General features: G+C 46.0%; 3 protein-coding genes across 4 annotated transcripts; 2 read left to right on the forward strand and 1 right to left on the reverse strand.

Annotated features, from left to right (window-relative positions):
• Positions 1–9,489: 9,489 nt before the first annotated feature.
• On the reverse strand, positions 9,490–16,670 carry AKT1S1 (AKT1 substrate 1). Its single transcript, XM_073570870.1, has 5 exons — positions 16,548–16,670; positions 14,434–14,931; positions 10,855–10,935; positions 10,023–10,165; positions 9,490–9,939 (listed from the first exon to the last, which is right to left on the reverse strand). Exons 2-5 carry the CDS (start codon positions 14,909–14,911, stop codon positions 9,805–9,807), a joined length of 837 nt encoding a protein of 278 aa, XP_073426971.1. The 5' UTR covers positions 14,912–14,931; positions 16,548–16,670; the 3' UTR covers positions 9,490–9,804.
• A 4,237-nt stretch (positions 16,671–20,907) lies between these two features.
• On the forward strand, positions 20,908–100,093 carry TBC1D17 (TBC1 domain family member 17). 2 transcript variants are annotated; one of them, XM_073570873.1, is made up of 17 exons: positions 20,908–21,038; positions 33,096–33,194; positions 49,985–50,059; positions 50,170–50,290; positions 53,223–53,427; positions 56,869–56,980; positions 58,606–58,767; positions 58,978–59,109; positions 59,318–59,421; positions 61,634–61,728; positions 66,111–66,227; positions 67,323–67,423; positions 74,753–74,852; positions 76,879–76,976; positions 78,829–78,945; positions 90,732–90,818; positions 93,728–100,093. In XM_073570873.1, the coding sequence occupies exons 1-17, from the start codon at positions 21,018–21,020 to the stop codon at positions 93,938–93,940; spliced, it is 1,959 nt and encodes a 652-aa protein (XP_073426974.1). In that variant the 5' UTR covers positions 20,908–21,017; the 3' UTR covers positions 93,941–100,093. The 2 variants fall into 2 exon arrangements, with proteins under 2 accessions (XP_073426974.1, XP_073426975.1); XM_073570874.1 differs by lacking the exon at positions 20,908–21,038 and adding an exon at positions 21,052–21,257.
• On the forward strand, positions 85,525–87,163 carry LOC141085481 (lamina-associated polypeptide 2, isoforms alpha/zeta-like). Its single transcript, XM_073570871.1, has 2 exons — positions 85,525–86,896; positions 86,991–87,163. Exons 1-2 carry the CDS (start codon positions 85,993–85,995, stop codon positions 87,152–87,154), a joined length of 1,068 nt encoding a protein of 355 aa, XP_073426972.1. The 5' UTR covers positions 85,525–85,992; the 3' UTR covers positions 87,155–87,163.
• Positions 100,094–144,179: the final 44,086 nt, after the last annotated feature.

The following is a 144,179-nucleotide window of genomic DNA, read 5'->3' on the forward strand; positions in this document are numbered from 1 at the left end:
GCTTGCAGAAACGGCTTCTTTCGCATCACTCTCCCATACAGCTTCTCCTTGTGCAAAGTGCGCTGTATTGTTGACCGATGCTCAGTGACACCATCTGCAGCAAGATGCTGCAGGAGGTGGTCTGTGGATTGTCCTTGACTATTCTCACCATTCTTCTCTGCCTTTCTGATATTTTTCTTGGCCTGCCACTTCTGGGCTTAACAAGAACTGTACCTGTGTTCTTCCATTTCCTTACTTTCGCTGCTACTACATTGGGAGAGTCTTGGGACAGAGAGGAGTTTAGGAGAGAAATAGAGGGTGACACTACCTTAGCAGCCCTCAGGCGAAAGGCAGAAACTGGGCACATGGGAGATAATGGGGATGGCTTCATTCGAGAAAACGGACTGTATTATCGTGTAACAAAGGGCAGTGACCAGGGCAACCCTGACGCAACGACCAGGCAACTCATTGTCCCTCAGAAGTACAGGGCACAGCTACTTCAACTGGCCCATGACATCCCCTTGGCTGGGCATCAAGGGAGAAAAAGGACTGAAAAGAGACTCACCCAAAGTTTTTACTGGCCGGGCGTCTCGCAGTCGGTAGCCCATTATTGCCGCACCTGCGATGTGTGCCAGCGAATGCGGCATCCAGGAGCTCAACATAAGGTACCCCTGCAATCCTTGCCCATAACTGAGGAACCATTTCAACGTGTAGCCGTCGACATCATCGGTCCTCTGGCCCACCCCAGCAGGTCAGGGAAAAAATATATCCTGACCGTGGTGGATTATGCCACTAGGTATCCTGAAGCTGTGGCCCTGTCCAGTATTACAGCAGTAAAGGTAGCCGAGGCCCTTGTTACCATCTTTACCCGGGTAGGGTTTCCTAGTGAAATATTGTCGGATCAAGGCACTCAGTTCATGTCAGATCTGGTCCAGTCCCTATGGCATACCTGTGGTGTTCGAGCCATTCGCACCACCCCATACCACCCGCAGACCAACGGACTATGTGAACGCTTTAATGGAACCCTAAAAAATATGCTGAGGGCTTTTGTTGACGTTGAAAAAGACTGGGAAAAGTACCTGCCACGTCTCCTCTTCGCCTATCGGGAGGTTCCCCAAGAGTCCACAGGGTTCTCTCCCTTCGAACTACTGTTTAGCCGGAAGGTCCGTGGGCCTCTCACGCTTCTGAAAGAACATTTGGATGGAGACATCTCAGATACCGGAATGCCCATCGTTCCCTATGTTCTAGAGCTCAGAGACCGTCTCGCCCAGCTGGCTAACTTCGCTAAAGAACATCAGCGAATGGCCCAGTCCAGACAAAAAACCTGGTATGACCGTAATGCCAGGAACCGGGAATTTATGGAAGGACAGCAAGTGCTCATGATTACTGCTTCCCCTGCCAACAAGCTTCAAGCAGTGTGGGAAGGCCCTTATTAGGTTGTCAAGAAAATTAATGACACTAACTATGTTATTGCCCTGGACTCTAGTGGTCGACGACAGAAAACCGTCCACATTAACATGCTGAAAGACTACCACGACCGATCTCTGCCTGTTCTAGCTGTCTGCCACCCCCCTAGTGATACCGCCGACGACGAGTATCTCCCAGATCTCCTCCAGGTTGCCCAAGCGGGAGGATCACTGGAACAAGTGCCCCTGGGCTCCCATTTATCGGATATACAAAAGGACGATATTGTCGGCGTACTAAGGCCGAGGGCTGCTGCTTTCTCCTCAAAGCCGGGGAAGACTACTCTCACCAGTCACCATGTGGAAACCCCCGGACAACGCCCCATCCAGCAGGCTGCCTACCGGGTTCCAGAGGCTGTTCAAGGCATGATAAAGAACGAACTGGAGGAGATAAAACAACTGGGAGTTATTCAGCCATCTCACAGTTCTTGGGCCTCTCCTGTCGTCCTGGTCCCCAAGAAGGATGGTACAACACGATTCTGCGTTGATTACAGACGACTAAATGATGCCACCAAGAGTGATGCTTATCCCACTGCTGCCACCAGTTGTCACGGGGTCCTTCTCTGGTATCACACAATCAACAGAGCGAGCGAAGAGTGAACAATTCCAAGACCTTTATTCAGGCAAAAATACGAAAAGGTCCATATTCAGTCCACCACACAAAGGATAAGATAGTCCAGAATAAGAATGCAGTCCAGTATCAGGATAAAATGTCCAGGGAAACGAGATTCCAAAACACTCTAGCACCAGAGGATAATAATGGATCCTTCTCTCTGAAATGCAGCCTTTTCACCATCTTGTCTCTACCGGAACTGACTTGTTGTCCAGCTGCTGTTATTTCCCCCACCCCCTTCCTTGTCCAGGGGTAGTCAAACAAGTTACCTCCCAGAGGAGAACAAAAGGCCTTAGGGATTAATGCACTACAGGGTGTCATCAAGAGACAGATACAGTGAGGCTGTAGACTTACAATGTAATAAGAAAACACTATGAAAATAACTGGAATTGTTAAAAATAGGAATATACAAAAAATGACATCCACATAACATATCACACCATCACACCTTACTATGTTCCTCACAGTGGAAACTGACAGGTTAAATCTCTGAGACAACTTTTTGTATCCTTGCCCAGAAAAGCTATGTTGAATAATCTTTGTTTTCAGATCATTTGAGAGTTGTTTTGAGGAGCCCATGATGCCACTCTTCATAGGAGAATCAAATAGGAGAACTACTTGCAAGTGGCCACCTTAAATACCTTTTCTCATGATTTGATACACCTGACTATGAAGTTCAAAGCTCAATGAGGTTACAAAACCAATTTAGTGCTTCAGGAAGTCAGTAAAAAGTAGTTAGGAGTGTTCAAATCAAGAAAATGATAAGGGGGCCCATACTTTTGCACCAGTCAAATTTCGTTTAAATGCAGATTGCACATTTTCTGTTAGTACAATAAACCTCATTTGAATCCAGAAATATAACTGAGTCCATCAGTTATTAAGATATATGAAACTGAAATAGCTGTTGCAAAAACCAAAATTGTTATAAAGAAAAAAGGTTAACATTAATAGGGGTGCCCAAACTTTAACATATGACTGTAAGTTACAGACCTGATCCTGCCAATTTCCAGATATAGGAAATATGGATTTCCATCCTAGCAGCATATGCATGGACCATACATGGTTGATCGGTACATGTCATGACTACTCCAGGTCCTCTTTTTCTGGGTTTGCATCACCATGTATTAATTCTCAGTTTAAACTTAAAAAAAAAGAAAGATTGAAGGAATAAATGGGACAGGCCAGCAGCTAGATGTGTCCTAGCAAGCCCATCGTTTGGACATCATACCCGTCGTTTGGATCGGTTCTAGGCCCCTCCTCTTTGTATACTGCCCCTATTGGTCAAACAATCAGTAGATTGTTTCCAGTGCCATCTCTATGCTGATGACACCCAATTATACGCTTCTTCTCCTGACATCACGCCAGCCTTTCTAGAAAACACCAGCGATTGTCTAAACGCTGTGTCTAACATCATGTCCTCACTATATCTGAAACTGAACCTGTCAAAGACTGAACTCCTTGTGTTTCCTCCCTCTACTAATGTACCTATACCCGATACTGCCATTTCTGTGTGTGGTTCCACTATTACTCCCCAGCAACATGCCCGCTGTCTTGGGGTCATACTTGACTCCGAGCTTTCCTTTGCCCTCCACATCCGATCACTGGCTCGTTCGTTATCTGCACCTCAAAAACATTTCTAGAATTCGACCTTTTCTTACTTTTGATTCCGCAAAAACTCTTACTGTTTCTCTTATTCATTCTTGTCTGGACTAATGTAACTCTCTTCTAATCGGTCTCCCTCTTACCAAACTCTCCCCCCTCCAATCTGTCTTGAATGCTGCTGCCAGGATCATATTCCTCGCCAATCGTTACACCGATGCCTCTACCTTGTGCCAGTCATTACACTGGCTACCCATCCACTCCAGAATCCAGTACAAACTTATTACTCTCACCCACAAAGCCCTCCATGGCTCAGCACCACCCTACATCTCCTCTCTCGTCTTAGCCTACCACCCTACCTGTGCCCTCCGTTCTGCTGATGACCTGAGGTTAACATCCTTGTTCTGCCCATTCTGTGCAGCTAGATATTTTCTAAGTGCTGTTTCAGCTATTGCCAGTAGGTGCCATAAGTTGCCCTTCTCTTTTTATTCAAGTGTTTGGAATTTTCTGTTTCTCAAATGGTTAAATGTTCAGAACCGCCCCTTCTTCCTGCCTGGTCAACAACATTTAAACATTATCCAGCCGTCTCCTGAGTGGCTCACACACCTACTTAGCTCTCTGCAAAACCATTGCTTATAATAAGCGGATTCCGGTAAGGTTTAATGCATTGATGAATATATGTTATGCATCTCTGTTAGCAGCCATAACGCAGCCTCTCATGATGTTTGCAGTGCATGTTTAGCTCCTGTAATGCTAGTACACTGCATGATAGTTATGCATCCTCTTGTCAGTGACTGCAAAGCTGGCAGCCATTAATGTATTAGTTATCTTTCTCTTTACTGCTGTGTATGTTGTACTGCTCAGCTCTTATATAATGCATGATAACAGCATCCTGTATCATTGTTACTGTTGTGATAATATCCTGTATTGCTGTACATTACCTGCCAGTATTTGTGTATTGTATATTATTTACCAGTACTGACATGCTGCATTATCTGTTTCTTATAGTTTTTACCTGAATCATCCACATTGGTGTTCACCAACCCCTAATATCTACAACTGTGTTCTATCATACCATCTGTTATCATCTCCCATTGTTGCCCATATCATCCCAATAAATATAGACATGCATAGAGCAAGACGGGGGGGTAGAGAAGAAGGCGAATAAGCCCCGCCCATTGGACCGGACCACGGCGATTTGCATACATCTCAACCCAGATAAAGAAGGTATTTATGCATCAAAGGTGCGGGGTCAGGGGGAATCAAAAGTCCTAATAGAATCCTTATGTGACACACAATTTAATGATATCTTTACATATCACTAAAAATGGGTGACAGATTCCCTTTAACATTATGGCTGGTCCGAACAATGAAGGCAATTGTTACCACCCACCTTTCGTGTCTACCTCTTTCCTCATAGACTGTAAGCTTGCGAGCAGGGCCCTCATTCCTCTTGGTATCTGTTATGATCTATGTGATTATTGTTATGCTGTAATGTCTATTGTCTGTATAAGTTCCCTCTGAAATGTAAAGTGCTGCGGAATATGTCAGCGCTATAGAAATAAAATTATTATCATACTCCTACATCTTGGGACCATTGGTCTAATCTTTCTGCTTGGACCTCACTTATCACCCTTATCAGAGGTTGTCGAAAACCAGTGTAGGTGGTGTTGGGGGTAGACCAAAACAAACCTGAGCTTGTGCCTCAGCAACTAGGAGACACTTCAAAAATTTGGGAAGCATCTCCGTAGAGGACCGAGCATCTTCTCTAAACACTATGATCCCAAGTCATCAACTCCAGCAATCATTACTCATGAAGATGCTGACAGGAGTAAGATTTCTGGCAAAGGAAACACCACGGCTTATTAATTAGACATGTTGACTCAAGCCCTTGACGCAGCTCTGCTGATTTTGATGGAGCTGGGACAAACTGGTGAAAAAAATGCCAAAAGAAAAAAAAAAAAAAATGACTTTTTGGAACTACTACAGAGTTAAACATTATGACTAATACTTACAGAATTCTGGCAAACTTGTTTTCATGAAGCAGGGCCTGAGACTTTAGCACCAAATTCTGCAAAAATTGCACGTGGGCCATGGAAGAAAAAAAAAAAAAAGTGTATAGATCATGATTTCTGTGTCATCTGTCCTAAACTCAGCCATGTTTGGGTTAGACGACCAATCACCCAGAGATGTGAATGCCAGAAAGATAGTTGACCTTGTTGTCTTAAGGTCAGTGACACAGGACTTCCATTGAACAGTGGTAGGTGGACTGACCATGGTCCCCATGAAACCCACACAATAGCTGAGTGCTCAGACTAGAGTACATGATGACTACAGGTAGAAAGACATTTTAAGATCATAAACGTTTCCTTTCTATGAAGACCCAGGTGCATGGACATAGTAACTAGGAGTCACAGCACATCAGTGAGGTTGTTAAAGACAACAGGGTAGTGTCACTTGTGTGAAGGATGAGGTTGTGGGCAAACTATAAAAGGGGGTTGTCAGGTGGGGGTACAACTTCTAGTACCCACCCCTTTGACCATTATTCCCTATGTTGCTGTACTTTATATTGGCCCACAAAGAGATAAAGTTGGTGGGACTCTAATTGTGCTAAGAACTTTTGCATGAATAGCTCTGCAGATACTAAAATACTATCAAACATGTCATAAGTATCAGAAAGTTTGTAATAGAGGGTACTAGAAAATTCAGTGCTTTTTTCTATTAAGTCAACCACCACCCTTAAGGGGTATACCCATCTCCAAGATTCTATCCCAATGTGTGGTAGGTACAGTAATATTACCAAATACCTCAAAGTGGAAATGTAGTATAGTTCTTCTGATTTGCTAGGTCTTTTCTCATGTGCAGTAGCTCAGGTATCATACCCAAGGTCCTGCACATGAGGAAAGACCTAGCAAGTCAGAAGAACACCACATTTCTAAATGGAGGCATTTGCCAATATTACTACACCTACTTCACATTGTGATAGGATCTTGGAATAACTCTTTAAGGCTCTGCTCACACCAGAATACTCGCAAGGCCAAAAAGACAGCATTGTGTTTCAATCAACTCAAGGGATATGGTATTTGATGGCCATTTAAAACCACCAACCCTGTTTCATGTTTAGCCAGTAATAAGCCTCCAACCCCAGAGTTTTGTATTGAAAGGTCTTTGTGAAGTGAGGAGATGCAATAGGTTCCAATAACACCAAGCTGTGTCATCAGCAGAGGCAGGATTAATGCTGTGTTTTCAGCTGGCTTATTACCTAGACTAAAATATGCTCCCCTGTTGGCTACCCCCACAGGGTAGAATGTATTGATTAGTCATATCCATAGGTTGCAGATGTGATTGCTCTGTGCCTGATGGGTGCAGGAGCTGCCCTTCCCTCCAGCCCACTGGACCTATTGCTTTAACAGATATGGCACAAAAAAAAAAAAAAAAAAAAAAAGGAGCAGGGGTGTCAGAGATCATACTCACACCCCCAGGCACAGTCTCTGCAGCCCCTCTGCTTGTCCCATGCTCTCGGCACCCCTGCTCTCAGCAGTCATGTGGTACTGCTCATTAAAGTCATGAATATGTGCATAAACATGACTTTAATGACCTGTAACACGACCACTGAACGCAGGAAGAGCAGTGTAGCCGAGAACATGGAACAAGCACAGGGAATGCAGAGACCTGCGCCAGGAGGGGGCCCGAGTATGACGAAGGGAGCCATATTCACCTGTCCCCATTCCACCGCTGGGTGTCGCTCTGCTGTCTTACATCCTCTGGCAGTGACATTGTCAGAGGGCACGATGACGTAGTTAGTACGCACCCTCTGCCTGAACAGTCACTGCAGAGCTGGCAATGCTGATGAGCAGCAGAGGTGAGTATGTAGTTTTTTTTTTTAATTGAGGCAGCAGCCAAATGATTGGATTACCTTACGCTACCTGTGCAATGAGAATATATTGGCGCTACTCACTATGCAGTGTTAAAAAAACAAGAAAAAAAAACACTTGAAACTTACCAGTAGTTTTCCACCCTAGGCTTATACACGAGTCAATAAGTTTTCCTAGTGTGTGACCAAAACCAGGGGGGGGGGGGGTTGGAGAAAAAAAAACAAAAAAAAAAAAAAAAAAAAAAAAAACTGTTTCTGCGTATGGCAGAGCTCAGAAGGGACGGAGAACCGTTTGACTTTTTCACCGCAAAGTTAGCTGGAAATCAGATCGGATGCCATGTCACATTTGGAGAGCCCCTGATGTGCCTAGACAGTGGAAACCCCCCGTAAGTGACCCCATTTTGCAAGCTAAACCCCCCCCCCCCCCCAAGGAACTTATCTTGATGTGTGGTGAGAACATTGAACCCCCAAGGGCTTCACAGAAGTATAACTTACAGCTGTAAAATTAAAGAGTCATTTTTTCCCCCACAAAGGTGATCTTTCCACCCCCAGTTTTTATTTTCCCAAGGGAAACCGGACCCCAAGAGTTATTGTGCAATTTGTCCTGAGCATGCCGATACCCCATATGTGGGGGTGAACGACTATTTAGGCGCATGGCAGAGCTCAGAAGGGACGCAGCGCCATTTGACTTTTTTGGCTGGAATGGAGATTGGACACCATGTTGTGTTTAGAGAGCACCTGATGTGCCCAAGCAGTGGCAACCCCCCCCCCCCCCCCCCCCCCCCCCCCCAATTCTAACTCAAATCCTAGCCCCAACCCTAGCAGGAAAGTGGAAATAAATACTTTAATCAATTTTCACACAACTTAACTGGTGATTAAATTTACTATTTAGTGGGTTTTTATGTTTGGCAGCTGTCATATGCCAAAAGACAGCTTTTTATTGCAAAAACTCTTTACATCACCACGTTCTGAGCTATAATTTTTCTATATTTTGACCCACCGAGTCATGTGAGGTCTTATTTTTTTGTGGGACGAGTTGATGTTTTTATTGGTACCATTTTCAGGCACGTGACTTTTTGGGATGCAGAATGAACAAAACCCAGCATTTTGTGAAATTTTGTTGGGGGGGTGCGTTTACACTGTTCTGCTTGTGGTAAAGTTGATAAAGCAGTTTTATTCTTTGGGTCAGTATGATTACAGCGATACCTCAATTGTCTATGTTTTGGCACTTTTATGCAATTCAGCGGTACCATGGTTATTTTTATCTGTCTTTTTGATCGTGCATTATTGCACTTTGTTTGATGGTATGATAAAGCATTGTGTTTTGCCTTTATTTTTAAGGAGTTCACTAAAGGGGTTAACTAGTGGGACAGTTTTATAGGGTGGGTTGTTACAGATGCAGCAATACTATATGTGTGCTATTGTTTTTTTAGTCCCCAAAAGTGAATTAGGAATTTTTTTTTTTTTTTTTACTTTGTCAATAGTAATCTGACATTACTATCAGTGTCAGATTGCTGATCTGACAGTTTGCACAGCACTGTCAGATCAGTGATCTGACAGGTGATGTAGAGGCTTCCTCACTGCAGGCCCCTGTGGCCATATTGGATCCAAGGGCCTTGCAAGGAAGGAGGCCCCCCAGAGCAGCAGGGGGTCTCAGGGAAGAATGGAGGGAGCCCCCTCCTTGCCGATGCTTCCCTAATCCCTGGTACACTGCGATCATGATTGATCGCAGTGTGCAGGGGGAGGTCTGTGACCGCCCTTGACAGTGCTGGGTGTCAGCTGTGATAATCCCCGGGGAGCACTGATCGCCTAGATGTACTATCCCGTTCCTGGTCATACGGGCCTGGGTGCCATGGACGGTATAGTACATCTGATGTCAGAGGGATTAATCTGGCACTGATTTGTGTTCTGGATGAGCAGATGCCAGAATGAAAGGGATTGTACACAAACACCAATACAACTTGTCTTGTGCATTCTTCTTTATTTGGAGGTATTAAAAAAACTGAAAATTGGAGGGTAAAATTTGTTTTTGGTTTCATTGAGTTATTGAATGCACACTGAAATCATTGGAAATACTGTGGGTATAAAAAAAATAAAAAAAAAGGGAAGTTTAAAATTCATTTGCCCCCCACATTAGGTAGTGAACCAGTCAGCCTCCTAATGGGTGGGTGTTGGGGTAAGGGAGGGGGATGTTGCAAACCATGGAGCTTCATCTGCTGATTTGTATTCTGACAGTAAAGTCCTTAGTGTTCAGACCAGTGGTCAGATGAAGCCACCTAATACTTTCTGTACTTGGTCTGGAAGTCGCCAGTGTTCAGGCGAGGACGAGGGAGGTCGCCGAATGGTTGGCTGTTGTCATGAGCCAGGGCTCTCATGCTGGCTGCGATTCGGTCCAGGTCTGGAGAAGGAGGCTGCAGAGAGAAGGGTTACATTATACCTTGCTCCATCACGAGACCAGACACAGAAGCCTTTGCTGAGATCACCTAGTCCTCACCTTGGCACCTTCTTCTTCCGCTGGCCTAGTGGTCTGTCTCTTCTCCTTGAAGCCCCACACGGGCACAGTGACTGGTAGAGACTTTGCATACTGCTGGATGTTGCGCTGCTGAGGCCCCGGAGCATCTTCGGTCAAGCTGCCATCTGGAAGGACACATTTATTAGTCCTCATATGTGATGAAGGATCTCTGGGCAGCCATCATTGCATCAATACTAGTTGAAATTGCAAAACGAATGCAGTATTTTTTGTGCTACTTATTGCCCAAGTTACAGGCAACATCTGCAGTTTAGAGGTGGCCTGCTTTGTAGGCCTGGAGTGAGTGCTTGCAGATCAGCTAGCAGCAGCATGCTGGAGATCAGAGCTGTCAATCAAGGAGGAGTGCAGAGTCTTTAAAAAACAAGTACACTCCTGAGGTGATTAGACTGCCCCTTTCAACATGGTGCCTGCATGTTTCACATGACAGTATTAAAGTCTCAAGATTATCCAGCTCACCCCTTTCCCAAGGTTTAATCCAATCAATGGGGGGAGGAAATCATACTGTATAGCGTTTTAAGTAGCCATGTCCAAGAAGGGCAAGGATCCAGTATTTATATATAGCAAATTTAATCTGCAAGTTTATTTTATATACACATACTGGAATTGGATCCAGTACCTTTCTTGGACAGGCTGCAAAATGCAGACTTGTGATCAAGGGTTTCAGAATCTGAACCTACAGCACTGAGGGGCTTCCATAGTGTCTTGGTCTGGAAATCCTTAGTAACAGCTGCAGGCTACAGTCATGTGAATAAGCCCTTAAGGAGGCAACGAACAGCCGACCTAAATCCAGACTCACCATCCGTACTCTCTTCCTGATCCGATTCGAAGAAAGGTTCACAGTCTTGGCTATTTGAGTCTTCATCCATTAGAAAAAGTCCTGAAAAAAATAATTATATTCTGGATTGTAATGACACCATAAGCAATGCAACAGCGCCACCTGGAGGATGAGTGTAAGTGTTAGTGGGAGGGAAGAGGTTTCTTGTTAAAGCCTGAAGATACCCAGCTGTGCCTGGATTAAGACTGTGCAAACCAGTATCTCATGCTGTACCAAAAGCCTAGATGGCAGGCTTTACTATAGGCCATCGTCTGCCCCCCCCCCCCGTTAATGCACATTGTCGTCGTGAATTGGCTACACATTCACCATCTCTCCGATTAGGCAAGAATTGGGAGTTTGGTGCAGACCGAGCATGGAAATGAGATTCCTGCACAGCTGGTAAAATAAATAAAAAGTGGAAAGAATGCAAATCACTGGTGTGAGACATCGTGGAACCTTAAAGCGAGGTCTGACCTGTAGATCAGGTTTAACCCTCAAGAAAGAAAATTAAAAGTGTTATATAGGGAGTTTTACAGAGATTCCACTTTTTTTTTAAAGAGGGTTGTCTGGGCACAGTGTGACCCATCTATTGCAGAATATTGGGAATCTGACATCCTGCACACCCACTGATCAGTCTTATATTGCTCTGGTGGAGGATTGAGACCCCCCCCACACACACACACTCACTGGGGTGGGAGTCCTCGATAGCCTATGCCTGAACAACCCCTTTAAGTTTCTATTATGGCTGCACTGTAGGCCTGAGCTCTCATTTCTTTATTTTAACACTTTGGAAGCTCCCTACTTTTAGGCTTCTCACACATCCGGTGTCAGGCTTCTGGCGGCATGTGGCGAAAAGCCGTGCCGCTGGATCCGGCCTGTAGCGATGACACCGGATGTGGATGCGTCACCTGATGCGGCTTGGATAATATTTAAAGGAGCCGCAGCACAGGGGGATGAGAGCCAGCTGTATAGAGCGAGTGTCTGGGCATGCGCACTTTAAAAAGCTGTTCCGGTGCTGCAAAAACGTTGCAGGGAACATTTTTTGCAGACGTTGGATGGCGCATTTTTTTGCCGTATCCAGAAATAACCGGTGCCGCTGCATGTACATCCGGCACGATGCAGCGATTGCTTTCTATGTGACAAAACTGGATCCAATTCCGGATCCGGGTTTCACTTCTCGCCGGATTCAAAAAGCCAGATGTGTGAAAGTAGCCTTAAGAAGCACCCCTTTAGTGCCATTACATAACTGAGAACCACTTTAGTTGGCTTTTATCATAACTTTAGAAAATCCCCCCCCCAGCCTAGGAACACTACTAATCGGCAGGTCATCAGCTGAACTATGTCACTGTACACAGTTTGTCCTCGGCAGCACGTTGTCCTGTGTAATTTGTGATGTGCTGCTGAGAATAGTGGCAGCCTTTTAGGCACTGAATGATTGCTCAGCATGCATCTGGAGCTTGTGTTTAAGGGGCCATTACATGACTGAATATTTAATGACTGGTGTCAGTTCACCCTTTAAAGTTGGCATATAAGTGCACCCCGATTACTGACAGTAAGTGGTCTGTTTGACCAATTTTATTTTCTCTGCAGATTGAAAATGGCCATGAAATCTTGTCTATGACAAGACAAATTTATGGTTCTGATAATGGAGCCTCTGTTGCACCCTGCGATCAGCTGGTTATTTCCACAGGAAGTGACAGAACTGATGCTGTACGCCGTGTTTAGCAGCAGTCGGCCAGCAAGCTGGTACACCTCCAGATGAAGAGATCTGACATACGGCCAGGAATCTCCATAGTGGGCAGTGAGCTAGCTGTAGACAAACCTCCCCTTCCCCAGTGGCAGCTTCCTGTGTTTTTTTTCCCGATGTGTACAAGGCAGTGAAACTACAAACAGCCCTATCTGCAAGAGCAGCAATCTAAATGCTGCATCCAAGATGACAACTACAGACCCCAGAGTTGTCAGAAGAGGGCAGACTGCCCATATTATGGTGTAAATGCAGATTCCTCAAAAAAACTATATAATGACCCTTCAAATTTTATCACCCTCATCACCTAATTTTGGCACTTGCAGACCTTGAAATGTGTTTGGGGAGGTTCTGCTCCCATTCCTATGTCAGTGTCCTTGCCTATATAGATAAGGCTCAGCTGCTCTTTCAGGACCCCTGACATTGCCTGTACTTGTAGGGTCATGTTCTGCAGCCAGGAATTGCATGGCAGGCACAGATGAGGCATGCAATACCTAGCATGCCAACCTGAACCTAGAGACCAGAGCTTAAGATGTCCCCTGGCTGTGATCACTGAAGAGTGAACCAGATGTGGATGTGCTGCTCAAGCCACAACTCCGGCCATCCAAGACATCGCTGGCTAGGATGACACGTTAGGTCTCCCCTCCTATATGCACTGACATACCAGTCTAGACAAGGGTTCCTCCCAACAGGTCATGTTTTCAGGATTTCCCTTGTATTGTACAGGTGATGTAATTATCACATGTACAATACTAAGGAAGTCCTGAAAACATGACTTGTTGGTGGGCCTTGAGGACTGGAGTTGGGAGGGGGGGGGGGGGGGGGGGAACCCTGGTCTAGGGGAGCAGAGAAGTGACTGGGGTCTTGCCTCTTATCAGTTATGATGCAAAATAAATCCTGCCTCCAGTTTGGAATTTCAAGAACCAGCTGCCAGGATTTAGGGTCCCGTTACACTAAGCGATGCACCAGCGATCCCGACAACGATACAACCTGGTAAGGGTCGCTGGTGCGTCGCTACATGGCTGTCAGACAGGCAGACTTACCCAACGATCTGTATAACGACCTCGGCTATCGTTGGGACCTTGTCACAGCAGCGATTCCAACGACTCCAGTTTGTGCCCGAGTTCTGAGACGCTAACGAGGTCACTCGTTGGTGTCAAACACAGCAATGTGCGCTGGCCAGCAGGACACCAGCGATTAAGAAAAAAAAAAAAAAAAAAAAAGGCCCAGGACTTGCAAGCATAGTCGCCGCTGCGTGTCACGTAGCGAGATTGCTGGCACGTCACAAAAAAAAAAAAAAAAAACAAACAAACAAAAAAGACACTTCAGCGATCTTGCTATGTGAGATGGGGCCTTAAGGCATCACATCCTAATCTAGTGACCTCCATGCCCCCAGGAGGGCAGGGTGCCATCATGTCACTGAACGAGTATATACCTGTAGTGCAATATTGGACACCTAGGCAGATTGCCTTTCCAGTGACCCCTGCAGCCAAACACTTAAAATCCAACATTTGCATCTATTTTTGTGACTAATCAGAAACATTGGTTGTAGTGTTCCTCCGTCACACCTCCTGGAAATGCACAACCTCTACAAAAATCAGACTGGTCTTTAAAATGGGGTAATCCAGCAGCACTCACTTCCACACAGGAGCCCATCAGACATGTGCATGATTGATCACCAAAACGCTTACAAGATTCTTGTTAGGCGTGAGGTTGGCATCCTGGGCACTGGATAACCCCTTAAGTTACCTGATTAAATGGCAGCCAAAAAAAAAAAAAAAAAATCATCCAGTGTGGCCGAGCAGTGCACCCCTCACCTGTTGTATCACTAGGAGCATTGTCAGTAGCCCTATTCAAGGGGATCTCCTTGTAATCCTCATCATAGTCTTCATCAGGGGAGGCAAGATTTGGAAGCTGCTCAGGCACCTGAGTTTGTGGCCCCTGCTTAGACCTTTCATTGTCCTCTAGGGCAAAGAAGCCCTCTTTGCCGTATATAGAGGGGTAGCTCTTGGAGTAAGAGTTCCTGCCCCCAGCGGACTCTTTGGTGGCCTTGTTCACCGGCATGGGGCTGGTATAGGCAGTGGTTTTATGCACTACAGTAATGTCCTCGATGTATCGCTGGGTGGCCTCCAGGAGCAGGCCGCTGCCGTGCACCGTGTACCCATAGCTGGTGAAGATCTTAGGCTTGTATGCCGTCATTAGCACAATGTCATTTCCAGTCTGGCGACGATATTTGTCTGCAGCATTGATCAGGGCTTCCCAGGCCTCCTTGTGGTTGTCAACCATGTCACTCATGATGGAGAGATGTTGTCAGTCTGCAAGAAAAAAAAAAAAAAAAAAAAGTTATTGCTTAAAAAGCATGTGCAAGACCCGGGGACCCCCCCCCCCCCCCATCAGTAGGAGCATGGACCTCACTGTAGGGACAGTACAATGGCTCAGCTGGTGCCTTCTGGAGGGTGAGAGGATGAGCAGTACAGAGGAAAAAAAAAAAAAAAAAAAGTCTAAATTCCAGAAAGCCCAATATACTCATAGCAGCAGTCACATGGCACTTCTGACCGGCTGAGAGGTTCCTAGTAGTGTAATACTTTCAGCAGATTGGTTTAGTAACGCAGTGTGATAGCAGCAAGTTCACCAGCCTCATCTGGTCTACAAGTTGTATCGTGAAGTTAAACAACAGCCTTAAAGACATGTGGCACTTCCAGAGGTCATACCAGCTCTGCTGAGAATCCATTGGTCATCCTCACATGAGGCCACAGCAATGTTAACAAGGGCTTCAGAAACCCCCAACCCCCTCAGTCATTACAATCATTGCATTAGATAAGATTGTATCTACTGTTTGGGAATTGACTCTTTCGGAAAACATATGCAATTGGGTAAAAGTTTGGCACAGTTTTCCTTCTATATAGACTCTGGCTGAAGGAGTCATCTGAGACTCCATCAGTGAGCCCATTCTGTAGTCCTCACCTGATAATGCATAACAATAAAGCCATAACGGGGTTGTAATGGGATAGGAGAGTTTAGTAATAGCATTTAGAATTATGAATTTATATCCCTTTCACAAACTAGTATGGCAGGGCTTTAGAGGGAATGAAGGAGCAGCAGTGAAGCATGAGCAATGGCTAGCATTTTTTTTTTTTTTTTTTTTTTTTTTTAAAGGGGTTGTCCATAAACTCATAGGATGGGGTCTGACTACTTTAAGATTAAAGTAGTCAGACTCCATCCTGTGATTTTATGGACAACCCCTTAAAGAAACCACACAGAAAATACAACAGGTCCAATGACAATTTCAGAAAAAAAAAAAAAAGAAAAAAAAAAAAAAAAAAAAAGCCAAAAGCCATGTGTTAACATAAAAGATTTGCCAAAAAATGGACAACCCCTTTAAGCAATAACTTCTGCCTCCTTTTTCACTTCTTGCACGTGAACAGAACATCTGAAGTCTGCTACAGAGCCAGCACTGCTCACAGCTGAGGGTTTGCTGCAGTTAGGCCTCCCACATGGATAGTGGAAGCTGACATTTTCTGCAAGACCAAGCAAGACTCTGCAAAGAATGCCTCAGATCAGTGTCTAGGAGGAGCAGCATTAGGACCTGGTGCTCCCTGTTATCAGCCACTGCAGGCTGGCTGTAGCAGCAGTGCATCCGGGGAGGTCCTTACATGCAGTGTTGGGGGGTGATAAAGGGGGGGCAGCTCCCTCCAGAAGGTGTTGACTTCAGGTTGGGGGCCCCCTTAAAGGGTCAATTTAAACTCCTACTTGTAGAAAGTGGCAGAGAAAGCTTGAAGAACTACAAATCCCAGCATGCCTGGTATGAGAAGTGCATGCTGGGAGCTGTAGTTCTGCAGAAAGGCGAGGTAATACCTAGCAGTTGGCTGCAGCAGCATGGCCTCAGTATAGGACGGAGACAACGCGCAGCCAGAACACACTTGTTACCTACCTGCAGCCTTCTCCAAACCCAGATCCCTGAAGGGTCGCACAACCACAAGCGTCACCGCCGACCTATCCACCACAGCCCGCCCACAGCTCTTTATAGCCTGTAACCCCGCCCCTTCATCCTAGCCACGCCCACCGTTCCTTACGTGCCAGCGACAAAAATGGCGTCGGTCTTCCCTCACCTTTCTCAATTAGTCTCACTACAGCCTGGCTACTCGACAAATCACCCTTTTATTGCAGATAATTTAAGTACAGGCCGTGTAGGATGAAAGTAACTGGAATAAAACAGTGTAAGGAGATAGTAATTTTGCCCTTAGTTAAGATGGCGGCGGTCAGCGTGCATCTCCTCAGTGCGGGAGGCGGCTGACAACTAACCTCGCCCCCTCAGTTTGTTTATTTCATAGCGCAGATTGTTAACAGAGGGGCAGACGGTCACACGGGACACGCGGCGTGGAGGGCAGCTCGTGTTTATAGAATAAGGCTGGGAGAGATCATCCCGGACGGGGAAAACTGCCCTCAATGGTTCACTGAGCAACAAGTCACATAAAGAGAAATCCCCTTTAAGTGGTGTTCCATTTTTCTCCTCATGGAGGTGTCTAATATGTCCCCCCAGACTTGTAACAGGGGTACGCTCCATCACACCCCACTCTTTTCCCTAAAGCCCCCGAATAAACAAAAACCTTGTGGAATCCAGTATATGACACCGTGGGGCTTTTGTAGGAGTTTTTGGCGCAAAAACTGAGCTGAAACTCTCCAAATCCTCCTCACCCCAAGGGATAGTTCACACTTACTTGCGTTTTCCCCCAGTCATGAGTTTTTCCAAGCAGAAATATTTTTTTTTTCGAGTTTTTGTTTTTCGGAAGAATTTTGCACTCACCCCCCTCCCTCCCCCCAAAAAAGGGGATTTTCAAAAGTCCTTAACCGGTCACCATGAAATTGCGGTGCCACGTTGGGCTTCGATCCCACGATATTTGGAGCCTTTTTTTTTCACACGTCAGATTGCTTCTTTTTCCCCTTGCGGATTTGCAGCAGTTTCCAATGTGCACCGCGTCGATTCTTTCATCGCTTTTGCAGACGAATGAGAAAAAAAACTCAAAAACGAGACCCGGAAAAATCCTTTTTTTACATTTTTTTAAAATTTTTGCATAAGCAGTGCGACAAATACACGTGTGCTGCTTTCTGCATTTCTATTGGGTGAATTAGGTTGCATTTTTTACTGCTTTTTTTATGTTTTATCACTTTTGATGTCTTTTTGTTGGTATGTCATGTTTTAAATGAAAGTTTTTGATAAATACTTTTTTTTTTTTTTTCTAACGTTTTTGATACTTCCTGGTATTTGGCTTTGAGAAAACTTTATTGATACAAGTCATGTATGCATTACGTGGGTTTTCCCCCCCCTGCAGATTTTCCACATCTGCAGGGAGGCCCTATAGATAGGGACGCCCTATAGAGCGGTCACATCACGTGATGTCACTGTTCTATAGGGGAGATAGTCGTGGGACCCTCGTTATTAATTGGACTGCGTCGGACATGGTGTATACGGTTGGTTTATTATTTTTCTTTTTTTTCTAGGAAACCGAGGGCGTCGCTTGGATCTGAGAGTTAAATAAAAAGATGAAAACTGTGTAGTGTTTTATTTCACTAAAAGACTTTATTCTTATGTGTTTTTTTAACCCTTTCAAAAGATTAATAATGGATAGGCGTCTTATTGACGACTCTCCATTATTAACCGGGCTTAATGTCACCTTCCAATAGCAAGGTGACATTAACCCCTTATATTACCCCATATCCCACCGCTACACGGGAGTGGGAAGAGAGGGGCTAAGTGCCAGAATTGGCGCATCTTATAAATGCGCCATTTCTGGGGCGGCAGCGGGATGGTATTTGTAGCCAGGGGGGCCAATATCCATGGCCCCTTCCTAGGCTATGAATATCAGCCCGCAGCTGTCTGCATAGCCTTTCTGGTTATAAAATATAGGGGGACCCCACGTCATTTTTTTTTGGGGTCCCCCTATTTTAATAGCCAGTAAAGGCTACGCAGACAGCTGCGGGCTGATATTCATAGCCTGGGAAGGGGCCATGGGTTTTGCCCCCTTCCCAGGCTACAAATATTGACCCCTGGGCTTTCCCCCTCTGGCGCAGAAAAATGCGAGGGAGCCCACACCTTTTTTTTTCTTTTAAGTATATATGGCTATATATCTATAGATATATCTATGTATATGTGTATAGATATATCTATGGAAATATCTATAGATATATCTATGGAAATATCTATAGATACATCTATGGAAATATCTATAGATATATTTACGGATATATCTATAGATAGATAGAGATGCAGTATATCTATCCATATATCTATATGTAACTATCTACCCCATATTTATCTATCTATCTATCTATCTATCTATCTATCTATCTATCTGTCTATCTGTGTGTATAATGGAGTGTGGGTTGGACATATGTAAAAGAGGAGGTTGAACAGAAATGACATCACAAATCTTTTTTTTGTTAAATAACATATCTTTAGCTTACAAAAACACATACAAATCCGCAGACAAAACCGCACTGAAAAACCGCATCAAATTTGCGGCAAAAACGCACCTGCGTTTTCTGCCAAGAGCTGTGTTTTTTTGTGCGGAAAAATCCGCGGGAGAATCCGCACTGTGTGCACATACCCTTTAGTTTGACACCGCAAATCAATAGTGCTACAGGGAAAAAACTCTTCAAAAACCTCTTTAAGGCTTTGTGCACATAGAGTATTTTCAGAGATTTATCAAGAGGGGCAATTTTCACACTGGACTTGATGGGGTGTGCTGGAATCAGGAGCGTTTGAAAAGTGGTGTGCGCCTCGCTACAGATCCTACTCCAGTCCTTGCTGGAGTAAGATTTTGTGGTGTAGCGAACACCACCACCTGTCATGAATTTGCCAATTTTCATCCAGAAAAAGCAATGAGTTTGCATTGGTATCTTCATCCGTTGTTATACAACAAGGGTGAATAAAATTTACAAGACTATATACTGTTTCCGATGTTACAGAATTGTATCCTTAAAAATCAGATGCTATATTGCATCTCTGTACGGGATCTGATTTTTTTTTGCGCTCCCATTTCCTTGAATGGGTGAGCCCCATCCTCAATACATCTTTTTATTCACGCAGATATTTCACACCCCCAGGAAGAAGCAGGGGCGAAATGTCCTTCTCTAATTTTCTTTCTCTCACCTTTTCCTTCCTTCCTTCTGTCCTTTCCTTTTTCTTTAGTCTCTTCTTTCCTTCCTTTTCTCCTTTCCTTCATTCCATCCTTCTTTTCTTCTCTATCCTTCCTTCTCTCCTTTCCATTCCTTCCTTTCCCTCACTTCCTACCTTTTGCTCCCTTCCCTCCTTTCCATTCCCTTCCTTCTTTCATTTTCTCTCCCTTTTCCTTTCTTCTTTCTCACCTTTCTTTCCTTTTGTCATTTTCTTCCTTACTTCTCTCCTTTACTTCATTCCATCCTTCCTTTCCACATTTAATTCCTTCTTACTCTCCTTTAATTTCATCCTTCCTTCTCTCCTTCCTCTTTCTTTCCTTGTCTCCTCATCCTTCCTTCTCTCCTTTCCTTCCTTTCTTCCTTCCTTACTTCCCTCAGTTCCTTTTCCTCCTTTCTCTCCCTTCCTTCCTTCTCTCCTTTCCTTCCATCTCTCATTTACTTCCTTCCACTTTTTCGTCACCCCTTTCCTTCCTTCTCTCCTCTCATTCCATTGTTCCATCCATCCTTCTGTCTCTTCTTTTTTCTTCCTTCTCTCCTATCCTTCCATTCTTCTTTTTCTCCTTTCATTCCTTCTCTCTTTTCCTTCTATCCCTCCTGTCTTCCCTTCCTTTTCTTTCTTCTATCCTTCTCTTATTTCTTTCCTTATGTCTTTAATTTCCTTCCTTCCTTCCTTTCCTCCGTTCATTACAATTGTTTCCCGTTTGGCTCTCCCAGCCTCTTTGTTTCCCGGCACATTCAGTGATGTGATCCGTGCTGATAAACCAGCTGAAAAGAACAAGAAAGATAGAGGGAGATAAAGAAAAGGTGCAAATTCTCCCAATCAGAATGAGCTCAGTGACAGATTCTCAGCTAGCTCATTCTTCAGCCATCACTAGCGCAGCACAGGGACTATAGGAGGCAAACGGTGCAACACAGATAACATGAATCAATACAAAATGATTTTTTTAAGCCCCAATGCATTTAAGTAAAAATAAAATGTCCCCTTAGGACGACTCCTCTCTATATTCCGCTCGTAGGAACCCCCGGACGATTTTATACAATGACCAGGAATTGTTCTCCCTGCTTTGTTCCATATAACATGTGATCTGATTTATTTTTTCCCCAAGAACTGCAGAGCGTCTAAGGGGCGGGGCTATCTCTATGGCAACCGCCTAGAACGAGGGTGGTGACCCCAGTCAGCAAGGCGGAAGTGACGTTGAACGAGGAAGTTTTGGAGCAGCTGATCATGGAGGCTGATGCTTACAGGGTGAGTTCTAGGACTCGGTACCGAGTGTGTGGCCCCGGCCCGGGAGGACTCAGGCAGGACTGGCAGCCGCGCACCGCTCAGCCGAGGACTCAGCCCGGGTGTGGTGGTGCTTGGTCACCAGCAGAGGGCGCTGAGGGGATGTGGGGACTGTGATGCTGGCAGCTGACCTCCTGTCTCGTGACCTCCTGGCTACAAAGTAACACTATCCGCATAATGGCGGTGGGTCATATTGTGTCTGCGCCGTCACTGTCTGCCGCTCTCAGGACAGGATAAGACTTGTAGTTCTTCACAGATTGGAGATCTGTGGGAAACGCAGATTCAGATCCTCTGCTTGTGGTCCCAGTGCCCTCTGTCCCCTCTTCTCCTAGCCCCCCGGTGTCTGTCCCCTCTTCTCCTAGCCCCCCGGTGTCTGTCTCCTAGCCCCCCGGTGTCTGTCTCCTAGCCCCCCGGTGTCTGTCTCCTAGCCCCCCGGTGTCTGTCTCCTAGCCCCCCGGTGTCTGTCTCCTAGCCCCCCGGTGTCTGTCTCCTAGCCCCCCGGTGTCTGTCTCCTAGCCCCCCGGTGTCTGTCTCCTAGCCCCCCGGTGTCTGTCTCCTAGCCCCCCGGTGTCTGTCTCCTAGCCCCCCGGTGTCTGTCTCCTCCTCCCCTAGCCACGGTCTCTGTCCCCTCTCACCCCCCTCTCCGCCCCCCGGTCTCTGTCCCCTCTCACCCCCCTCTCCGCCCCCCGGTGTCTGTCCCCTCTTCTCCTAGCCCCCCGGTGTCTGTCCCCTCTTCTCCTAGCCCTCCGGTGTCTGTCCCCTCTTCTCCTAGCCCCCCGGTGTCTGTCTCCTAGCCCCCCGGTGTCTGTCTCCTAGCCCCCCGGTGTCTGTCTCCTAGCCCCCCGGTGTCTGTCTCCTAGCCCCCCGGTGTCTGTCTCCTAGCCCCCCGGTGTCTGTCTCCTAGCCCCCCGGTGTCTGTCTCCTAGCCCCCCGGTGTCTGTCCCCTCTCACCCCCCCTCCGCCCCTGGTGTCTGTCCCCTCTCACCCCCCCTCCGCCCCTGGTGTCTGTCCCCTCTCACCCCCCCCCCTCCGCCCCTGGTGTCTGCCCCCCCCCCTCCGGTGTCTGTCCCCTCTTCAACCCCCTTCGCCCCCGGTGTCTGTCCCCTCCTCCTGATTTTGTAAATAGAGGGACGCATTGAGAGATGCAGAATATTAGGGTGTGTGCAGACACTGCGTAATCCGCACGGATTTTGCAAAAACTGCAGGTCAAAAGACCTGCGGATTATCTGCGGTTTGGTCCTGCGGATTCGCCATCTCCACAATGGTGGAGATAGGATTCCGCAGAAAGAATTGACATGTCAATTCTTTCTGCGGTCTCAAAACCGCAGGAAATCCGCGTGGATTTTTCCGCACCGTCTACACAGCGGTTTTTGGTTACCATTCATTTGAATGGTACTGTGCACCGTAGCTAAAACTGCTGCGGGTCCGCAGCGGCCAAAACCGCTGCGGAAACGCAGCGTGTGCACATACCCTTACATTGCTTGGTAATTAAACCTGGGAAACGCCTTTAAAAACTCCCTGTGCTATTTTCATTCTGCAGAGTTGGGGCTGCCGGCTGTGTGATGTCTGTATCGTGCTGTTTCTTTCTTTTAGGTTTTTTTTTGGTGTGTTTTTACTTCTTCTTTTTCTTCTTCCAAATAAGGGCAAACATTTTGCAGGATAAGTTGTACTTTCAATGACACCATTCACATTAACATATAATGCACTGGAAAAGGTCCATGTGTGGTGAAATGGTGTTGGTGAAAAAAGCAAAAGGCGATTCGGCTGTATTTGTTTTTAAAGTTTAATTGTAATGGTTTTCATTGTGCAGTAAAGATGACTTGGAAACACGATTCTCCTGGTCACTGTCATTTTAGTGATGTAATTATATACGGTAGTTATTACTTTTTACTTGGTTCAGAATTTCAGATTTTTTACAGTACTATGTAAAAAAAATATATATATATATATATATATATATATATATATATATATATATAATTTTCTGTGTCGCCATTTTCCAAGACCATAGCTTTTTTTTTTTTTTAATTTTTCCTCTAGTTGAGGTGTATGAGAGGTTTTTGTGTGTCGAGCTGCACTTCTCATTGATAACTGAAAAAACTGCAAATTTTGGTGTTTCGATTCTGAGTGGACCTTTATGGACACTGCTATATGGAATATACATTAATTATTTTTTTTTTTTTTGTGGGGGGGGGGGGTGGTTGATCAGTTAACCCCTTCATGACCCAGCCTATTTTGACCTTAATGACCTGGCCATTTTTTGCAATTCTGACCAGTGTCCCTTTATGAGGTTATAACTCTGGAACACTTCAACACATCGCAGCGATTCTGAGATTTTTTCGTGACACATTGGGCGTCATGTTAGTGGTAAATTTAGGTTGATAATTTGTGCAATTATTTGTGAAAAAAACAAAATTTGGTGAAAGTTTTGCAATTTTCAAATTTTGAATTTTTATTCTGTTAAACTAGAGCGTTATGTGACACAAAATAATTACTAAATAACATTTCCCACATGTCTACTTTACATCAGCACAATTTTGGAAACAAATTTTTTTTTTTTGGGAAGTTATAAGGGTTAAAAGTTGACCAGCAATTTTTCATTTTTACAACAAAATTTACAAAACCATTTTCTTTTGGGGCCACCTCACATTTAAAGTCACTTTGAGGGGTCTATATGGCAGAAAATACCCAAAAGTGACACCGTTCTAAAAACTGCACCCCTCAAGCTACTCAAAACAACATTCTAGATTATTAACCCTTCAGGTGCTTCACAGGAACTAAAGCAACGTGGAAGGAAAAAATAGACATTTTAATTTTTCCAACAAATTTTCTTTTGGCATCAATTTTTTTTCATTTTCAAATGGGCAACAGAATAAAATGGATCCTAAAATTTGTTGGGCAATTCATCCTGAGTACACGGATACCTCATATGTGGTCATAAACCACTGTTTGGGTGCACGGCAGGGATCAGAAGGGAAGGAGCGCCATTTGACTTTTTGAATGGAAAACATGCTGGAATATTTAGCGGTTGCCATGTCGCATTTGGTGAGTCGCTGTGTGCCTAAACATTGGAGGGTCCCCACAAGTGACCCCATTTTGGAAACTAGACCCCCCCCAAGGAACTTATCTAGATGCATAGTGATCACTTTGAACCCCCAGGTGCTTCACAAATTGATCCGTAAAAAAAAAAACCTTTTTTCACAAAAATGTTCTTTAAGCCTCAGTTTTTCCATTTTCACATGGGCAATAGGATAAACTGGATCCTAGAATTTGTTGGGCAATTTATTCGGAGTACACCGATACCTCATATGTGGTTATAAACCACTGTTGGGCACACGGCAGGGTCCGGAAGGGAAGGGCACCATTTGACTTTTTGAATGGAAAATGAGCTCCAATCGTTAGCGGACACCATGTCGCGCTTGGAGTGCCCCTGTGTACCTAAACAATGAAAAACTTCCACAAGTGACACCATTTTGGAAACTAGACCCCTTAAGGAACTTATCTAGATGTGTGGTGAGCACTTTGAACCCCCAAGTGCTTCACAGAAGTTTATAACGCACAGCAGTGAAAATAAAAAAATCATTTTTTTTTTTCAAAAATCATTTTTTTAGCCCGCTATTTTTTTATTTTCACAAGGCTAACAGGAGAAATTGGACCCCAAAAGTTGTTGTGCAATTTGTCCTGAGTACACCGATACCCCGTATGTGGGGGGAACCACTGTTTGGGCGCATGGGAGAGCTCAGAAGTGAAGGAGCGCAATTTTGGAATGCAGAGTTTGATGGAATGTTCTGCAGGCGTCATGTTGCGTTTGCAGAGCCCCTGATGTGCCTAAACAGTAGAAACGCCCCACAAGTGACCCCATTTTGGAAACTAGACCTCCAGAGGAGCTTATCTAGATATGTACTGAGCACTTTGAACCCCCAAGTGCTTCATAGAAGTTTATAAACGCACAGCAGTGAAAATAAAATAATCATTTTTTCCTCAAAAATGATTTTTTAGCCCGCTATTTATTTTCCCAAGGATAACAAGATAAATTGGACCCCAAAAGTTGTTATCCAGTTTGTCCTGAGTACGCTGGTACCCCATATGTGGGGGGGAACCACTGTTTGGGCGCACGGCAGGGCTCAGAAGGGAAGGAGCGCCATTTGACTTTTTGAATGGAAAATTATCTCCAATCGTTAGCGGACACCATGTCGTGTTTGGAGATCCCCTGTGTGCCTAAACATTGGAGGACCCCATTTTGGAAACTAGACCCCCCTAAGGAACTCATCTAGATGTGTGGTGAGCACTTTGAACCCCCAAGTGCTTCACAGAAGTTTATAACGCAGAGCCGTGAAAATAAAAAATCATTTTTTTCCTCAAAATGATTTTTTTTAGCCCGCAATTTTTTATTTTCACAAGAGTAACAGGAGAAATTGGACCCCAAAAGTTGTTGTCCAGTTTGTTCTGGTGTTTGGGCACACGTCGGGGCTCGTAATGGAGGGAGCACTGTTTGACTTTTTGAAAGCAAAATTGCCTGGAATAAATGGTGGCGCCATGTTGTGTTTGGAGACCCCCTGATGTGCCTAAATAGTGGAAACCCCTCAATTCTAACTCCAACCCTATCCCCAACACACCCCTAATCACAACTCTAACCCTAACCACAAGCCTAACCCTAATCCCAACCCACCCCTAATCTTAAACCTAATTCCAACCCTAACCCTAATTCCAACCCTAACCCTAATGGAAAAATAAAATTATTTTTTTGTCCCTACCTATGGGGGTGATAAAGGGGGGGTTTATTTACTTTTTTTAAATTTTGATCACTGTGAGAGTTTGTCACGATACTAGTGGAGACAACTGGACACCAGTGGCTAGGTCAAAGAGACTGCAGACACGATGGGTTGCGCAAGCAATATTGTATTAATAGTCTGAATGCAATATAGCATATAAGTCCAGATAAATGTTCAGTCAATCTGATAAATGGTTATAGCAGAGTTGATACTCTGCGACACAGCATTCAAAGTCACTGAGCAATGCGGGCACAAGACACAGACTCTTGCAGAGCAGAGGAACACACTAGCTGGCTGGAGTTCTTACTTCACCGCAGGTGTAGTCAGGCAGAGGTTCCTGGAGTCAAGTGTTCAGCAATCACTCGGTCAGCAAGCAGGGATCCAGACGTGCAGGTCGACGGAGGACTCCGCCGTTAAGAGAGGACCAACAGGGATAGTAAGTCCAGGCTTGGGACTGCAAAGGCACAAAGTCCAAAACATAATACTCAAGCAATGAAACAGAACAGGTGCTGGCTTTATATACAGCTTTGGCAGGAAGCAAGATGGCCGACTTGTGAAACATCAAGATCCATGTTAACTAAGGGCAAGTGTAAAGGCAAGAAAAAACAGATTCTAGGACTAGATACTGACATTACTCCCACCTCAAGGACAGCCTCTGGACGACCCTAAACTAGGCTTGCTAGGGTACCTTTGATGGAACTGCTCAATCAGTCGGGAGGCGTTAATATTATCCACGGGTTCCCAGGAATTCTCCTCTGAGGAATAGCCTTGCCATTTAATCAAATACTGCAGTCGATTTCTGTAGATTCTTGAATCCAGAATCCTCTCAACGATGAACTGCTCTTGACCATCCACAAGAACGGGATCAGGAGGAGGAGATGAACGTCCTGGAAAAGGATTTGGTACTACAGTCTTTAGTAGAGAAGTATGAAAGACAGGATGTATCTTCAGTGTTCTTGGGAGTTTTAAGCGACATGCAACAGCACCTACCAGGCCACTGATCCTATAAGGACCGATGTACTTCTGTCCCAACTTAGGGGAAGGGATCTTCATCTTTAAATTCTTTGTAGATAACCAGACTAAATCTCCTACCTTAAATGTTGGTGTTGGTTTGCGAAATCTGTCAGCTGCATTCTTGTACCTCTCTTGTGCGGAACCCAAAGTCTCTTTCAGAAGTTCAAGGTTCTGTTGAAGTGAAGAGATCATGTCGGCAACTGCTGGTAAAGATGTATCTACCGGTAATCTGGGGAGAATGCTAGGGTGATATCCCAGGTTAGCGTAGAATGGAGACTGCTTGGTGGAGGCACTCTGGGAGTTGTTATAAGAAAATTCAGCCAAAGGGAGTAGCCTTACCCAATCATCTTGCAAATGGCAAACGTAGCAGCGAAGATATTGCTCTAGTGTTTGGTTGGTACGTTCTGTCTGCCCGTTGGACTGAGGGTGGAAAGCAGAAGATAAGTTAACTTCTATGCCTAATGCTGAACAAAAGCTTCGCCAAAACTTTGAAGTAAATTGAACTCCACGGTCAGAAACAACTTCATCCGGAACCCCATGCAGGCGAAAGATGTTCTGGATAATTAGGTCAGCAGTGTCCTTCGCAGAGGGTAAACCGGAACAAGGGATGAAATGGGCCGCCTTGGTCAGGCGATCGACCACCACCAAAATCGCACTCTTTCCCTCGGAAAGGGGCAGTTCTACAATATAGTCCATAGAAATGGATCCCCACGGGTGAGACGGCACCGGCAAAGGCTGTAACAGACCAGTAGGGGAGGCACGTGGAACCTTGAATTTGGCACATACCTCACAAGCTGAAACGTACTTCTGGACATCCTTCCGAAAACCTGGCCACCAGAAGAAGCGAGATAAGAATTCTTGAGTCTTCTGAATTCCTCTGTGCCCTGCAACCTTAGAATCATGAACCAATCTCAACACTCTTAACCTCACGGCTTCAGGAATGTAGAGGCGCCGTTCCCGGGTCCAAACTCCATTCCTAAAAAGAAGGCTTACCTCATCAGATGGCTGAGACAGGAAAAGATCAGAGTTGTAAGCTTCTTTGATGACCTGCAACAAATCTTGATTATGAATGACTCCTACAAAATTGCAATCGGAAAGTACGGTCTTAGGTGGAGCATCTGGAACAGCGTCAGTGGAGTACATCCGGGATAGAGCATCTGCTTTTCCATTGCGCGAACCTGGTCTATAAGAAATTGTAAAATTGAATTGATTAAGGAAAAGACTCCAGCGGGCCTGCCGTGGGGTCAGGCATCTTGCTGACCTGATGAACTCAAGGTTGCGGTGATCTGTGAGGACCACGATCGGCTGTGAAGCTCCTTGCAGAAGATGTCTCCACTCCTTGAAGGTGGCGATGATAGCCAGTAATTCTTTATTTCCTACATCGTAGTTCTTTTTGGCAGGAGACAGTCGCTTGGAAAGAAAAGCACAAGGATGAAGTAAATTCTTCTCACCTGTTCTTTGGGACAGTATAGCCCCGGTGGCACAGTTTGAGGCATCTACTTCAATAATGAAGGCGAATTCCGGGTCAGGGTGGATCAGTACCGGTGCTGACGTGAACTCGGTCTTGAGCCGAGAGAATGCTTCTTGGGCTTGAAGGGACCAAATAAATGCTGTCTTCTTCTGTGTCAACTGGGTGATGGGCGAGACGATGTCAGAGAAGTTCTTGATGAAACGTCTGTAGAAGTTAGCAAATCCGATGAAGCGTTGGACCTCTTTGACGTTCTTGGGGATTGGCCACTCCTGAATCGCCTTGATATTGCTGTTATCCATACTCAGACCCTGTGGGGAAATTACATAACCTAAGAATTGGATCTCCGACTTGTGAAATTCGCATTTCCCCAGCTTGATGTACAGATGGTGTTCCCTCAACCGCTGCAAAACAGTCTTGACATGTTGCTGATGTTCCTCCATGGAGCTAGAAAAAATCAGAATGTCATCCAAATAGATTACGACAAAAAGATCAAGAATGTCTCTGAAAATATCATTTACTAGATGTTGGAAAGTTGCTGGGGCATTGCAAAGTCCAAATGGCATGACCAAATACTCAAAGTGTCCATATCGAGACCTAAATGCTGTTTTCCATTCGTCTCCAGGTCTTATACGGACTAGATTGTAAGCCCCGCGTAGGTCCAATTTTGAAAAGACCTTGGCCTGACGAACTCTCTCGAGAAGCTCCGGAATTAATGGCAGGGGGTAGCGGTTCTTGATGGTTACCTTGTTAATTTCCCGGTAATCAACACAGGGTCTGAGGGATCCATCCTTCTTTTTAACGAAAAAGATGGGTGCATCGGCTGGAGAGGATGAGGGGCGTATAAATCCCTTAGACAGGTTCTCGTCGATATATTCTTTGAGAGTCTTGAGCTCAGGACCGGACAATGGATAAATATTACCAAAAGGGATGGAAGCAGCAGGCAGAAGCTCGATTGGGCAGTCATAAGAGCGGTGTGGTGGTAATTTATCTGCATTCTTTTTATCGCACACATCCGAAAATTCTTTATAAACTGCCGGTAACCTTAGGTCCGATGATGGGTTGCCTGGAGATTGATCAATCGATTTCTCAGAAGTTACCCCTTTAGCTGGGAAGCGTAATATCTTAGTCTCCCAGTCAATGATGGGATTTTGAGCCTGCAACCAAGGTAAACCTAAGATAATAGGGAATGTGGAGAGGAAATCAGAAGGAAGGGAAATTTCTCCTGGTGATCATCTCCCATGAGGACCTTCAGTGGTTCAGTCTGCTGGTCTACGGGCCCTGAGGTCAAAGGGGACCCATCCACAGTCTCCATCAGAATTGACGATACTCTTCTCTGTGATTGGATTCCATATTCCTTAGCAAAAGAAGTGTCCATGAAGTTACCACTAGCCCCAGAGTCTATCATGGCGGAACTGTTCACCCAACGGGAGTCAATCCAGATCTTGATAGGAAGGTAACAATGTGAATCTTTTTTCTTATTGCAAGGGTATGAAACTGCAGAAGATAGAATAACAGCATTAATGGGTAGTATCGTTTCGGATGTAACAGAGTTCATATCTGAAAAGTCATAATCAGGAGCGGTTGCTGCAATTTCGGGTGGCCCGGATTCGGAAGTTATGGAGTATGATTCAGAGAAGTCGCGTTCTACCACGGCTGCGGTTGTCCTGCGAGAACGATTGGGGCAGTTGATAATAAAATGTCCTGACTTCCCACAGTAAAAACATAAATTCTTCTTGAAGCGAAATTCCTTCCTTACGTCACTTACTCGACTTCGTAGGGAATTTACCTGCATCGGCTCAGGTGCGGACTCCTGAGGACTTGGGTCCGGATTCTCCTTAGGAAGGAAAGGAAGAAGCGATTTATTGCTGCGGTTCATCTCAGACCACCTTTCTAGTTTTCGTTCGGAAATGCGAGCATCTAGGCGAATACAGTGATTGATGAAATCACCTAGAGCAGTGGGAGCCTCCGCACGTGCAAGCTCGTCCTTGATAGAACTGGACAACCCCTTCTTAAATATTGAGTACTTTGCTGCACTATTCCAGGTGGTGTCCTGGGCCCACCTTCTAAAATCCATAGCATACTCAGTCACTGGGCGTTTACCTTGACGCAAATTCAGCAGGGCCGTCTCAGCTGTAAGGCCACGGTTTGGATCGTCAAACATCTGCCCCATGGCGGCGATAAACATATTGAAGTCGTTCAGACATGCATCCTGTGATTCTATCAAAGGGTTTGCCCAGGCAAGAGCCTTATTAGTCAGCAACATGATGATAGTCAATACTTTGGAACGGTCCGTTGGAAACTGTGTGACATGTGCAGCAAAGTATAAACGACACTGGTTCAGAAACCCACGGTATTTGTCTCGGTCGCCACCAAACCTAAATGGTGGTAGTTTGGGGATGGCAGGAACAGAAGCCTGAGATTGTGCCTCCAGAGCCGCAACTCGGCCACGTAATTCCTGAAGGGTCTGACTGAGCACTTGTATATCATATTTAGTCTGCCCCTCTAGGCCTTCTATTCTGCTCTTCCATGTCTGCACTTCAGCGTGTACAGTGGCAGTGATATTATTTAGCTTCTTAACACGCACTTCTAAAGTCTCTGACCCAGCGGCTTCCATTTTTTTAGGGCTTGAGTATCCTGTCACGATACTAGTGGAGACAACTGGACACCAGTGGCTAGGTCAAAGAGACTACAGACACAGTGGGTTGCGCAAGCAATATTGTATTAGTAATCTGATAGCATATAAGTCCAGATAAATGTTCAGTCAATCTGATAAATGGTTATAGCAGAGTTGATACTCTGCGACACAGCATTCAAAGTCACTGAGCAATGCGGGCACAAGACACAGACTCTTGCAGAGCGGAGGAACACACTAGCTGGCTGGAGTTCTTACTTCACCGCAGGTGTAGTCAGGCAGAGGTTTCTGAAGTCAGGTGTTCAGCAATCACTCGGTCAGCAGGCAGGGATCCAGACGTGCAGGTCGACGGAGGACTCTGCCGTTAAGAGAGGACCAACAGGGATAGTAAGTCCAGGCTTGGGACTGCAGAGGCACAAAGTCCAAAACATAATACTCAAGCAATGAAACAGAACAGGTGCTGGCTTTATATACAGCTTTGGCAGGAAGCAAGATGGCCGACTTGTGAAACATCAAGATCCATGTTAACTAAGGGCAAGTCTAAGGGCAAGAAAAAACAGATTCTAGGACTAGATACTGACAGTTTATCACAGTGATCAAAATGAATGCGCACTGCGCATGCTCCCGCCATTTTGCAAGATGGCGGCGCCCATGGAGGAAGACTGAGGGACATCGGGAGGGATGCCGGGTCTCAGGAGGCATCGGGGGAGGGGGGGTGGAGGGGAGCAGATGATGACGGCAGGGGCCGATCGGTGCCGTCATTCGGTAGGGGGGGGTCGGCTCGGTGTCTCCAGCCATGCCCGATGCTACTGCAGCATTGGCTATGGCTGGATTGTAATATTTCACCAAATTTCTTTGGTGAAACATTACAAATCGCTCTGATTGTTAAAACTGAAACAGCCAGCCATTCAGAGCGATCGTAGCCAAAGGGTCCTATATGTGCGGGTCGGGTGACCTTTCAGTGACCCCGGTCACCCGACCCGCAGGGGGAGCTATTAATTCCTGACGCCACATATGCGTCATGGGTCCGATTGGCACCGACTTTCATGACGCCTACTTTGCGTCAAAGGTCGGGAGGGGGTTAAATGAGGTGATTTAATTTTTTTTATCTATAAAAAGAAATAGAAAATTGAAAAAAGTACCAACATTTTTTCAATACTAAAATATTTTTTTTTATTTTCAGTGCAAATATATATATATTTTTGATACATTTTTCTTCTAAAAATATTTTCTCAATTTTTACTACTAAAAAATAGAAAAAATATTTTGTCTACTTCTTTAGCACATAAATGTAATAAAAAATACAAACATAAAATCTTATTAGTAAACATTACTTTTTTTGTACAAACATCCATTTTTTACATCTTTTCTTTATTTTTTAGTACTAAAAATAAAAAAGGTACGGTAATTTTTTTTTTTAGTACTGAATTTTTTTCTACTTCTGTTTTTTCAGCTAAATAAACTTTTTTTTGTCCTTTTTTTTATTTTATTTTTTACTATACAGTATATGTACTAAAAAAAAACTGTAAAAATAAGTGTATGTACCGTTTTATATATTACGGTGCTTATTTTTCCAGTACTAGAAAAAGTTTTTTTTTTTTTTTTTTTTTTTTTTTTAAATTAAAAAAAATTAAAGGAAAATGTAATGTATATTTGTTTTACATTTTTCTTTTTTATTTACTGGAGTGGAATCTTTGATCATTTGGTCACTTTTACAATATTCTGCAGAACCTCTACATTGTAGAAATTAGTCAAAATACCGTAACTGTTTCCTTGAAAGCACAGTCTGACTTGGTTCCAAAGGAGCATCGACATGGTGATGATGGGCCCCCGACTGCCGTTGGTGCTCTGTGATCGCCTGGACAAATGGCCCATCAGGATCGCGCTAATTAAATGTTGCTGTCGGGATTTAAATGGTTAAACCTCAGCAATCGGAGTAGGCTCATGTCAAGGCCGTTATAGGCTTATAGGCAGGCGGTGGCTGTAAAATACTGCATACACCTGGCCTGTGTGGAGCCGGCTCCATGGTGTACTTGATCTGGGTTGGCGGAGCTGCAGTGTAAAGCATGGGGAAATAAAACCGCATCCTTTGTGTGTCGAGTTCTCAGAATTTTTCATCCTTCCTTTTCCAGATCGTGTTGGAAAAGCATGGCGTCTTCTTACATACCAGCGCTAAACGGCAGAACGACCAGGATTCTATGATCCCGGGGGTCATCCGTCTCATCGAGCAGGTAAATAATGGGAGCTGTCAGGGTATTGGTGTTACATGCTGCGATTCTACCAAGAAGACACTGTTCTATGAAGCCTGGAAGGATGGCATAGAAATAATGGTGCCCAAACAGTGGGCACATCAAGAGCTTTTCATGATATTGCCACTAGATGGCATTATAGTTTATGGGCTACTGTCTTCTGGATATAGGAGATAGACCCCTTTGGTGAACTTATATTTTTATTTAAATGATTTTAATATAGAATAAAAATCATATTTGTAATTGGGTTTCACTAAAAATGTTCCATAGTTTTCCTTCTATAGCCTTCTGGCTGTAGAGTGAGTTAACTGAGGGTCCATCAGTGAGCTCGTTCTGACAGATTTTGCAACACTAAGCTCATTTCATCTGCTATTTATGACAAGAGACCACATCAAAGTTGAGCTGAACTGATGTGGTCATAAAAAGACAAAGGCTGGAGTCAGACACAACGTATGAAAATACAGACCGTATTTTACGGTTGGAATACGCAGAAATGTTCCCTGAACAGTGATCCGTATGTCATCCGTTGTCAAGGTGTGGCCGCGTATTTTGCGCATGTAAGCATCCGTATGTAATCTGTATGCTGAGATTTTCTTGCCGGCTTGCAAAATGAACATATAATGGAGCCCTATGACAGGTTAAGACACAAATGAAAGAATAGATATATGCACACAGAATATACAGTGCCTTGCGAAAGTATTCGGCCCCCTGGAACTCTTCAACCTTTTCCCACATATCATGCTTCAAACATAAAGATATCAAATGTAAATTTTTGGTGAAGAATCAACAACAAGTGGAACACAATTGTGAAGTAGAGCGAAATTTATTGGTTATTTTATATTCTTTTGGAAATGCGAAAACTGAAAAGTGGGGCGTGCAATATTATGCTGCCCCTTTAACTTAATACTTTGTTGCGCCACCTTTTGCTGCGATTACAGCTGCAAGTCGCTTGGGGTATGTCTCTATCAGTTTTGTACAGCGAGAGACTGAAATTCTTGCCCATTCTTCCTTGGCAAACAGCTCGAGCTCAGTGAGGTTTGATGATCGTTTGTGAACAGCAGTTTTCAGCTTTTTCCACAGATTCTCGATTGGATTCAGGTCTGGACTTTGACTTGGCCATTCTAACACCTGGATACGTTTATTTGGGAACCATTCCATTGTAGATTTTGCTGTCCCACCTGTTATGATTGGGTCACCCCTTATCCTATCCACACAACTAGCAGTAGCCGTGGAGCGTACCTACAATGATCCTAGAAGCCTTGGCACAGCCGGAGAGCTAACTAAGCCTAAAGCAAGAAAGGGGAAAACTAAACTGCCCCAGAGCAGACCCCAAAGGAATAGATAGCCCCCAAACATATATTGTCAGTGAGGCAAGATGAAAACACAAACGCAGGCAGGAAAATAGACTGAGCAAATGATGGGGTCCATACTGACTAGACAGGAAAGGCAAGACACTGTCTGCAATCGTGCAAAAAACCCTGCAAAAAGTCCAACACGTCGGATGCAAAAAACACTGAAGTTGTACGACTTCGCCCACTATATCAGCACTGGTATATTCTGAAAGCAGAGCAAAAAGAGGCCAATCTAAGAAGGGACAAAAACAAACTGACACATGCAGTAACATATGGACGATGATTCAGCACAGCCCCAGCTGGAGCTGGCTGACCCACACAAAACTGAGATAGACAAAACCAAATCAAATGCAAACAGAATAGCAAATGAACACTTAGCTGAACATGCAGGGACTGAGCTGGAAACTTCAGACCTCAGGAGGCAGAAAGAAAATCACCAGCAGGGATAGAGGGAGTCGACTGTCTTAAATCCCAGTCTGAAACCCCAGATCTCCAATCATAGAATCATAGAATCGTAGAGTTGGAAGGGACCTCCTGGGCCATCTGGTCCAACCCCCTACTCAAAGCAGGATTCACTAAATCATCCCAGTCAGATGTCTGTCCAGCCTCTGTTTGAAGACTTCCATTGAAGGAGAACTCACCACTTCTCGTGGCAGCCTGTTCAACTCATTGATCACTCTATCAAAAAGTTTTTTCTAATATCTAATCTGTGTCTCCTCCCATTGTTTCATCCCATTGCTTCTAGTCTTTCCTTGTGCAAATGAGAATAAAGTTGATCCTTCTACAATGTGACAGCCCTTTAGATATTTGTAGACAGCTATTAAGTCTCCTCTCAGACTTTTTTGCAAACTAAACATTCCCAAATCCTGCAACCTTTCCTCATAAGACAGGGTTTGCAGACCGGTCACCATTCTGGTCGCTCTTTTCTGAACTTGCTCCAGTTTGTTGATGTCTTTTTTAAAATGTGGTGCCCAAAACTGGACACAATATTCCAGATGAGGTCTGACCAAAGAGGAGTAGAGGGAAATAATGACTTCACGAGATCTAGACTGTATGCTTCTGTTAATACATCCTAGAATTGCATTTGCCTTTTTTGCTGCTGCATCACACTGTTGACTCATATTCAGTCTGTGATCTATTAGTATACCCAAGTCTTTTTCACATGTGCTGTCACTTAGCCCTATTCCTCCCATTCTGTATATGCTTTTTTCATTTTTATTGCCCAGATGTAGTACTTTGCATTTTTCCCTGTTAAAAACCATTCTGTTAGTTGCTGCCCACTTCTCCAGTTTATTTATATCTTTTTGAATCCTCTCTCTCTCTTCTCTAGTATTAGCTATCCCTCCTAGCTTTGTGTCATCAGCAAATTTAATCAGTTTACCCTCAATTCCTTCATCTAAATAGTTGATAAAGATGTTGAACAATACAGGACCCAGGACAGAGCCCTGTGGTACCCCACTTGAGACATTCTTCCAACTGGATGTGCAGCCATTTACGACCACTCTTTGGGTCCGATCACTAAGCCAGTTATGAATCCACCTAACAGTTCCCTTGTCCATTCCATACTTAGTCATTTTTTCAATAAGGATTGTATGAGAGACTTTGTCAAATGCTTTGCTGAAGTCAAGATATACTATATCTACAGCATTTCCTTGATCCACCCAATCGGTGATACCGTCATAGAAGGAAATTAAGTTAGTCTGACATGACTTATTAGTTACAAACCCATGCTGACTCTGTTTAATCACTTCATTCTTATCCAGGTATTGACATACATGTTTAATAATTTGTTCAAAGATCTTTCCTGGTATAGAAGTCAGACTCACCGGCCTATAGTTGCCTGGGTCCACCACCTTCCCCTTTTTGAAGATAGGAACAACATTTGCTTTTCTCCAGTCTTCTGGCACTTCTCCTGTTCTCCAAGAATTTTCAAAGATTATGGAGAGGGGTTCAAAAATTTCTTCTGCTATCTCCTTCAGTACTCTGGGGTGTAATTCATCTGGACCTGGAGACTTGAATTCATTTAGGTTAGCTAAGTGTTTCCTCACTAGCTTTCTGTTTTAGATATCCTGGATTTTTCTATTCCCTTAATAGGACAGTGAATAACAGTTGATGTTACATTTCCTTTCTGAGAGAAAACAGATGCAAAATAGGAATTTAAAAGTTCAGCCTTCTCAACATCCTGTCTTACCATTTCATCATTTTCATCCTGTAAAAATCCTATAGCATCTTTGACTTTTCTTTTACTTTTGACATATCCCCAAAATCCTCTATTATTGCTTTTGACATCTCTTGCAAGCCTCAATTCATTTTCAGCTTTAGTAATCTGATTTGTGCCCTGCAGGTTCTGCAGACAGCATTATATTCTTCTTTAGATATGCCTCCCTCTTTCCATTTTATAAACATTTTTTTCTTCCTTTTTAGCCTGTGCTTAAGTTCTGTGTTCATCCATCCTGGTTTCCTTAAATGCTTCCTATTCTTCCCTCTTTTCGGAATTGTTAACAACTGTTTGAGAATTTCATTTTTCAAGATTTCCCATCCTTCCTGGACATTTTTGTCTTTAAGGATATCCAGCCATTGGATCCCTCCAATTCTCTTTCTGAATCCCTTAAAACCTGCCTTTCTGAAATCTAACGTTGACGTCTGAGTCTTCACAGGTCTTCCGCCTCTAGTTATCCAAAATTCTAAAATAGCATGGTCGCTACCTCCTAGGGTCCCAGCCACTTTTACCTCCTCAACCATTTCCTCCCTGTTTATAAGGATTAGATCCAAGGTAGCAGTTCCCCTTGTTTTCTCCCCTACCTTTTGGAAGATAAAGTTGTCAGCAAGAGAGGATAAGAATTTCCTTGACCTGTTAGTTTTGCCTGAGAGAGATTCCCAACAAATGTCTGGATAGTTGAAATCTCCCATGACAACTATGTCATAGTTTTTGGAGAACTTGGCCATTTGATGCATAAAGAGTTCATCCATATCTTCAGCTTGCACAGGCGGCCTGTAGTAAATGCCTACAATGGTGTCCTTTCCATTGTTCTGTCCTTGTATTCTTACCCAAACAGTTTCCACAGAACTCCCAGTCTCTGAAGCTTCAATCTCTGTGCAGATATACACGTTTCTAACATACAATGCGACACCTCCTCCTCGTTTATCAAGTCTGTTTCTTGCAAATAAGTTGTATCCTTCTAGCCTTGTATTGTTTCAGTGATTCCAATGACATCATATTTCTTTTCCTGTGTTAGTAGTTCCAATTCTCCTTGTTTGTTGCCCATGCTTTGTGCATTAGTATAGAAACATTTTAGTTTGTGATTGGTTTCTCTTTCTCCAATATTTTTATTAATTAGATTCTTTTGTCTTTGTTCTTCCTTTCCACTTCTAATAGCAGAGTTCTCGGTAGCATTTGTCAGGTGTATGGCTTTTTCTGGTCTTTTGCTTCCCTTCCCATGTTGTTCTAGTTTAAAGCTCTCCTTACAAGTGTATCAAGGCGACTTCCAAATACATGTTTTCCAGTCTTCGTAAGGTGCACCCCATCTCTAGCAAGAAGTCCATCGTATAAGTAATTCACTCCGTGATCCATAAATCCAAATCTTTGCTGACGGCACCATCGATGTAGCCAGTTGTTCACCTGCAGAATCTTATTCCACCTCCTTGTTCCATGGCCATCCACTGGGAGGATGGAAGAGAAGACCACCTGTGCTCCCAGTTCTTTCACTTTCTTGCCTAAGTCTTCAAAGTCTCTGCAGATGGTTTCCAGGTCGTTTCTTGCGGTGTCATTTGTCCCCACATGTAGTAGCAGGAATGGGTAGTCATCTGTAGGTCTGAAGAGTCCTGATATCCTCAGACACATCTTTAATTTTTGCACCTGGAAGACAGCACATTTCTCTTGAAGTTATATCCGGTCTGCAGATAGCGGCCTCTGTTCCTCTCAACAGGGAATCCCCCCATGACCACCACTCTCCGTTTCTTCTTCACAACATTTTTCTTTCTCCATCCAGGAGGGCTCTGAAGGCGTACAAGGTTGCTGTTTGTTGGCAAAGTCTTATCCTGATGTATTTCTTCATTGTTTTCCTGCGTGAGAGCCTGGTACTGGTTTCTGAGCAGTATGGGTGCTGACTGCCTCCTGATCCTCCTGCTTCTCTGGGTCACATGTCTCCATTCCTCTGTTTCTTCAGGTGCACTTCAAATTTCTTCTCTTTCTGTAACATGAAGAGATAATTCTGCTCTGTCCAAGAACTCTTCACCTTCCTTAATGATCTTCAATGTATCTAACCTCTCTTCGAGACTTTGCAACTTTTCCTCCAACAGGGACACAAGCTTGCATTTGTGGCATGTGAAGTTTGGCTTTTCCACTGGTAAGTCTGTGAACATGTAGCAAGAAATGCAGCTCACCAAATGGCTCCTGGCCTCTTCCATATTGAGATTTCTTAAAAACGATGAAAGATGAGCCAAAATTCGGCGCACGGTTTTCCGATTTCCTTTTTTCAGCTGCAACGGCCAAAACCCAGTGATTGTTGAGCTCGCGGAGACTCTTCACTTATCCCAGAAGGCAGTGGGAATATGCAAATGATCTCCTCAAGACTCTTCCCAATCGTCGTCCTCATTATCAGGTGGCAAGCCTCTGTTAATCAGATCAGCTCCATTACCTCCAGTAACCACCAGAAGGAGAACTGGCAACCCCTGTGTCAATCTGACCAGCTCCACTACCTTCAGTAATAACCAGAGGGAGGCCAGAAAGCGAATTCACAACACCCACTTTAGCTGTAGATCTCTGCAGCTCATCCAGAGTGATCATGGGCCTCTTTGCTGCATCTCTGATCAGTCTTCTCCTTGTTTGAGATGAAAGTTTAGAGGGACGGCCGGGACTTGGTAGATTTGCAGTGGTATGATACTCCTTCCATTTCAATATGATCACTTGCACAGTGCTCCTTGGGATGTTTAAAGTTATGGAAATAATTTTGTATCCAAATCCGTATTTAAACTTCTCCACAACAGTATCACGGACCTGCCTGTTGTGTTCCTTGGTCTTCATGATGCTCTCTGTGCTTCAAATAGAACCACAGAGCAGGTGCATTTATACGGAGACTTGATTACACACAGGTGGATTATATTTATCATCATTAGTCATTTAGGACAACATTGGATCATTCAGAGTTCCACAATGAACTTCTGGAGTGAGTTTGCTGAGCTGAAAGTAAAGGGGCCGAATAATATTGCACGCCCCACCTTTCAGTTTTTGAATTTCCACAAAAATTTAAAATAACCAATAAATTTCGTTCCACTTCACAATTGTGTTCCACTTGTTGATTCTTCACCAAAAATTTACATTTGGTATCTTTTTGAAGCATGATATATGGGAAAAGGTTGAAAAGTTCCAGGGGGCTGAATACTTTTGCAAGCCTGTGTGTATATATATCTATAAAATATATATATATATATATATATATATATATATATATATATATATATATAAAAAACTGGAGTGAAGTGCACACTTCCCCAACCAGTGTTCATTTGCCATAGCAGGATACGTAGCAAAAAACAGAGAAACAGCACATGAAGTAAAAAAGAGTGCTAACAATTACCGTATATACTCGTGTATAAGCCGAGATTTTTAGCCCATTTTTTTGGGCTGAAAGTCCCCCTCTCGGCTTATACACGAGTCATATACCGGGGGGGGATCGGCGGGGGAGCGGAGGTGTCAGATCATACTCGCCCTTCTCTGCAGCTCCCCTGCTTGTTCCATGTTGTCGGCGCTGCTCTCTTCCTGCTTCAGCTGTCAAATGGTACCCGCTCATTAAATATGCGCATATTTAATGAGCGGGTACCACGTGACCGCTGAACCAGGAAGAGAGCAGCGCCGACAACATGGAACAAGCAGAGGAGCTGCAGAGACAAGCGCCAGGACCCGGTGAGTATGAAGGGGGGGGTTGGGAGGCATATTCACCTGTCCCTGCGCTCTGCTGTCTTGCGTCCTCTGCAGTGACATTCAGGTCAGAGGGCGCTATTGCGCTCTCTGCCTGCACAATCACTGCAGAGCGCAACGCTGATGAGCAGGGGGCAGCGACGGAGGTGACTATACAGGTTTTTGTTTTTTTTTTGTAAGGGAGGCAGCAGCAACATGCTGGGGCCACTCACTGTGCAGAAAAGCTGGGGCCACTCACTGTGCAGAAAAGCTGGGGCCACTCACTGTGCAGAAAAGCTGGGGCCACTCACTGTGCAGGAAAGCTGGGGCCACTCACTGTGCAGGAAAGCTGGGGCCACTCACTGTGCAGGAAAGCTGGGGCCACTCACTGTGCAGGAAAGCTGGGGCCACTCACTGTGCAGATAACTGGGGCCACTCACTGTGCATCATAACTGGGGCCACTCACTGTGCACCCTCGGCTTATACACGAGTCAATAAGTTTTCCCAGTTTTTTTGTGGCAAAAATAGGGGGGGTCAGCTTATACTCGAGTATATACGGTAGGTAAAAAACATATAAAATGGACATTCCAAGTCACAGTGGTTATATAGTGCAAAAAGTGCTCGGTGCATATATAGATAGTTCATCATAAAATAATATTTATAATTACACAAGCAATAAGAAATCTATCAAATCATCTACAATTATCACAATGATTTCCGGTGTCACATCTCAAAAGGAGTATAAAGCGCACTTACAGTACCAAAACACAGCTGCGTGCCTGAGCACTGGGGTCTACACAGCTTCTCTGAGCCGGTCTGTGACGTCAGAATAACATGCCTATAGTGCCAAGCGCGTGCGGCTGCTCAGTGAATCATTGAAACCTCAGACACCATATATGCCCATATGAGCTATATGATATATCAAAGCAGCCATATTGCACAATTAAGCCCCATAATGCCATATCACTAGAGTGAAGAGTCTCCATCAGCAGTATAAGCATAGAGATTGCAAGATGAAAAGTACCCATATACCAGAATATGGCAAAATGGATTGGTCCGGACATAAGTCCCAAATTGTCACCTGGTAAAGGAACATCACAACACTTACGTGCGACATCCCGTACTGTGGATATGGTGAAATGGGAGGGAGTTTGAATCCCCACCATCAACCTACCACACATTGACACAATGGACCCAAATCCCTCCTTTTTAGTAATGGGACTTAATAAGAATTCATAAAGTGTTTAGAGGCGTCCAATAGTTCTCGCTACTATATATTAATAGCTTTATAAATACACCAGTTATCACATAATTCAAGAAAAATTAAAATAAATAAAAAGCCAAAGTGAAATAAATCAGACATGCTCAATGAAAAAATTATAATAAATAAAAAAACATCAAAAAATTATGAAAAAATGTGAGTGTCCGCTCCAGAAGATGAGAGACCTAAAAACAAAGAAAAAAGAATTAGTGATATAAAACATATTAATATGATGAGGGTGCATCATTACATGATCTAATTAAGTTTAAAATCAACATTGAAACCACAAGGTCTTAACCCCTTTACCCCCAAGGGTGGTTTCCACGTTCATGACCGGGCCAATTTTTACAATTCTAACCACTGTCCCTTTGAGGAAATAACTCTGAAATGCTTCTATGGATCCCGGTGATTCTGACAATGTTTTCTAGTGACATATTGTACTTCATGTTAGTGGTAAAATTTCATTTATATAACATGCGTTTATTTGTGAAAAAATGGAAATTTGGTGAAAATCTGGAAAATTTTTCAATTTTCCAACTTTGAATTTTTATGCCCTGTGATAAAACACTCCGGGATCGCCTTTGCTGGGGTCAAAGGCCACGTGCGTTCAGCATGAAACTCAGGCGCAGAGCTGGGATTCGGGTATAACTGACACTGGGTCAGGTTTATTAATGGTGAAAGCAATGCATAAAGAAATAAAACATAAAACAAATCCTTGCCTGTCCGGCACTAACTAAACAAAGTACAACCTAACTACCAACTGGCGGGCTTCTCCCGTCCAGCCAAACCACAGTTGCAGTGGGCACTGCTCTCACTCACGTGTGTCTCTCACACAGACAGGCTCTCTGTGTTCCCAGGCTGAGACACTCACACAACCACCTGGCATCCTTTTATATCCACCTCCCATTATTCATTAGCAAGCAGGTGCGATACTGACCAGACTAGGCCACATAGGAAAGGAATCTGGGCGAGATATACCTGCCCTCATCCACTATTCCCACATGATTCTCAAATATACCCCCCCCCCCCTCTGCTCAGACCTCTCCGGTCGAGCAATGACACCCGCCAAACAGTGCACTCGGGACAGGGCATCTGCATTTCCCATCTGTACCCCTGGGCGGTGCTCCACCGTAAAAGTGTAGGCCTGCAGGGCAAGGAACCACCGGGTCACCCGGCTATTCCGTTCCTTGTTCAAGTGCATCCACTTGAGAGGGGCATGGTCCGTGATCAGCCTGAACTTTCGGCCCACCATGTAATATTTGAGGGCCTCTAGAGCCCACTTAATGGCGAGGCACTCTTTTTCTACGACTGCATACCTTTGCTCGTGTTTATTCAGCTTCCTGCTGAGATAGAGGACTGGGTGTTCCACTCCGTCCCTCACTTGTGAGAGTACTGCCCCGATACCGGTATCAGAGGCATCCGTTTGTACCACAAACTCGCTGCGGAAGTCCGGAGTCACCAGTACGGGCTGAGAGCAAAGTGCCCGTTTTAGGCTATGGAAGGCTTCTTCAGCCGCTAAACTCCATTTAATCATGACGGAGTCTTTCCCTTTTGTAAGATCTGTCAGGGGGGTAGCGATGGCTGCAAAATTGGGTATGAACCGGCGATAATAGCCGGCGATCCCCAGGAAGGCTTGCACCTGCTTCTTGTTGACAGGTTGTGGCCAGTCCTGAACCGCCTGAATCTTATCAACCTGGGGTTTAACAACACCCCTCCCAATTACATACCCCAAATACCGGGCTTTTTCTAGCCCGATGTGACATTTCTTGGGGTTCGCGGTTAGACCTGCCTCCCACAGGTCGTCAATCACAGCTTGTACTTTCTGGAGATGAGTCTCCCAGTCCAAGCTGTAAATGACAATGTCGTCCAAATAGGCCGAAGCGTACTGCCTATGTGGCCTCAGGACTCGATCCATCAGTCTCTGGAAGGTCGCCGGTGCTCCGTGCAGTCCAAACGGCATATACACATACTGAAATAGACCTTCTGGGGTAGCAAATGCCGTCTTTTCTCTGGCAGCCTCCGCCAGAGGGATCTGCCAATACCCCTTTGTTAGGTCTAGGGTCGTAATATACCGGGCTTTTCCTAACCGATCTATTAACTCGTCGACCCGGGGCATAGGGTAGGCATCAAATTTTGAGACCGCATTCAGTTTCCTGAAGTCATTGCAGAACCGGATGGTGCCGTCCGGTTTAGGAATTAGCACAATCGGGCTGGACCAAGCACTGTGCGATTCCTCAATGACACCTAACTCTAACATTGCCTTCACTTCTCGGGAAACGGCTTCACGGCGCGCTTTACGTGAACTGTGACACCAGGTTCTGTTACGATGTCATGTTTCATTAGCGTAGTCTGCCCGGGTTTTTCTGAGAAAAACTTTTGGTTGTGAAGTAGAAACTGCCTGACCTCAGTCTTTTGCCGCTCCGAGAGAGTCTCTGCAACCCGTACCTCCGGTACGGTGTGCGAGCAGACGGGACGGGCCAGCTCCACTGACAAGGCAGAGCGATCTTTCCAGGGTTTTATCAGATTTACATGATAAATCTGTTCAGGTTTCCGCTTACCTGCCTGGTATACTTTGTAGTTTACTTCACCAACTCTTTCCTTAATCTCAAAGGGGCCCTGCCACTTTGCCAGGAACTTACTGTCCACCGTGGGGACCAGGATCAACACCCTATCTCCGGGTACAAACGTACGGATCTTGGCGCCCCTATCATAGATTCTTTTTTGGGCTCCTTGAGCCTGCATCATGTGTTCTTTGACTATAGGCATAACAGCCGCAATACGGTCCTGCATTTGTGTGACGTGATCTATCACCGTTTTAAACGGAGTGACCTGACCCTCCCAGGTTTCTTTTGCAACGTCTAACAGTCCGCGAGGACGTCGGGCGTACAATAACTCGAAAGGCGAGAATCCCGTGGAAGACTGGGGTACTTCCCTGATGGCAAAAAGCAAATACAGAAGTAAATAGTCCCAGTTCTTCCCATCCTTGTCTATCACCTTTCTCAGCATCTGCTTCAGAGTTTTATTGAACCGTTCGACCAACCCGTCTGTTTGAGGATGATACACGGATGTGCGTAACGGTTCGATTTGTAACAATCGGCAGAGCTCCTTCATTACCCTGGACATAAAGGGGGTCCCCTGGTCTGTGAGTATCTGTTTTGGTATACCGGTCCGACCCGACTAAACACATGCACCAGTTCCTTGGCAATCGTCTTTGTGGCCGTGTTATGCAAAGGGATGGCCTCCGGGTAACGAGTGGCATAATCCAAGATGACCAGGATATGTTGATGTCCACGTGCAGACCGTGGAAGGGGTCCAACTAAATCCATCCCAATCCTCTCAAACGGGACTTCAATAATAGGTAGGGGTACCAAAGGGCTACAGAACCGGGGCTTAGGTGCAGAGGCTTGGCAGTCAGGACAAGACTCACAATATACACGAATATCGTGATGCATGCCTGGCCAAACAAAACAGTGTAATATCCTTTCGGTGGTTTTCTGGACTCCCAGGTGACCTCCCATCACATGTCCGTGGGCCAGGTCCAGCACCTGCCGCCAGTAGGGTTTTGGCACGACTAATAGTTGCACCGTACCTTCCCCCTTTTTCTCTGATAGAGTAAATCATTCTCCAGAACCATGTAAGGATATGCCAGCCTAGAGCCAGGTTCTACGGGTACCCCGTTTATCACTTTTACATTTGTCCTAGCCTGAGAAAGGGTAGGATCCTTTATTTGCTCGCTTTGGAAGTCATCTTTCTGAACTTCTAAATCCGGCAAACGGGGAGGTGGACGGCTGTCGGCCTCCTCCTCTTCCCTGGTCTCCTCCGTATCACCCGCCATGACTGAAAACGGGTACTGCAGGTCATTTCCCGCAGACTCTTCCCCGGAGTCTTCCGGTGAGACCTCTTCCAGGGGTTCGGGACCCCCACGCGCCCTGGGAGAAGAATCATGTACACGATTACCCAAGGGCATCAACTGATTCTCCCACAATTGCCAGAAGTGGAGAAAATCCCGGCCTAGGATAACATCATGCAATAACGCCGGGATGAGTCCCACTTTATGTTGCACAGACCCATAGGAAGTAGTAATGCATATGACCGTGGTGAGGTACGAACAGGTGTCTCCATGCACACACGTTACAGAAAATTTGTCTGATGGTCCAGTCGGGGCTGACACCAGACTGGCCTTCACCAGAGTCGCCACACTTCCCGAGTCTAACAATGCCACCACATTTTTGCCATCAACAGTTAAATCACACAAGTGTTTTTCCGCATCCTTTTACCCGTGCAACCATAGACATGCGTTTTGTAGAGTCTGTGACGTCGCACTGCATGGGTTCAGTAGTGACCGGACAGTTCGCAGCAATATGTCCCATCTCTTGGCAGCGGAAACGCCTAACGGGCCCCTTGCTTAGACCATAGTTCGTTACTCTCGGCCTCGCAGTGCAGGCAGTCCCATTTTCCTCCCCCACTGTCTTAGGGATTTTTCCATCTCCCCTACTCCCTGGAACAGTCTTACCGGTTCCACGTGGAGATGATGAAGAACGAGGTGGGGTAACGTCGTCTCGGAGTCCTTCCGCCACGGAGTAACGTTCAAGCAGATCCACCAGTTGATCTGCGGTCGTAGGATTTCCATGGCTTACCCACTTCCTCAGGGCTGGCGGTAGAGCTCTCAGGTACTTGTCCATGACGACTCTCTGGATTATCTCTGGCGCTGTCAGCACCTCGGGTTGTAGCCACTTCTTCGTCACGTGGATCAGGTCGAACATCTGTGACCGCGGTGGTTTATCCGGCTGATAAGTCCATTGATGCACTCTCTGTGCACGGACAGCGGTCGTCACTCCCAGCCGGGCCAAGATCTCGGCTTTCAGTTTGTTAAAGTCCTGCGCAGCTTCAGGCTCTAAGTCATAATAAGCCTTTTGGGCCTCACCGGAAAGAAACGGGGCAATCAGGCCGGCCCATCGTGCCTTCGGCCATTTTTCTCATACCGCCGTCCGTTCAAACGTGGTCAGGTATGCCTCGACGTCATCTTCGGTCGTCATCCTCTGCCAGTACCGACTCACGTGAATCACTCTCGACTCGGCTTCCAGGTTAACCTCATGTAGGCTTGCCAGGCGCTGCGCCACCTGCTGGAGAAGCGAACGATCGGTAGCTGTCATGTCCACCAACTCCTTCAGCTGGGCCATCATCACCCGATTAGCTTCTTGCTGGACGGCGGTGGACTGTACCAGCGCTTTCACCACGTCCTCCATGCTCATGCTTGCAACGTGATGCCCGCGTTCTCCACCACAATGTGATAAAACACTCCGGGATCGCCTTTGCTGGGGTCAAAGGTCACGTGCGTTCAGCATGAAACTCAGGCGCAGAGCTGGGATACGGGTGTAACTGACCCTGGGTCAGGTTTATTAATGGTGAAAGCAATGCATAAAGAAATAAAACATAAAACAAATCCTTGCCTGTCCGGCACTAACTAAACAAAGTACAACCTAACTACCAACTGGCGGGCTTCTCCCGTCCAGCCAAACCACAGTTGCAGTGGGCACTGCTTCCACTCACGTGTGTCTCTCACACAGACAGGCTCTCTGTGTTCCCAGGCTGAGACACTCACACAACCACCTTGCATCCTTTTATATCCACCTCCCATTATTCATTAGCAAGCAGGTGCGATACTGACCAGACTAGGCCACATAGGAAAGGAATCTGGGCGAGATATACCTGCCCTCATCCACTATTCCCACATGATTCTCACAGCCCTTAAATCGCAGAGATATGGCACATTTTAACTTTACATCAGCACAATTTGGGAACCAAATTTTTTTTTTTGTTAGGAAGTTATAAGGGTTAAAAGTTGACCAACGATTTCTCATTTTTACAACACCGTTTTATTTTTTACGGACCACATCACATTTGAAGTCACTTTGAGGGGTCTATGTGATAGAAAATACCCAAAAGTGACACAATTCTAAAAACTGCACCCTCAAGGTGCTCAAAACCACATTCAAGAAGTTTATTAACCCTTCAGGTGCTTCACAGGAATTTTTTGAATGTTTAAAAAAAAAAATGAACATTTAACTTTTTCACAAAAAAATTACTTCCGGTCCAATTTTTTTTATTTTACCAAGGGTAACAGGAGAAGTTGGACTGCAAAAGTTATTGTTCAATTTCTCCTGAGTACGCTGATACCTGATATGTGGGGGGAACCACTGTTTCGGCGCATGACCTCAGAAGGGAAGGAGCACCGTTTGACTTTTTCAATGCAAAATTGGCTGGAATTCTGATTGGACGCCATGTCACGTTTGGAGAGCCCCTGATGTACCTAAACAGTGGAAACCCCCCACAAGTGACCCCGTTTTGGAAACTAGACCACCCAAGGAACTAATCTAGATGTGTGGTGAGCACTTTGAACCCCCAAGGGCTTCACAGAAGTTTATAACGCCCGGGCGTGAAAATAAAAAAATCATATTTTTTTTCCAGAAAAATATTTTTGCCAACAATTTTTTATTTTCCTAAGGGTAACAGGAGAAATTGGACCCCAAAAGTTGTTCTGCAATTTGTCCTGAGTAGGCTGATACCCCATATGTGGGGGTAAAACACTGTTTGGGCGCATGGCAGGGCTCGGAAGGGAAGGAGCACCAGTTGACTTTTTCAACGCAGAATTGGCTGGAATTGAGATCAGACGCCATGTTGAGTTTGGAGAGCACCTGATGTGCCCAAACAGTGGAAACCCCCCAATTCTAACTCCAACCCTAACCCCCAACACACCCCTAACCCTAATCTCAGCCCTAACCCTAATGGGAAAATGGAAATAAATAATTTTTTTTAATTTCATTTTCCCTAACTAAGGGGGTGATAAAGGGGGGTTTGATTTACTATTTATAGCAGGTTTTTATATTTGGCAGCTGTCATACGCCAAAAGACACTTTTTATTGTAAAAATAGTTTTTGCATCACCACATTTTGAGATATTTTGACCCACCGAGTCATGTGAGGTCTTATTTTTTGCGGGACGAGTTGACGTTTTTATTGGTACCATTTTCGGGCACATGACATTTTTTGATCGCTTTTTATTCCGATTTTTGGGACGCAGAATGAATAAAAACCAGCGTTTCAAGAATTTCTTTTGGGGGGGGGGGCGTTTTCACCGTTCCGTGTGTAGTAAAATTGATAAGGCGGTTTTATTCTTCAGGTCAGTGCGATTACAGCGATACATCATTTGTTTTTTTATGTTTTGGTGCTTTTATGCAATGAAAACAATTTTATATAAAAAAAATAATTATTTTTGCATCGCTTTATTCTGTGAGCTATAACTGTTTTATTTTTTCGCTGACGATGCTGTGTGGCAGTTCGTTTTTTTGCGGGATAAGATCACGTCAGCGGTACCATGGGTATTTATATCTGTCTAATTGATCGCGCGTTATCGCACTTTTTGTTCGGCGGTATGATAATAAAGCATTGTTTTTTGCTTTTTTTTTATTTTTTAAGGGGTTCGCTAAAGGGGTTAACTAATGGGACAGGTTTATAGGGCGGGTCGTTACAGACGTGGCGATACTAAATGTGTACTTTTATTGTTTTGTTTTGTTTTTTATTTCCAAAAATATGAATTTATTAGGGAATATATTTTTTTTTAATTTAGCGTTTTTTTTTTTTTTTGTTTTATTATAAATTATTTTTACACTTTTTTTTAACTTTATTATACTGTCCCGGGGGGACATCACAGATCTCTGTGACAGATCAGCCTTTCTGATACAGGCAGTGCTGGAGGCTTCTTCATGCCAGCGCTTTGCAGGCCCCGAAGGTCCCCGCCGCCATATTGTATCCGGGGACCTGCAGGGAAGGAGGCCCCCGCAGCAGTGCTGCACATTGCGCTGCTGCGGGGGTCTCAGGGAAGCACGGAGGGAGCCCCCTCTCTGCCGATGCTTCCCTAAATCCCCGGTACACTGCGATCGTGTTTGATCGCAGTGTGCCAGGGGTTAACGTGTCAGGGGCAGTCCGTGACCGTCCCTGACACATAGTTCCGGGTGTCAGCTGTGATAATCAGCTGACACCCGGCCGCGATCGGTGGCGCTTACCCTAGACGTACTATCCCGTCCATGGGCATAGGGGCCCGGGTCCCATGGACGGGATAGTATGTCAGATGGCAGAAAGGGGTTAATATAAAAAAAGTAAAAATTAAAAACTTGTCCCCCAAAAATGCAAAAACAGTGGGCCCAAAATAGCTGCGTCCTGCAGCAGTTAAAGGGTCGCTAAATGCTGTATTTTTTTCTTCCTAGACTTCGGATGTGCTCCTCCAGTGGACGCCTGTAGAGGAAGATGGTGAAACGACGCAGATTCATTATTCTAAAAAAGTAAGAGGAATTTTTGCCACCAATTTACCAAATTTGATCTTCCACCGGTAAAGGTGAGCTCCAGTTTCAGAAGCAATTTATTTATTTTTCTTTCATGCCTTTTTGTCCAGGAGTCTCCAGGCAGCGCAGCATGCCGAGCGGAGGACGATATGTTTGATCCCGGTTATGAACCAGACTGGGCAGTTATCAGCACAGTGGGAACCAAAGCTCGTCCGCAGGAAGATTTGTCGGGTGGGTAAATGTCGCTGTCTTTTACCCCTTCATGACCTTTGGTGTGTATATATATAATATACTAGCTGAAGAGCCTTGCGTTGCCTGGGCATAGTAACCAACTGTGGTTAGTTATAACAAATTATAATGATAATATTGCACATAAAAACATCCTATCCTGTGTGATACTGACTGCTGAGCCGTGTATCTAATCCTATCCTGTGTGATACTGACTGCTGAGTCGTGTACCTAATCCTATCCTGTGTGATACTGGGCTCCCCCTGCAGTCTGTGTCAGAGGGTGGTCTGTGTTGGCACGGTAATAAATTGTGTTATTTCCAGCTTTACAGAAGGACGATAACACCATAGAAATGATAAGAATAATAGGCCAAATTGTTTGGTGAATTGGAACACGCGGGGTTAAAATTTCGCCTCACAACATAGCCTATGACGCTATCGGGGTCCAGACGTGTGACTGTGCAAAATTTTGTGGCTGTAGCTGCGACGGTGCAGATGCCAATCGCGGACATGCACACATACATACAAATAAATATATATATATATAATGTGTGTGTATGTGTGTGTATATATATATATATATATATATATATATATATATATATATATATATATATATATATATATATATATATATATATATACACACACACATTCAGCTTTATATATTAGATATATAATCAAAGGTTGTGTCCCTGCCTTTGATGCGGGTTCATACGCCGAGCCTGCATCTTTTCTCGCACATGACTGATGTAATCAGCTATCATGCGCCTTTAACAGCCACGAGTGGAGCTCTGCTCGCGACTGTTAACCAGTTAAATCCCACTGTCACTCATTGATTTAACAAGCTCTTGCCGTAAGCGTATCACAAATGCCGACCATCGGCTCCCTTGTCGTTTGATCAGTGTGTGCAGATGGTCTGCAGAAGACCCCCATGCCTGTCATTACCATACTCCTATGAACACCGGCTTGTGACCAATTGATGACTGTCGTATTCCTATTACATCTCAAAATATATATCAGGTGAACGTTCACACGAATATGTCCATCATTTACTCAAATTAAATATATATATATATATTCTCCGTCGCCATAGCTTTATAGGGCTTTTTTTTTTTTTTTTGTAGGTATGAGTTGAAGTTTTGATAGTGAAAAAAAAATTCCAAGTGAGGAGAAATAATGGAAAAAAAATACCATTAAACGATCACTTCTTTTGGCTTCATTGTCACTGCATTAAATGTGCAGTAAAAAATGACCTGTCAATATGATTCTCAGTACAATTACACCGATGCCAAACGTGCATCGTTTTCTATTTCAGCAGCATAAAATAAATATGTAAAAACAAAACAAAAAAAAAGGTTTGTCACAATTTTCTGAAAACTTTATTCATTTATCCCATAAATTTAAATGCATTTTATTGGGATTTTTGTGATATGTAAAGGAAATTATATACGGTTTTCTAAGTATGTAAAAAAAAAAAAAAACTCTGAAAATTATGAGGTGCATTTGTATTCAGCCCTCCTGAGTCAATACTTTGTAGGACCACCTTTCGCTACCATTACAGCTGCATGTCTTTTGGGGTCTGTGCAAATCTATAGGTGACATTTTTTCCCTTTGTTCTTTGCACACTCGCTCAGTGAGATTGGATGGAGATGTCTGTGATCAGCAATTTTCCCGTCTTGTCACAGATTCTCTGGGATTTAGCTCTGGCCCGTGACTGGGCCATTCACACATATGAATATTCTTTGATCGAAACCATCCATTGTAGCTCTGGCCATGTGTTTAGGGTCGTTGTCCTGCTGGAAAGTGAACCGAAGCCCCTGTCTCAAGACTTTTGCAGTCTCTAACAGGTTTTCCTTCATGATTGCACTCTATTTGGCTCAATTCATCTTCCCATCAACTCTGACCAGCTTCCCTGCCCATGCTGCCCCACAGTTTAATTCTGCAACCACCAAGTGTGACAGTGAGGATGGTGTTTTTTAGGTGATGAGCAGTGGTAATTTTCCACCACACATAGTGCTTTGCTTTAGTCTCACCCGGTCAGAGTACATTATTCTACATGCTCACCGTGTGCCCTAAATGGCTTTTTGCAAACTGTAAGCAGGACTTCTTAAGGATTTTAAAAATGTCTTTCTTCTTGTCCTCTTCCATAAAGGCCAGATCTGTGGAGCATACAACTGATAGTTGTCCTGTGGGCAAATTCTCCCGCCTGATCTGCCGATCTCTGCAGTTCTCCAGAGTGACCAGGTGCCTCATGGCTGCTTCTCTAATTAGTTATCTCCTTGTTTGGGATGTCTGTTTAGGGGATGGCCATGTCTTGGTAGGTTTGCAGTTGTACCATACTCCTTCCATTTTTGGATGATGGATTAAACAGTGTTCTGTGAGATGTTCAGTGCTTGGGCTATTTTTTGCATCCTAACCCTGCTTTATAACCCTCTTTTATAACGTAACCCTGAAGATTCTCCACAGCTTTATCCCTGACCTGCCTGGTGTGCTCCTTGGTTTTCAAGATGCTGTTTGATATCTAATGTTTTCAAACAAACCTCTGAGGCTTTCACAGATCAGCTGTAGTTATACTGGGAAGAAATTACACACGGGTGGGCTCCGTTTACTAATTATGGACTTTTGGAGGCGATTGGCCACACAGGATTTCATTTAGGGGCTGAATACAAACGCACATCACAATTTTCAGATTTATATTTTTAAAATAATTAGAAAACCATGTATCACTTCCTTACACTTCCTAAATACTTCCTACTTTGTGGTGGTATATCACATAAAGCCCCTATAAAATACAATTGTTTTGCGATGGAAGGCTGTTGGGCACCCTGGATAGGATCGTACTGCTGTAAATGCAGCTGTTAGTGATTCACTGTGGCTTTTAAGGGGGTTAACAGCGGCGATCACTCATTCTGTGTTCACTTTTACTTTAACAGCCTTGAAATCGGGGAACCGTGACAAATGGGCCTTCTTGTTCAGCCTGTCAGAGCTCAAGTCTGTGCGTAAAAGCAAGATGGGCCTGAGCTGGTCATATCTGATATTCACTACTAAGGATGGGGTGTCCTTCCAAGCTCTTCATTTTCATCAAGGTGGCACGAAAGCTCTGCTGAAGGCCCTCCGGAAGTACGTCATACTGGCCGTGTAAGTAGCGAACTTGCGCCATGTTTCCAGTCTTCGAGATTTATGGCTTTACCACAGTATGGCGACTTCTCCAGCCATTCCTCTCCTGGTTGTGGTGGCCACCTCACCTGTACTAAAAATAGTTGTGAGACCAATGTTGTCTTAATAGGTGAATCTAAAATATTCTAATTATGACACTGAAGCAGACACAATAATCTGACAGCTACTGTATTCTCTAGATCATGTGTCAGCTTTACTGTGTAGACTGGGCAGAGCCAGCAGAGGATAGGGAATTTAATAGCTCTTGGCAGGACAATTTTTCTGCTCTTTGGTTATTCCATAAAGGGGTTTTCTTGTTTCAGGAAAAAAAAACCCAACTTTTTCTGCCACCATTTTTTCGACATCCATACCATTTATCATTCTGTCGATGTAGCTGTTTGAGAACTTGTTTTTTGCTTAGTAAGCTGACTGTTTTATCAGTAGCATTTTGTGGTACATACAATTTTTTTTTTTTAAAGTGAGGGGACCAAAAAAATTCTGCCGCTTTTACATTTTATTAGATTTTTTTTCTCCTTTATTTTGTTAATTGTACGCGTCAATTTTATATTTTGATAGAGCTATCTTTTACAGACTTTGTGATAAATATAATCATATATATAATTATTTTAAGGGGCTGTTTTTTTTTTAAACTAGTTTAATACTTTTTGATGTTTTTTGCTCCTTTTTATTTTAGCCTTTTGATCACTTTTTTTTCTGCCATCAAGGCAGTATATAGCGTAAATCTTGGTGTCCAGTGAAGTTTAGAATGTCACTGAGCTTCAGAGGAGGAGTAACAAGATGGCAGTAGTGAGGTTGTTCAGAAGACACCTGACTGCCCTGGTAAAACATTGGTTACCCGTGAATGCTGGGGCACCTATTGGTGCTAGTGGGCACAGGTGAATGTTCCATTTAAATGCCACTGTTAGAAATTGGTGAAGACTCCTGTGCGTCTAGCATCTGTGGGCGCCTGTGTGTCTGTGGGTGGGGGCGCCTGTGCGTCTGTGAGCGCCTGTGGGTCTGGCCTCTGGGGGGCCTGTGCGTCTGTGGGCCAGGTGCCTGTGGGTCTGGCCTCTGGGGGCGCCTGTGGGTCTGGCCTCTGGAGGCGTCTGTGGGCGCCTGTGCCTCTGACGGCAGTGGCAGGCTTGGTAGCACATCCGTCATCTGCAGCATATGAAGGGGGACTCGGCTGAGACCGCTCAATACACACGACTCCATGGCCGGTATACAAGTCACGGAGTTAGGCACACAAGCCCAGCTTCACAGTCTATAATGTACCTGATAGGGCAGCAGTGGACTAGTGTGATGCTGCAGGATCAGACTACATAGCTTATTTGTAGTCTGTTACCATGGCGACACACGCTGGAGCTGTAGAGCTAAAACGGCAGGAAAAATTTAACCACAATTTATAGCATTTTTGCTTCATTTACCTTTAGATTTATTGGGACAATAGTTAATAATTATTTGTGAGTGTGTGACCTCGGGTGAACCAAGGATAAACCAATCACAGCAATGTAGCGTTAGCGTGAAATGCGATCGCCTACTATTCCTCCTTGTATTTTATTCCAAATGCCCTTTTTAATCGCTGTGGATGAGATCGGATTTCCTGCCCGGCTCTGCTTACCTCGGGCAGGCGGCATCCATCAGTCGTGAAAGTGAGCAGGCAGCACAGCGTTAATGGCCGTTCCCGCTCCAGAGGAATCGTCGAGTGGCCGCTCTGTTTTCCCGTCTATTATTGATGAGCTTCATCTTGTCATAACCAAACGCTCCAGTTTCACTTACTACAACTGCTGCCGGATCCTGCGGGTTGCTGACGGATGTGGAGTCCGGGCTATTAGGACATCTTAGGTACTGCTTAAATTGCTTCTCAAGTGCCTGTCCTGGAATTCCTTATCAATTAAAGGGAAGTGGATATTATGCTACTCTACGTATTGACGGCATATTAAAGGGATATTCTAAGGGGTTTCTCACTCTCCCCTACAATGATAAAAGTAAGAGTAAGCCGATCTGTCAGCAGATTTCAGGAGACAAACTAAACATTATACAGATTTTTGAAATCGGATGAGGCTGCTGTACATGCTGTGAAAATCCCACATCAGAATGGCTGTATAATACTGATAAATTGAGCTTCCAGCTGCAACCGCACTCCTAAAATGCTTTTTTTTTTTTTTTTTAATCTGGCAGGAAAACTTTCATGAATTATTGTATATCCATTCTTCTGTGGATTTTCAAAGTCAGTACACCAGCCCCGTTAGGTCAAAGGGATCTGTAAAATAATTTATGCAGTTTGTATTGTGAAATCTGGTGACAGGCTGTAAAGCTTAGCTATCCTTCGACCCAAAATTTGTAGAAAAGCACAGTCTTTTTTCCGTCATTCCTCCCCACAATAAGTTAAAACTGCTTTGAGTACACACGGTAGTGTCATACGTGCAGGTACTGTCCTTAATATTGTGCCATCCACTTCTATTTGAGTGGACGGTTCCTTTCATAAACATTCTGCCAGCACTATAGGTGCTGGGACGTTCTATTTCTCACTTACAAGCATTGAGTTGCCAATGAATTGTGTGCGAGCCGAAGGGGGGTCCCGCCTCGCCGCTGGGTGCTGGAGGGAGTCCCGCCTCCCCACCAGGTTCCATCTGCACAGGGTCTACATCCTGCATCACTATATTATGACTCATTGGGTTGTAGAAGCTGCTCCTGGAGCCGGACCCCTCCACTCGCACCGTACTCTTTCTTTCCTTCTTTGGTTTCAGGGAAGCCTCGGACCCATTTTCGTGTGTTTGGATTGTAGTGCTGCGTTCTCGCAGTCAGCACCCGCTGAATCCAGCAATCCACACTCTGACATTGAGTGTTAATAGCGTTGTCTGTGTCATCACAAAGCTGATAACTGCTGATGAGGAGCCACGGTCCTTGGGCCTGATTTGTGCTGCAAAGACAGAATAGCAGAGGCCGGAGATGGATCTCATTAGTATTAGAGCCGGTGATTGTCAGTCACTTCAACTCGTGACAGCAGCAAGAATCTGCGGAGAGAACCTGCCGCACCCATCGCATCGCAACCCATCATCACAGACACCATAATTCTTTGTCAATTTTTGATGTGGTTTTAGTAGAAAAAAAATCCTAAACAAATCTACACTGAAAATAAACTCCAACCATTTGGTGTGAAAATCAGCACTCTTGTGTGGGCCCCTCTCCTGGCTACGTTTCCTATAATTGTAACTCTACGTGTTTGCACATGTGGCTTCATCCACTCCCTTTTACTATTTGCGTTAAATAAACTCCATAACCAATTTTTTTTTTTTTTGGTCCCAACAGCCCGGCATCTGGACCCTCAGCAGCGTTTCGCCCCAGCCATGCTTACTCATTGGATTCAGACTACCCTATTAGGGTCTATGTCTCTAATGAACATTGTTTTTATATTTTCAGGTCCCCGAAGGATTCTCGCCTCTTTTTGGTTTATCCCCAGGACTCTCATGCCCTCTCCCACTCCTTCGATGAACTCCAAATGTTTGATGATGGCTCCTCTGACTTGGTGTCTGTAAGTTCACTTCATATATGAATCTCGACAGAAACACTATTATGTCTGGCTGAAGAAAAAAAAGAAACACAATGTGCAGCCATTTCTCCAAACACAGGATGCAAACGTTACTGATCTGCCAATGAGTGGAAAATGGAAACCACATTAGCAAATCTTCTCGATTTATTCGGTATGGTGTCTGAGCATTTACAGCCTTGGGGTTATTAATGATTGTGGAAAGTTTTTGCTGCTGAATGCATTTGGGCAAATCATCAAGATCTGCTGCTGGCAGCTCCTGTGTAAACACCGACCAATGACATCCCAGATGTGCTCAATGGTAGACAAGTCTGGAGACCCTGCAGCCATGGTGTCACGTTTAGGCCACGCAGGCTGCTCATAGCAACATGATCAATGTGCGGCCTATGGTTGTCTTGTTGAAAAACTGCTCCTGGGACACTTTGGAGAAGTGGCTGCACCACTGGTTCCATGACTAAATCAATGAAATGCCAAACCCCACCTGGAAATAGGAGTGGACACACAGAAGAGTCCCCTGCGCAAGGACAATATGTGGACCCTTTGCAGTCCGATAGCTCATTATAATGCACAATTCCACCTGCTCTGGAGGTGGTTGTGGCCCCATTTCCTCCTGGGCCCTTGTGTTGCACCAACGGTTTGTCTGCACCTACCTCCAATGAAGACTCAAATGGTCAAGCTCTCATACATTATGCCACCACACGCCATAATCCCGGGAGTTGCAGTGGTGTAGCATTCATTAATGAAGGCCTCCTCATGACGTTGGCCACGTGGTCTCCAGACCAGACGCTGGTTATCATTGTCATCCAAGACAAGCGTATCTCCTCACCAAAGGTCATAATCCTCCAGTTCCAGCCTCTATTGCCATCTTGCTCTGCACCATGACATGCTTTGAGATCGGTCGGTGGTGTAGCTGGACGTCCGGCTCGTAGACCAATGTCGTGTAAACGCCTCCTGAGGCTTGTGTAGCCGCTATATGACGCCTTAGGCTTGGTATGTGACATTTAATTCCACTTCTGGTACAGATTGGATCACTATGCATGAATTTTCTAATGTGATGAGACCATGTGGGCACCATCGTGAAGAGACATGAGAACATAACGCTAGTCCTACTCCTGGGATTATGATGTAGGGGTGGGATAATGTACAGACAACAAAAACCCTTCTAGTCTTCATTCCCTGTACATGAACAGCTTAGTGGGGGAACTTGGCGGCAATTTCTCCAAAGTGTCCCAGGAGCCATTTTTCAATTCAACCCTAGGCTGCATGTTGCTCATCCTACTGTGAGCAGCCTACGTGGCCTAAACCTGCTCCCATGGCTGCAGCCTCTCCAGACTCGTTATTGGTCGGTGATTGCACAGGAGCTGCCAGCAGCGGATCTTGATGATTTGTCCGAGTGCATTCAGCGGCACAACCATCCTCAGACATCTAATTAATAATGTCACTGATGGGAGCCAAGGCGGGAAGTGGCTCTCAGACTACATACTGAATAAATCGAGAGGTTTTGAAAATGTTGTTTCCACTTTTTCCCTCATTTGCAGATCAGTAACGTCTCCATTCTGTGATTTCCATCATTCCTGGCACAGTGTATACATTTTTTTTTTTTTCTCTAGAGATTTTTTCAAGATCCATATTCTGCAACGTTCGGCGGCTTCTCCAAAGTGACCAATTTCTTCCGTGGAGCATTACGGCACCAGGACGGCCATCACCAAAGACCCCTATCTGAGATGGCAGTCGGTCTGGAGGATGAGCCAGGCTTTGAAGTGATCACCTGTGTGAGTAATCGGGGCCCGGCATTTATTTTCTACCCATTGAAGGCCGCCATCTGAGCCCCTGAGGACTCTGGGATTGTATTGAAGGAGGTTTGGTAAATTTAAAGGGTTTTATACAGCAGCTTTCACTTGCAATTCACTACGTTAAATGGAGTCTTGGGTATCGTTATTGCGGGTTTAGGCTGTAAACTCACATCCAGAAATCTGTTTCAGCAAGTGGAGCTGGGCGAGCGTCCAGTCATCCAGCGCCAGGCTCCTGTCAGCGAGCAGGAATGGGAATCCTACATTGATTCTGAAGGTCGAGTGATGAATGTGGACGGCTTGAAAAAAAGGATATTTTCTGGGGTAAGTGCGGCTGCACGGATCAGATCTGTACACTGCAGTATTCACTGCAGATCCCGGTCCTAAAAAAAGCATCTGCTGCTCGTACTTCCATTTAAGCACACTAGATGGCGCCATTTCTCAGCGCTGAGTGCACTGCAGATATCCCATCTACTTAATGAAATGCGCTGCTGTTCATTTTACTTTTTTTTTTTTTTTTTTTTTTTTTAAGGGATTGTGCCAAGGGCTTCGAAAAGATGCTTGGAAGTACGTCCTGGGCTATTACCCATGGGATAGCACAGCGGAGGACAGAAAATCTTTAGTACGGAGAAAAACGTAAGCAAATGGCAGAGTTAGGTGGCGTGAGACCCCCCCCCCTTGTGGACAGGATGGCTAGTGCAATGCTTGTGCAGTCACTGTTATACCGGCCGTTCTGCTTCTGCATACAATGACTTTCTTTCCTAATTTTAAAGTAAGAACGAATGTTGAAAAGTAGTTTTTATTGTTTGGGAAAAGCTGGTTCTTGAGCCCCATCGTTAGTTGTCTATGGGACAGCTGGTACTCTGCTTTCTCCAGCAGTCCTATAGACAGTGAATGGCACAGAGGTCGAGCATCCACACCTTTCCATTTTTGGGATCCCTTTTGTTCCTAGCTTTTGGATCTCCAGTTATCCCGAAAATGGTGCTCTGCTTAACCCTCCGCTCCTTTTCAGCTACCTCCATCAGTCCCATTGGCTGGAGCAAAGGTTGGGCATCCACGCCATTCAGTGACTTACAGCAATAGCCGGGCGCTATATTGTGAGCCCTAACTATTCCCCCTCAGTATGAGATCGGACATGTGGGAGGACATAGGGTGACAGTGGGGTCTGGATAATGCAAAAATACCAAAACTTTCAGTATCTTTTACAAGGCAAAGATAAAGCAATGTACAACTTGCAAAATGACACAGGTTCTTATAGTACATTGCCTGGTGTACCATGTGCCCGTCATTAAAGCTTTTGTACAGTATATGATAAAAGTGAGTACACCTCCTTATATTTTTGTAAATATTTTATTTCTTTCATGGGACCGTACTTGAAGATCTGACACTGATAAAATGTAAAGTCGATATACGGCTTATATTACAGTGTAAATTTGGTTTGCCCTAAATTGCGGGGAATAAAAGTGAGCACACCCCTAAGGGAAAATGGACAAATTGGGCCCAATTATCAATTTTCACTCCCCGATGTCATGTGACTCATTAGTGTTACAAGGTCTCAGGTGTGAATGTGGAGCAGAGGTGTTATGTATGGTTTTATCCCTCTCATACTTGTCACTTGAAGTTCAGCATAGCTCTTCATGGCAAATAACTCTTGAGGATCTGGAAAAAGAAATTTTGCTCTATATAAAGATGGCCGAGGCTATAAGAAGATCGCCAACACCCTGAAACAGTTTGGTGAAGACAAGCAGATTAAGGACATGGCTTATTAAAACCTCGTCCTGTGGTCTGATGAGCCAAGATAAACTTATTTGGTTCAAATGGTGTCGAGCGGAAACCAGGCGAGGAGCACAAAGACAAGTGTGTCCTGCCTACAGTCAAGCGTGGTGGTGGAAATGTCGTGGTTTGGGGATACATGAGTACTGCCGGCTGTGGGGAGCTACAGTTAATTGAGGAAACTATGAATGGCAACTTGTACTGTGACATACTGAAGCAGAGCATGATCCCGTCCCTTCAGAAACTGGGCTGCAAAGCAGTATTCCAACATCTTGCGACTCCAAACCACCTCCAAGGCCACCATTGCCTTTCTAAAGAAACTGAGGGTAAAGGTACTGGACTGGCTAAACATATCTCCAGACCTAAGCCCTATTGAGCATCTGTGGAGCCTCCCCAAACAGAAGGTGGAGGAGCACAAGGTCTATAACATCCACCAGCACCGTGATGTTGTCATGAAGGAGGGAAGAGGATTCCAGTGATCTCCATGCCCAAGACAGGCAAGACCGTGCTGGAAAATAATGGTGTCCACACAGAATATTGACACTTTGGGCACAATTTGACCATCTTCACTTAGGGGTGTACTCACTCTTGTTACCAGCAGTTAAACATTAATGGCTGTGTGAGTTATTTAGAGGATGCATGGTATTTACACCATTATACAAGCCGTTCACTGAGTACTGTACATTGTATCACAGTGTCAGATCCTCAGTGTGGCCCCATGAAAAGATATAATAAAATATTTACAAAAATGTGAGGGGTGTGCTCATTTTTGTGATATACTGTATGTTTGTAAAAAAACATACATACTGTATATATTTTTGGGGGAATTTTTTTTTTTTTTTTTTACATCAGTCACCAGCACTCATCTTATAAGTTTGCTCCAAATCGCAAAAAAAGGTCTATATTTATTAAATAACATGATGGAAGTGCTCTGGAGATAGAAGGGTTAATTTCTGCCTCGCCCACTCATCTTACTAACTAACCGAACCAAGCGAGCGGGCAGATCGCACGGGCTGGCTGCCATCTCCGTAGGACAACACTCAACACGTTTCAGTGTCTGTCTCGCTGTTTCCAGGGACGAGTATTTCCGTATGAAACTGCAGTGGAAATCTGTGAGTGACGACCAGGAGAAGAGGAATTCTCTGCTGAGGGGGTACCGCAGTTTGATCGGTCAGTACAATATGGAGCCATTTAAGCTTGCAGAGCATGGCCACAGCCGGGCTGGCACGCGAGGCTGAGTGGCATCACTGGTACAAATTAAAGCCATTTAGTTAAAGAGCCTATATCCATTCTTAAGCCTTAATGTTTTGTCTCTATTTATAGGAAAATATTTGTTTTTTTGTTTTTTTTAATCTTTTGGGAATTTTTGGCAATATTTTTTTTACTTTTTATGTTATGATCTGTATTAAAATAAAAAAACAAAACAAAATTGATAATCTTCCAATCTTCACACTGGCCACTGGGGTTTAGGCTCATACTTCCTTTCCTTTCAGGATGAGTTTACAGCAGTCTCATTATCAATTATCAATGACACAGCTGATAACACAGGATCTATCATAATAGATGATGTCACAGCTCACCTGCTCCCCTCCTTTCACAGTGACCTTTGCACATGCTCATTAGATGCTTCAACAAAAGGGATAGGACGAGAGTCTGTTCTTTGTGGCTAATGTGCATGTGTTGTTTCCTGAAACAGGAAGTTAAAAAAAACAGTGGCCGGTGTGAGAAAATTTGAAGATTTCCCATTTTTAATACAAATTGTAATTTGGGGAAAAAATGTCAAATATACACTGCTCAAAAAAAGGGAACACTCAAATAACACATCCAAGATCTGAGTGAATGAAATATTCTCATTGAATATTTTGTTCTGTACAAAGTTGAATGTCCTAACAACAAAATCACACAAAAATCATCAATGGAAATCAAATTTATTAACCAATGGAGTCCTGGATTTGGAGTCAAACACAAAATTAAAGTGGAATGTAATGTCCTTTAAAACAAGTCAAAATGATGCTCAGTATTGTGTGGCCTCCACGTGCCTGTATGACCTCCCTACTGTACAACGCCTGGGCATGATCCTGATGAGGCCGCGGATGGTCTCCTGAGGGATCTCCTCCCAGACCTGGACTAAAGCATCCGCCAACTCCTGGACAGTCTGTGGAGCAACGTGACGTTGGTGGATGGGGCGAGACATGATGTCCTAGATGTGTTCAATCGGATTCAGGTCTGGGGAACAGGCGGGCCAGTCCATAGCTTCAATGCCTTTATCTTGCAGGAACTGCTGACACACTCCAGCCACATGAGGTCTGGCATTTGCCTTCATTAGAAGGAACCCAGGGCCAACCGCACCAGCATATGGTCTCACAAGGGGTCTGAGGATCTCATCTCGGTACCTAATGGCAGTCAGGCTACCTCTGGCAAGCACATAGAGGGCTGTGCGGCCCTCCAAAGAAATGCCACCCCACACCATTACTGACCCACTGCCAACCGGTCATGCTGAAGGATGTTGCAGGCAGCAGATCGCTCTCCATGGCATCTCCAGACTCTGTCACGTCTGTCACATGTGTGAACCTGCTTTCATCTGTGAAGAGCACAGGGCGCCAGTTACGAATTTGCCAATCCTGGTTTTCTGTGGCAAATGCAAAGTATCCTGCACGGTGTTGGGCTGTGAGCACAACCCCCATCTGTGGAAGTCGGGCACTCAGACCATCCTCATGGAGTTGGTTTCTAACTGTGCAGTCACATGCACATTTGTGGCCTGCTGGAGGTCATTTTGCAGGCCTCTGGCAGTGCTCCTCCTGTTCCTTCTTGCACAAAGGCGGAGGTAGTGGTCCTGTCGCTGGGTTGTTGCCGTCCTACGGCCCCCTTCACATCTCCTGGTGCACTGGCCTGTCTCCTGGTAGCGCCTCCAGCCTCTGGACACTACGCTGACAGACACAGCAAACTTTCTTGCCACAGCTCGCATTGATGTGCCATCCTGGATGAGCTGCACTACCTGAGCCACTTGTGTGGGTTGTAGAGTCCGTCTCATGCTACCACGAGTGTGAAAGCACAACCAACATTCAAAAGTGACCAAAACATCAGCCATAAAGCATTGGTACTGAGATGTGGTCTGTGGTCCCCAACTGCAGAACCACTCCTTTGAGTGTGTCTTGATAATTGCCAATAATTTCCATCTGTTGTCTATTCCATTTGCACAACATAATGTGAAATTGATTGTCAATCGGTGTGGCTTCCTAAGTGGACAGTTTGATTTCACAGAAGTTTGATTTACTTTGAGCTATATTCTGTTATTTAAGGCTAAGTCCCCACGTTGCAGAAATGCTGCGGAAATGTCCGCAGCATTTCCACAATTCCCTGCCGTGGGTAAAACGTATGCGGAATTCGTATGCATTTTCCCACAAAACACAAGTGTTTTGCAAGTGTTTTTAGCTTGCAGAATGCTTGTGCTTTCCAAGCGATTTGAAGCATCGCTTGGAAAAGTGACAGGTTGGTCACACTTGTCAAGCAATAGTTCTTGACAAGCGTGACCAACTTTTTACTATTGATGCTGCCTATGCAGCATCAGTAGTAAAAGATAGGATGTTAAAAATAAAAAAAAATAAAATAAAAATGGTTATTCTCACCTTCTGACGGCCCCCAATGGCCTTAGCACTCCTGGTACATTCCGTTCCCAGGGATGCTTTGCGCGAAGGACCTTTGTGACATCACGCTCCCGAGACCGCAACGTCATCTGGGGTGATTCTCGCAATGCATGCCTGGCAACGGAAGATGCTGGCAGCGTGGCTGAGAGGCAGGAAGGCGCCAAGGGCCATTAGAGGGCAAGTATGTCCCTATTTTTTATTTTAATTCTATTTTTAACAGGGTTATGGTACCCAGAGACTCTCCTCCAGACCCTGGGTACCATCCGCACATGAAGCACTCACTTTACACATGGTGGGCATAGCCCCATGCATAAAGTGAGCGTTTCAATGCAATCCTATGGCGGCGGAAGCGCCGCGATTCCGCAGAAATAATGAACATGCTGCGGATTTTACTGCTATGCGATTCTGCAGCGGTAAAATTCGCAGCATGGACACAGCAACTGCGGAATCCCATAGGAATGCATGGGGATGCGGTTTTTAAGCGTTTTTTAGGCGTTTCCGCTGTGGGAAAAATGCGGCGGAAACGCTTAAAAACGCAACGTGGGCACACAGCCTTAGGCTATGTGTACGTGTAGCGGAACTCTCGTGGAAGTTACCGCGAGAATTCCGGAATTCCATTCACTGGAAAATCGCATTTTAAATTCCCGCGATTTTTCCCGTGGAAAAACTAGCGATTTGCAAGCTTTTGTAGCTTGCAGAATGCTAGCGTTTTCCATGCGATCTGTAGCATCGCTTGGAGAACTGATTGACAGGTTGGTCACACTCGTCAAACAGTGTTTGACGAGTGTGACCAACTTTTTACTATTGAGGCTGCCTATGCGGCATCAGTAGTAAAAAGATCTAATGTTAAAAATAATAAAAAATGGTGTTATATTCACCTTCTGGCGTCCCGCGCAGCGTTCCTGGGCCACAGTGATGCTTCCGTTCCCAGTAATGCCTTGTGAGACCTTTGATGACGTTGCGGTCTCGCAAGGAATATGGACCGCTACATTATCACGAGACCGCAACGTCATCAAAAGTCTCGCAAGGCATTACTGGGAACAGAAGCATCGCTGAGGCCCGGGAAGGCTGCGTGGGACGCCGGAAGCTGAATATAACACCATTTTTTATTTTTTTTATTTAACATTAGATGTTTTTACTACTGATGCTGCATAGGCAGCCTCAATAGTAAAAAGTTGGTCACACTTGTCAAACACTAGCCAGGCAGGAAGAAGCTACGCAAACAGCAGGGGAAAAAAAAAAAAATTGGCTCAGCTCCCAGTGGTGAGCCGACTCCCGTCGGTCACATGAAAGAGCCGGCTCTTTGTCTCGGTTCGTTCACGAACGACACATCACTAGTGGGTACCATCCGCAAATGTTCTGCTTACTTTTTGCATGGTGGTCACAGCCACATGCGGGAAGTAAACAGAACAATGCAATACTATGGGTGCGGGATCGCCGGAATTCCGCAAAATAATTAGCATGCTGCGTATTTTTCCGCAGCATAAGCAAAGCATTGCGGAATCCCATAGGAATGCATGGGATGCTGTTTTTTTTTTTTTTGCGGTTTAGCGGCAAAATCGCGTGTTTAAAAACGCCGCAAAAAAAAAGTGACGTGTGAACGCAGCCTTAGTGTTCCCTTTATTTTTTTGAGCAGTGTAGTACGCCATTTTCTGATGACACATGTATAAACTAGGAAAAGCTCACAACAGCGGTCTTCATCCCTCTATAGCCCACTCATTGTGGAAATCAATAGCTGTCAGAGATCACCGTTTTCACCAGTGTCCTCATTCTCTTGACGACCTGTCAGAAGATCTTCGGGCCCCGGATTTAATTGTTTTGATTTCGTGTAGTAATATATAACAGAGGTCCTATGTGAATAACGTACGGCAGCAGAATTAATACTTGTATCGTCCCGTCACTTCTCAGAAAGAGATGTCAGCCGCACAGACCGGAACAACAAGTTCTACGAGGGCAATGACAACCCGGGGCTCGGCCTTCTCAACGACGCCTTGATGACGTACTGCATGTATAACTTTGATCTGGGTATGTACCGGTGGCTTCCATCTTTGGGATTAATGAGGGAGTTTGACTTGGCTATGACGCTACATGGTTGGCAAAAGTTTTCTTCCCTTCTCTCCACTTAAAGGGTCCGTTTACACATTCAGGGTTAATTTTTTAAATGCTTAGAGGGGTTATTTTCCATTTTCATAGATGGGTATTGTCGGAGAGAGTGTGTAAAAACAAGCACTTTTGCAATTTACTGCTTATTAAAATTTGCAGCCGTTCGTGAAACATTAACAGTTTTCTTATGTTTACACCTCGTTGCCAAGGAGATCAACCACCGCTGCTGTCTAGCTTGCAAGCACAGATCTGAAGCTGCCCCATATTAAGAAATATCAGCACCCTACAGAGATCCTGGTCAGGGTCAAAATGGCGCTTACAAGCTTGATAGAAAGAAAATTGTAAGCGCTGCACATGTTCTGCTGTCCAGCAGCGGTGGACGGTCTCCAAGTCAATGAGCTGTAAACAAAGTGTTAATATCGCAAAAAGGGCTTAAAATTTTAATAAGCAATAAATTGCAAAAGTGCTTGTTTTTGCAAGCTATTTGTCAATGCCCAATTCTCAATTCTGAAGATGGGAGTATCCCTTTTAAATGCATGTATTTGGGCTAAAAATTATATATTTTGCACCGTTTTTAGCTGTTACAACCCTTCCTTGCAAAATGAGTTAACTGAGAATTGTCAGGGAGTTCTTTCTGCGAGAACTGTTTTATCTGTCTTTTTTTGAGCTCTTTTTAGCTGATCCATGACCACGTCATAGATTAACTCTACTTTTTATGTGGTCTGAAATTAGCACAGGTGGGAGTACAGAAAAAGGCAGATATCTTCCCTCCCCTCCAGAAGGGACTCGCAAGAGGAATCTCAGTGGTAAAATTGCAATATTTTAGCTTTATATACACAAAAATGCATGCACATTCATCTAAATTGAGTGCGCGTGGAGATGACTTTAGGTTTCACATTTCTCCCCTATTAAGGAACACTGGGAGAGATATGTTTTTTTTTTTTTTTGTTTGTTTTTTGTCCGATGACTGAATTTGGTGAACTTTAGTGGAATGATGTCTGTGTTTTCACTGCTCAGGTTACGTTCAGGGAATGAGCGACCTCCTCTCCCCCATACTTTACGTCATGCAGAACGAGGTGGACGCCTTCTGGTGCTTCACTGGATTCATGGAGATGGTGGTAAGTTCTGATCCCAGCGAGTGTAACGTAAGGAGAAGCAGGTTTAACCCCTTCCTGACTAGAACATCCGGGCTCAGGAACTGTCAGATGCAGGCTGTTACACAGCCAGCATCCTGCCTCCAGCAGCAGCAACTGGAGCGAAGCCGCAGTCGCTGCTGTTAACCACTTAATTGCAGCTGTCGGGTGCAGGGGAGGTTGTGCCCATCGACTTCCATGCAACACAATTGTGGGGTGGCAGCCAGGGGCCTGTAGTGGGCGCTTGAAGCAGCCTTCTTAGTCTATAGGATTCAGAGGAGTACTATCAGTTTTCCCATAAACTACAAAACGGTGCCCTATGAGGACTAAAAAAAAAAAAAAAAAAAAATTAAAATCCAACTTTTTTTTTTTCCCCCATTGTTAGGAAAAGTCTGATCTGCCAAAATATTTTCCTATATGAAAACGCAATAAAGGAGAAGATAAAAAACAAAAACTCCAGAATGGCCATATTTTTTATTTTCAGCACTTACCCATAACAAAACGTACGTGTCCCAAAATATTGACAGCTTGTGACAAAAAAGACAAGTCCTCACACATTTAATTTTTAAATGGACAGAAAAAGGTAGATTTTGGGTACTTGTCGTAAAATGTTTCTCGTAATCTGCTGCCACCTGGAGGCTGAAACTAGGAATACAGCTAATTGGAAATTAGCTCCTCCCCTGCAGACTATACCTTGCCTGCTAGCATCAGGCTACCTCATTTTAGTGAGAAGACAAAAAAAAATTGCATCATGAGTGAAAAATAATCCAATCACACCTTGAGACAAAAACAAAGTAAATGGATGCTCGACTGGGCAACCAAGGGTGGGTGCTGTGTCCCTCCAATGAAGACTCTCGGTGCCAAAAATCTGTTTTTCTCATTGGGGGAGACAGAATCCATAGGATGTCCCAAAACTGTCCATGGGGTGGTAATGAAAACCCAAGTATTGTTTCCACAGAAGTGTTCCAATCTTGCGTCTGCAGAAGAAAAGGTGTGAACTAGAAAAAATCTGCACCAATACGCTGCCTTACATAATTGCAGAACTGATGCCTGGAGAAGAACAGCCCAGGAAACTCTTACAGTCCACGTAAAGTGTTTCCTAACCCTGAATGGAGGAGCACTTGTTCCTGCCTTATAAGCCTTGCTAACGGCTGATCTCATTCAGCGAGCAATGGTCACCCTAGAGGCAGACTAACTTCCGCCAGAGCGTACCGGGATGACAATAAGACATCAAACAGAGCTATGATAGACAGAGAAGCACAGCTCTGTCAGATTGAGAGAGTCTCTTATGGAGATGAGAGGTGATGTACCTAAAGAAAGGAGAGCAATCTCCTTAATGTGAAAAGGTGGAGAATCTCGCTAAGGCAAAAGGAAGGAGCCGAATGCCAGACTAAGGCTGGAGTCACACACACAACGATTAAATAATCGGTCCGATTTTTACTGACCGAAATCGCACAAAGGTTTCTTCACCAGGGATCCGTCTGTCATCCGAATTTCCTGTGGCGATGCGATTTTAATCGCATCTAAGCATCCGTTTGACATCCGTCTGCTGAGATTTTCTCGCAGGCTTGCAAAATGGGCATATAATGGAGCCCAATGACAGGTTTTCAAACACAAAGGAAAGAATAGATATATACACATAGAAAAAAAAAAAATATATATATATTTGTAATTCATACAGTACTTAATAGCAGAATAGCCGCTGAAACATTTGCCGGCTTTTGTAAAATCATTCCCCAACCCGACATGAAGTGACACATGGTTTACAAACAGTTAACCATTTCATTTCATGTTTTTTTTTTTTTTTATATGTCTATCACTAGTAATTAGATGAGGGTTTTTGTGTAAAATTTTGGAGTTGTAGGTGTTAATTTAAGGGGTTAATTTGTTGTAAAAAATTGGGGGGGCTCCCGCTGACGTCACTGAGGCTTCCCCCCTCAATTTTTTACAACGAATTAACCCCTTAAATTAACACCTACAACTCCAAAATTTTACACAAAAACCCTCATCTAATTACTAGTGATAGACATATAAAAAAAAAACATGAAATGAAATGGTTAACTGTATGTAAACCATGTGTCATTTCATGTCGGGTTGGGGAATGATTTTACAAAAGCCGGCAAATGTTTCAGCGGCTATTCTGCTATGAAGTACTGTATGAATTACAAATGTGTGTGTGTGTGTATATATATATATATATATATATATATATATATATATATATATATATATATATATATATATATATATATATATATACACACACTCACTGGCCACTTTATTAGGTACACCATGCTAGTAAGGGGTTGGACCCCCTTTTGCCTTCAGAACTGCCTCAATTCTTCGTGGCAGAGATTCAACAAGGTGCTGGAAGCATTCCTCAGAGATTTTGGACCATATTGACATGATGGCATCACACAGTTGGCGCAGATTTGTCGGCTGCACATCCCTGATGCGAATCTCCCGTTCCACCACATCCCAAAGATGCTCTATTGGATTGAGATCTGGTGACTGAGGAGGCCATTTGAGTACAGTAAACTCATTGTCATGTTCAAGAAACCAATCTGAGATGATTCGAGCTTTATGACATGGCGCATTATCCTGCTGAAAGTAGCCATCAGATGTTGGGTACATTGTGGTCATAAAGGGATGGACATGGTCAGCAACAATACTCAGGTAGGCTGTGGCGTTGCAACGATGCTCAATTGGTACCAAGGGGCCCAAAGAGTGCCCAGAAAAAATTCCCCACACCATGACACCACCACCACCAGCCTGAACCGTTGATACAAGGCAGGATGGATCCATGCTTTCATGTTGTTTACGCCAAATTCTGACCCTACCATCCGAATGTCACAGCAGAAATCGAGACTCATCAGACCAGGCAACGTTTTTCCAATCTTCTACTGTCCAATTTCGATGAGCTTGTGCAAATTGTAGCCTCAGTTTCCTGTTCTTAGCTGAGAGGAGTGGTACCCAGTGTGGTCTTCTGCTGCTGTAGCCCATCTGCCTCAAAGTTCGACGCACTGTGCGTTCAGAGATGCTCTTCTGCCTACCTTGGTTGTAACGGGTGGCAATTTGAGTCACTGTTGCCTTTCTATCAGCTCGAACCAGTCTGCCCATTCTCCTCTGACCTCTGGCATCAACATGGCATTTCCGGCCACAGAACTGCCGCTCACTGGATTTTTTTTCTTTTTCGGACCATTCTCTGTAAACCCTAGAGAAGGTTGTGCGTGAAAATCCCAGTAGATCAGCAGTTTCTGAAATTCTCAGACCAGCCCTTCTGGCACCAACAATCATGCCACGTTCAAAGGCACTCAAATCACCTTTCTTCCCCATACTGATGCTCGGTTTGAACTGCAGGAGATTGTCTTGACCATGTCTACATGCCTAAATGCACTGAGTTGCCGCCATGTGATTGGCTGATTAGAAATTAAGTCTTAACACACAGTTGGACAGGTGTACCTAATAAAGTGGCCAGTGAGTGTGTGTGTATATATATATATATATATATATATATATATATATATATATATCTCTCTATGACATGTATGTGTATACATATATATATATGTATTCTATGTGTCTATATCTATTCTTTCATTTATTTAACATGTCAGTGTGATTTTACTGTATTGCTAAATGAATTGCCGGCTTTTGTTAGAGGACACCGGGTGCGATTTTATCGCAAGTCACACATGTGGTCCGTTTGTAATCCGATTTTTTTTTTTTTTTTTTTTTTTTATGGCACCCATAGACTTGCATTGGGGAATCCGATCCGAAAATCGGTGACAATCGCAGCATGCTGCGATTGTCTCGGTCTGAGGAAACGTTCCGATAAAAGAAAATCGGATGATGGGAGCAGCACCATAGAATAACATTTGGACGAATCCAATGCGATTTTTTTTTTTTTTTTTTTTTTTATCGCATTGCATTCGTCCGATTTAATCGCTAGTGTGACTCCGGCCTTAGGAGAAAAATCGCTAGGAAGCCAAATAGAGTGGAGTGTGCGAGTGACAAGAAAGGTGCAGACAGTGTCATAAGTGTAAATCGCCATAGACTGACTTGGGAAACCGCGCCGGCCTTGGGGTAACCTGGGCAGTCTGGCAAAAACAATCCCTCCCAGTTTTGGCCCCGATAAGCACAACTGAACTGCCAGGACACCCTTAGTGTTGGTTGCCTGACTGACCAACTTCTTGCTTAGTCCTGAAGAATGACTTCACATAACTGCGGGCTGCTGTGCAAAGTGAAGGCGTGAGCAGAGACTGGGCAGTGGCCATAGCACTAATGGTGGTAAAGGCTCTGGATGCTAGTTCCAGAACCACACTCAAGGTCTAGGTAGAGGAGCTGGGGGCCCATGCAGGGGGAGGGGCACATCCTAATACTGATGTCACAGGGATCCCCTTGGTAGCAATCGGCAGAGGACGAGGCAGGTACCAGCAGTGCATTATGCTATGACCTGGCCCGAGGGAAACCCGACCTTGCAACACATGCAAGCATACTATTTAACTAGACTAGGTGGAGACCTGATGCTATCGCATCGGGAGGGTGATAATGTCACGATGGGGGCAGGCTTTGCAGCATTGAGAATCTCTCCCTTCCATGTGCTCACTCACATTTCCATTCTCTCTTTCCCCATGTGCTGACTTCTCCTGTCTGTGCTCTCTTCTTTGACCTGTCTACCCCATGTGCTATCTCTCACCTTCCTGTGCTGTGTTCTCCCCTCATGTGCTGACCCGTTTGAGCTGTCTCCCCCCGTGCTCTGTCTCTCTCACCCCTGTGTCTGACCATGTACAGAACATACCACAGCTCCTGGGCAGGGGAGGAAGCAAAAGACATTACAGCAGGAGATCGCAGAGGATACATTTTGTGAGGTAAAATATTGTTTAAAAACAGTCAGTGAAATATTTTACCTCACAAAATGAATACTCTGTGATCCCCTGCTGTAATGTCAGTAGTATTGTCTTTTGCTTCCTCCCCTGCCCAGGAGATGTGGCATGCTCCGTACGCAGTCAGACACAGCCAATTTTTAAAATGAACTTTTGTTCGTTGGGACAGGCTTCCTCTGCCTGTAGACACGTCGCGCATCTGCTGCCGGGATCAGCCGTATGATTCAATGTGCCTGCACGGACTTGGCGCAGTGCGACGCTTTTCCGCTGGTGGTACCGCACAAGAGGCTGTGTGTGTGTGGTGCGATGGTGTTCTGCTGGTTTTACCGTGCAATAGGTTGGTACCAGCTGCAGTTTCCATATTAAGACACCCATTACTTGGGTGTCCCAATATGGTGGTCGGTGAACTTCCTCCGCTTGAAATTCTGGGATAAAGTGACATCTGGACAGAACAGGAAATGAAAACATTACAAGGCAATTATATAAATAGATGGTGATAGAAGAGAGGGGAAGCCACTGGGACACTGAGTGTCGGATCCTTTATCAAAAAATTGGCTACCTGCTCCAAGGGTCGCTAAGGTCCAAGATCGCGGTGATACCAAACAGTATTGTGACCGAGTGTACCAAAGCCGGCCGATGTGTGGAGTCATGCTGGAGCAAGCCGAGGGAGCGATGGTAGAAGACCCATCCTGGTCTAATACCCAGAGAAAATAAAGCCAAAACCACAAGACGAGGGAAGGGTGTGGTCCCACTCTAGTTTGTCAGAGGTTGGGCATAACCTAGCCAGTGGGCGGGGCTTACCAACCAATCTGACTGGCTGGGGGTGAATGCACACTGAACCTGCTGATTGACTGACGGACAGATGAACACCAGACCCGCTGATTAACCAGCAGGTGAGACCCGTAGGTGACCCCGATTAACATGAGGTCGAAAAGCAGTGATTGAGGTGGAAAAAAGTGATCTAGTGTGTCACTGACTAGTGCAATGTCACACCAACGTTTAATATGCAGGGTGTATACGTATACTATCTTGACCCATGCCATGAGAATAAACACTTAACGCTCACTCCACCACCATACAGAACCTCCTAATAAAACGCTTGCATCCTGGATGGCAAGGAAAGGTGCCTACAAAACACCCTTTCTTCTCCTGAGCCGTGCACTCTCCAGAAGCTACCACCCCGATAAAAGGAATAGAGGGAGGAGGGGGAAAAGGGCTCACGACAGGGTTATACTTGCGTGTTCTGAAGATCCATATCCCTTTATCTTCTGCTTTGTGGGGTGGCAGCAAAAGCGCGTTGGTTTAGGGCCCTCCACTCCAGTACCTGCACAGACTGTGTCACGGTCCTTTGGTCCGGCCACAGTGATGCGAGATTATACGGACTGAGCAATTACAGCCTGTACGCCTTCGCTATGTTGGTGAATCAGAGTGTGCAGTTACGCTCTGTCACCCTAGGACATACATCTGAAACACGTAAAAGAAATGGTCAACACCTAAGACCAGCCTGAGACAAACCTGGCCTCTCACTGGCACTACAATAAACTGAGGAAGCCTGAGGCTAGCAGGAGAGGTATTGTCTGCTGGGGAGGAGACAATGAGACAAACGAAAAAATTGCATGTTTTTGATTATTTTTTCTTTTTTTTTTTTTTTTTTTTTTTTACAAATTTTGATTTTTTTTTGTTACTTAATTCTAGTAACAGACTTCACAAGTTTTATTTTGGCCACAGTGTTACTGGCTCAAAGAATCATGTTACCAGTTTTGTTTTCTTTTTTTCTTTTTTTGCTTTCACCACTTTTAAACAAAAAAAAATGTTTTGCCCCATACATTAATTGTTTAAAATGAATGACATAATTGGAAAGTACTTCTCATCCCTCCCTCCTTAAACGAACAGAAAACAAGCCCTCAGATTGGTATGTTGCTAGGAAAAAAAAAGTTTTATATTTTGTAAGAAGGGGGAGGGAATAAACCAACACAAAGCTGGAAAAAATAATTGCCATGTCATGAAGGAGTTAAATTATAACTGCACAGAGACTTGTCAGAAGTCTATAATCAATAGGATTGAGAGTGCTGATTTAACAGCCGTTGGGGTCTCTGCACCCAGACCAACTCTGATCAAAACCTCTGAGAGGTCAAAAGTTTACTAAAACTTTTTGAGTCCACTTGTAAACTCCATTGAGCATAAACATATGACTGTTCTTTGGTCTTAATTGGAGAAGTCTTCATCTGAAGCCATGTAAGGCTACAGAGCGCATATTACCGGTCTCTTAATTCGCCGTGTGCCAGGTCCCATTGATATCCGTCTAAAGGAATTCTCCATGTATAAGTGCATAGTATTTGCTGACAGCAGCTGTTATCGCTTGGTGCAGCCCGTGTTCAGGGAGCGCAGCCGCTGATCAATGCATTGATTTGTTTCTCCTGCTTCTCAGCACCACAACTTTGAAGAGAGCCAGGAAAGTATGAAGAGACAGCTGTCCCAGCTCAACCTTCTGCTGCGAGTCCTGGACCCAGCGCTCTGTGATTTCCTGGGTTCGTATTCCAGTCTGCTATATGCATTTATATCCCAGGTAGGGGATTGAAGACCATTCACAGCAGTACAGGAATCTAGTCGAGGCAGAGTACATTTTCTGGGGTGCAGTGGAGTTTGGTTATAACCTAAGTCCTAGACCTCTTTAAAATGTTTTGGGGGCTCACAGTCAGGGTTCGATCCCTTGTGAACACAGTTTTTCTGTAGTCGTGCTCGACTATTTTCATATCTCCCATAGAAGTAATCAGAGATGCAGTTGCACAGCCACCTCACCAATAAACCATTTGAGGTAGGTGCAGGTTCCAGAGGTAGAAATGTAAGACATCATGACAAACGCAACTTATGTTTCTTCTAACCTATCTGCATTTCTGCAGTGATAAGGTACCCCCCCCCCTTTTTTTTTTTTTTTTTTTTTTTTTTTAATGTGGCTGTATATTGCCTTGTTTTATGCAGTAGAAATGTTTAATCTTTTAAAGGGAATCTGTCACTTCTTTTTTGAGATATCATATAATGATATCATTCAATTGTGTGTCACATAAGGATTCTCTTAGTACTTTTGCTTCCCCTTGACCCCGCACCTTTCATGCATAAATACCTTTTTTTATATCGGTTCAGATGTATGTAAACTGCTGCTGTCCGGTCCGCTGGGCGGGGCTTATTCACCTGCTCCCCCCCCTCCCTGTCTTGCTCTACGCATTTCTTCTTGTGTAGAGCAAGACAGGGAGCAGTTGAATAAGCCCCGCGCAGCGGACCGGACAGCGGCAGTTTACATACATCTGAACCGATATAAAAAAGGTATTTATGCATGAAAGGTGCGGGGTCAGGGGGAAGCAAAAGTACTAAGAGAATCCTTAAGTGACACACAATTGAATGATATCATTATATGATATCTCTAAAAAGGGGTGACAGATTCCCTTTAAGAGGCACATACAGTATATAGAACAAAGTTTGTTTTCATTATGTTTTAAACTTTATACTGTGAGTAGTTTCATTGAATAACCTGTTAAATTAAGTCATGTATTTGTAGGCTTATAGTATTTTTTTTTTTTCAATGTACGCATAACAATTATTTTATAATGACTTTTTTTATTATATTTTAAATAATTGTATTACATTCTTTTATCCTGTTGATGGATTACCATTTAATGTCTTTATCCAGATCAAAACCAGGACATTTTTTATTCCGTTCCTGACCAGTTACATTCGTTTTATTTTTTGTGTGTATATTTTTTTTATGTTTGGATATTCAAGTGTTTTCATCTTTTTTTCAGAATACATGGGGCCCAATTTTTGATATATTTTTTTTTTTTTACTTATTTTTATTTTTTCACCAATAGAAGTCCTTTTAAGGGGCATTTTAATATTTAAATCTTTTTTAATGATTTCCCTTTTAACTTGTATATTGGTCCCAGCTACAGGGGAAAATCGGACTCCTGGCTGCATAGCAAAACTGACTGGATCTCCTAGAAACCCATAGCTTATGCTCTCCCTCACCCAGCAATCACTCGATAGCTGGGTCCAGAGAAGGGAGAGTTTGTTAATACTTTCTATACTGTACATAAAGCACTTGTTCAGCTCTGTGGTAATAAACCATCTCTGCCTTCTCTGTTAGAAGTCCGACTGTGTCTGACAGTTTGCTCCCTTCTTCCGCAGCTGCATAATCTCATGTAGTCGTTTTACCTTGCAGTGACATTTTAGAACATCAGTACAGAGTAAATCGTGGACCAGCCTGACATTTTAAAGTCTTTGTGTGGTCTGGAAGTAGATAAACGGATCCGGCTTTTGCTGTGGTTTCACATCATATTACGCTGTGGGAACAAAGCTGCACCATTACGGAGTAGATATACCCCGATGACAGTCCACTGTCTATCTTGTCCCTCAAGTGCGGCCTAATGAACAGATGTGTATGCAGTGCAGAAAAAAAAGATCATCGCTTTGTGCCACCATATACATATCCACATTCATCACATGACCCTTCCACCAATGATAAATGTCACATTAATTTTTAACCCTTTTTTGATTTTTTAGATTCCAAAGAATCTGGAAATCTAAGTTTCTGTTTCCGATGGCTTCTCATTTGGTTCAAGCGGGAATTCTCCTTTCAAGATATCCTTCTATTATGGGAGGTGAGCACCAGTGACACAAATACAGTATATTCTTAAATGGCGGCAATATCATTAAATGTCTGATAGATGCAGGTCCCACGTCTGTGCGAATAGTGGGGGTACCATGGCAGCTGGCTGATACATCCTAGTGAGGAATGAATGGAGACGTGGCCAAACGTTGGTCTCTTCATTAAATTCTTGGGACTAAATGTGCAGTGAATGGGTAGAGCATCACCTAGAAATGTCCACCTCTCCATTTATTCTCAACCAGGCAGGAATGGTGTCAGGGAACCCCAGTACATGAGATATTTTGAGATATTTGTGGGTCTTCTGGCACTTGTCCTGCCTGGTGAGAAGGCTACTGCATCCAGGTAAGAATGAATGGAGAGACCACCATGATTGTGCAAGGATGATCCTGTAACTCCCATGATTGAAGGGAGAGAACCGTGCACACACGTGGCCATCTCTCTACATTTAGATGCAGTGGACAGTGGTCACGGCATCCCTGCTCCTTCCATTGGTTCAGCTTTATGAGATGCATCTATAAGATGCTATAAGGCATCTCACTGTCCAAACCGTAGGCAGCATGAATCAAAGCCTGACTGTGCGATAGTAGCCTGGTACGTCTTTCTCTGAAACTCAGCCGCATTTCAGAAAAAAAGTAGTTTGAAGAGCTGACAGGACTTTAGTAAGGCTGGTTTCACATTAGCGCTTTTTAAGCGCACGCACGGCCGGGGGTAGCTCCGCCCCCGAGCCGGCTCTCTGCCCGGCGTGCCCGCCCCTTGCTTGTAGCGCCGGCGCACCGTCAAAAGTGCGCAGCGCAGGTCAAAGCGCAACTAGCGCACGGCCTGCGCACGATCTGCGCACCCTATGCTAAAGATCGCAGGCGCCGCTGTGCGCTAGGAGGCGGCGCTACAAGCAAGGGGCGGGCACGCCGGGCAGAGAGCTGGCTCGGGGGCGGAGCTACCCCCGGGCGTGCGTGCGCTTAAAAAGCGCTAATGTGAAACCAGCCTAAGAGACCTGACTTGTCCAGTTTGGCCTCTTGGCACTGCTTTTCCCCGCACCAATCTAGTTGATTGACAGGTCTTTCCTGATATACACACACATGGGAGAGACCTGTCAATCAACTGTGGAGAAGTTGGGTCAAAGGATACGTCTTGACTGTCAGGTCTCTCCTTATAGTCCCCGGCCGGTGTACCTGGCTGCAATCGCGCGGGCGGCTCTGATCCATGTTGCCTGTGGTTCTGACAGCATGAGTCTAGTGACCAGGCTCCAATTAATGGCATATCCCCTTAATTCATGTCTTCTGTATGGAGTCTGGTGCTGCGTCACCTCGTTTACTGGTTGTCCCCGTAGTGATATCTGCATGATAGCTATGGCTTTGGTATTGTGATCCCCTGATGTGATGTGATGCGATGCTGGGCGATGCACAAATAAAACAAGGACCCCCCAATGTCCGCACACACAATGGTATAATCTCAGAAGACCCTTGATTAGTTATCTGTCTTGTAAGATGATGTCAGGAACAAGGTTAGTAGCCTATATGTGTGTTATTGGCAAGTGAACATTAATATGAAATAAAGGACCCTCGCTAATTACCACGGTCTCTTTTAACCCCTCACAGTAGAGTATACAGAGCAATGACATGATGTGCGGTCAGTGTTTATAAACCTGTTGTTGGCGTCCACAGATTGTTACTTTTCCATCACGATGTGGGTATCGCTCTAAACAGCCTTATGCTTCCCACATATCAGATGTTTGGTGTGAAAATCTACAGACAATTCGTGATGCCAAATTTCATCCTAGTTCAGATCCTTTATAATAATATTCATGAACAGGAGTCCTTTTTCCACTGTTTTGTGTTTACATCCAGGTGCTCTGGACAGGACTACCGTGTCCGAACTTCCACCTTCTCGTCGCATGTGGCATTCTTGACTTGGAGCGGGAGGCATTAATGAACTCCGACTACGGCTTCAATGAGATCCTTAAAGTAAGTGACACTGGGCTTAAGAAATGTTAAAAGCCTAAAGGGGTATTCCGGTAGGAAGTTATCAGAGGGGGTTGGACCACTGAGACCCCCACAGATCACCGGATCAGTTTGAATGGATCATGCCGACAGCCGCTCCATTCAGGGTCTGTGAATGCGCCGGAGATGACTGAGTACACTGATCCATTAGATAGGACAACATCTTATTAAATAACACTTTCGAACAGCCTCAAGAAATGCAGGCGCGGGGACTCGAACATATTTTTTCTAGTACTTCGAAGACACTCGGTTAGCAAATGAACATGCTCCGATAACACCTTATCTGAGCACATTCGTTCACCACTAGTACCAACCCTACTAAATACCTTCCTTTGTGTTAATGGTCTACCCGGTGCTGATCGATTGAGCTCGTCTTTAGTGTATACCACTTACTCTGTGATTGCTAACATGTGAGTCAGCAGGACATAAGTAAGGTTGCCTAATTGTCATATGAATGGCTAAAATGCACCATATGTCAAGTTGAAAGGAGCTTCTCTCTAACTGGGTCTCCTGAAAGCAAAATTGAAATATGGAAAGACTTCAGGGTTTAACTTCCTCTATAGATTATTGTAGCGAGGTGATCGCACTATTGTCCAGAGCCCAGGTTCTCCACCTGAGATGCTTCTATATAATGTGGAACGTGCTGTGTATCCAGGGTGGGCTGACACAGTGGTATAAGTTCCTGAATATATGGTCAGATCACCGGTGTCTAATTTCAGGATACTAATACATAGCAATCCTGCAGTGATCCAATTAAATCTTTTTAAGACATACAACTTTGTGTGTACATTTTTTCTTTTAATCTAAAATAAAAGCATACTGTCTTTAGTGCCATTTATTAGCTTAATTTGGTTGCACAAGAGGGGCCAAACTTGCTTAGAAATAAAGCAGACCTTTACTTTCTCCCTGCTAATGTCAGCCAGAATGAGAAGGAGAAAGGAATATCATTGATGCAAACTGAGTGTCTTACACAGAGAAAAGAAGCGAGTGGGAAGTGTCATGTGAGCTAGCAGGCTCGTAGAAAATGTGACTGGGGTATAGCTCTATTGTATATACAAAATCCCTGTGATTACAGCAGCCTCTGCTTATATTCAGGAGGTGGGTGTAACGTGACTAATAGAAGAGAAGCGAGTGGGAAGTGTCATGTGAGCTAGCAGGCTCTTAGTAAATGTGACTGAGCTACAGCTCTATTGTATACACAAAATACCCCTGCCTCTGCTTCAATTCAGTTAATGGAAGTGAGGAGGGGTGATAAATGTTATGTGAGCTAGCAGCTGTTTATAGATACGGTTACTGTGAGTGAGCTCTAGCCCCACTGTATCTGTGGCTCGCACAGAGAAAAATTGTAAGTGTCGAAGGAGATGTGTGCAGCACTAATGGCTAATGGTGTCACACTTATTCAGGCTTGGTCTAAGGGGGACTAAAAGAAGGAGGCAGGTGACAAATGTTAAGTGAGCTAGTAGGTTTGAAGTGACTGTTGAATGTGTACAAAATCCTGTGATTACAGCAACCTCTGCTCCATTTTATGTAGTAGATACCTTAGATGTGACTAAGAGACGAGTAAGGGTGGCATGTGTTATGTGAGCTAGCGGCGTTGTAGAAACTGTTACCGTAACACAGAGGGAATGATGGTAAGTTTGGTAGAAGGAAAGGTTTGCAACATAAAGGGTTTCATGCCCAAGGCTATCATGTAATTGCATAGTTTTAGCACTTATTTAGGCTGTGTGTAAGAGTGACTAAAGGAAGAGAGGTAGATTGCAAGTTTTATGGGAGCTAGTATAAATTGAATATATTGCCCAAACAGCTTCAGTTCCTTGTATGTAGGTCTATAGAGGAAAAAAAGCTAGCTAGTAAAATTCCTGTGATTACAGCAGCCTCTACACATACTGTATTCACGAGGCATGTAAACATAACTAACAGAGGAGAAGTGAGTGGCAATTGTTATGTGAGCTAGCAGGCTTGTGGAAAAAGTGACTGATGTCTAGATGGACGGACCCCTGGATGTTCAGGTGCGACAAGTTCGTCCAAATAGTAAAAAAAATAAAAAGTTCAGGTACCAGAACAGTACCTGAACCCAATTCATTTGAATGGGTGGGCCCAAACATCCAGTGTTTGCCACACTGTCATATGCATGTCAAATGACAGCGTGGTCCCACAGATGCGATCGGAGGTAAAAATTTTGCTCCAGTCACTTCTGCTGGCTGATAGGACTACTACCCCCTTCAGGGGATAGTTGCTTCTGTTGAATACGTTCTTTACATGGCTGTGAAAGCCCAGATTTGATATTGATGCAATAAATCATAATAATTTCTTAATGAAAACTCTGCTTCTACCTCTGCTTTGTGTGCCCGAGGCTATAGCGCAATACTGACTCTATATTTTTTTCTTCGTGGCACCAACTCCACAATTTTCAGAGAGCATATTAAGACCATAACCTTTTTATAATTACTATTCCCATCACCCTATACCTGCTGCCAATAATAACAGCGAAAGCAGACGCTGCTGATAGGAGTAGTCATTAGCCGGCGACCTGCGCTCTAAACAAATAAAAGTTAAAGAAAAGACTGTTCCCCTGTATTTTTGTTTACCAGCCAGGCAAAACTGACAGCTGCAGACTGCAACCCTCAGCTGTCTGCTTTATCAAGGCTGGTTATCAAGACTAGTGGGGTCTCCATTCCGTTTTCTAAAATTATTTAAAAAAACGGCGTTGAGTCCCCCCCCCCCCCCAATTTTTTGACAAAAAGCCAAGCTAAAGCAGACATCTGAGAGCTACTATTCTCAGGCTGGTTAGGACCATGGATATTGGCCCCCTGCAGCCTAAAAATAGGATCCTACATCTCCCCAGAAAAGCTGCATCTATTAGATACGCCAGTTCTGGAGCCTTGCCCGGCACTTGCCCTGTGGCGGTGGCAGGTGGGGTTCATATTTGTGGGGTTGATGTCACCTTTGTCTGGTGACATCAAGCCCACGGCTTAGCAATGGAGGGAAGTCTATAAGACACTTATCCATTGCAAAATCTATAGTTATATTGTAAATGAACACAAAGCAAGAATAAAGTCCTTTGGATATGTATGACGGGTATATGGGCACGGGACTATGGGATGGAGGATGTGTGATGGGTATATGGACACTCGACTATGGGATGGAGGATATGTATGATGGGTATATGGGCACGGGCCTGTGGGATCGTGGATGTGTGTGATGGGTATGTGGGCACGGGACTATGGGATGGAGGATAATTATAATTTGCAGCGCCGGGTTCTTCAGCTAGTGTGTGTGTGTGTGTGTGTGTGTGTGTGTATGTGTGTATATATATAATATACTCACTGGCCACTTTATTAGGTACACCATGCTAGTAAGGGGTTGGACCCCCTTTTGCCTTCAGAACTGCCTCAATTCTTCGTGGCAGAGATTCAACAAGGTGCTGGAAGCATTCCTCAGAGATTTTGGACCATATTGACATGATGGCATCACACAGTTGGCGCAGATTTGTCGGCTGCACATCCCTGATGCGAATCTCCCGTTCCACCACATCCCAAAGATGCTCTATTGGATTGAGATCTGGTGACTGAGGAGGCCATTTGAGTACAGTAAACTCATTGTCATGTTCAAGAAACCAATCTGAGATGATTCGAGCTTTATGACATGGCGCATTATCCTGCTGAAAGTAGCCATCAGATGTTGGGTACATTGTGGTCATAAAGGGATGGACATGGTCAGCAACAATACTCAGGTAGGCTGTGGCGTTGCAACGATGCTCAATTGGTACCAAGGGGCCCAAAGAGTGCCCAGAAAAAATTCCCCACACCATGACACCACCACCACCAGCCTGAACCGTTGATACAAGGCAGGATGGATCCATGCTTTCATGTTGTTTACGCCAAATTCTGACCCTACCATCCGAATGTCGCAGCAGAAATCGAGACTCATCAGACCAGGCAACGTTTTTCCAATCTTCTACTGTCCAATTTCGATGAGCTTGTGCAAATTGTAGCCTCAGTTTCCTGTTCTTAGCTGAGAGGAGTGGTACCCAGTGTGGTCTTCTGCTGCTGTAGCCCATCTGCCTCAAAGTTTGACGCACTGTGCGTTCAGAGATGCTCTTCTGCCTACCTTGGTTGTAACGGGTGGCAATTTGAGTCACTGTTGCCTTTCTATCAGCTCGAACCAGTCTGCCCATTCTCCTCTGACCTCTGGCATCAACATGGCATTTCCGGCCACAGAACTGCCGCTCACTGGATTTTTTTTCTTTTTCGGACCATTCTCTGTAAACCCTAGAGATGGTTGTGCGTGAAAATCCCAGTAGATCAGCAGTTTCTGAAATTCTCAGACCAGCCCTTCTGGCACCAACAATCATGCCACGTTCAAAGGCACTCAAATCACCTTTCTTCCCCATACTGATGCTCGGTTTGAACTGCAGGAGATTGTCTTGACCATGTCTACATGCCTAAATGCACTGAGTTGCCGCCATGTGATTGGCTGATTAGAAATTAAGTCTTAACACACAGTTGGACAGGTGTACCTAATAAAGTGGCCAGTGAGTGTGTGTATGTATATATATATATAATATATATATATATATATATATATATATATATAATATATATTTATTATAATATAATATATAATTTGGGGCAGCTTTCCAGATGTTTCTGGCCCATAAGACAGCCAAAATCTGCAAACGCCTGTAACCGCTTATTCATAGTTTGCGCTATTTTCGGTCTATTCCTATCGTATAATCGTTTGCTTGTCCTCCTTTCCTTATCTACGGTCTGTTGGTCAGCTGACAATAACGACCATATGTCGACATAATTGTTGTTCCATATTTTATGCCGAACCTCTTGATCTATGTGTGCGCCTAACAGGCTAATTGCACAGAAAAAGGCATCTTTGTGTAAGCTTGCTGACAAGTGTCGTATTGTTGTCAGTTAAATCGTGTGAGTGTGTCACATGTTGAACCAGAGACTTAAAGGGAATCTGTCACCCCTTTTTTGAGATATCATATAATGATATCATTCAATTGTGTGTCACATAAGGATTCTCTTAGTACTTTTGCTTCCCCCTGACCCCGCACCTTTCATGCATAAATACCTTGTTTATATCGGTTCAGATGTATGTAAACTGCCGCTGTCCGGTCCGCAGGGCGGGGCTTATTCACCTGCTCCCCCCCCTCCCTGTCTTGCTCTACACAAGAAGAAATGCATAGAGCTGTAACTGTAGGATTAGTAATGGATAGACACCTGTCCATTACTAAGCTGTGGGCTTGATGTCACCTGACAATACAAAGGTAACATCAACCCCACAAATATGAACCCCACTTGCCACCGCTACAAGGCAAGTGGGAAGAGCTGGGCAAAATCCATTTAAGTAATTAAAAAAAAAAAAAAAAAACGGCACAGAGACCCCTCTATTCTTGATAACCAGCCTTGCTAAAGGTGACATTTGAGGGTTGCAGCCCACAGCTGTTAGTTTTTCCTGGCTGGCTATCAAAAATACAGAGGAACCCACTCGATTGTTTTTTTTTTTTTTTAAATTATCTATTTAGAGTGCAGGTGCCAGCTGATAAATGCTGGGAATAGTAGTCCCATTAGTCTACGCCAGTGATTCTAGGTAAACTTTTTACCTCCAATCACAGCTGCGAACTCACGCTGCACAAAACAGAACAAGAAACACCCTGTGTTCGGGGTGCCCTAACAGAAATAGTAACACTAACCTACTGTCTTTGCACGGACTTCAAACTTTACTATTTGGGTTGGCTCATCTCTAGCTCTATTATATATTAAGTTCCTGTGATTACAGCAGCCTCTGCTTATATTCAGGAAGGGTGCAAGCGTGACTAACAGGAAAGAAGCGAGTGGCAAGTGTCATGTAAGCTAGCAGGTTTGCAGAAAATGTGACTGGGCTACAGCTCTATTGTATATTAAAAAATTCCTGTGATTACAGCAGGCTTTGCTCCAGTTCAAACAGTATGTTTGAGCGACTGACAGATGTAAGGAGAGGTGGCAAGTGTTATATGAGAAGCTGGCTTGTAGAAACAGAATGGCATCAAATTTTGAAGAAAGAAAGGACCAAGGTCTGAGTTACGAAGAGCAGCTTGCATGAGTATTATTTTTACTCTTCGCCACGACAGCACCCACTGGAGGTATCGGATCCGCCCATTTGGAACAGGAAACCCTACAGGAAAGATAAAAGGGGCGGTCCGCCTTTCCTCCTCAGTTTTGGTTTCCTGTTCCAAATGGAGAAGGATCCTGCAGGATCTTACCTGGGCCATGCATCCGCCTGTGCGGTCTCCTCGGGAACGGCAGGGGCTGCGGTCCGGAAGCAGCGTCGGGGGAGATTCCGTTTGACGGCTCCCCCCTCGTCTGGTGGCATAACGGTGATGACCGGGTCCGGGGAGGGCCGCCCGGTCTTACCAGGGAGCGGGCCAGTCTGGCATCCGGAGGCAGAACCCCCCCCCATCGGTGGGGATACAGCATGGGAGGTGAAGCCATGAGCGCGCGTGTGAGTAGCGGTGGCGCAGGAGCCAGCCGGCGCCCGACACTCCTATACCCCGGAAGTAATGGTTGAACTTCCGGGGTAGGATGGCGATGACGCGGCGCATGCGCCCTGACACAGGGCGACTTCCGGGGGCACGACAGGAGTGAAGATAAAACAGCGCTGCAACGATGGAACCATGTTGTCCCCCACGGAGTCGCAGGCCCCAGCAGGGGATTCAGCTGGGGGCAATTCCACCAGGGACCGCAGCGCCAGGACAGAGACTGCCCGCAGGAGCAAGGCAGCAGAAACCAGATCCAGACCGTCTCAGCCATCCGACCCGGTATTAAGCTTCACTGGGTAAGTGTGCAAAGTATATACTCTACCTATTAAGCTAACCTCCTCCCCCCCCCCCCCCCCCTCTTTACCTTTGACCTCCCACTTCAGTCAAAGAAAAAAGAAAAAACTAAACATAAAGAATGCGCATTATGTTCAGAGCCTCTCCCTGACTCCTACCCCAAAAAACTCTGCAAACAATGCATGAAAGAGACCAGGCAGGGGTCGACGATATCTTCTAAAGATATCCGAGCCATAATTAGGGAGGAGATACAAGCCATCAACCGCGCCAGCACTCCCTCAGAGTCCAGTCATAAGAAACAGGTTGTTGTTAGTTCAGAGTCAGAGGAAGAACAGGAGTTAAATTCAGGCTCCGCATTCACGTCCTCATCGTCATCCTCGGAGATGGAAGGACGCGCATGTTTTCCACTGGACAGCGTAGATAACCTAGTAAAAGCGGTTAGAAATACTATGGGGTGTGAAGAGGAAAGGGGAGCCCAAACCGCGCAGGACATTATGTTTGTGGGATTGGCAGAAAAAAAGAGGAGATCATTTCCGGTGATACCGGCAATTAAGGACCTCATCAAAAGCGAGTGGGAAAAACACGACCAGAGGGGTTTTCTCCCATCAGCCTCAAAACGGAAGTATCCGTTCACTGATGAAGACCTATTGAAATGGACTAAAATACCAAAGGTGGATGCCGTCATAGCCTCCACTTCCAAACAGACCTCGATCCCGGTCGAGGACGCAGGATTGTTAGCAGACCCATTAGACCGAAAGGCAGAATCTTCGCTCAAAAGGTCCTGGGAGTCCACCACCGGGGTATTCAAACCCGCAATAGCCAGCACATGTACTGCTAGATCAATGCTGGTATGGCTAGATCAATTAGATCAGCAGATCGAGCAAAGAGTGTCAAGGGAAAAACTGCGTGCAGCCATCCCGTTGATAAGAGGTGCAGCTGCCTTTATGGCAGATGCTTCAGCGGACACCCTAAGACTGGCAGCGAGGTCGGCAGCCCTGGTGAATAACGCCAGACGCGCACTGTGGATAAAAAGCTGGAAAGGGGACGCACAATCAAAATCCAAAATTAGTGCAACCCCATGCGAGGGTGAGTTCCTCTTCGGGAAAGCCTTAGACGAAATTCTCGCCAAGGCAAAAGAGAGGAAAAAAGCCTTCAGTGATTCTCCCATTCCGTTTTATAGGAAAACCTTTAAGAGACGGCCATTCGGGAGAAGAAGACAGTCGGACAGAACGAATAGATGGGCCACGAAAGACGAAAAGCAGAAGGGTACCATCTTCAGAGGGCCAACATATAGGAGAGATAAAAATTAAGAGTTTAGACCCACCAGTTGGGGGTAGATTATAATTATTTGTTACCAAATAGGAACAAATTACGTTAAGCCCATGGATTTTGAACATAATCAAGGAAGGAATAAAGATTGAATTCCTTCAGATCCCTTATGAGTTCTTTGTTATAACTCGCCTTAATTCCTCAGTTCAGCAAAAGGCTCTCGAAGACGAGATTCGCGTCCTACTAGCTAAAAAAGTTTTAGTTGACGTCCCTGAGGAACAAGAGGGTAGAGGCTTTTACTCTCCCCTGTTTTTGGTTTCTAAACCAGACGGTACGTTTAGAACCATTATTAATTTAAAGAAGCTTAATTCATTTATAAAAAATTATAACTTCAAAATGGAATCAATTAGATCCACTATAAAGCTTCTTTTCCCAAATTGCGTAATGGCAGGGATTGATTTAAAAGATGCTTATTATCATCTCCCTATTCACAATAGATTCCAGAAATACCTAAGAGTCGCAGTGGAAGTCGAGGGCAGGATTCGTCATTTCCAATACGCGGCCATGCCCTTCGGGCTTTCCACGGCACCAAGAATATTTACCAAGGTGATGGCAGAAGTGATGGCCTACCTTCGCCAAAAGGACACACTGATCGTGCCGTATTTAGACGACTTCCTAATAATTGGGAATTCAGTCAAACAATGTACCGAACGTGTGACTGACGCAATCATCTCTTTTCAGAGCCTTGGCTGGATCATCAATATCCAAAAGTCCAGACTCGATCCACAGTCTCTCCAGACATTTCTAGGATTTCAACTAGATTCCTTGACCCAGAGATGTCTACTACCTCAGGTAAAAATCACCCTCACGAAACAAAAAATACGAGCAGCTATAGATAGACCACGTGTGTCCTTGAGAGGAGCAATGTCACTATTAGGATCACTAAATTCTTGCACCCCGGCAGTCCGGTGGGCCCAGTACCATGTCCGTACACTACAACACCAGATCCTCCAAGAGGATAAGCGACATAGTGGTCATTTACAGAGCAAAATAACCCTGTCACAAGAAGTCTTGACTTCTCTAGAGTGGTGGTTAGATGATGACCATTTATGTTCAGGAGTTCCATGGGTTATAGTTCCATCCTGTATCGTAACCACCGATGCCAGTCCCCAGGGCTGGGGAGCCCACATGGAGAATGGGTTTCATCAGGGAAGGTGGAATAGAGAGGAATGCGAGTACTCATCCAATTTAAAAGAACTGACTGCAGTGTTCTATGCTCTATACAACTTCCTTCCGCAGCTCCAACAGAAGCATGTCAGGATCCTATCGGACAACACCACCACAGTGGCCTATATAAACAGACAAGGAGGGACTCGATCAGAGACTCTGATGTCTTCAGCGGCAAGAATTTTAAACTTAGCAGAAAACTATTTTTTGTCCCTCTCGGCCCTTCATATCAGAGGCGAGAGCAATCAAAAGGCAGACTTCCTAAGCCGACACACTCTACGGCAAGGAGAGTGGTGCCTCAATCAGAAGGTCTTCAGGGACATAGTAGCCCTATGGGGACAACCCGAGGTGGACCTTTTCGCCACAAAGGAGAACAGGCAGATAAAAACATTTGCCTCCCTATCTCCATCAGATCACCCAGACATACTAGACGCCCTTCTAGCTCCATGGAATTTCAACCTGGCGTATGCGTTCCCTCCATTGATCCTCCTACCTCAAGTAATTCGGAAGATCAGAGACGACAAAGCAAGGATAATCTTAATAGCACCGTTCTGGCCAAAAAGACCGTGGTTTTCGTGGCTGCAAATTATGTCAATAACAGATCCTTGGGTCCTTCCTTCGACTCCCAACCTACTCTCCCAAGGCCCCTTTTTCCACCCTCAAGTTGTCAGCTTGCACTTGACGGCGTGGAATTTGAGAGGCAGTTATTGAGGACAAGAGGATTCTCTGAGTCTTTAATTACTACACTACTACAAAGTAGAAAACAGTCCACAACCCAAATTTACACTAGAATATGGAAAAAATTTCTTCAATTCCATACAGTACCTCATACAGCAGAAGTTCCGATAATCCCAATCTTGGAATTTCTGCAGAAAGGGAAAGACTTAGGCTTAGCAGTAAATACGCTAAGAGTACAAATATCGGCATTAGGAGCACTATATGGCCATAATATAGCAGGCAACAAGTGGATAACTCGATTCATTACAGCATGTGAACGAATAGCTCCAATCCACATACCCTCCGTCCCTACATGGGATCTAAATCTGGTCTTAGATGCCCTAACGGTAGACCCCTTTGAGCCGATCGACACAATACCCTTCAAATACTTAGCACTTAAAATGGCCCTCTTGGTAGCACTGACCTCAGCTAGAAGAGTGGGTGATATCCAGGCCTTGTCAATAGATCCACCTTTTTTTCAAGAATACCAAGACAGATTGGTATTAAAACCAGACCCTGCCTACCTGCCAAAAGTGGCAACAAAATACCATAGATCTCAGGAGATACTCCTCCCAACCTTCTATAAAAATCCCTCTACTCCGGAAGAGCAGAAGTTCCATACTCTGGACGTCAAAAGAACTGTCCTAAAATATATTGAGAGGTCCAACAGTTGGAGGCAGAGTAGGGCCCTATTTGTTTCATTTCAGGGCTGTAAGAAGGGGTATGGAGTCACGAAGAGCACCATTTCCCGGTGGATCAGAGAGGCCATTCGTTTAGCCTACTCCGCAAAAAACGAAGATCCTCCAGGGAACATCAGGGCGCATTCCACCAGGGCAATGGCAACTTCTTGGGCGGAAAAGGGAGATGTTCCGATTGAAACTATATGTAAGGCGGCAGTTTGGTCATCCCCTTCTACCTTCTATAACCACTATAGACTTGATCTTTCATCAACCTCTGACTTAAGCTTTGGCAGGACTGTCCTTGGCACGGTGGTCCCACCCAGGTGATGGTCTCTGGAATCTCTCCAGTGGGTGCTGTCGTGGCGAAGAGTAAAAAGCCGGATTACTTACCGGTAATGCTCTTTTAATGAGTCCACGACAGCACCCGCTCACTTCCCTCCCTAAAGATATCAATAGTTAAAGTATATCAACCAAATAATGGATAAGAAAGATGTTAAAATAAGAGAACATTGCCTAATCCTTGGCGGTCCTTCTGGTACTCTGAAACGTAAAACTGAGGAGGAAAGGCGGACCGCCCCTTTTATCTTTCCTGTAGGGTTTCCTGTTCCAAATGGGCGGATCCGATACCTCCAGTGGGTGCTGTCGTGGACTCATTAAAAGAGCATTACCGGTAAGTAATCCGGCTTTTTTACAGGAGGTGCTTATTTGGCTATAAGTGCAGGAAAGGAAATGACTGGTTATGTGTATGGATGTAGGGGTAAGAGTCAGTATGGAGAGTGGGGTTGATTTGGGCACCTTTTGTAAAGGCGACTTTGGGACCTCCTCTTCGTACACGTCTCGAGCATTGAAGACTGTAGAACTAACGGTTTGTTAACTTCTTGCCTATATTAAAATAATTGAGCGACATAATGATCTCCATTATTTACGGTTTTCTGGTATCAGGAGTATAATTTATCCCTCTTTATATATTTATTGCTTCCGTCCACTTTACTGAATGTTTTTACTCTATTGTCTTTGATCCTATTCAGCACATTAATGAGCTGACCATGAAGATGAGCGTGGAGGACATTCTGTGTCGGGCCGAAGCCCTGAATCAGCAGCTGGCACAATGTCAGGTGAGTACAGGGGTTATTGCTGCTCTCGTTGCATCCCTGCCAGTGCTCTGCTGACCTCTCCATCTCCTCCCATTCACCAGCCGGCCTTTTATTAGATGAGTTCTGGCTGTGTAGTATAAAAGTATCACAGATGAGGTTTCCCTTAATAGTCAAAGGGGGCTGTTCTTTTTTTTTTTTCAATGGGGGCAGAGGAGAAATCAACTGCTAGATGGCTCTGCTGACGGCTTATCTTGGAGGCGAGAAGGGTCGAGTGTTTAAATCCAAAGTTCCCTATTGGTATCTCTCTAACCTCTTCTGACGCGAAGGAGTCTGAAGACCCCCATAATTGTGAGGAGGAACTGAGGGGTCCTAACAGACCCAGATATGCTTTACTGTGCAGCCAGGAGGGTGAATGTGCCCTGTAACTGGGGCTAATATACCAACCCCAGTTACAGGTGAAATATATAATATATAGCATTATACTAGGCAAAAAATAAAAAGACAACAACTAGGATCCATTTATCATGAAAAAAGGGTCAAAAATTATTTGAATATCCAAACGAAAAAAAAATGTTCACTCTCTTAAAACTACTTGTAAAAATAAAAACCTCAAAAACAAATAAATCCAAAAGGTGCTTGGTCATGTATGAGGGAAAATGGCATAATCTTGACCTGGTTAAAAGAGAGCTCTGCATTATCTTGTGTTTCATTAGTGAAGTCTAGTGATGAGCGAACGTGCTCGGATAAGGTGTTATGAAACCATGCTCGGGTGGTAACTGAGTGTCTTCGGCGTGCTCGAGAAATATTATTATTATGCATTTATATAGCGCCATTTATTCCATGGCGCTTTACATGTGAAAAGGGGAAATATAGACAAGTATAGTAAACATGTGTAAGACAAGGGACACACAAGTACATAAGGAGAGGGGACCCTGCCCGCGAGGGCTCACAGTCTACAGGGATGGGTGAGGATACAGTAGGAGAGGATAGAGCAGGTCTTGCTGTGGTTCAGTAGACCGAGGATCATTGCAGGCTGTAGGCTTGTCGGAACAGGTGGGTCTTCAGATTCTTCTTGAAGGTTTCCGTTGATGGTGAGAGTCTGAGTTCCTGAGTATGGGGGAAGCACGGGAGAAGTCTTGTATGCGGTTGTGGGAAGAAGAGATGAGGGGGAGTAGAGAAGGAGATCTTGAGATGATCGAAGGTTGCGTGCGGGTAGGTATCTAGAGACCGTGTCACAGATGTATGGAGGAGACAGGTTGTGGATGGCTTTGTATGTCATGGTTAGGGTTTTGAATTGGAGCCTCTGGGCGATAGGAAGTCAGTGAAGGGCCTGGCATAGGGGGGAGGCTGGGGAATAGCGGGGAGACAGGTGGATTAGTCGGGCAGCAGAGTGTAGGATGGACTGGAGCGGAGCCAGCGTGCTAGAGGGGAGGCCAGAGAGTAGGAGGTTGCAGTAGTCGAGGCGGGAGATAAGAGCATGCACTAGTGTTTTTGTGGTTTCATGGTTGAGGAATGAGCGGATCCGGGAAATATTTTTGAGTTTGAGGTGGCAGGAGGAGGCGAAGGCTTGGATTTGTGGTTTGAAAGAGAGCGCAGAGTCGAGGATCACCCCAAGGCACCGAGCGTACGGGACTGGGGAAAGAGAGCAACCGTTGACATTGATGGATAGGTCTGGTGGAGGGGTAGAGTGAGATGGGGAAATATGTTTGAGTTCCCATGTGCATGTCTCACGGCTGTTCCACAGCCACAACACATGCAGGGCTTACCTGTTTGTCAAGCAATCCCTCCATGTGTTGTGGGTGTCGAACAGCCGTGAGACTTGCAGTCGCGGGGACTCGAAGATATATTTCGAGCACACTGAAGACGCTTGGTTAGCAACAGAGAATGCTCAGATAACGCCTTATCCCAGAACGCTCACTCACCACTAGTGGTCTCGTCATGCACTACTTTTGAATTTCTGGAAAGCTAGGACTCTATCAAGATAGATGTCAAGATAGCGCTGTCTCAATGTCTCCCACTGTAAATTATATAGGCACAGATAGTGCTGTCTCGAAGTCTCTACCTGTAAAGGATTTAAGCTCAGATATTGTTGCCTCTATCTGTGCCTAGAAAATTGTATAGGTAGAGATGTGGAGTAAGCACTGTACATATATCAGGGGGAGACATGGAGGGGCACTGTCTGTGCCTACATATGGTCTTTTACAGGTAGAGACATGGAAGCGGCACTGTCTCTACCTGTATAACTTACAGGTAGAGACATGGAGGTAGCACTATCTGTGCCTATATATATTTTAGAGGAAGAGACATGGTGATCGTACCACTAGAGCCTATATAATTTACTGGCAGAAAACCCTACCTGTCCTCATAGTGTCTAGCGAGGGGGCACAACCTTTTCTCAGCAGGGGACCCTAGTGACAGCTTGTCCTGCTCCCAAGGGCTGCAGTAATGTAAAGGGATACCCTGATCCGAGACTTTTACAGTAAGTGGACAATCCATTATAGTTACACATGCTGTCGGATGGGTTGGAGTCCGGAAGTGAGAGCCGCACATGGATGTCGCCCACCTCTTCTCACCCACAGTCCACAGGCTGCATTTTACCTCTTGGGATATAATCCCGCCTCCACCCTTATTAGACTGTTCTATAATCCACCAAGTCTGGGGACTGAGTTCTCCTTGAAGTGAATGCAACGTTAACAACCGCACAAGGACATTGTGATGGAAAATGCAGTGCAGAGAAATCTGGCCTAAACATAGATCCCCGGCGTGGCCTCTGGGGGTCTGCTCATCCCCCACCCCACCATGCAGGATTTCATCATTGTGGTTTTCAGTCGTAATTTGAGATTCTGATCTTTTCTAGAAATATTTACAGGAGCCATTGAGTTAACTTTAGACAATGTCATTGTACCAATCCTCTGTTTTGTCATTTGCAGGAATTGCCTCTCAATATTAAAGAGCTGCTCGGCATGGCGGAAGTGAAGAGCCCAGCAGCCAGCACTGACACAGCCAGCCCGCCACAGCCTCTGTCTCCGAGCCAGGTTCACGAACTAGACCTCACCGACAGCGTGTCCCCTAGCCAGCCAGACAGTAGTATTGAAATACTGCCCACAGAGGACACTACGACCTCCCAGAGCCTGTCTCCGTGACCATCCTCGCCAGCTGCCACTCATCACTGCCCTTTAATAAAACATCGGCTCTGTGTGTACCGACACACCACTCATGGACATCGTCATCCGGTCATGTGCTCACTCATAACCCACTTGTACTATTAACCCCCATAACCGAATACTGACAGACAAGCATGTGATCTTACAGTATGTGCCTCCTGGTAACATGGCGTCGCCGTCATGGAATCTCCATCCGATGCGTCATATATATGGAGGGTGAGCTGCTTATGTATTAGGGCTAAGCTAGGAGACCTCATGGGTTGAAGAGGGTTATCCAGTTTCTAAAAACCACTTTTCCCTAAAACAAAAAAGTTTTCTTTACTCAACCTCCCCTGGTCCCATGTTGAGTCTTAGCCGCTGCTCCTGGTGTCTATAGTGCTAACGTCACTTTCACAGCATCTCAGCGGCTGTCTTGAGTCATTAAGTTCACAAATTGGCTGCAGACGATAACAGACACAGGGAGCAGCGGTGGAGACTCATAGCTGGACGAGGGGATGGCGAGTAAAGCATTTTTAAAACAAACTGCACCAAGGGAATGGGTTTTCTGAAACTCAAAAACCATTTTAACGCTAATAGCCGCACCAACTCGATGAGTATGGGAGAATTTAAAGGTGCTGTCCTATTATCAGCACCTCTGCACAGGGTAGTTAATAAATGTATGATTGCTGAGACCCCCCACTGTTACTGAAAGCAGAGCCCAATTTTCCCTGTCTGCATTACTGAGCTTGCGCAACCATTGCTCTACTAACGGTCTATAAGAGCAATGGTTGCACATGCTCAGTAACACTTAATTGACACAAGGGCTCTTTGGACCCTCAGTTTTCAGTATCCATGGGGGTCTCAGCCAGACCCCCCAGCAAACCTAAATTTATTTATCTCGATGTTTATGGGACAACCCCTTTCAGTTTCTGGTGTTGGAAGTATATATACATTTTTTTTTTTTACTCAAAGTGCCCTTCCTATAATAAGGAGTGTCCCATTTTTATTAGGCAGCTGGTTTTAAAGGGTGAAAACCATGCAGAATAAGGACCACTCCACTGCGATCAGGTCTGGTTAATAGGATAGGGGGGGTCCCCGAGTTGGGGGATATTCCCCTAATACAATGATTTGCAAAAGTATTCCCCGCTCCTCCTTTGGCATTCTTTTTGTGTTTTGCTACCTCACAACCTGGAATTTTTTTCTTTTGATTGTTTACATCAGTTCATGTAAAGAACATGCCTACAACTGTGAACTTTTTTTATTATTGTGAAGCAAACAACAAATAGGACAATAACTGAAAATTTCAGTGTGCATATTGATTCCCCCCTAAAGTCAGTACTTTATAGAGCCTCCTTTTGCTGAAATTACAGCTGCAAGTCATTTTGGATAAGCCTCTGAGGTTTCCACATCCTGTCACTGGGATTTTTGCCAATTCTTCCAAGGCAAAACTGCTCCAGCTCCTTCAGGTTAGATGGTTTCCTCTGATGAACAGCAATCTTCAAGTCTGACCACAGATTCCCAATTGTATTAAGGTCTGGGCTTTGACTAGGCCACTCCAAAACATTTACACTTTTCCCCTTACATCACTCGAGTGTTGCTTTAGCATTATGCTTTGGGTCATTGTCTTTTTGAACGTGAACCTCCATCCCAGTCTCAAATCACTGACAGACTGATACAGGTTTTGCTCAATAATATCCCTGTATTTCGCACCATCCATCTTCGCCTCCACTCGGATGATTTTCACAGTCCCTGCTGCCGAAAAACATCTCCATAGCCTGATTCTGCCACCACCATGATTCACCGAGGATGGTGGCCAAAAAGTTCTATTTTGGACCCATCTGACCACAGCACCTTCCTCCATACATTTGGGAGTCTCCCACATGTCTTTTGGCAAACTCAGAACGAGACTTACAACTTTTGTGTGTAAGTAAAGGCCTTTTTTCTGGTCACTCTTCCATAAAGGCCACCTCTATGGAGTGTACGGCTTGTTGTCGTCATATGCACAGATACTCCAGTCTCTGCTTGGGAACTCTGCAGCTCCTTCATGGTTACCTTTAGTCTCTGTGCTGACTCTCTGATTAATGCCCTCCTTGCCCGGGCTGAGCGTTTTGGTGGGCAGTCCTCTCCTGGCAGGTTTGTTGTGGTACCATGTTTTTTCCATTTTATAATAATGGATTTGATGGTGCGCCGGGGATCATCAGAGATTGGGATGGTTTTTTTTTTTTTTAATAACCCAACCCTGACTTGTACATCTCAACAACTTTGTCCCTGACTTTTTTGGAGATCTCCTTGGTCTTCATGGTGGTGTTTTGAGATGTCTTTGGTCTTCATGGTGATGTTTGGAGATCTCCTTGGTCTTCAGTGTGTCATCAGAAAACTTTAGGGGCTTCACGGCAAAAGGAGTGTATACATGCACATGATGACTTTTAGGCATTCGATCCCATAAATTTAATTTGTCTATATTTTTTCACTTCACCAACTTAGACTATTTAGTGCTGATGCATCACACACAAATTGTATTACAAAAATATATATACACAGGTTGTAATGTAACAAAATGGATAAAAAGCCAAGGGAGTGAAACTGTACGTTTAAGGCCTGTTTGACACATCCGCCTTTCACCATCAGTCAAAATCCGCCGTTTAAAAAAAAAAAAAAAAAAATGGATCCGCCATTTTTGTTGGCGGATCCGTTTTTTTACCCATTGACTTGCATTAACGGCGGATCTTGACGGATGGTTATCCGTTGGATCCGTTTTTGTACGGATCCGCCAAAATTTTAGCGTCCGCTGACATGGCAGGCCGGACACTGCAACGTTTTTTTCGTTGCCGGATCCGTATTTCTACACTGCGCATGCCCGGAATTGGCTTTCCGGGAAGAAAGTTAACCCTAAATGCCAATCCTAGCAGGTGAAAAAATTCTTTCTCTCTCTCTCTCTCTCTCTCTCTCTCTCATTAGACTCACACATTATCGCGTTGTTGCACTCCCATGTTCGAATTCTCCCGCTGCTGACATCACCCGATATCGCGGGACATGGCCGACTCTCGCGCTGCTGGATTCCCCCGACATCGCGAGAGATGGCCGACTCTCGCGCTGTTGGAATTCCCCGACATCGCCGTTATCGCGGGAGATTGCCGAATCACGCGATATCGTGGCGATGCTTGGTAACCCCCTAGATCGCTATGTGTCTGCGGTTCCTTTAAATGAAGACGCGTTCCACCTTGAATGGATCTGTGGTCCGCTGTCATCCGTTCTTCTCTCTACGTCGGCGGATCAGTTTTTTTCCACTTTGGCGGATTTCGGTTGACCGCCGGCAGCGGACGTGAGAAAGAGGCCTAACAGACAGGTGGTAAATCTGGTGGGACAATCCCAGAATGAATTGTTCCGTTTTACTAATTCAGTACTTGCCATCAAGCCATTTCCTAAATAAATCTGTTCCCGAGAAAGCTGGGTGACCGGCAGGGCGGCTCCTGTTAAGCATTGTTAATCCCTTCATTAACAAAGTAGTTTTTTTTCTTTTTAACTTTTTGGAAATGTTCTATGATAATTATGTGCGAGAGCGGCCAGATACATATTATCCTGTTTTTGCATCCGGACGGGAATATTGTGGACGGGCACTGAAGTGGTGTAATAGAGCAAATAAGTTGTGTTTTTTTTCTACATCGGACTTTCCGCCTGTGACTTGCACCATTTTTCTTCTGGAACTGGAGGCGGTTATTTTTAAGAATTTTTAAGCAGTTGACCTGTTTTTTTTTTTTTTTTTACATCAGTGGAGACTATTTGCGGTCTAGGGAAAAGTTCTGTGGCTTTGTAATACACTTACTAACCATTTTCAAGAACTCTGCTTGCTTTTTTATTTACATACCCTTTCTCGAATGCATTAAAGGGAATCTGTCACCCCTTTTTTGAGATATCATATAATGATATCCTTCAATTGTGTGTCACATAAGGATTCTCTTAGTACTTTTGCTTCCCCCTGACCCCGCACCTTTCATGCATAAATACCTTTTTTATATCGGTTCAGATGTATGTAAACTGCCGCAGTCCCGGTCCGATGGGCGGGGCTTATTCACCTGCTCCCCCCCTCCCCGTCTTGCTCTACACAAGAAGAAATGCGGCCAGACATCTCTTATGAGAGCAAAGGATTGGGCATGTTGATATCGAACCTGCCTGATCCTTTTTTTTTTTTTTCTTCCACCCTTGACATCATTTGCACAGCCATTTGCTCTTATGTTAATGGGCGCCTTAAGACAATGTACAGCAAGCAATGATCTTGAAAATGGTAAATTCAATTTTTTTTACTTTTTTTTTTTTACACCCGTATATGTGGTAAGCTGAGAGTTGTAGCTCTGTTTTTGCCATCAATTAATTCCTTTTTTAAAAGGGATGTACTAGTAATTTTTTTTTTTTAAGGGTTGCAAGGGTGGGTGGGTGAGTTCCTGAATATTGTTCCATGTTACCAGCTTTGCGTCTACAACAAGGGAACACTGAGGCTGGTCGGGTCACACCAGCTTTAGAGCAACATTTACAAGCTCTATAGCTAAAAGCTTGAAAGCGCTGCACTCCTTCCCTTGAAAAGCAGCCACTGCTGATAAGCTGCAGAGGTGGCCGGTAGCTGACCCTTGGAAGTTCAGGTTCGTCGTGTTTGACTGAATTGTAGTCCAAAGTTACGTCCGGGTATCAGAACTGTACTCGAACGCAATGGAAATGAATGGGGACCCGAACTTTGATCTCAGTCTCTCTCCTCGCCTCCCCTCCCGTTAATCTCTCCTCGCCTCCTCATCTGTCTCGCCGGTCTCTCTCTTCGGCCAGGATCACACATGCGAGAAACACGGCCGAGTCTCGCATGTTAATACCCGGCACTGCCACCAGCACTCGGGAGCGGAGCGTGTGGCTGCATGTATTGCTATGTGACCGCACGCTCCAATCCGAGTGCCGGGCATTAACATGCGAGACTCGCCCGTGTTTCTCACGTGTGTTCCCGGTCTTCTCCAGAAATGTAAAACAGAGTTCAGCACCAGATCCCAGGTGCCCGGTAGGAACCCTGAACTTTACAGTTTGGGTTTGCTCCTCTCTAGAGACCAGTAACCTAGGTAGTAAACTATGTAGGTAGCGAAGCAACTTTTCAATTTACCTTTTTTTTTTTTCTTTTTTCTTACTCTGCAATTTTACATATTTGAGGCTGAGGCCTGAGACAAACGCTTTAAAGGGGCTTATAAAGGTCTGCTTTTTTTCCCCCTCAAAAAATGACTCCACTTTTGTTCATGACTTGTCTGTTATTGCAATACCACACTCTGCCTCAATCCAAGAGTGGTGCTGTATCAGGAAAAAAAAAAAATATTTTTCTAATAACTGCCTAAGACTTTTGAAAGCGTGACTGTTTATAGGGTCGCACGATGATTTGCAGGTTATGTGAGGTCATTTTGCAACTCTAGTAGAAGAAAGTTGCCTCCTATACTATATAGTAATTGAAAAGGGTCTTGTCAGCCGCAGGATTGATTATCGAAGGAGGAAAGCGAAGCGTCAGACTTTCAGATATTGATTATTAACTGCTGCTGACTTGGGGGGGGAGAAATAAATAAATAGAAGGCCACCAGTCATCTAGTTTTGGGCTAATTGTGATGATCCGTCGTCCGTGCACTTTGTACGGACTGGCTGCGGTTTGCCCTTCTCGGGGAGGGGAAGGGATTGTGTCGAGCGCAGTAATTCCCAGGGGACGGATCATTCATCATTCATATGATCGTACCCTCGTCTACAAACCAAAACGGAGAGTCAGCGAATGGGATGACGTGCGGCCGAATCCCCCCAAGGCTTCTCCATTTCTTCCTGCTTGGCACTTTTTTTTTTTTATACATATGTATCTATCTTTCGATGTGTATTATATCTGTTTGTATTTGGATTCTGTATTTAATAAACATATATAAATATATTTCCATAGATGCGGGAAGGGGAAAAAAAAAGGTCAATCGTATTAGTCGTAAGGCGCTATTTTTACTTTTCAGGTGCCTTTTGGTTGACGCCAACTTATTCTTCACCTTGTAAAAACATTTACCTGCTGTGAATCCCCTCTACAGTTACTTGGCTCGCTGTCTTCCTCTCCGGATGATTGCCGCCTTCCTAAAAAGTGCATTAAAAGTAAAGTCGTCTTCACCAGACGAGTGTCTGTCCTCCATGCAGTGAACAATGCAGAACCGTGAGCAGGAAATTATCAGGACTCTTTAGGAAACATTGTCTTTGATACCAGGCAACTTTTAATTTTCAATTTTTTCCCCTTCTTCCAAGAGCCATAACTTTTTGTTTTATTTTTATTTTTCCATCCCCATAGACATATGAGGGCTTGTTTTTTGTGGGACGAGTTGTACTTTTGAATGACACCATTAATTTTACTATATAGTGTAGGAGGAAAAAAAAAAATTGAAGTTTGGTGAACTTGTACTCTTTTCTTTTTGCATTTCCACAATTGTTTTTTGAGCTTATTATTTACCATGTTCACTATATGGTAAAACTGACCTGGTAATATGATTTTCCAAGTCAGTACGAGTGCGCAGATACCAAACGTGTATAGGTTTTTTTAAAAATATTATTTTGATGAAAAAAAAAATCAGGAATTTTGTAAAGAATAAAAAAAGTCGACATTTTTCAAAATTTGCCACATTTTCATTTTTTGGGATTGAGGGCTTAATTTCTTTATTTTACATGGGAGGTACACAGCGGGTGCTGACTACAGCTCCCATCATTGTTTCCTGATCGTGCTGATCTCAGGAAGACTTAGCAATAAGGATGAGAGCTGCCTTCAGCAACCGGCCGGCACCTGGGAACAGCACACACTGTACCGCTTCTTCCCAGGTGTCGGTACATGTCACACAGATGTGCATGGCACGCATTTTGTCCGTGCTGATTCCTCAAAAAAAACCTGACATGTCTGTGGGTTTTCCACATGGACACAAGGTCAATGCGAAATACCTGACTTGCGCACCATCATTGAACGCAATGAATGTACGTGTGTCCTTAAGAACAACGGACGTGTGAATGGCAGACTCTGGGACGCTGGCTTTATAGTAAGGTCATAATATGGGCTTAAAGGGTGACTCCATCCCCTGGCTAAGCAGGGAACATATGTCTTCAGTAAAGCATTTTTCGCCAAGCCACAGTGCCCATGGAATTCACCGGCATCCATTATTTTCATAGTCCATCTTCCAGATGCCACTCTTGCTTTCGGCTGATATATGGGGGTTCCGTGTCGGGGGAATCCTTGTCAGTTGTCCATCCCATGGGTCTGTGAAAACCCCCTTTACCCTCATTCTGCGGTAAGGCGCTTCGTCAACCTGAAGTAAGCTGGCACCACATGGTGCGCTTCTGAACAGTCGGCACTTTTCTTCTCCGTTATGTGAGCACTAGTTATTTTCACATTTTGCCAGATAAGGAATTTGTTGGTTTATTTAAAATGCTTCTTCCAATTATAGAATGTTCTGTGTCGCCAGATGTGGGCGCCATCTGCCCATTCATCTATATATTTATTTATTCTGCTCTTCAAAGGGTAGAATGAAGGGCAAGGAAGAAGACTCTGCTTCATATCGGTGAAATGGAAGGTGGCGGTCTCCTAGATTAAATGTTGCCAACATATTCTGCTTCATTTTTCCGAATTGATGCTTCAAGTTGTTTTTTTTCTGTGTCGCCCAACTTTCAGGCTGTGCCATAATGATGTAATATGGACTCTGCTCAGCGATGAGGCCTGCTATGGATCCGAACTCTTGTACAATAATATAGCAGATTTATTCAGTTATGATCTACACCACTGTCGTAAAGTGTCTACAAAATTGTGCCAAAAACACATCCATGTGACACCCAACGCAAGGACTAAAATTCAGCCACGGCATTTGAAAGCACACAATGCCATGCCTCATGCCCCAAATACAGTATGATGGTCCCCACAGCTCCCCCATATAGTATGATGGCCCCCCCAACACCCCAGTAAAGTATGATTGTCCTTCCCACACAGTATTCCTAATTCAGCCTCTGCATCCACCACAGCCGCTGTCTCTTCTATCCGGCTTTGCAGTGGACGCGGGTGATGCCACACAATGTCACCTGCCTGGCACCAGCCTCCAGCAAGGCCGCAAACAACCTGCAAGTAAGGACGCCGATACTGTTAACAGAATTGCAATTGATGTCAACGGCCGGTCCAGCCCATCTGGCATTTGTTAGAATAGCCAGATGCCCAGTCCAGCCCTGTAATAATGTTGCATAGATCCTGCAAAGTGCAGAATGACGTAAGTTTAGACAGCGCAAGGTGATCTCTATACTTCTGGTATATGTGATAGTACATGCCTCATGGCCTGTTTTTCAATATACTTGCTATTGCTTGCGGTGAATAAATTCTAAACCCAGCAGAATCACTTAAAGAGAACTTGTCACTAAAAAAAAAATTAATGAAGTATCTTATTAAAATTTCTGAGCTTCCCGTATTTTGCCTCTTTTTTCCGTTCTCTGTGTCGCTAATTTGCAGAGCTATTCACATTTATTGCTCTTGGAGCGCAGTATGTGAAATCTCTACTTGTTGTGCAACTGGTCGTTTCATTGCCAGCATCTGGGTGGGAGGGGTGAAAGCACATGCCCCTCAGAGAATGCTTTAATCATAGCTCAGCAGCTGATCTAGCAGTCTCAGCCTGCAATCTGCAGAATCCCTGAGGGAAGGGTGAAAGCACACACACCCCCAGCGAAGACTGAAGAAATGCCCATTTGCACTACAAGTAGAGATTTCACATACTGCACTGCAAAAACAACAAATGTGAATATCACTGCAATGAAGCGACGCAGAGCAAAAAAGAAAAAAGCAGCAGAATCCGGATAGCCTGGGATTTTGTTTTTTTGTTTACAACAAGGAATTTAGCTTAATTTTCCAAGAAAATGACAGGTGCTCTTTAATGGCATACCTAAAAAGTCTTGAAATGTATAGGTCCTACATTACTGGTGTCGGGATCATCTATATTTACTGGACACATTTGCTATAATTGGAAATGTCTGTGTCCTTTGTTTAAAATGTTTTTCCAGTAAATGATACTCCATGAAAAGTCCTAGAGATTTCTTTTATAATCTTATATTTCCTTCATATATGTAAAATCTCTGCTTGATGTCAGTGAATGGAAAGCTACTTGGGGCCGATTATTTAAGAATGGCATTGTGGTCCATAGACATTGAGCAGAGTGGCAGTGGGCATGAGTGGCCTCCTCTTATAAAGAAGTAGGCCCAGGCCCCCGTTCTTGTGACCGATGGTTCCCTCTATCCTGCGGGGAGGTGATAATTGTTGTTCATGTTCCAACCCCTTTAAATCCTTGGTTTTGCACAGAGACCAATTTAACAATGACGGGCAGCCAGGGGCTGCAGTGGATTCTGTCCTGTATTAGCGGTAGGTGCCGGAGGGACGCTCGCTTGTCTAAGAAGGCGATAATGTGGTCTCGTATTTACACAGTTGTTCCAGTGCTGTATTTATACTGTGAAATTACTGCAGATGCTCCCTGTCCGGCATAAACATATACTTTGTAAAAGGAAATTTGCTTAACATGCTCTGTAATCAGGACACACAGCCCTGGAGACATCAGCGCTGAACTCTATAAAGCCCTGGTACCAGATTCTAATAAATGGATTCACTTTGTGCAGGTCTGAAATTCACCGCAGCCAAGACAGAGGGTGCATTGTTATATGCAGCCGCATTACATGTGTTATTACTATATATGCATTTTTTACTATAGGTGCATTAGTATATGCATTGCATACATTCATACATTAGGTGCATTAGTATATGCATTGCATGTATTCTTGTAGTAGGTGCATTAATATATGCATTGCATACATTCATGCATTAGTGTATGCATTGCATATATTATTGCATTTGTATATGCATTGCATGCAGTCTTACTGTAGGTGTATTGCATGCATTTGTAAGACCAGGCTGCAAGTACCTGTATTGAGCTGGGTCCGGAACTGCTGAGGCTGCATCCTCTGTTTCCTGTGGGAAGGAATAGGGGATCGGACAGGCCCCATGACCCAAGAAGAGGGGGCGTATTTAGAGGGAGAACCTGGCCAGAAGCTGAGGTAGAAAGCGCGTGAAGCTGCAGAGGGGACTCCGCCGTCAGCGTGCGAGCAGCAGGGCAGGCAGCACGCTCCGCACCCAACCCCCCACGCCGATGCTGCGACAGACTGCAGCAGACAGACCCGGTGGCCTACAGTAGAGAGAGGCTTGGCCGGAACAGACAGCGTGCAGCAGGGGGACGTGTGTGCTCCGGCCCCGGAGCATCTGTACAGCGCAGGCCCACGCCCAAGCACCGTCTCCGCTGACAGAGAATATGAAGACAGATGTGCAGCTGTTGTCAGCGCTACTGACTGTCAAGGAGCATCTACAGAGAAAATTCTGACATGATAGGTGTACAACAGAACTGCCGTTTCCTTGTTCATTATCTCTGCGTATTATTTTCACCTGAACTGTTTTATGCCCCTGTTAGCCATTTACCTCCCTACGTGGAGTATACCCCTGTTAAGTGAAACTGTTAACCCCTGCTCTGCCTCCTGTCTGTCACTGCATCTCACAACCTGCTCACACTTGGCGTAGTCGACAGGATGCACTCCAAAGGCACAGAGGTGGCAGACCAAGCGGATAGGGGTGCTCCAATGGCCAGCATCTTATCGGGGACAATGTTGAGTAAACTCCCAAAATTTGCAGGGAACAGCGCCCTACTATGGGACTGGACTGAACGGGTCAGGGGTATGTTGAGGATGCACCCCATGACTCCCGCAATGGAGGCAAAGATTGCCATGATGGCCCTAGACGGAGAAGCAAGGTGCTCCGTCATGTTACGGCCCCAGCATGAGCGAAACAACTTTAACATGGTGTTACAAATCCTAGAAGAGATGCATGGGGACCCCACGGATGTTGGGGAGTTACGCATGCGTTTAGTCATGTTCAAAGGGAGGGGGTGACTCAATACATGAACGTGCTGCAAGAAATCCACGCTGCAATTGTGAGGCGGGATGATGTAGGCGTAGGAGCCCCTGATATAATTTTAAGAGACCAGTTCGTGGCGGGCCTCAGAGATGTGCCGCTTAAGCAAGCTTTACAGGAGTGCCTGAGTGCTAGGCCGCGTATGACTTTTGTAGAAATTGGGTGGAAGTGCGCAAAAGGGAACGGATAGGGGACCGCAGCCTTGGCATGGATGGTCCGGAGCCGCAATGTACCTACCCAGAATGAGGAAGAGCCGGAATGGTCCCGCAAATTACGGCATGAAATGCAAAAATTGAGGGCAGAAATCGAGAGCCTAAAGGAAGCCATTACTGCTGCAATGGAGTCCGATCCCATACGTTGGGGTAACTTACTGCAAGAGTTGAGAGAAGTCAGAGGAAAGAAACGGAGCGTAGGAGCAACCTCAGCAGCAGCCCCAGAATCTAATTCCATATCCTGGGATGAAGGGCGATTACAGAGGGGATATGTCTCTCGTAGAGGATCACGATCCGAAGCACCCACCAGACAGGCACAGAAGTGAATGTTGGACATGTGGAAGAATCGGACACCTGTCAAGAAGTTGCCCTACGAGACAGCCGACGGCGAAGATTCGCTCACCTCTCCGAAGGTCATATTCACTGGAGAGAACCTTGCATCTGGAAGAAATGGTACGGTGAGAGGAGGGGAACCTCACCCAGAGCAAGGCAGAGCCATGGCGTCGGACACCGAGAAGAGAGGGAGAAGATGTCGACTGTCTACAGTGAGATGTCTGCGCTGCTCAGTCACGTGGAGGCAAATCAGGTGGAACGCCAAATTGGATCCAATGGTCGCGTCTGTGAGATTCAGCCCGAAGGGGAAGAAGGGACGCCTACCCGAGTAGTCCACCGAAGTATATCGCGACCTTGCCTGTCACAAGAGCATGAAGGAGGGCAGAAAGTGCCAAGTGTCCCTGAAACGCTCAGTCCCATGGTTCCTGATGGTGATGAGGAAGAACCACTTGCCTCGTTCTCTGAAATGGATAGTATGCCGCCCGCCAGTCCAAAGGAAGTGTGTAAGGGAGTGAAGCACAAGAAGACTCAGAGGGGGGTTACCTTCTCCGCTCCTGATCTGGAACCACTTGGTCAGACAGCAGGCTTGCTAGGGGGAAGACTTTCTGCCCTGGACGTGCTGGGTCATCTGACTGCTAGGAGGAGAGAGGAATAGGAAGGAGGGCAGCCTGAGAGAGTGCGAAGCACAGAGCTTCGTGTGCAAGGGACAGGGCAGGTTGCAGCTGCACACAGGAGAAGAGAGAACTCCCATTCAGAGGACAAATCAAGGGGGACTGTACATCTTGTGAGTACGTGAGACCAGAGCCTGCAGTGACTGGAGAGGTGCGCTCTGACCCCCGTGCAGAGACAGTGACCCCCATGCATAGCCCCGGTTCCTGCGGCGTTGGTGCAGAGCCCCTGACTCCTGTTGAGAAAATTATAGAGACACAGAGCCCTTGATTCCTGCGGAGAGACTGTTTAGTTTTGGAGCATAGACTCAGAGCAGGGGACACCCGGAATGCCTTATGCCTTGTGTTCCCCCTGCCTTTCTTCATTAACCCTCGAGACCCCTGTTGTGGGTCCTTAGAGACTGCATAGTCTACAGCGACTAGAGAGATGACAAGTGCCGCTGCTGACGCGGGAGAAGACGACCCTACAGGCAAGAACTCAGCAGACTGATAAGTTCCAAGAACACCTGTTTCTAACTGTTATTCTTTTTGACTGTTTGATACACTGCTTTAAAAGCAGTTTAACCCCCACTGCTTTCTCCCTGTGAGGAGTATCATATCTCTGTAAATTAAACCCTTTAACTTTTGATCTGTCTCAGTTCCGTGGTGACATACCAGCGCCTGCACGTTTATTACATTTGGCGCAGACAGCAGGATGTCACACGGTAGTGTGAACGGGGCAGATGAAGCAATCGGGGGAGGCCCCAGGTCTAGCATTTCCTTGGGAGCCATGTTGAATAATCTGGCAAAGTTTACTGGGAGTAATGTGATGTTGTGGAGTTGGACGGAGCGTATCTGGGGACAGATGTGGAAGCCTTCCATGACACCGGCCCTGGAGACAGAGATTGCATTAATGGCCACCGGGGATGCTGTAACAATCCGGGAGTGGTACCGCCAGATACCTCCACAGATGTACCAAGAGGTAAAGGGGATGCTGTCGCAGATGTTGAGGAAGGGGGTGATACGTGAGAGTCAAAACCCGTGGGCTGCCCCCATAGTCTTGGTGAGGAAGAAGGACGGGTCCCTACGTTTCTGTGTGGACTACCGCCGACTCAACCCTTGCACAGTGCGAGACTCGTATCCACTGCCGAGGATAGAGGAGTCCCTGTCAGCGCTAGGGAATGCCAGGTACTTTTCCAAGTTAGATCTGGCCAGCGGTTACTGGCAAGTACCAATGTCTGAACGAAATCGAGCCAAGACAGCTTTCATCCTTCCAATGGGATTGTATGAGTTCGACCGCATGCCCTTCGGCCTAGCCAATGCCCCAGGAACGTTTCAACGCCTCATGGAGAGATGTCTGGGAGACTTGAACTTTGAAGCCACCTTGATCTACTTGGACAATATCATCGTCTTTGCCCCCATCTTTGAAGAACATCTGCAGAGGCTGGAGCAGGTTCTGAGTTGGCTACAGAGGTACGGGTTGAAAGTGAAGCCCCAGAAGTGTCACCTCTTCTGGACTGAGATTGAATACTTGGGGCAAGTTGTTTCAGCTAAGGGAGTGATGCCTTCTCAGGAGAAGATTGCTACGGTAAAGAGTGGCTGACCCCAAAAACTGTGAAAGATGTGCGTGCATTCTTGGGACTCACCAGATACTTTCACTGCTTCATAAAAGACTTTACCCGCCTTGCAAATCCTCTTCTGGAGCTGTTGAGGGGAGTACCCTTGTGTGCCAAAAACAGGAACATACAGTCGGGAAAGCGTCAGGAAGAAGCTTTCCTAGCCCTGAAGAAGGCTTTGAAGGAGCCCCCTGTGCTGGGTTATGCTAACTTCTCGCAGCCGTTCATCTTGCACAGTGATGGGAGTTTACAGAGCCTCGGAGCAGTGCTATCCCAGATGCAGGACGGAAAAGAGCGTGTCATAGCCTACGCCAGTCAGTCTTTACATAAAATCCAGAAGAATACAATTCATTCAAGCTGCAGCTGTTGGTGCTGGTGTGGGCGATGACTGAGAAGTTTGCGGGATTATCTGGCTGGCTCAGAACTTCATGTACATATGGATAACAATCCGTTGGCTCATCTAGAGACCGCCAAGTTAGGGGCTCTAGAACAACGGTGGGTAGCCCGGATGGCCAAGTTCCGATACAGAATTTCCTACAAGAGAGGATCAGAGAATGGTCATGCTGATGCCCTTTCTCAAGTGAATTATCGCAAGCCAGCGCCCAGTTGGGATGAAGAGCTGGAGGCTGTGGAAGTCCCGGATTTTGGACAGACTGCCAGGATGGTGGCAGCTACATGGGAAACTGGTCAGGAAGAGGCCAGTGTGAATTTGCTGGAACAGCCCAGCAATGTGTGGGTCCAAATACAGCAGGAGGATCAGGAGATAGCCCAGTTAAGATGATGGGTTGTGTCTAGACAGGGGCCTAGCCAAAGTGAGAGGAGATCTGCCTCACCTGAAATGCTGGAGATGCTGCATCAGTGGGAATGACTACGGTTGTTGGATGGTATCCTGTATAGTAAAATGTTCCTCCAATCAGAACTCGGCCTTGCCTGGCAGATGGTTATTCCCTCGTCCCTGGTAGACTAGGTGGATACAGAAGCACATGAAAAAGGAGCGCACTTTGGGCCCAAGAAAACCTTCCAGTGGCTGCAGCGCCTGTTTTATCATCCCAATCTGAGGAACGTCGTGGAAAGGGTCTGCCAACAATGCTGTAGTTGTGAACTGGTCAAACCACCGGAAAAACGGGACCCCCACAGAGATGGTGAAGTTCTCTTGCCCTATGGACCTGCTGGCCATAGATTACCTGACAATTGGACCCGCGCACCAAGGCTATGAGCACTGTTTAGTGATGATAGAACATTTTACCAAGTTTGCCGTAGCGACACCTACACGGGAAAGACTGCCGAGTCTGCTGCTCACACAATCTGCAAACATTTCATTCAGGTGTACGGGTTCCCCAAACGCACCCATTCAGATCAGGGGGCCTGCTTCCTCGGAAAGGTGATGTATGAGCTGCACCAGCTGTACAAGATCAATAAGTCTTGGACATCTCGTTATCATCCACAGGGAAACGGAGCTTGTGAGAGATTTAACCGCACCCTGATCCAAGTGATAAGGACTCTGGAAGAAGAACAGAAGGCCCGTTGGACTGAGTACGTCCCTGAATTGGTGTGGGTATATAACAATCAGAAACACAGCACCACTGGCTTCACACCCTACTCTCTGTTCTTTGGGTGGTCTGGGAAGTTGTTGGAGTTGGAGCCCGAGGAGGACTACCCACGGACGGGGTGTACTCCTGGGTTCAAGAACACAGTCATCGGCTACGGATTATCCATCAGCTATTGCAGAATTGGCTGCGGGAGTTAGAACATTCTCAAGTCACTCCTCAAAGGGGGACAGCTTTGCGGCCTGGAGATCGAGTCCTGGTGAGGGAAAAGCGCCCACACAACAAATTAGAGTGCCGGTGGGAGAAAAGACCATACAGGATGAGTCAGCAACTTGGCACAAAGGGTCCCGTCTACGAGGTCCGGCCGGAAACAGACGAAGGGGCCCCCACTCGCACGCTGCATCGGAATATGCTGCGTCCTTGTTTGTCTCGAGATCCTGAACCAGTTCCATTGGCCCCAGTGCCTCCACCAGCCGTACCAGTGGTTAATGTTGAAGATGAGGAAGATATCCAATTTCCCCCAGGGGACCCGGAAATAGGGCTGGTGCCTGAAACTACCAATGTGCCGGGAGTGGCCCAGACTCCCGTTCCTCCCACAGCAGCTGACACCACGACCCCTGCTGAATTGAGACACTCTGAACATTCAACGGCTGGTGTACCCCCCGTTTGATACAATCAGGATGAGTTCATCTGGCAGCATAGTGTGCAGGGATTGGAAGATTGTCAAAAGGAACTTCAGAAATTCTCCCCCGTGGAATGGGGAGCGAAAAGAGGGGAAATGTAAGGGGGTGAAGCACAAGAAGACTCAGAGGGGGGTTACCTTCTCCGCTCCTAATCTGGAACCACTTGGTCAGACAGCAGGCTTGCTAGGGGGAAGACTTTCTGCCCTGGACGTGCTGGGTCATGTGACTGCTAGGAGGAGAAAGGAACAAGAAGCTCAGAGTAGCGTGTGCAGGGGACAGGGCAGGTTGCAGCTGCACACAGTGGAGAAGGGAAAACTCCCGTTCAGAGGACAAAAATCCAGGGGGACTGTGCAGAGAGACTGCATCTTGTGAGTACGTGAGACCAGAGCCTGCAGTGACTGGAGAGGTGCACTCTGACGCCCGTGAAGAGACAGTGACCCCCGTGCATAGCACCAGTACCTGCGATGTTGGTGCAGAGCCCCTGACTCCTGTTGAGAGACTTATAGAGACACAGAGCCCTTGATTCCTGCGGAGAGACTGCCTTTCTTCATTAACCCCCTGAGACCCCTTTTGTGGGTCCTTAGAGACTGCAGAGCCTACAGCAACTAGAGAGATGACAAGTGCCGCTGCTGACGGCGCCGACGCGGGAGAAGACGACCCTACAAGCAAGTACTTAGCAGACTGATAAGTTCCAAGAACACTTGTTGCTAACTGTTATTCTTATTGACTGTTTGATATACTGCTTTAAAACCAGTTTAACCCCCACTGCTTTCTCCCTGCAAGGAGTATCATATCTCTGTAAATAAAACCCTTTAACTTTTGATCTGTCTCGCTTCTGTGGTGACATACCAGCACCTGCATGTTTATTAAAAGTGAGTAGGCCTCAAACTCCAGAGATAGCTGCTCCATTGAACCCGGACGTACTCCCATCCTTTACGACCCAACCTAACTTTACCACTCAACCTGAAGTTCTGAGTACTCTTAACGACCAAATTCAAGAGGAGCCTCAAAGTACTCAGTGTGACCACGCTGGTGTTCCGCCTCTGCGGTATGCGCAGAACAATTTTCTTCGGCAAAACGTAGTGTAAGAAAGACAGAAATGGGTGCGAAGGATGTAGGCATCTGACCCACCTCCGAAGAACATAAAGGAGCACAAAGAGTTCTCACCTGTGGAATGTTGAGCTAAAGGAGAGGGAGAGTGTAAGGAGGAAGACCAGGCTGCGAGTACCTGTATTGAGCCAGGTCCGGAACTGCTGAGGCTGCGTCCCCTGTTTCCTGGGGGGAAGGAATAGGGGATCGGACAGGCCCCATGACCCAAGAAGAGGGGGCGTGTTTAGAGGGAGAACCTGGCCGGAAGCTGAGGTAGAAAGCGCGTGAACCTGCAGAAAGGACCCCGCCGTCAGCGTGCGAGCAGCAGGGCAGGTAGCACGCTCCGCACCCGACCCCTCGCCGGCGCTGCGACGGACTGCAGCAGACAGACCCAGTGGCCTAGAGAGAGACTTGTCGGCAACAGACAGCGCGCAGCAGGGGGATGTGCGTGCTCCGGCCCCGGAGCATCCGTACAGTGCAGGCCCGCACCCAAGCACCGCCACCGCTGACAGAAACTGTGAGGAGAGACGTGCAGTGTGCCCATGGGTCACCATGGAGCGAGGTGTTGAACCTTCCGAGCTAGTGAATACTGCGTGCGTGCTGCCAGAGAGAGATCGGGTGCAGGACTGCCACCTGCCCCGATTTACCACGGTATATCTGCGGGGCAATGTTGGGCTCAGACAGTGCCGTGGACCACGCTCCTCTGGCCACATCAGTATATGGACTAGGGGCCCAGTGCAAGGTACCGGACACCGACCGCCAGGGTCGGACTGGGGTGTCTGGGGCCCACCCTACAGCTATATACAAATATCTGTCAGTCGTTATCCCCATTATAGTGGAGCATCGGCTGTAAAACACAGGTGACTCCTGTACATCTACTGTGCGCCACCACAAATGGGATGTATAATTACAGTAGTTTACATTAATGGGGTTCTTTGATTAGAACAAGTTATCACCGATCCATGGGCTCCACAGGATAGGTGATCGCTTAGGTTCGACCATTAGAAACTGCACCAATCGGAAGAATGAAAAAGTTTTATCGTTGAGATGACACTTATCCCCATTTTAAAATGGAGCGGCAGGTGGGATATATGACCACAGCTCCATTCATTCTCTTTGGAGTGTCTAGAAAAAAACAAGTGGAGCCACTGAGGGAAAGAATGGATCAGTGGTCAAGTCGGATATGCCACTCCAGTCTAATGGGGATAAAAAGTTCCACATTTTGCTGAATGGGTCCAAGTAGTCAGACCCCCACCAATCAATACGTTATCACTTTTCCTGTGGAGAGAAGATTACTTTTTTCCACAGGAAACCCCCTGTAAGTGCATCTCTGCCGATGTGAACAAAGTATTTAATCTCTAGTTGAAATAAAGAATCTTCTCCTAAATAATATCAGAGAGAACAAATGACTGCCATACACATCACAATCCACTATACCAAGACCAATACCACCACATACAGGAAGAAATACCAAAACACCGTGATCAGACCACATGGAGACCGAATAATACTACATACAAGGGACAAATACCACCACACCATGACCAGACCACATATTACCACCACATAGTGAGCGAATAATATGACATATTACCAGCATATAGGGACCAAATAATACCACATACAAGGAGAAATACTACCACTCCGTGACCAGACCACAAATTACCACCACATAGTGACCGAATACTACAATACTGATTATGAATACAAACCACAATACTAACAACACTTATTACCACCAGTGACATTATACACAGTACCTCTGTATAAAGTGTCAGCGTACAGGTAATACAGTGATCACCAGTGACATTATACACAGGAGCTCTGTATATAGTGTCAGTGTACAGGTAATGCAGTAATCACTGCTGACATTATACACAGGAACTCTATATATAGTATCAGTGTACAGGTAATACCAGTCACATTATACACAGGAGCTATGTATATAGTGTCAGTGTACAGGTAATACAGTGATCACCTGTGAAGTGAAAACTATTTCCGGTGACTACCTCTTGAAGCTCATCAAGAGAATGCCAAGAATGTGCAAAGCAGTAATCAAAGCAAAAGGTGGCTACTTTGAAGAACCAAGCATATAAGACATACAGTATTTTCAGTTTCACATTTTTTGTTAATTATATAATTCCACATGTGTTAATTCATAGTTTTGATGCCTTCAGAGTGAATCTACAATTTTCATAGTCATGAAAATAAAGAAAACGCTTTGAATTAGAAGGTGTGTCCAAACTTTTGGTCTGCGTGCGCGCGCCCCTGCTCTTTTAAAGGGCCCGCGCCTTCCGACCGCTGCCGCCAGAAGACAGACCATCGTTACCAGCAGGTCCTTCTTGGTCAAGCACCGCGCCAGGTGTTGTCGGCACTACTGACTTTCAAGGAGCAATTGGGTCACCCTCCCAGGGCTGTGGGGTACTCGGTACCGGGCCGGTATCAGAGGGATGTGTCACAGCAGCGGTGACCCGGACCCTGGCCCTGGGCACCCAAGTAATAGGAAAATGTGAATGGTGGAATGTAGTTAGATGAATAGTTTGTGACGCCACCTGTGGTGCTCGGCAAGGGAGGTGTTAAGCCGACGCTGCATGCAGATCCGCTGGGACTGATGGTATGGTGCAGCAAAGATGTAAAAGCTCCCCACAGGCGAAGCTATAGTCCCAGGGCAGTAAAGATGTAGTTGGCACGGGGATGTAGCGGTGCCAGAAAGGTAGGAAGCAGACAAGACACAGCGGGGTGCAATTTCTGTACCTTTACTTGATAACTGCAGTCCAGGGTCCTGATTACAGATGGTATTGGAGCAGGCTAGCCTGGAAGCAATTCAGGGATTCTCTCTCAGCAGATAGGTTGTGCAGTCTCCTTACTAGTGCTTATTTGCGGGATCTCCAGTACAGAGTTACACTGAAGTTCCTCCTGTCAGATGTTCTCAAGAACCTCACTTGCATGGCAGACAGCTGTAGCCTATCTCGGGGACTCCTCTCTCCTGAGTCCCGGCTCTCTATCCAAGCTGCTGTTGTGCCCTCAAGTCTTAGATGGGAGTAGGGCATTTACAGCCTCCTACTCCTCTGGTGTCTGTTGCAGGACCGTTAGTGTCCGTACAACCGTGGAGACCAGGCTCCAGTTCATGCGCTCCCTCCAGAGATGAGCTCTTCCTCTCAGCTCTATCTCAGTGCTCCTTCCACACGTCTGCACACTTCACCCTCCGCAGACTAACTCCTCACCCCTTCCTCTTGGCCCTCAGAGAGCACTCCTCCCCTTAATCCCGGTTCAGAGTTCCCCCTGCTGGCCTGGAGTGGAACTGTGTTGCATGCATAGATTGACTGCGAGAGAGACCCATCATTGCCTCCAAGCCTGGCATTACCCTCCCCTGGAGGAAGGCAAAGCCACTGTGGCGACCATACTCTTGGGGGCGCCACATTCCCCCTAGTGCAAGTCAGCACTCCTGGGCTGATGAAAAACATGAAACATATAAACAGTTAAACAATAATAATTGTACAAGAGTTAAAAATGAAAAAGTTACAAAAACCAAGAGCTTCAAAAATGGTCCTATGATGATAAGTCCAAGCATCAATGTCCATGGTCCATTCCTTGGCAAATGGTGAACTATATACAGGAAAGTTTTTGAGCACACAAGTCCTGTGGTACAATGTCCATAAAACAAAATTGCCAAATCTCAAGGAAACTCTTACAGGTTACCTGTAGGCACAAAACTTGAAAAACAGTTACATATATATACATATAATTTCAACATTTACATCTATCTATATATGATATCTTATGGGTGGTATCCCTTTTGTAATGCGGGTAGACCTGCGTAATACTGGTGTAGTGGGTAAAGTACTGGATACACTACTGGGGGTTCTGCATGGCACAGGGATCCTAGATTGTCTGTGAACTCTTAGACTCACCAGGGGCATAATAGGCTCACCACTGGCAGGGCAAGGGTTCTCTGGCTCCACTGCTGGTGTGGCATCTGCTGCCTGATTTTCCTGATCCTCAGGATTTCCTTGAGTCACGTCTTCCTGTGCTACCAATTGGGGAAATGTCAACACCGGCACCACTATAGCATCATTTACTTTAGGCCAATTCGCAGGGAATTCCCCAAGTATTGTGCTGACCTTCTCTTCTTCCTCTATGGGTTGGATGTTATCTGGTTCTTCCACTCTTTCCTTCAGCAGGTCAGGACATAGTTTCAGGTGATCTCTTGATATCGCTGCTGAGGTTTCTCCTCCATCTTTGCTAATAAGGCATACCTTGGTATTATCAAAGTTTGAAGGCAGAATGGTATAAGGTTCAGCTTCCCATTGATCATCTAATTTGTGCGATCTTCTCTTTCTTTTTAAGACCTGTTCTGCAGGCGACAAAGGAACGGCAGGTGCATTTTGATTGTAAAGCTTTCCCTGCTTTTGTCTTGCCTGGGCTACTCTTTTCCATGCATTCTTGAACTCTTCTGTACCGTTGTTGTCTCTCTGTATCCCAGTCAGCATCTGGTGACGTTACTTCGGGCGTAAGGACTCCCATGTCCAAATCAATAGGCAGTTTACCAGGTCTTGCTCTCATTAAGTAAGCTGGGGTACAGTTGGTGGAATTTACTGGAATATGGTTTTAGAGGTCCACCAGATCTGGCAACTTCTCTGGCCACAGATTCCTCTCCTCCAAGGGCAAAGTCTTCAGTAGGTCAATCACTACCTGGTTCATCTTCTCACATATGCCATTGGTCTGTGGGTGTTACGGTGTTGTCCGGATCTTCTTACAACCATACAAGTTACAGAATTCCTGGAACACTTCTGCCTCGAAAGCTGGACCTTGATCTGTAAGCACTCTTTCAGGATATCCATGTGGTCTACAGAAGTGCTGTTGGAATGCTCTGGCTGCGGTCCTGGATGTCTGATCTTTGACAGACACAACTACCAGGAATCTTGAGTAGTGGTCCACAATGGTAAGAGCATAGATGTAGCCTGACCGGCTTGGAACCAGCTTCACATGGTCCAGGGCTACCAACTCAAGGGGCTGTTTGGTGATGATTGGCTGTAGAGGAGCTCTCTGGCTGTTTCGATACTTTCTGCACAGGTTACATTGTCCACATTCCCGGCACCACCTCTCAATGGCTTTCCTCATACCAGCCCAGTAGAACCTTTCCCGGAGCAATGCTTCCAACTTCTTCCATCCGAAGTGTCCAGCTCCATTGTGGTATGCTTCCAGGACCATTGATGCCTCTCTCTTTGGGACTATCACCTGCCAGACCAGCTCATGAGTGCGGGCATTGATACTCCTCCTACAAAGCTTTCCTTCATAAATGAACAGCCGGCCTCTCTCCTTCCACAACTGCTGGGTTTCCTCAGGAGCATCCGACTCTGGGGGTGAGTCAGCTTGGGACAGTAGCTCCTACACCAGGCGGACTGCAGGGTCACTATTTTGCATTTCAGCCCAGTCATGATGGGGCAATGGATTCAGGGTGACCTGTAAGCCAGACCGTCTGTTTCTCACTCCTTGAGCACGCTGGGGCGCAAGTGGCCGGTGGAAGGGAGGTAACTCTATTTCTTCAAGAGCCTCAGGGTCTTCTCCTGCATCTGGTAGGTTAGGCATTCTGGACAGCGCATCAGCATTGGCATTCTTGTGCCCTGCCCGGTACTTGATGGTAAACTCATAGATAGCCGAGCCATCCATCGCTGTTCCAGTGCACCTAGTTTTGCAGTGTCCAAGTGCATCAACGGATTGTTGTCCGTGAAGATAGTGAACTTGGTGGAGGCTAGGTAATGTTTGAACCTTTCGGTGACAGCCCAGACTATGGCAAGGAACTCCAGCTTGAAAGAACTGTAGTTGTCAGGGTTCCTTTCAGTGGGGCGCAGCTTCCTGCTGGCGTAGGGGATCACTCTTTCTTTCCCATTCTGTACCTGCAACAGTACTGCTCCTAGTCCCACATTGCTGGCATCAGTGTACAGCACAAAGGGTTTGTCATAATCTGGGTAGGCCAGAACTTCATCTCCTGTGAGAGCCATCTTCAATCTGGTGAAGGACCTTTCCAACTCTTCAGTCCATTCAAAGGTGGAATTTTTCTGTTTGGTCTTCTTGGACTACCCCACCAGAAGACTATGCATAGGGGTGGCTATTTCAGTAAAGCCTTTGATGAATCTTCGGTAGTAGCCTACCAATTCAAGGAATTGGTGTACTTCATGAAGGTTGCTGGGCTTCGGCCAGTCCCGGATGACTGTGACCTTATCAGGATCTGGTGCCACACCTTCTGCACTGACCACATGACCGAGGTACTGCACCTTGGGCTTCAGGAGGTGGCACTAGGAGGGCTTCACCTTCAGGCCAAAATTGGACAAAGCTTCAAACACTTCAGCCAGGTGTTCCAGATGATCTTCATAGGTTTTGGAGAAAACAATGACATAATCCAGGTACAACAGGACCGTCTCAAAGTTCATGTGTCCCAGGCAGCACTCCATCAGCCGTTGAAATGTTCCTGGGGCTGTGCAAAGCCCGAATGGCATATAATTGAACTCACAGAGACCCATTGGAGTGGTAAATGCTGTTTTCTCCTTGTCTGCCTCTGCCACGGGAACCTGCCAATACCCACTAGTGAGATGCAAGGTGGAAAAGTAGTTAGCAGTTTTAAGTGCAGCTAATGATTCCTCAATTCTAGGTAGTGGGTAGGTGTCTTTATGTGTAATGCTGTTAATTTTCCTGTAATCAACACACATTCTCATGGTACCATCCTTTTTCTTTACAAAAACTATGGGAGCTGCCCAGGGGCTACAACTGTCTCTGATAACCCCAGCTTCCTTCATCTCCCTCAACATACTCTTAGCACATTGGTATTGTGTTGGGGGTATAGGTCGGTACCTCTCCTTTATGGGTGGCTGGTCTCCAGTGGGGATATGATTTTGAACCCCTTTTGCCTGCCCAAAATCTAGTGGGTGTTTGCTGAATACCCGCTCATACTCTTGTGTCACTCTGTAAACCCCATTTTTCTGGTAGGAGGGCGTAGAGTCAGTTCCCACCTGCAGTTGCTGGCACCACTCCTCCATCTGCTTCACAGAGCCATTGTCCTCCACCTGATCGGATGAGACCAAGGGTTCTGCTGCCTCCAAAGAGTTGTTATGGACAGTGAGCAGCTTAGCAACTGTGGCGTACCGAGGTATCGTGGCCTCCTCTCCTCCTCCCCACAATTCAAAAGGCGTACAGGTACTCTCCCCTTTCGTACGTCGACCACCCCTCTGGCTGTCAGGACAGTGGGCCTGCTATCGGAGTATACTGATTCTACCAATGCCTGGTAATCTCTCCCTCTAAGACCTATAGCTGCTCGACACCAAACCAACATTTCACATCTGGGGGGTATTGCAATGGGGAAGGGATCACTTACTCTGACACTGCCTTTTTCTCCGTCAGAGAGTTCTACCTGTTGTCTTTGCATCAGGGCTCTGATCTCCTGCAGGACTCGTTGTTCACTGGAACCAGCAGTCTCAGCCACCTGTTGCAACAAGACAATAACCTCGGACAGACAGTTTTCAATTACATTTGTACCAAGAGTCATCATAGGATTACATTCACGTCGATCAATATCAACAACTATCAGACCTTGAGATTTTAGCTCTACCCGACCCACTTTAACAGTAATTTCTTTACATCCTATCTGCGGCAAAGACTGACCATTACTGGCAACTACTGTCAGTTCATCAGTTGGGCCACGAGTAAGTTCTGAATCAGCCCAATACCTGTTGTAAAGAATGTACGGCATCGTGGTCACCTGGGAGCCAGTGTCCAGCAAAGCGTTCATGAGGATGCCGTCAATCACCACAGGAAGGATCGGTCTCCCTCCCACATACTTGGCTCGCCAGTTCCTTGGGCCTTGTGATCCTACTCCTGGGGGTTGGCCCTCTGCCCCAGGGGTTGCTCATTTAAAGGACAAAATCTTGCAAGATGACCAGCCTTGTAGCAGCGACGACAGATTAGACATCCGTCTTGGTCATAGCGATCGTTGTTCCTCCCTCGAAGTGGCGGGGCTCTCCTCCTCCGGAGCCACGAGACATCCTCTGGACTGGAAGCAAGCTGGGTCTTTTCCTTGGAGGACACCTGAAGGGACTGCACGGTTTTGGTAAGTGCAGCCATCCCTCTGGTCAACTCCTGGACCTGAAGACGCAGCTCCTCAGTTGGATCTTTATCCAGAGTCTGTGCATCAGCCTCTACAGGGAGGGAAGGAAAAGATGTCGCTTCCTGATGGTAGGTGATCGCTGGGCGTCTAGGGGGCGCTGGGCGACTGTCAGTTGATTCCTGCAGTACCGGAATAGCCCTGTCCTTAAAATCAGCAAAGTCCAGATCAGGGTTTTGCAGGGTTATGATACGCAACTGTCCTCTGTGCGTACTGGATAGAAGTCCTTCAATGAACTGCTCCTTTAACAGTTTATCCTCCTCCTTCACACTGTCAGGATCAACTTGCTTAACTGCTCGCAGCGCATCCTGCAGGTTGAGAGCATAGTCCCTTATATTGTCCTGCTCCTTCTGTTTACAGCCAAAGAACCTCATCTTGATTTCAGCTGCAGGCGGGTGTCAAAGGTGCTTCTCAGCTTGGCCAGGATCTTTGCAACAGTCTCTTTATCAGTGTCCTGCCAGGCTTTCACTTCTCTCTGCGCTGCACCCGTTAGCTGTCCAATCAGGATATTCACTTTCTGGTTTTCAGACAGAGCGTAGACTTTAAACAAACTGCACAGTCTCTCTTTAAATTCACTCAGGGTATGTGACTCACCCGAGTACTGCGGTAGCCAGGCCGCTCCCGGTATGTAGGGCATAGACAGCGGCATTATGGGGACCACTGCGGCGGGCGCTCCTCCTTGTGGCGCTGCGGGGTTGGCGGCGGCGTCTGCCGCTACACTGTCGTGTGGCGCAGACATTCTCTTCCCCCCCCCTAGTTAACGTTAGCCAGGGCCGGGGGTTGTATGAGCTCACTGGCGGCCGCTTTGCAGGCCCGACGCTCCGGGCTGTAGGCTTCAGCTCCTCCTCTTCTCGCGCGCTGTCCTCTCTTCCCGCGCGGCACTTCACTTCTTCGCGCTCTGTGGCAGGCTCCGCCCACGAAGGCCTACCCCTTCTTCTCGCGCTCGCCAAGCAGCGCGGCAATGGAGGCAATTGGCGCCAATTTCACACACAGTCTTTTACACAAACACAGTCTATGGCACACAGGACCCGGGGATACCGGGCTCCGTAATCCTGCTCGTGACGCCAAATTGGGTTGCCCTCCCAGGGCTGTGGGGTACTTGGTACCAGGCCGGTATCAGTGGGATGTGTCACAGCAGCGGTGACACGGACCGTGGCCCTGGGCGCCCAAGTAATAGGAAAATGTGAATAGTGGAATGTAGTTAGATGAATAGTTCATGACGCCACCTGTGGTTGGCCACCTGTAGATGTGGTTGGCACAGGGATGTAGCGGTGCCGGAAAGGTAGGAAGCAGACAAGACAAAGCGGGGTGCAATTTCTGTACGTTTACTTGATAACTGCAGTCCAGGTTCTGATTACAGATGGTATTGGAGCAGGCTAGCCTGGAAGCAATTCAGGGATTCTTTCTCAGCAGATGGGTTGTGCAGTCTCCTTACTAGCGCTTATTTGCGGGATCTCCAGTACCGAGTTACACTGAAGTTCCTCCTGTCAGATGTTCTCAAAAACTTCACTTGCACGGCAGACAGCTGTAGCCTATCTCGGGGACTCCTCTCTCCTGAGTCCCGGCTCTCTATCCAAGCTGCTGTTGTGCCCTCAAGTCTTAGATGGGAGTAGGGCATTTACAGCCTCCTACTCCTCTGGTGTCTGTTGCAGGACCGTTAGTATCCGTACAACCGTGGAGACCAGGCTCCAGTTCATGCGCTCTCTCCAGAGATGAGCTCTTCCTCTCAGCTCTATCTCAGCGCTCCTTCCACACGTCTGCACACTTCACCCTCCGCAGACTAACTCCTCACCCCTTCCTCTTGGCCCTCAGAGAGCACTCCTCCCCTTAATCCCGGTTCAGACTTTCCCCTGCTGGCCTGGAGTGGAACTGTGTTGCATGCATAGATTGACTGCGAGAGAGACCCATCATTGCCTCCAAGCCTGGCATTACCCTCCCCTGGAGGAAGGCAAAGCCACTGTGGCGACCATACTTCTGGGGGCGCCACACAACAGAATAAGTAAAACTGTTAACCCCTGCTCTGCCTCCTGTCTATCACTGCATCTCGCAACCTTCTCACACATACGTACAGTAAGTGCATTGGTATAAGCATTGCATGCCTTCTTGCTGTAGTTGTATTGCATGCATCTGTACAATAGGTGCATTGCATGCATTCTTAGAGTGGATGAATTGGTATAAGCATTGTATGCATTCCTACTTTAGGTGCATTAGTATATGCATTGCATACATTCTTACAGTAGGTGCATTAGTATATGCATTGCATACATTCTTACAGTAGGTGCATTAGTATATGCATTGCATGCATTCTTGCTGTAGGTGTATTGCATGCATTCTTACAGTGGATGCATTCCTACTTTAGGTGTATATACATTGCATACATTCTTAGAATAGGTGCATTAGTATTTGGTGTATTTTATATTCATTCTGCATTACCTGCACTCTTAATTTTTGTGTATTGCTCTATATATTGTATGATTTTTATAACCATTTTCCCTGAAATGAAAAAAAAAAATACAAATATTTTTCAGGGAGCCACAACATTTTTTTCATGCAAATCTCATCCCATTACAGGCCATACCCCCATAATGGCAGCCTACTCTAAGCATTATCATCAGCAGTTCTAGTGATGTGCCACCTAAAAGTGGCAGCAATGTCCTACCAAGGAGCACTACTGCCCTGATGCACAGTGCCAGGAGAGCACCCCTCGCAAGCAACAAAGCCCCCACTCACTATTGAATGCAATGCCCCTCTTTTCATTTTCACCCCATACAATAAACACATCATATTGCAGGTTTTGCAGTCTTCCCTTGGTGCATGGTTTCCCCTATTATCCTGGACACTTCCCACATAACGCCGGATATTTGCAATGTCCACAGCAGTACTGAGGAAGAGAATGAGGCACTATTAAAAATAGACTAACGGAATGAACGAGTGCTGCAATCTTAACCCCTTTTCAACTCCAAGACACCAAGGATTTGGCAGATTTACAGGAAGCGCCATCTCACAGTTTACCACCAGGTGGCGATATGATACAAATGAAATACTATAAAACTTGTTCCCATTTCCCAGCTCTATGGAGGCGGCTGCAGATTTATTGCTCTATACTCACTGACAGATACATACAATATAAAAATGTAATTATTGCAGCAAATACTTTTTTGCTTGCCCTGCTGACACGGTTGTCAGAACATTCGGACAAGTCACTGACTCAAATACCATGATCTCTGCCATTTACAGAGGATATTACCAGTGGAATGGTAAATTTAGGTTTACTTTGGCATTAGCATTGGCGGCGTGATTTGAGAATTGCTGAATTAATCAGTCACTGTAATAGGAAAGACCTAACCTTTATGTAAAACGCTGCCAAAGTATCGGGCCATCTCGTCTCCAGCGACCCTTCTCTGGACTTTATTCGACATGAGCAGATTTGTTCATTCCTTTTCCATTGTTTATGAGATGTTGACTATGATCAGCATTCAATATCATTATATTGCTGTACTATTACTGATGGATCTAATGGTATCACACGTACAAGTCCGATTTACATAGGGGAACATGGAGACTTGATGTAGGATATCCCCAGTCCAGATGCATAGGGGTAACAAGATACTGCTGTGATGCAGCTACTTTCACTCACTCTTGATACTATCACATTGACTCTGCCATTATTACCACTGTGGTGACATCACAAGAGGGTTTGAGTCATGTGAGCTGCTGTAACCCGAAATTAGGGTTTTAATCAAATGAGCTGCTGTAACCCAAAAAGTGGGTTTTAATCAAATGAGCTGCTGTGACCCAAAAAGAGGGCTTTAATCAAATGAGCTGCTGTGACCGAAAAGAGGGTTTTAATCAAATGAGCTGCTGTGACCCAAAAAGAGGGTTTTAATCAAATGAGCTGCTGTGACCCGAAAAGAGGGTTTTAAACAAACGAGCTGCTGTGACTCGAAAAGGGGATTTTAATCAAATGAGCTGCTGTAACTCAAAAAGAGAGTTTTAAACAAACGAGCTGCTGTGACCCAAAAAGAGGGTTTTAATCAAATGAGCTGCTGTAACCCGAAAAGAGGGTTTTAATCAAATGAACTGCTGTGACCTGAAAAGAGGGTTTTAATCAAATGAGCTGCTGTGACCCAAAAAGAGGGTTTTAATCAAATGAGCTGCTGTGACCCAAAAAGAGGGTTTTAATCAAATGAGCTGCTGTGCCCCGAAAAGAGGGTTTTAAACAAACGAGCTGCTGTGACTCGAAAAGAGGGTTTTAAACAAACGAGCTGCTGTGACTCGAAAAGGGGATTTTAATCAAATGAGCTGCTGTAACTCGAAAAGAGAGTTTTAATCAAATGAGCTGCTGTGACCTGAAAAGAAGGTTTTAATCAAATGAGCTGCTGTGACCTGAAAAGAGGGTTTTAATCAAATGAGCTGCTGTGACCCAAAAAGAGGGTTTTAATCAAATGAGCTGCTGTGACCCAAAAAGAGGGTTTTAATCAAATGAGCTGCTGTAACCCGAAAAGAGGGTTTTAATCAAATGAGCTGCTGTGACCCGAAAAGAGGGTTTTACACAAACGAGCTGCTGTGACCCGAAAAGGGGATTTTAATCAAATGAGCTGCTGTGACCTGAAAAGAGGGTTTTAATCAAATGAGCTGTTGAGCCCCAAAAAGAGGGTTTTAATCAAATGAGCTGCTGTGACCCGAAAAGAGAGTTTTAATCAAATGAGCTGCTGTGCTCTGAAAAGGATTTTAATAAGATGAGCTGCTGTAACCTGAAAAGAGGGTTTTAATCAAATGAGCTGCTGTGACCCAAAAAGAGGGTTTTAATCAAATGAGCTGCTGTGACCCAAAAAGAGGGTTTTAATCAAATGAGCTGCTGTAACCCGAAAAGAGAGTTTTAATCAAATGAGCTGCTGTGACCCGAAAAGAGGGTTTTAAACAAACGAGCTGCTGTAACCCGAAAAGAGGGTTTTAATCAAATGAGCTGCTGTGACCTGAAAAGAGGGTTTTAATCAAATGAGCTGTTGAGACCCAAAAAGAGGGTTTTAATCAAATGAGCTGCTGTGACCCGAAAAGAGGGTTTTAATCAAATGAGCTGCTGTGACCCGAAAAGAGAGTTTTAATCAAATGAGCTGCTGTGCTCTGAAAAGGATTTTAATAAAATGAGCTGCTGTAACCTGAAAAGAGGGTTTTAATCAAATGAGCTGCTGTGACCTGAAAAGAGGGTTTTAATCAAATGAGCTGCAGTGACCTGAAAAGAGAGTTTTAATCAAAAGAGCTGCTGTGACCTGAAAAGAGGGTTTTGATAAAAAAGCTACAGTGACATCACAACAAGGTGTAATTCAGCTAAACTACTGTGATATCACATAAAGGTTTCCGTCAAGTAAGCTGCTGAGACCTGAAAAGAGGGTTTTAATCAAATGAGTTAGTTACATCATCATCATCATTCTAAGTGAGCTGCTTTGACCTCACCAGTGGATTTCAGAAGACTGCTGTGACATGGCCAGTGGGTTGCAGAGAACTACTGTGACATCTCAAAAGGGTTTAAATCAGGTGAGCTGCTTTGACCCAAAAAGTAAACTTGAATTAAGTGGGCTGCTGTGATATCACAAGAGGGTTTCTCTCATGTGAACTGTTGTAACATAACACAGTTGTTGCAAGTGACATCACAACACAAGCAGCCACAGCATCACAAAAGGTTTCAGTCAATTAAACTGCTGTAACATTGTAACGTGGCGCAGGGCGGTAGCTGTGGGCGAGCTACTCATCTGTTGCACCCTGGCATGTTACATTAAGGTGGGGGTCCTGTCTGGGTGTTTGGACTTGTGCTGCGTTGGTGCTACGCCTGTCCAGGCTGCATGTAACAGATGACGCTAGTTTGCCAGGACGAGATGTTAACCAGTTCATGAAAAGAAGACCACCAGTTCTTAACAGACGAGAAGAAAAAAAAAGAGTATATCTGGCACCAACAAGCCCCCCAAAAATTAAATTAGTAATTGCCCAATAAGATATTGATAAGAGGCAAATAGTGTGAAACTATATTGGAACACAGACTTTTTTCTGGAAGTCCATTTTTCTGATGCCAAATAAATGGGGTTCTGTGCCAAATCAACTTTGTTGAAAGGCTGCAGTGCAGACAATCAGCAAGCTTTTAGGCTGTGGGCACTTCCAGAGCCATCACAGACATGCTAAGTATTGGCATGTGGCCCTGTGGCCAGCGTAGCATGTGACCCAGCCTGTATAAATTCCTGATCATGGATATCACCACCTTTCTGTTCCGATTAGCATAGGGACAGGATGCAGCTCGAGTGAGGGACAGTGTTAACTTCTGTTTTTGTACGCTGCACTTGTCTCTGTGGCAGTATTGTGCCAAAAAGCTTCTGTGTGTACTCTGCACCCGTCTCTGTGGCAAAACTGTGCCAAAAAGCCTTGGTGTCTACTCTGCACCCGTGACTGTGGGAGTACTGCGCCAAAAAGCTTGTGTTGTACTCTGCACGCATTTCTGAGTATTCTGCCAAAAAGCCTCTCTCTTCTCTACTGTGCACTAATTTGGGTGGAAAAAATGAGGAAAGCTCAAATAGGGATGTGGCTGTGTTGCTGGTGGTGGTGGAGCTGCTGCTGGGACTGAGAGGGCATGGTCGTACAGTGCCTGCTGTACATCCAAATGGATGCACGCAGGCAACAGAATGTTCTGCGTTATTTCGTAGGACCGACTACCACTGCGCAAATGGTGAGGCCAGAACATGTCAGGTGGTTTTAAATTGGTTGGCTGAGAGTGCCTCCAGTTCCTTTGCATTATCTTCCACCCGGTCCCCTGCTGAAAGCTCTGAGTTAGCACCTGAGGACCATGGTCATTGGCTTCCACCTCACTCCCTTGCAAATCAGCCAAGCAGTCTGAGCCCCAAGTCATGCAGCAATCTCATCTGCTTTATGATGACTCCGCTGGCTGTCGTTCCCATGCTCATCTGTAGGGGGTCAGCCCCTGTTAATAACTGAATTACACTGCGACTTCAAGAGGCAATGATCCCCTCTGATTTGAGACCACTTGGATTAGTCCTTTCTCCCTTGCAGCTTGCTGTGTGTTGGTTTGCACAAGAAGCAAGAAGTGTTGGTTTGGGAAGATTGGAGGCAGGACAGTAAGTGCATCCTAACAATGAAGATAGTGCCCGATTACTGCAGGATCAGTCACCAGAACCACATCCCAAGGAAAGAGTCGCATCGCATGGCTAGGATTGTTCTCCTGGAGCACCTATAACCTGAGATAGAAAACAACGCTCTAATACCAGTAATCCCTCAACACTGAAAGTGGGAAGGAGGCTTGCCCAGATCTGGAAGATGATGGATCAGTTAACCTGAAGGAAGAGCTCAACATAACAAACTCAGCACCACTATACCAGGACCAAACAGCTGCTACCAGACGTTCTTCTATGCTCTACAGAACTGTTAGTGAGACACCGGTGTTCAACTACTAGGGTGTAGAGCTGTGTTCTTTAGCTTGGGCACTGTAGCAGCGTGGCCCAATTATTGGAAGCCACTTAGGACGTTAGAAGAGAGTAGTTTGTAGAAATTGTTTATACTTTTTGTACTGAACTTTGCATTGCCATAGCTGGAGCTTACCTTGTGTACATGCTCCAGCTATCTCTCTTTGTATCTAATATTGTTGTTATCATTACAATAACTGTTATTTTCCAGCATATAATTCTGTCTTTCAATAAAGCTGATGTTTTGCTTCCGTCTGGTCACCTACTGTGCCGTATTTGAGTCCTGCCCAGTGGTGTTGTTCAGACACCGATACACATCCACCTGGCCCTGCCACACAAGTGGAAGAGATTGAGTGCACTGATGCCCAACCACTGGTTCAGTTGGAGGATGAGTACATGGGTGACTAGTGCATACAGTTAATGATGACGAAATGCTGGTGCCAACTACTGCATCTTTCTGCAGTATGCAGATGTAGGGAAGGTGACCTGACGGACGGACAGATGTGTCAGAACAGAGAAAGGAAGGTTTGCACAGTTTAGACAGGTGTCAGTTACTACAGTGGGGAAACAGCTGAGAAAGTGTAGTGGACATGCAGTACCTTGGGTTGACCATTAGAGGGCAGGGAGGAGTGTGAGCGAAGGACTTGACATCAGCTTAGGGCTTAGGAAACCGTTGGTCATGGGGGGCGGAGTTACAGGGAACCGGGAATGATATAAATTTGACAGGAGGGTTCCAGAAAGTTCCAGTCCCCAGAGGGAGCTCCAGTGACAGGAGCACTACGACAGTTTGTGCACTGTGAGGAAAACCGAACCAGGGGGACTGAGGAGAGAGAAAGTCAGGGGGGTGGTCCTGACACCAGAGTACCGCAGTATAGACGAGGCACTGAGGTAAAGCATATCGTATTGAGAGAGACGACTGATCAGTAAAATTGCTGTTGGTTTACGGGCCTAAGGCGGCCACAGTGACGGATCTGACAGGAGCGTCGAAGAGTGAAGAGGGGATGGTGCGTAAATGTACGTCCCCGGTGTAAAGTACGGTGTGTGGGAAGCGTCCCTGGAAACGGGGGGCCGATGAGTGAAGTGAAGCAAAGTGAATTGAAGTGCGGTGTACTACGGAGGCCGTCAGGTGGACGTCAAGAGAATAAACTTGGACCTGTTGTACCCGAAACTTGCCTCATCGTGTGTCTGTACGTCACTGCGTGGTATATCGAGGGACCACCCCCCAGCTCGGCCCACCGACCCTACATTTGGCGTAGTCGGCAGGATCGCCGCCGCTAATACGTCATCTTCTGCGGCAGGCCTGCCTTAAAGAATGGAGAAAGACTTGGGCTACACTGATTGGATTACAAACACCTGTGGATTACAAAATACCCACCTGTGGAGTACAAATTGGGAACGCTGTGGCGGATCTGCCTTGCCAGCAGAGGATCCGGGGCAGTACCAGGTGCTGTGCAGCATGGCCGTGTTGCTTCAGCGCAGAGGAGAGGTCCAGGTGTTTGCAGTTGTTCTGAATGGACTGGGACCCCCACCAACGTACCCCAGGGAGAAGTGGTATGTACCTGGAGGCCGACATTCCCATAGACTGGACTCTGGCAGATGGGTTGAGAGGCCTGCCATCGCCCCACCCAGCAGAGGGAGTGGCACAGAGGAAAAGCTTGGCTGCGGCTGCTTGGCACCATTCGACTGCTGCCCAACGGACGGTATGAGATGCTGCGGGTGTCGAGGCATCGGGCGCCTGGAGTGGCGATGGCGGCGGGAGGTCGAGCTCTGCCAGAAAGCGTCCCCCTCAGAGCCACGGGCAGGCAGCTGGCTGTTGATTGGAGAAGCGGAGCCTGTGCGGAACCAGCGGGAACGGCCACCAAAGTTACCAGCGGAGAGCCTCCCTGCGGAGTCCCTGAGCCTGGAGGCTAGCCCCGCCGGATGGCAGGGTGAAGAGCGGAGACTGCGGGAAGAGCTGCGTGACAACGTGACGGAGGCCACGGCGCCGGGGAAGGTGAGAGTTCCTCCGGCCCCGACAGTGGCTCCGCAAGCGGACCCCACCATTCAGCCACAGCACGCGGCATCCTATGTCCCCGAGAGCCCGGCCAAGGAGGGCCCTACCATATACGCAGAACTGAGCAGGGCCTCCGCTCCTGGTCCCGAACCACTCCACCTGGTGGCGCCACACCCGGTGGCGCCGGTGCGGAGTCTGACTGTAGAAAACGCTGTTGCATCCCCTCTGCCGCTAGCGACCGCATCTTCAAAGGAGGCCGCTGCCCCAGCTCCGGATGAAATTGCAGGTGCGGCCTACCCTGCGGCCGCGGCTGCTATGCCGGCACTGGAATCGACTGCAGCCTGTGTGACAGGCTCCTAAGAATGCGGCCGCTCCCATCCGCCACCCGGCCCCAGCGGCTGCTGGGCCACTGACATCATCGGCCGCCTCGGCCCCGATCGCTTCTTCGGTGAAGCCCCGCCCACCGGACTCCAGCGCCTGCGCTGTACCCTCCATCTGGGTCGCGGAGGTTATTAAGAAAAAGAAGGCCCGGGAGCAGGAGATATGGAACCTGCTTCATGCAAAGGGAGAGGCAGGTATGGCGGCTAAGAGATCTATGGGACGGCTGGTGTATAACAACATCGCCAAAGGATATGGCTTTATTCAGGATGAGACTGGCCAGGAAGTTTACGTAAATGTGGCTTCCATTCATCATGGCCGGGCTTTGAAAGAAGGAGACTATGTGTCTTACTACAAAGAGTACTGTCCCCGCGGTTATTATGCGGTGGCCGTACTGGCGGAGCCTGAAGGATGTGAACCCCTGTAGAGAGGACTTGTGTGGACACCCTCGGTAATCTAGGAGCTCCACGGCTGTGGAGCCCCTCACGACTGACCGCTAGGAGGCGGAGTGAACTGTCAGGAGTTCGTAGCACCATTGTGCAAGTTATAAGGACAGTTGTATGTAGAGGAAATTTCTTTTGTTGTTTATCTGTTTTTTTATTTTCTTTTTCTTTCCTTCTCCATTCTGTGTACCTTTTCTAGGAAAGTATACGTAGATATGTTTACCTGACAGAGTGGGTATACAAAGAAACGAGGGAGTGTCCATGTCCAAGGAAGGGGGGGGAAGAAGATATGTAATGTTATATTGTTATATGCTGGTTTTAAAAGCAAAGGAAAATGAAAAAAAATTATAAAAAATGGGGTACTTGTGATATTGTAGGGTTGTGTTGGTGTATGATATGCACAAGTAAATGCAACAGGTCCGGGTAAGAGAAGGTCTGAGGGACCAAAGGGAAGTGTGAGATCTGACAGGGGTCTATGTGTAGAGAAGGTCTGGGAGACCGAGATGCCGACCATGACATGTAACTGAAAGAAAGGCAAAAGAGGTGGAAGATGTGAGAAAGACAGCCGTCCTAGTTCAGGTCCCCGACACCACGGACACCCCTGAAGGAGGAAGGTGGATGCCGGCAATGATCTGGTAGGTGTGAGGCCTCGATCATGGCGTACCGGACAGTGGAAGGTAATAGAAGGGGAGAGTAGGGGAAGGTACACGCCATAGAGAGAAAATGGGTGTACCTAGCCCAATTTGAAAGACATTGTCATGTGGCATGCGCGCTGGTGAGTAGCAGTAGGCTGCTCAGAGCATGGTGCTCCCAGTATGGTTCGGCCCCCGCAGGTAGTGGGTTTGGCCCAACAACTGGTCCAACAACAGAGTGTAGGTGAAGCTTCAGAACGACGAAGGCAGGGATTACGATTGTCGAGGACAACAATAGACAAAGGAAGGGAGAGTGTAGGGAAGGTGACCTGATGGACAGACAGACATGTCAGAACAGAGAAAAGAAGGTTTGCACAGTTTAGACAGGTGTCAGTTACTACAGTGGGGAAACAGCTGAGAAAGTGTAGTGGACATGCAGTACCTTGGGTTGACCATTAGAGGGCAGGGAGGAGTGTGAGCGAAGGACTTGACATCAGCTTAGGGCTTAGGAAACCGTTGGTCATGGGGGGCAGAGTTACAGGGAACCGGGAATGATATAAATTTGACAGGAGAGTTCCAGAAAGTTCTAGTCCCCAGAGGGAGCTCCAGTGACAGGAGCACTACGACAGTTTGTGCACTGTGAGGAAAACCGAACCAGGGGGACTGAGGAGAGAGAAAGTCAGGGGGGTGGTCCTGACACCAGAGTACCGCAGTATAGACGAGGCACTGAGGTAAAGCATACCGTATTGAGAGAGACGACTGATCAGTAAAAGTGCTGTTGGTTTACGGGCCTAAGGCGGCCACAGTGACGGATCTGACAGGAGCGTCGAAGAGTGAAGAGGGGACGGTGCGTAAATGTACATCCCCATTGTAAAGTACAGTGTGCGGGAAGCGGCCCTGGAAACGGGGGGCCGATAAGTGAAGTGAAGCAAAGTGAGTTGAAGTGCGGTGTACTTTGGAGGCCGTCAGGTGGACGGCAAGAGAATAAAATTGGACCTGTTGTACCCGAAACTTGCCTCATCGTGTGTCTGTACGTCACTGCGCGGTATATCGAGGGACCACCCCCCAGCTCGGCCCACCGACCCTACACAGACTAGCAAGGAGGGCAGGGGTGAGTACTTAGTGGAAGATGAAGTCCTCAACCCCACATGGAATGAAGGCCATTCGAGTGACATGCGCAGTTCGGAAGAAGAGGAGGTGGTCACACTGCCCCAGCTGCACAGTAAAGGAGGGAGCAGGGTGCTAAAACACAGCAGGAAGCCTCTAACCAGGATGTCAGCTGCTAGTGCCCATGCTACCGACAAAATGAGCACACCAAAGCCAGGTCTAAGCAGCTCCCTGGCGTGGCATTTCTTCAGGTAATGTGTTGACGACAAAAGACGGGTGATTTGCATGCTGTGCAGTCAGAGCCTGAAATGAGGGATAAATGTTCTGAACCTGAACACCAACTGCATGACAAGGCATCGGAATTCAAAGCATGAGCTGCAGTGGAATACACACCTGAAAAAACAGGAAAGATCTAAGGCTCCTCCTCCTCCCTCTTCTGCTGCAGTCTCAGGCTCTTCCTTCCACTCATGATCAACAGGGTCACCTTTCTCCTTGCAAAGCGATGAGGTGACAGCACCACCGCCACTACTAGCTGTGTCATCGAGCATTTCCACATCACCTCGTGTTCAGTTGTTTATCACCCAAACACTGGAGAGAAAAAGGAGGTAACACCCTACCCACTCACGAGCCATGGTCCTCAATGACCACATTCCTGGCCTTTCTGGCTGGTGGAGATGGACAGCTTTAAAAAACTGATGACAGTGGCTGTCCACAGTATGTGCTTCCCAGCCGCCACTACTTTTCCAGGCCGGCCATCCATCCACTGCACAAAAATGTTGTGGAAAAAAATCAGGTGTGCATTGGCAAGCTCAACATAATCACCGATACGTAGACGAGTAAGCACGGCCAGGGACGTTATATCTCCCTAACTGTCCACTGGGTAATTGTAGTGGCAGCTGGTCCGGAGGCGTAAAACGTTCTAGTGCATATCCTACCCCCACTGAGAATTGCTGGACGTTTCTGTACTTGTTGACAGCTCCTCCTACTCTGTTTCCTCCACCACCTCATCCGGCCAGAGAGTAGCGTAGGTACCGGGGGGGCAGAGGGGGCGGTCGCCCCGGGCCCCGAGCTCTGAGGGGCCCACTGAGCTACGCTACTGTAACTGTATCGGCGTGCACAGCGCGCCCATACAGTTATATTCTGCGGCAGAGCAGGGAGAATCGATCTCCCTACTCTGCCGCCCAGCCGCTATGGGCCCCTGAGAAGGCGGTGAGGGGCCCCGGGGCCAGCAGTGGGCCCCCCACCTCACAGCCAGCAATGTCGTCCTGAGCTTTTCTGTGCGCACAGGACATGTGATGAGGTCCCATGAGGGGCGGAGTCAGGGGGTCACATGATCAGGGGCTTCAGCACAGGGCTCTGCTGTGCTGGTTGTCATGGTGCTGGATGAGGTGAAGTAACTTTCTGTGTGGGGTCAGGATTGGTTTACAGGGTGGATGTAGCAGGGCTGTGTGTGTATGAGGTGTACAGAGCGGAGCCGTGTGTGTAGAAGGTGTACGGAGCAGAGATATGCATGTATGAGGTGTACAGAGGAGCGGAGCCGTGTGTGTATGGGGTGAGCGGAGCCGTTTGTGTTCGGAGCGGAGCCAAGTGTGTACGGGTCGGGGTGTACAGAACAGAGCCGTGTGTGTATGGGCTGTATGGAGCAGAGGTGTGTGTGCGGCGTGTACGGAGTGGAGCCGTGTGTTCAAGGTGTACGGATTTGAGTCGTATGTGTACGAGGTGTATGGTGTGGAGCAGAGCCGTGTATGTACAAGGTGTACAGAGCGGAGCCAGGTGTGTACAAGGTGTACGGAGCGGAGCCGCATGTGTACAGAATGTATGGAGCAGAGCCGTGTGTGTATAGAGGGTGTGGAGCAGAGCCGTGTGTGTATAGGGGGTATCAGATGCAGTAATAGGGACACATACGGCAGCAGCGGCTCAGTATTGGGGTATCAGGTGCAGTAATAGGGACACATACGGCAGCAGCGGCTCAGCATTGGGGTATCAGCAGGATGAGTGGTTTGTGCAGGTTGGGGATACATGGTGATGGGGCTGGAATATGAGAAGTGAAACATGTCGTTGTTGTATTCTCTGAAGCAGAGTCGTGGCTGGAGGAATTGTCATGTTGGTCTGGGCCAGATGGAAAAGACGTGAAAAGTGACCGATTCCAACAGAAAGAACGTCAGCGTTAAGACACCAACTATAACTGTGCAGTAATCACTTACATGTTCTGTAGGACTGGTATTTACCACTGACCATGTTGCGGTAATATCCATGTTGGTCTTTATATAGGGATTATTTTCAGTAACAGCGCAGTCATCTCCTACATCCACTATTAGGGTGTGTCACCGAGTTGTAATCAAAGTTACCTAGTTAGGGGCCCACTCAGAAGTTTCGCCCCCCCTGGACCGAAACCCTAGCTACGCCTCTGTGGCCAGCACAAGACCTGCAACGCCAACTTCAGCAAAGCCAGGGGAAACAACAGTAGGCCGTTCTGAAATTCATCTGTTTGGAAAGATCTCACATCGCACTTGAGCTATGGACGGAGATCAAACAACAGATCGATGAGTCGTTTGTGCCAGTGAACATCAAGCCCGGACTGGTGGTGTGCGATAACGGACGTAATCTCGTAGCAGCTTTGAGCCTAAATGGTTTGACACACATCTCTTGTCTAGTGCATGTGCTGAATTTGGTGGTGTAGTTTCCTTAAAAATTACATCGATCTGTCAGAGTTGTTGCAGAAAGGGCTGTCTTTCAGCATTCTCACACTGCTGCTGCACGCCTATCTGCGCTGCAGCATCACTTCTACCTTCCCGCTCACCTCCTCATATGTGACATAACAACAAGGTTGAGCTACACCTTGCTGGAGAGACTCTGCGAACAGCAACAGACAATAGTGAAATTTCAGATGCACCACGCACAGGTGAGTCACTCTGTGAAACACCACTTCACGACCAGCGAGTCGACATCCATTTGCGATATGTGTGACGTGTTGCGCTGCTTCGAGTACTCCACTAACATGACCAGTGCTGATAACGCCATCATCAACTTTACTATCCCAATTCTCTGCCTCATTGAAAAAACGCTACGGATGATGATGGATGAGGTAGTAGCAAAGGAGGAAGAAGAGGAGGAACAGGGACCATTCACAAAATTATCAGGCCAATCGTCCACACATGCCTCAGAGGGTGGGTGTTGTGAATTCTCTCACTTCTGAGTCGGGGCTCCCTCTGGTGGTTACTGTGGGTAGTGGAGCTGGCCGGATTGACAAAGGTCTGCCACCTGACGATAATTGGAGATCTGGGGTTACTGATTGGGAGTATTTAAGTGAGCAGGCTTCCCTCAATTGTTGCTGGTGATTAGTTCTTCGTGCACAACTTGAGGTCTGCTGTCTCCTGCCTGATCCTGCATTTTTCAGCTAAGTTGTTCATTTGCTAATCCTTTGCTTCTGATCTGGTTTTGCTTCTTTCTGCCTTGCTGTGCGGGTTAAGCATGCTCCCTGCTGGGGCTGTGCTGGACCCCGCTCCCTATGTTACACCTTCTGTCAGTTTGTTCAGTCCCCTGTCATATTAGTCTCTTTTGCTTTGCTGCCAGTTTACACCAGAATGCTGATATAGTGGGGGAGAGGTTGTGAGACCTCGGTGTTTTTTTATACTTCAGATGTGTTGGATTTTTTAGGGTTTTTGCATGATTGCAGACAGTGTCTTTCCTTTCCTATCCTATCTAGACAGTGTTGGCCCCATCATTTGCTCAGTCTATTTTCTGCCTGTGTTTTTCCCTCATCTGGTCTCACCGACAATATATGTTTGGGGGCTATCTATTTCTTTGGGGTTCTGCTCCGGGGCAGTTTAGATTTCACCTTTCTTGCTTTAGGCCTAATTAGTTCTCTGGCTGTGTCGAGGCGTCTAGGGCATCGTAGGTACGCTCCACGGCTACTGTTAATTGTGTTGTTAGGATTAGGGGTCTGCAATTCGCTAAGTGACCAACCTTTCTGGTTTCCTGGTGGCCTAGCCTATTACTCCCATCCTCCTCGGTGACCTGTTCATAACAGGTGGGTTCCTGGTCCAACAGCGGCCAGATACAGCCAGGGGACAGTTTTGGAGGATGGCACTCAAAGCACCTAACGGGCATCATTGGATTGTGGCTGGGAGGATACAGAGGATCCAGACGATACACCTCCCACCAAGGACAGCTTTTCCTTGCATCTTGGCAGCCTTACACTAAAAACACGAGCCAACACATTCTGCTGTGCCTGCGTAATGACTGCCAAGTTGCCTGGATTGTTACCAGTGCTGATTACTGGGTGGCCACCCTGCTGGATCCCCACTACAAGCACAACATGCCATCATTGCTTCTGTCACTGGAGCGGAATCGTAAAATACGGGAATTTAAACGCACATTGGTAGACGCACTACTGACGGCATTCCCACCTGACAATGGGGGCTCAGTTGAAACACAAGGCAGGGAAGGGAGGGCTAAAATGGGCCAAAATGTGGAAACCCTTCCCTTGCACACCACAACATCCGTCAACTCCATCAACACTGCCTAATATGGTCCGCATTAGTAGGAGGCAGCGTTTCACCAACATGGTGGATGAGTATGGGTCCACACGTCTCCACGTTCTGAGTTATGAGTCTGCCCTATTTAAATTCTGGATCTCCAAATTGGACACATGTCCTGAGCTTGGCTTATATGCCTTGCAGGCACAGGCCTGCCCTGCGGCAAGTGTACTGTCAAAAGGTGTATTTAGCACGGCAGGAAGTGTGATCACAAAGACGCAAATCCGCCTGTCCACATCCAATGTGGGCAAGCTCACATTCTTAACAATGAACCAGGCGTGGATCCCACAGGACTTTTCGGACCTTTAGCTTACTAGAGAAGCAGACCAGCTGCACCCAGCCATTGTTAAACTCCAGCGCATTTTGTTTGTACTATTGAAAACAACCCAAAAAAACCAAACACAAATAGTGTTGTCTACCTCCACCTTTTCCACATTGACCGCCACATCTACCTCTACTTCGACCTTCATGTTCTAGACTTTTTTTTTTAGGGAAATGATTTAAAAGATCATAGAATGAAAAAACAAACACAAAACATCCCCAACAAAAATAGTGTTGGCTACTTCCTCCTCCCCTGCTTCTTCCACCATGTCCACCCCCACCGTCTCCTCCACTTGGACCTCTGCCTCCTGGTTCATGGTTAATAATTTTTATACTATGTCATTTTAAGTAAATTTCCCATCCACATTTGTTTGCAGGGCAATTTTCCTGCTCTTACTCCCATTTTGCTTTGTTTTTCAGTCCCCTAGCACTTACTATGACCAATATACAGCACCAAAGTTCGCGTCCCCATTGACTTCTATTAGTTTGGGGTTCAGGGTCAAGTTCAGATCCAGTTCTGATGTCTGAACTTGTGACGACCATCTGGTGCGAGTCTGGACTGTAATTGAGACAGCACCCCGAGCAACCCCGAGACCCTTTACCCCTATACATCTGGAATTACAGCAGAGCCCAGGAGGAAGCTGTCTGTATTAGAGCAGTGGACCAGAGCAGGACGGTCGCCAGAAAGGGATAAATTAACGGAACGGAAGTAGTAGTCAGGAGTCCAGGTCTAAACCAGGCGGGCAGCAGAGGTACAAAATCAGCAGACAGTAGCAGAGTCAAAATCCAGGCCAAGGTCAGAGTCTTAAACCAGGAGGGCAATACAGGTACAAAATCAGCAGGCAGTATCAGAGTCAAAATCCAGGCTAAGGTCAGAGTCAGCAATAGCAAATAACACACTAGCACACTGGGGAAACCAAGACTATATCTGGCGGCCAGTGTGGGAGGAACGGCCCCTGTCGAGTGTCCACGCCGGAACCAGAGGAGCCGTCATCTGGGTTCCGGGGGAAACTGTTCCCGGGGGACAGGATTCGAGGACGGACCGTTGTGACTGACAGGTGGGCTGGGGGATGGACCGATATAAAGGAGGTGGGGAATTCCCCAGACGATGAGTCAGCAGACCGGGACAGACACAGCAGGAGAGCGTGGGAGCGACTCCCAGCTAGAGCGACTCACCAGCGCCAGGGAAGACGCCAACTGAGGACTCCAGAGGGACGGTATCCAGAGAGCCGTCCGAGACTTGTTGCCCCTCTCCAGACCGCGGCCACTGCGACCCCAGCACAGCTCGCGACCGCTGTCGCCTCCCCTCTGCCCGCGGCTACGGCCTACCCGCGGTCGCCCGCGGCCGCCTCCCCTGAGCTCGTGACCGCAGCCTGTTCCCTGCCACCCGCAGCCGCCCTGCTTTCACCAGTGGCCGCGGCCAGCACCGCGCCGCCGGCGGCACGACTGTCCCGCTTCGGTCCGCAGCAGGAGCCGGGGCTCTCTTGATCGCGGACTCCCCGTTGCAGCCGTTAGCTGCGCAGGTGGCCTGTCACTCGCCACTATACATCGCTGCTACCTGCCCAGGTCCGGGCGCTGCGGCCCATCCGTCCAAGGACTCCGCCGGGGCCTGTGGGGCTCCAGTGTCCTCAGCGCGCTGGAGAGCGTGAAGACTGCGGCAACACCTCAGCAACTGGGCCCAGCAACTATTTCGCCGAAAGACCACCAGCCCGAACGGTGAGGGACATCTGGACGGCTAAGTAGACTCTAGACTTAAGGACCCGTAGTCGGCCAAACCGCGGCCCTATAGTGACTGGCTGTTGCCGGGAGTAGTCATGTGCTGCGTTACTGTGTTTGCTTGTTTAGAGCCCCTGCGTGGGCAACCTGTGTTACCCCTGTTTCGGTGATCAGGCCGTGACTGAGGAAAGTCCCCTCAAGTCCCATAAACGTATTCTTAAAAAGCACTGTAGTTGTCTCGTGACTCGACACTGCATCCTGCATACCTGCTGGTACTACACCTGCAAGACAGGCCCCAAGGTATTTGAAGGATCAGGCTATCCCCTCACAGGCTCACAGTCTGATGACGTCATTTGGACCGCACCCAGGACCAGGCCAGATGGTGATGCACCAACCCCTTCATGACTGACAGAGGAGCGATCCTGCGCCCACCAGATGCCTGTGCAGGAGCTCCTTCTCTGTCACCAACACCCATGGGCGAACCACAGCACCTCCTAGTGGCCCGAGGCATGAACAGCCATCCCCGAGTCTGACGGCGACGTGACAGTCCGGCGCCTCCCAGTGGCCGAGACCGGAACATCAGTTCTCGAGTCTGACGGAGACGTGACAGTCCGGTGCCTCCCAGTGTCTGAAGCAGGAACAGCAGTCCCTGTGTCTGATGGCGACATGACAGAACTGAACTTTGGACTATAGTGCGGTCGAACCCAAACACCCAAGGGGCCCATCATCCCTAGTTGTGACCTAAAATGAGGGTTTCAATCAAGTGAACTGTTGGGACATCACAACTGGGTTTCATTCAACTAAACAAGAGGGTTTTACTCAGATAACCAGAATCTCAAAAGGGATTTATTCATCTAATCCACTGTAATATCACAAGAGAGTTTCAGTCAGGTAAGTTGCTGTGACCCAGGGTTTAATCAATTGAGTTGCTGTGATATTACAGTTACAACTAGAGCAAAACTTTGTCTTTTTTTTCAAAACTGTTTTGTCCCTAGCATCTGATACGATTGCAACCTCTGCTCTCCCAATAGTTACATTTCTGAATATCAGTTGTAAGTCTTTCCTGTACAAGCTTAGATACAAGACATCAGTGCAACTTGAAAGCAGGTTATTATTAAGTAAGTATCCCAGATGGAACAGATCTGAAGCCTGACACCCGGACACTGCAGCTTTTCCAGGTTTTCCCCCGATGACAGATGACAGCGTCTCTTCCCAGTTGTTCTCCTTCTTGTTCTATGTCATAACACTTTATCTGTATTTCTAAAACAAGATTGATGACGCTAAGAACAAGTCAATAATTTCAATGTGTACTGTGAGAGTTTCTCTTCTCTGGACAAGGTAACAATCAGCTAAAATGGAGGCCCACATAGCAGATCTGACGTGATGGCCACCAATCTTGACTTGTGCTATGCCCTACTAGAGTCAGTATAGACAAGATATGTTTCTTCTTCATCAGATAAATCAATGTTTTTCAATCTATGGCTCTCCAACTTTTACAAAATTTCAACTCCCCACCCATGGCAGCTACAGTCTCTATAAACCACCATACATTGCAAATTGCAGGACACTTTTGCCAATTCCCAAGGTAATTCCCCCACCTGGGCAAAAATTACCATTTTCTTGCAAATTAGCTAATAGGAGGCATAAGGAATTATTACGTAACATCTAGCAAAAAATGCCAAATTTATCATACAACATGCTCCACATTGAGAAATTTGATCTGTTGGGTAACAGGTTATTAGAAAAAGGTTTAAGGCTGAAGATGACCCTTCTCTCTTAGTGGGAATCTTAGCTAAAAATTCTCAATGTCACATAAGACAACACCAATATCATAAAAATATTTGCCAGCGTTTCTACATTGGAGGCTCCCTGAAAAGCAGCTAACCCCTCCCGACTTCATTGTCCATGCAATTTGGAAAACTAGGATTAAAAATGGCACAGGGTGGTTGAGAGAACTTTTACAAAATATTGCATTGGTTGTTAGGCACGTCATGTTATGCCTCTGGCCACCAGATCTACTAAATTTGAAGCTGATTTGGCATGAATGCCATGAAAATTGTTCCTCTAGGGTTTGCAGAATTCTGCATCCACAGATGATCTGTGGTTGGTTCTACAAGATGTTTGGGACAACCTCCCTGCCGAGTTCCTTCGATAACTGTGCAAGTGTTTCCAGGAGAAGTGATGAAGGCAAAGGATGACCTCCAAACAATGATCTGATTCAGATTTCTCTTTTTATTTTTTTTATCAATTAACAAAATGCAAACAAAGTAAATGAACTATTATTACTTTTATTTTTGAAAGCATTTGCTCTCTGCAGCATTTTTTCCCACCTCTGCCTTAAACTTTTTCACAGTACTATACATCTTTTATTTAGAATTGCTGGGATGTCTGGATTTTTTTTGTAAGGGCTCATACTCACTTGCGAGAGACTCGCACGATTCTCGTGTGAGTCTCTCCCATGAAAACCCGGCACTGCCGCCAGCACTGGGATCGGAGCGTGCGGCTGCATAGAAATACATGTAGCCACACGCTCAGGTCCCAGTGCCAGCGGCAGTGCCAGGTTTTCATGCGAGAGACTCGTGCGAGTCTCTCGCAAGTGAGAATGAGCCCTAATACTTTAATACATAAAATGTTACAACACCAAGATGATGAGCTCTGCCTAGATCTGGAAGCATAAATCGATATTCACTAGTCTGAGAATCAATCTGAGAAGGACCAGGGGCATTTAAAGATGACTTGCTGGCTCTCCTGATACATCTGTCTGTGTTGTCAAATACATGTAGTCCTCATGTAAAAACAATTCTGGAGAATCGTTTTTTCTCACAGGGGATCGTCAATATATTTTTAAAATTCAGCATGGCTCCCAAACCCCCCAAAAATACATACCGGCCTATTTTTATTTCCTATCTAGTTATTTCTCTACCCTTAAGTTCACAAGAAAGGACTGGAGCACGATTTTATTAAAACAAACTTACCAATTTTCCAAAGGATTCAGGCCAGTAGGAGTCCTGTGCCAAGACAAGCCCCCTTTTCAGGCCAGTAGGAATATTGTACTGAGACAAGCCCCCTTTTCAGGCAAGTAGGTGTCTTGTGCTGAGACAAGCCCCCTTTTCAGGCCAGTAAGAATATTGTACTGAGACAAGCCCCCTTTTCAGGCAAGTAGGAGTCTTGTGCTGAGACAAGCCCCCTTTTCAGGCCAAGAGGAGTCTAGTGCTGAGCCAAGACCCCTTATCAGGCAAGTAGGAGTATTGTTCTGAGACAAGGCTCATTTTCAGGCAAGTAGGAGTCTTGTGCTGAGACAAGCCCCCTTTTCAGGCCAGTAGGAGTCTTGTGCTGAGACAAGCCCCCCTTTTCGGGCCAGGAAGATTCTTCTGCTGAGACAAGTCCCCTTTTCAGGCCAGTAGGAGTCCTGTGCTGAGACAAGCCCCATTTTCAGGCCAGTAGGAGTCTAGTGCTGAGATAAGCCCCATTTTCAGGCCAGGAGGAATCTAGTGCTGAGACAAGCCCCATTTTCAGGCCAGTAGGAGTCTAGTGCTGAGATAAGCCCCATTTTCGGGCCAGTAGGAGTCTTGTGCTGAGCCAAGATCCCTTATCAGGCAAGTAGGAGTATTGTTCTGAGACAAGCCTCATTTTCAGGCAAGTAGGAGTCTTGTGCTGAGACAAGCCCCCTTTTCATGCCAGTAGGAGTATTGTGCTGAGACAAGCCCCCTATTCAGGCAGGTAGGAGACTAGTGCTGAGATAAGCCCCATTTTCAGGTCAGGAGGAGTCTTGTGCTGAGACAAGCCCCATTTTCAGGCCAGGAGGAGTCTTGTGCTGAGCCAAGATCCCTTATCAGGCAAGTAGGAGTATTGTTCTGAGACAAGCCTCATTTTCAGGCAAGTAGGAGTCTTGTGCTGAGACAAGCCCCCTTTTCAGGCCAGTAGGAGTATTGTGCTGAGACAAGCCCCCTTTTCGGGCCAGGAAGATTCTTGTGCTGAGACAAGCCCCATTTTCAGGCCAGTAGGAGTCTAGTGCTGAGACAAGCCCCATTTGCAGGCCAGTAGGAGTCTTGTGCTGAGACAAGCTACCTTTCCAGGCCAGTAGGAGTCTTGTGCTGAGACACTCCCTCTTTTCAGGACAGTATCAGTCTAGTGCTGAGATATGATTTATTTTAAGGCCAGTAGGAGTCTTGTGCTGAGACAAGCTACCTTTTCAGGCCAGTAAGAGTCTTGTGCTGAGACAGCTACCTTTTCAGGCCAGTAGGAGTCTAGTACTGAGATAAGCCCCCTTTTCGGGCCAGTAGGAGTCTTGTGCTGAGCCAAGATCCCTTATCAGGCAAGTAGGAGTATTGTTCTGAGACAAGTCCCCTATTCAGGCAGGTAGGAGTCTTGTGCTGAGACAAGCCCCCTTTTCGGGCCAGGAAGATTCTTCTGCTGAGACAAGTCCCCTTTTCAGGCCAGTAGGAGTCCTGTACTGAGACAAGCCCCATTTTCAGGCCAGTAGGAGTCTAGTGCTGAGATAAGCTCCCTTTTCAGGCCAGTAGGAGTCTTGTGCTGAGCCAAGATCCCTTATCAGGCAAGTAGGAGTATTGTTCTGAGACAAGCCTCATTTTCAGGCAAGTAGGAGTCTTGTGCTGAGACAAGCCCCCTTTTCAGGCCAGTAGGAGTATTGTGCTGAGACAAGCCCCCTTTTCGGGCCAGGAAGATTCTTGTGCTGAGACAAGCCCCCTTTTCAGGCCAGTAGGAGTATTGTGCTGAGACAAGCCCCCTATTCAGGCAGGTAGGAGTCTAGTGCTGAGATAAGCCCCATTTTCAGGCCAGGAGGAGTCTTGTGCTGAGACAAGCCCCATTTTCAGGCCAGGAGGAGTCTTGTGCTGAGCCAAGATCCCTTATCAGGCAAGTAGGAGTATTGTTCTGAGACAAGCCTCATTTTCAGGCAAGTAGGAGTCTTGTGCTGAGACAAGCCCCCTTTTCAGGCCAGTAGGAGTATTGTGCTGAGACAAGCCCCCTTTTCGGGCCAGGAAGATTCTTGTGCTGAGACAAGCCCCATTTTCAGGCCAGTAGGAGTCTAGTGCTGAGACAAGCCCCATTTTCAGGCCAGGAGGAGTCTTGTGCTGAGACAAGCCCCATTTGCAGGCCAGTAGGAGTCTTGTGCTGAGACAAGCTACCTTTTCAGGCCAGTAGGAGTCTTGTGCTGAGACACTCCCTCTTTTCAGGACAGTATCAGTCTAGTGCTGAGATACGATTTATTTTAAGGCCAGTAGGCGTCTTGTGCTGAGACAAGCTACCTTTTCAGGCCAGTAAGAGTCTTGTGCTGAGACAGCTACCTTTTCAGGCCAGTAGGAGTCTAGTACTGAGATAAGCCCCCTTTTCGGGCCAGTAGGAGTCTTGTGCTGAGCCAAGATCCCTTATCAGGCAAGTAGGAGTATTGTTCTGAGACAAGTCCCCTATTCAGGCAGGTAGGAGTCTTGTGCTGAGACAAGCCCCCTTTTCAGGCCAGGAAGATTCTTATGCTGAGACAAGTCCCCTTTTCAGGCCAGTAGGAGTCCTGTACTGAGACAAGCCCCATTTTCAGGCCAGTAGGAGTCTAGTGCTGAGATAAGCTCCCTTTTCGGGCCAGTAGGAGTCTTGTGCTGAGCCAAGATCCCTTATCAGGCAAGTAGGAGTATTGTTCTGAGACAAGCCTCATTTTCAGGCAAGTAGGAGTCTTGTGCTGAGACAAGCCCCCTTTTCAGGCCAGTAGGAGTATTGTGCTGAGACAAGCCCCCTTTTCGGGCCAGGAAGATTCTTGTGCTGAGACAAGCCCCATTTTCAGGCCAGTAGGAGTCTAGTGCTGAGACAAGCCCCATTTTCAGGCAAGGAGGAGTCTTGTGCTGAGACAAGCCCCATTTACAGGCCAGTAGGAGTCTTGTGCTGAGACAAGTCCCATTTTCAGGCCAGTAAGAGTCTTGTGCTGAGACAAGCTACCTTTTCAAGCCAGCAGGAGTCTTGTGCTGAGACAAGCTACCTTTTCAGGCCAGTAGGAGTCTTGTGCTGAGACAAGCCCCCTTTTCGGGCCAGGAAGATTCTTCTGCTGAGACAAGTCCCCTTTTCAGGCCAGTAGGAGTCCTGTACTGAGACAAGCCCCATTTTCAGGCCAGTAGGAGTCTAGTGCTGAGATAAGCTCCCTTTTCGGGCCAGTAGGAGTCTTGTGCTGAGCCAAGATCCCTTATCAGGCAAGTAGGAGTATTGTTCTGAGACAAGCCTCATTTTCAGGCAAGTAGGAGTCTTGTGCTGAGACAAGCCCCCTTTTCAGGCCAGTAGGAGTATTGTGCTGAGACAAGCCCCCTTTTCGGGCCAGGAAGATTCTTGTGCTGAGACAAGCCCCCTTTTCAGGCCAGTAGGAGTATTG

The sequence above is a fragment of the Dendrobates tinctorius genome, unplaced genomic scaffold (genome assembly GCF_039654945.1).
Source record: "Dendrobates tinctorius isolate UK_male_01 unplaced genomic scaffold, ASM3965494v1 ptg000028l, whole genome shotgun sequence".
Taxonomy (NCBI): Eukaryota; Metazoa; Chordata; class Amphibia; order Anura; family Dendrobatidae; genus Dendrobates; species Dendrobates tinctorius.

Coding starts and splice junctions, on each gene's coding strand:
- AKT1S1 (XM_073570870.1), bottom strand. CDS start 14,911: ATGAGTGACATGGTTGACAACCACAAGGAGGCCTGGGAAGCCCTGATC. Junction 10,936..14,433: donor TGCTCCTAGTGATACAACAG/GTGAGGGGTGCA, acceptor TATTTTTTTCAG/GACTTTTTCTAATGGATGAA. Junction 10,166..10,854: donor TCAGGAAGAGAGTACGGATG/GTGAGTCTGGAT, acceptor GTGTCCTTCCAG/ATGGCAGCTTGACCGAAGAT.
- TBC1D17 (XM_073570873.1), top strand. CDS start 21,018: ATGGAGGCTGATGCTTACAGG. Junction 53,428..56,868: donor AAGTACGTCATACTGGCCGT/GTAAGTAGCGAA, acceptor TTATATTTTCAG/GTCCCCGAAGGATTCTCGCC. Junction 78,946..90,731: donor GCTTCAATGAGATCCTTAAA/GTAAGTGACACT, acceptor GATCCTATTCAG/CACATTAATGAGCTGACCAT.
- LOC141085481 (XM_073570871.1), top strand. CDS start 85,993: ATGAAAGAGACCAGGCAGGGGTCGACGATATCTTCTAAAGATATCCGA. Junction 86,897..86,990: donor TAGTGCAACCCCATGCGAGG/GTGAGTTCCTCT, acceptor TCCGTTTTATAG/GAAAACCTTTAAGAGACGGC.